This window comes from Oncorhynchus keta, chromosome 11 (assembly GCF_023373465.1).
Source record: "Oncorhynchus keta strain PuntledgeMale-10-30-2019 chromosome 11, Oket_V2, whole genome shotgun sequence".
Taxonomy (NCBI): Eukaryota; Metazoa; Chordata; class Actinopteri; order Salmoniformes; family Salmonidae; genus Oncorhynchus; species Oncorhynchus keta.
In genome coordinates, this window is record NC_068431.1 from 51,684,898 (window position 1) to 51,786,541 (window position 101,644).

Below are 101,644 nucleotides of genomic sequence, written 5' to 3' on the forward strand. Positions count from 1 at the left end.
GGGGGGGGGGCTTTACTTGGCTCATTGCACTCTAGTGACTCCTTGTGGCGGGCCGGGCGCCTGCAGGCTGACTTATGGTCGTCAGTTGAACCATGTTTCCTCCGACACGTTTGTGCAGCTGGCTTCCGGGTTAAGCCAGGGGGTGTTAAGTAGCGTGGCTTGGCGGGTCATGTTTCGGAGGAAGCATGACTCAACCTTCGCCTCTCCCAAGCCCGTTGGGGAGTTGCAGCGATGAGGCAAGATCGTAATCATGAAATTGGAGAGAAAAAGGGTGTGAAAAAATAAAGCACTCTCCCTACAGCAGTAATGCCACAGTTGTTCAGCTTCCCTTCAAATTACATGGCTTAATTTATTATATTGGGAGATTATGGTTCAGTTAGTTTGGCTTAGAGGCCAACATAGACTGCAAACATTTGAGACCTCTTATATTTATAAAGGACTCCTTATCTCTTATTCCATCAGTGCACAGAAGCTTTGCACTTTGGATTTGAACTTGCACTAGCCCTGTCAGCAAGCTATCTCTGAACCTATACATATTTTGCCATAAATCATGTTTGCTATTTGGTTAGAACTAGGTATCACCCCCCTGTTTGCCATGTATCACTCTCCTTAAGCAAGGACAAACAGTAGCTTGGAGAGACACAGGGCCTGCGTTGCCAGGGCACAAAGCCTTGATGAAGAGTAAGGACTTCAAAGTGTTTTGTGGAGGTGCGATCAAGTCTGATATTAGTGCCTGAGGACAGCGCAATCTCAGACTGACTGACAGACCCCTTTCTCCCCCCCCCCAGCGTAGGCGGATGGATTGAGATGTTTTAAGAGAGGACATGTCAGCCTGATGAATGGCTACGGATCGTTGGTTTTCCTTTGAGTTAATGCGTGTGAGCTGTAAATTACTCTGTGAAAGGCTAACTCTTGCCACGATGCTTCCCTGATAGTAAATCATTTGTCCTGTTTTCCATTTAGTCCATCAGTATTTGGTGTCCTCGCTTGTCTAGGCTTGATACAGTTGCTCTGTTTGGCCCAATAACTCTCACTCTGCCTGGGCAGATACCATAGATACCAGAGAAGGGCAGCTTAGTTTAAATGCCATGGTAATGTTTGTGTTGCTGTGTATGTTTGGGTAGCTACGATTGATAGTGCAAGTGCGCACTTTAAATCTGTGTTTCGTCTTATAAAAGAAATAGAGCCCGCACACTAATAAGCTCCACCACTTACCTTTATTTACAAACAAACAACATTTCAAATCAGCAAGGATCTTCATTAGGTTATATCACCGGAAGTGTACCACACGTATATTTATAGACATAGGACAACCACCAATTTGGGCGGTCTGTTGACGTTGAAAAGGATAACACACAAAATATATAGGGGAGAGTGGGGTAAGCTGAGCCAAAAAATTAGATGAGCCACCCCTCGGTGTATCATCTTGTATCAAATTAATATAATGCAGAAATGTGGGCTCGTAAATTTTCCGACTTGACATGGCAAAAAATAAAGAACACTTTCCACTTGACTTCTACTTGAGCATCTATGACTCGTGACTTAACTTGGGCTTGAGCTATCTGTGCTTTATATTGGAGTGCTGCAGCTTCTGTGTGTTCTGTTCTGTCTTGACCAATAAGATTCACAGAAATCACAGGTTGCGCAGGCAGGGCACAAATCACATCATCTAGCAAAGCACAAAGTGCCCACAGGACCACTGTCCTTTCTTTAGCAAATGTGATAACGCACCAGTCCCGACATACACAAGCAAGAACACTTGTTGCCGCAGCCAAACAAGACGATTTCTCAGTCTGATCATCTACGCTACTGTTAACAACCACAGCCAGCAGCTATATAGGCTATAGCCAATGTGCCCTGTCCCCTCTGGCCGGGGCAAAGGAAGTGGTAATGTTATGTAGTGTAATTATAGCCCATTTATTTGTCTTAGGGGAAAATGTGAATGTGATTTGACATTTGTTTCAGCTATATTCAACCATGGGCTGGCTAGGCTAGGCTACCTTGACCGTTTCAATCCAAAATGATTCAGTTAAATTAATCAAACACAATACTGATTAAATAAATAGACTGTGTGTTACTTTTTATTTGCAGTTGCACAGGCCTATATGATGCAAACCTGCAAAAAGCATCTCAGCCCTTTGCGTTCTATTGTCCAATCGCAGTGGTTGTGTCAGTGTAAAGGAAAGTCTAGTTTTAAAATATATTTCATATTAACAAGTACAAGATTTCTACAGTTTGACAAGGTTGTCATCCTCTATAGTTCCAGGAGTTTTTCCAGAATTTCTTTAAAAGCGCGTGACCTGTTTACAAAATCTGTATACCTAGGTGGTAGGTATAACCTAGCAGTTAAGAGCGTTGGGCCAGTAACCAAAATATCAATGATTCAAATCCCTGAGCCGACTGTGAGAAATCTATTGATGTCCCCTTGAGCACAGGGATCAGCTTTAATATTGCATGTAGATTATTGCTTCTATCAATGTAATTGTCTGCATCATTTCCAGTCCCCCTTCTATATATTTTTATTAATATATTATTTTAAATATATAAACTCAGCAAAAGAAAAGTCCTCTCACTGTCAACTGCATTTATTTTCAGCAAACTTAACATGTGTAAATATTTGTATGAACATAAGATTCAACAACTGAGACATAAACTGAACAAGTTCTACAGAAATGTGACTAACAGAAATAGAATCATGTGTCCCTGATCAAAGGGGGGGAGGGTCAAAATCCAAAGTAACAGTCAGTATCTGGTGTGGCCACCAGCTGCATTAAGTACTGCAGTGCATCTCCTCCTCATGGACTGCATCGGATTTGCCAGTTCTTGCTATGAGATGTTACCCCACCCACTCTTCCACTAAGGCACCTGCAAGTTCCGAGACATTTCTAGGGGGAATGGCCCTAGCCCTCACCCTCCGATCCAACAGGTCCCAGATGTATTCAATGGGCTCTTCGCTGGCTATTGCAGAACACTGACATTCCTGTCTTGCAGGAAAACACGCACAGAATGAACAGTATGGCTGGTGGCATTGTCATGCTGGAGGGTCATGTCAGGATGAGCCTGCAGGAAGGGTACCACATGAGGGAGGAGGATGTCTTCCCTGTATCGCACAGAGTTGAGATTGCCTGCAATAACAACAAGCTCAGTCCGATGATGCTGTGACACACCGGCCCAGACCATGAAGAACCCTCCACCTGCAAATTGATCCCTCTCCAGAGTACAGGCCTCAGTGTAACGCTCATTCCTTCGATGATAAATGCCAATCTGACCATCACCCCTGTTGAGACAAAACCGTGACTCGTCAGCGGAGAGCACTTTTTGCCATTCCTGTCTGGTCCAGCGACGGTGGGTTTGTGCCCATAGGCGACGTTGTGATGAGGACCTGCCTTACAACAGGCCTACAAGCCCTCAGTCCAGCCTCTCTCAGCCTATTGCGGACAGTCTGAGCGCTGATGGAGGGATTGTGTGTTCCTGTTGTAATTCTGGCAGTTGTTGTTGCCATCCTGTGCCTGTCCCGCAGGTGTGATTTTCGGATGTACCGATCCTATGCAGGTGTTGTTACACGTGGTCTGCCACTGCGAGGATGATCAGTTGTCCGCCCTGTCTCCCTGTAGCACTGTCCTTAGGCGTCTCACAGTACAGACATTGCAATTTATTGCCCTGGCCACATCTGCAGTTCTCATGCCTCCTTGCAGCATGCCTGAGGCATGTTCACACAGATAAGCAGGGCCCCTGGGCATCTGTCTTTTGGTGTTTTTCAGAGTCTGTAGAAAGGCCTCTTTTAGTGTCCTAAATTTTCATAACTGTGACCTTAATTGCCTACCGTCTGTAAGCTGTTAGTGTCTTAACGACCGTTCCACATGTGCATGTTCATTAATTGTTTATGGTTCATTGAACATGCATGGGAAACAGTGTTTAAGCCCTTTACAATGAAGATCTGTGAAGACAGGGTCCTGAAAAAGGGACGTTTCTTTTTTTGCTGAGTTTACATAGTATACACATTTTACGAACACAGTATATTTTACATTCTTTCTTTTATTTTGTTTTTAGTCTCATCCTTCAGCTACTCTCAACCCCTCCCATCTATCTCTCAACACTATCCAGTTTTGATTTCTATTTGCCATATATTTTTCAACTGTGCTGTTTCACAAACGTTCTGAACCTTTCTATTCTCATAGTTTCTACAGATTGTAAATTAAAGATACATATTTTTGCTTAGACTATCAATTGACTATGACTTTTCAGATCACCCAGTAGTGCTATTTGCAGAGTTAACTCCAGGTAAATGTTGCAATTATTCAACCATTCCTGAACCTGCGACCAAAAACAAACTACATATAGACCGTACCAAAACTAAATGATCTAATGATTCTGTCTCTTTGCAGCAAAATCTTAAGAGCTGGTTTTGATTGAAAAACTTGTTTTCAATCCTGTGTCATTTTGTGTGTCAATTCATAAACCGTGTGCCATGGAATCGGTACATCGCAAATCTCTTAACTATTTTGCAATCTGTATGGCCGAGCTGTCTATTTTTTGGTCCTTATGAAACTGATATTCAATTTTCTTTAACCAATTATGGTCTTTAATGCAGGGCCGACAGACAAGTTCCTTACCTTCTCCCCCTTCCATTTGCCTCTTCCATTTTTGCGCAAAACATTTCCATATTGTTGTTAGCTGTATGTGTGACCACTCCACCAGTCCTTATATCATTCACAAAGATTATACCATTTTTTAAGATATATATTTTTTAATATAAATTGGTATCTTTGTGGTTAACCATGTTTGTTGTAATATTTGTTCTGTCTTTTCTGGTGGATTAAACTGACATTTCAACCAAATTTATATGGCTTATTTTACTTCTTTTTTTTTTGTCTGGCATGCCATTCACCAATCCAGATAAAATGTAATATTTTTTTGCTGATATAATTTAAAGAGAAAAGTTGTCAGGTGTAGGCAGGGCCATAAGCAAATGGGTAAATTGGGATATGACTAAAGAGTTAACAAGGGTGATTTTTCAACAAATAGACAGGTATTTTCCTTTCCATGGTAGCAAGATCTAATCTATTTTTGATAACTTACTATAAAAATGTATTGTTGTGAGAATTTATTTATTTAGGGATTTAAATGTAAAAGTTGTATTTTTTTTGTGATCCAATACGTAAGTAATACAGTACACAAAGGTTTGAAAAATGTCCCAGATCCTCTGAGGCTATGGAGTGATGCAAATTGTGGATTTAAAAGAAAACATAAATCATCAGCGTACAATGACACTTCTGTTTTTAAGACCTGGATTTCTAGCCTTTTGGTGTTATTGTTGGGTCTGATTTTAATAGCTAAAATTTCGATGGCCGTAAGAAATAGATATGCCGATAGTGGACAACCTTGTTTTACTCCTCTTGATAGTTTAATACTTTCTGATAAGTTGACATTATTTTCTATTTTACACCTAGGGTTACTATACATACCTTTAACCCAAGAGATTCTCCAACATTGAAATAATCCAGGCATATGTAATTCCAGTCATGCTTTATCAAAAACCTTTTCAAAGTCAGCTGTGAATACCAGGCCTGGTTTCCCAAATTTTTCAGTGTTCTATTGTTTCCAGTACTTGTCTTATATTATCGCCAATGCATCGTCCATGTAAAAAACCTGTCTGATTATGATGAATAATATTTGACAATACCGTTTTAATTCTATGCGCAATGTATTTTAATTTAATTATTGCATCACAACACTGAAGTGTAAGGGGCATCCAATTTTTTTAAATGGACTGGATCTTTATATTTACCACCTGGGTCCTGTTTCAGTAATAGTGAAATAAGACCCTCTTGTTGAGCATCTGATAATATACTTTTTTTATAGGAGTGGTTAAAACATGCTAATAAAGGTACGAATACATCAAACATTTGATATACCTCAACTGTTATGCCATCCAGCCCTGGAGTTTTCCCAGACTTAAAGGCTTTAATTGAATCCATATGTTCCTCTAACATGGCACTTTCTGTACAGCTGTTACTTTTACATTATTAATATTTTATTTTTTATTAACTTCGGTTAGTGGAGATGGAGGAAACTGAAATTAAAACATATGCTGAAAATACTTTGCTTCCTCTTTCAAAATATAATTTGATCTTCAGTTTCTTAGCAATTTCTCACATGGAATAGCCTTCAATTTCTCAGAACAAGAATAGACTGACGAGTTTCAGAAGAAAGTTCTTTGTTTCTGGCCATTTTGTGCCTAATCAAACCCACAAATGCTGATGCTCCAGATACTTAACTAGTCTAAAGGACAGTTTTATTGCTTCTTTAAACAGCACAACAATTCTCAGCTGTGCTAACATAATTGCAAAAAGGTTTTCTAATGGTCAATTAGTGATGGTTGCTGATAATGGGCCTCTGTACGCCTATGTAGATATTCCACAGAACATCAGCCGTTTCCAGCTACAATAGTCATGTACAACATTAACAATGTCTACACTGTGCATCTGATCAATTTTATGTTATTTAAATGGACAACAAAAAAATATTTTTTTTCAAAAGAAATTTTTAAGTGACCCCAAACTTTTGAACGGTAGTGTGTATATATATATATACAGTACCAGTCAAAAGTTAGGACACCCACTCATTCCAAGGTTTTTCTATATTTTTACAATTTTCTACATTATTGAATAATAAAGACATCAAAACTATGAAATAATACATATGGAATCATGTTGTAACCAAAAAGCGTTAAACAAATCAAAATATATTTGAGATTCTTCAAAGTAGCCACCCTTTGGTTGATGAACGCTTTGCACACTTGGCATTCACTCAACCAGCTTCATGAGGTAGTCACCTGGAATTAATTTCAATTAACAGGTGTGCCTTCTTTTCCCTTCTTAATGTATTTGAGCCAATCAGTTGTGTTGTGACAGGGTAGGGGTGGTATACAGAAGATAGCCCTATTTGGTAAAAGACCAAGTCCATATTATGGCAAGAACAGCGCAAATAAGTAAAGAGAAATTACAGTCCATCACTACTTTAAGACATGAAGGTCAGTCAAAGAGGAACATTTCAAGAACGTTGAAAGTTTCTTCAAGTGCAGTCACAAAACCATCAGGTGCTATGATGAAACTGGCTCTCATGAGCTCCACAGGAAAAGAAGAGTTCCCTCTGCTGCATAGGATAAGTTCATTAGAATTACCAGCTTCAGAAATTGCAGCCCAAATAAATGCTTCAGAGTTCAAGTAACAGACACATCTCCACATAAACTGTTCAGAGGAGACATAATGGTCAAATTGTTGCAAAGAAACCACTACTAAAGGATACCATCAAGAAGAGACTTGCTTGGGCCAAGAAATACAACCAATGGATATTAGACCAGTGGAAATGTGTCCTTTGGTCTGATGAGTCCAAATTTGAGATTTTTAGTTCCAACCACTGTGTCTTTGTGAGATGCAGAGTGGGTAAATGGATGATCTCAGCATGTGTGGTTCCTACCATGAAGCATGGAGGAGGAGGTGTGATGGTGTGGGGTTGCTTTGCTGTTGGTGATTTATTTAGGATTCAAGGCACACCTAACCAGTATGGCTACCACAATATTCTGCAGCGATGCACCATCCCATCTGGTTTGCACTTAGTGGGACTATCATTTGTTTTTCAACAGGACTATGACCCAACACATCTCCAGGCTGTGACCAAGAAGGAGAGTTATGGAGTGCTGCAATCAGAAGACTTGGCCTCCACAATCAACCCAATTGAGATGGTTTGGGATGAGTTGGACCGCAGGGTGAAGAAAAAGCAGCCAACAAATGCTCAGCATATGTGGGAACTCCTTCAAGACTGTTGGATAAGCATTCCAGGTGAAGCTGGTTGAGAGAATGTCAAGAGTGTACAAAGCTGTCATCAAGGCAAATGGTGGCTACTTTGAAAAATCTCATATTTTGGTTTGTTTAACACTTTTGGTTACTACATGATTCCATGTGTTATTTCATAGTTGTGATGTCTTCACTATTATTCTACAATGTAGGGAAATGAGCGAAAAACCCTTGAATGAGTAGATGTGTCCAAACTTTTGACTGGTACTGTATATATTGTGTGTTGACCTTTTCTACTTAAAGATGTATAGAGCGCTCTAATTTGCGCTTGTCCTATGTCTATGCATATGGGTGTGTAGTACACTTCCGATTTGAATAACCTGTTGAAGATCATGCAGGATCGAAATGTTGTATGTTTGTGAATAAAGGTACGTGGTGGAGCTTGTGAGTGAGTGGGCTCTATTTCTTTATATTTACTTTTTTCACCCCTGCACCCCACTAAAGGATGTTTGTTTGACCACACTTGACTCTGTCGTCTACTCTTATGCCTCATGGTTGTCTGTTGTTGTTGTCTCTAAAAGTAGGGAAAACGGGGGCATCTGACTTATTTAAAGTAAACCCCTGACGAATCAAACCCACCAGCAGTAGCAGATGTGTTCTTTGAAATTAGTGAACTGTATGGAAAACCTCAACCCATCTCTCTCTATCCTGCCTCCAGCTGAAAACAAGAGCCAATAACAAGAATTCACCATCTTCATTACAACTGGAGTTGCTGAATTCTGGTAACTCTCAAAATGCCCAGGTTTTCCAGAAATCCTTGTTGGAGGATTCTGGATTTTCTATTTATTCCCCCCTGATTCCGAGAATCTTCCAACCTGGATTTCTGGAAAACCTGGGAATAGCTATAGGATTGCTAGATCCATTTCATGGAGTAGCCAGGGGAATTTGATGGGATATCATCTGTGATCAATACAGCCCCATCTCTGTTGCCCTGCACTAGATTAGCCAAGGAGAGCGCTTGCAGAAAATTAACCACTGGACTGGAAATTGGACCATCTGGTCTGTCTTTTGTGCGCAAGAACCAAACATCAGTTAGCTAAAGCTGCAAGCTCCTCACCATGCAAGTTGACCTTAATGGGAAGCATGTGGAGCTGCAGCATGCAATATGGATGAAAAAAAGTCTAAACTCTAATGCTTTAATAAAACGGTCTTAAATTGTTAGATTGTCTATACATCTCAAATTATTCAGATGCATGGGTCAAATGGTTGGCCATCTGGTAACAGAGGTAGGGGTAAGATGATGCCCATTACACGTCTTGTACAGGTCGTGTGCAGGAGCTATGCACAGTGGTGTCGAAATTATTGACACCCTTGATAAAGATGAGCAAAAATGACTATAAAAAAATATTCATTCTGAGCTACATTTTATGCTTAATTTTTTTGTTGAAATTATATTATTTTATACTAATACAATTGCTCAGAGAAAGACATTTTGTTTTAAAAAAAGAAACATCCCAAAAAAGTAGTGGGCAAAATGATTGACACCCCTGTTTTAAATACCCCACCTTGCAAGGATAATGGCACTGAGACATTTTCTAAAATGTTTCTGAGTTAGAGAACACATTGAGAGGGATGTTAGACCATTCCTCCATACATAATCCTTGCAGATCCTTGATATCCCTCATCTGCATTTATGGACTGCCACTATCAATTCAAACCACAGGCTTTCAATGGGTTTGAAACCCGGAGAAGGAGATGGCCATTGCAAAATGTTGATTTTGTGACCAATTAACCATATATTTGTGAATTTTGACGTGTGCTTGGGGTTATTGTCTTGCTGGAAGATCCACTTGATCCACTCGTGGCCAAACAACTCTGTTTTCCTGTTACCCGACCATAGCACCGGTTCCAATCCAAGTGCCAATGCCATTTAGCAAACACTAGGTGTTTACATTTGTTGGATGACATGAATATAGAGCTCTTTGGCATTGCACACCAGTGGTAGTTTTGGCCAGTACACACACGCATGCAATGTAGTATTTTAATTTATTTATTTTTGTCACACCTTGATCTGTTTCACCTTTCTTTGTGATTGTCTACACCCCCCTCCATGTGTCGCCAATCTTCCCCATTATCTCCTGTGCATTTATACCTGTGTTCTCTGTTTGTCTGTTGCCAGTTCGTCAAGTCAACCAGCATTTTGTCTCAGCTCCTGCTTTTGCCAGTCTCTCTTTTTCTCACCCTCCTGGTTTTGACCCTTGCCTGTCCTGCCTCTGAGCCAGCCTGCCTGCCCCTGAGCCTGCCGTACGGTACCGTTGTCCCACCTCTGATTTACTGACCCCTGCCTGCCTTGACCTGTCTATTGCCTGCCCCTGTTGGATTATTAAACCATTGTTACCTTCACACCTGATAGTATGAACTGGCCATGACTGACCCAGCAGATCCGGGCCAATGCCATATCCTCCCAAGCAGCCTCGATTGGTAGGCACGAGGAATTGCTTCATGGCTTTATGGAGGGGGTCCAAAAGTTGGCTGAGCGTTGGACATGCTGCTGGAGAGATTCCGCGGGTTGTGTGCGGGGCAGCCTGCCATGGTGGTAACCCCGCCTCCCCTCAGTAACTTGGCGGTTAGCAGCGCCGCCCCACCGGCCACTCCACCTTCCCAGGAGCCCTGTTTACTTCCCCCGGAATGCTTTAATGGAGAGCTGAGCACCTGTCGATCGTTTTTAGCTCAGTGTGCCCTCATTTTCGAGCTTCAGCCCTCATCCTTCCCCTTGGACCACTCCAAGATAGCCTACCTCATTACGCTGATGTCTGGGAGGGCTCTCACCTGGACTACCACCGGGAATAACAGCTGGTCATGTGCGTGAGTCTGGAGGGGTTCGTGGGAGAGGTGAGGAAGGTTTTTGATGCCCTGCTCTCCCGGAGAGAAGCTGCCCGGAAGCTAATCCAGCTCCTGCAGGACGCCGGCAGGGCGGGAACGAAAAACGGAGAGGAACGCTCGCACGTCCAGGGATTCGACCTCGCCTCTGAGTCATCCTGGTCCCATTACCGAGAGCACCCGAGGTGTCCCGACCTTCCTCGAGGGTCACCGAAGATGGCCGAGGCACTGTTTACCGAGCCTATGCAACTAGGCAGAGCTGGGCTATCGCCAGCGGAACGGCAACACAGGATCAACACTGGGAGCTGTCTGTATTGCGAGACTTTTGGTCATTTTGTGTCCTCTTGTCCTGTAAAAGACCAGGTGTGAGTACTCTGGTGGGCCATATGGAGAACTTTTCTGCTTCCTTTACTCGCACCCCTTTTCATGTCATTTAGGCTGGGTCACCCATAACACCACTCCCATCAACCTACGTGTGCCAGGGACTCACAGCGAAGTCCTTCAATTCCTGCTCATCAAGTCCCCCTAGATTCCCGTGGTTTTGGGATTCTCCTGGCTCCAGCAACATAATACCCTCATCAACGGGTGCTATCATGGGCTGGAGTCGTTTCTGCCACGCCCATTATCTTAAGTCGGCGCAACCTTCCCAGAGATGTCTTCCTGGGGGCTCGGAAATTGCTTTAGACCTCTCCGCCATTCCTGCAGAGTACTAGGACCTCCGGGAGGTGTTCTGGGCCACTTCCCTTTCGCCGCACCGCCCCTATGACTGCGGGATTGACCTTCTTCCTAGCACCACACCGCCCCGGGGACGTCTGTACTCTCTGAGACCAAGACTATGGAGACCTACATTGGGGACTCCCTGGCTGCAGGATTTATCCATTCCTCTTCCTCTCCCGCTGGCACAGGGTTCTTCTTTATGGACAAAAAGGACAAGACCCTGCGCCCATGCATCGACTACTAGGGACTGAATCACATTACTGTGAAGAACCGTTAACCGCTACCACTCATTGCCTCGTCCTTCGAATCGCACCAGTGGACCACCGCTTTCTCCAAGCTGGATCTACCAAACACTTACCACCTGGTGCAGATACAAGAGGGGGATGAGTGGAAGACCGCCTTCAACACAGCCAGCGGCCACTACAAATATCTGGTCATGCCTTTTGGTCTCACCCCTGCCGTGTTCCAGGCTCTGGTGAATGATGTTCTCCGTGACATGTTGAACCAGTTCGTCTTCGTCTACATTGATGACATCCTCGTCTTCTCCCGCTCCCCCCAAGAAGTTCTCCACATCCGACAGGTTTTTCAGCGCCTTCTGGAGAGCCAGTTGTTTGTTAAGGCGGAAAAGTGCGAGTTCCATCGCTCCACCATTCCCTTTCTGGGCTACATCATCTCTGCTGGGAGTGTCCAGATGGATCCCAAGAAGGTGAGAGCAGTGGTGGATTGGCCTCAGCCTACGTCCAGGGTGCAGCTGCAACGCTTCCTCGGGTTTGCCAACTTTTATCGCAGATTTATCCTGGGTTACAGCACCCTGGCCTCCCCCTGTCTGCACTCACCTCTACCAAGGTTCCGTTCACGTGGTCCTCTGCCACTGACCGAGCCTTCCGGGACCTTAGACACTGCTTCACTTCTGCTCCTATCCTGGTTCATCATGACCCTTCCCATCAGTTCATGGTGGAGGCTGCCACTTTGGATGTAGGAGTGGGGGCTGTCCTGTCCCAATGTTCTGCTCTGGACCTTAAGCTGCATCCCTGCACCTTCTTCTCCCACCGCCTCAACGCCATGGAGAGGAACTACGATGTGGGGAATCGGGAGCTTCTCACGGTGAAGATGGCATTGGAGGAATGGAGGCACTGGCTAGAAGGGGCCGAACATCCGTTCGTTGTGTGGACCGACCACAAATATCTGGAGTATCTCCGCACCACCAAGCGCCCCAACTCCAGGCAAACAAGATGGGCCCTGCTGTTTACCCAGTTCAACTTTTCCCTCTCCTACTGGCCAGGGTCCAAGAATGTCAAGCTGGATGCCCTGTCTCGCCGCTATAACCCCACGGTTACCACCCCGGAGCCCGAGACCATCGTTCCCACCTCGTCCCTGGCGACGGCAGAATGGCGCAGTGGTCCCAGCCCAATCCTGGGGGGGATCCAGATAACCAGATGTTTGTGCCTGACGCTGTCCGCTCTGCGGTCCTGGAGTGGTCCCATTCCTCCAGACTTGCCTGTCACCCGGGCTCCCGTCGGACCCTGGCCTTCGTGCAATAATGCTTTTGGTGGCCTACTATGTTGCCACGTTGTCGCCACCTGCACGGTCTGTGCACAGAACGAAGACTCCTCGGCAAGCTCTGGCTCCAACCACTGCCTGTCCCTCACTGTTCCTGGTCCCATATATCCCTGGATTTTGGAACGGGCAACACTGTCATTGTGACTATGGTTGACCGCTTTTCCAAAGCCACCCACTTCATTCCTCTCCCCAAACTACCCCCGGCCAAGGAGACGGCCCAGCTTATGGTGCAGCACGTCTTCCGGATCCACGTTCCATGGTCTCCGATCTGGGTCCGCAGTTCTCGTCCCGGTTCAGGAATGCGTTCTGCACGCTCATTGGGTTGTCGGCCAGCATGTCCTCTGGATTACACCCCCAGTCAAACGTCCAGTCGGAGTGAGCCAACCAGGCCTTAGAGACGACTCTTCGCTGCCTAGTCTCCACCAACCCTACCTGGAGTCAGCAACTGGTATGGGTTGAGTACGCCCACAACACCCTTCCTTGCTCTGCCATGGATCTCTTGCCCTTCTAGTGTTCCTTGGGATATCAACCTCCGCTCTTCCATGAGCAAGAGGAGGAAGTCAGCAATCACTCTGCCCAGATGTTCATGCGTCACTGTCGCCCTACCCGGAAGAGAGCCTGAGCCGCTCTGTTGAAGATCACTTCCATGAATATGCGACAAAGCGGATCGCCACTGGACCCCTGCCCCAAGCTATCGGCTCAGGCAGAGAGTAAGGCTCTCCACCCGGGACCTGCCCCTCAGAGTGGAATCTCGTAAACTTCCCCCCCGATTCATCATTCCGTTCCCCATCTCTAGAGTCATTAGTCCCACTGCTGTTTGTCTTTTGTTACCCCGTACCCTCCATATTCACCCTGCTTTCCATGTGTCTAGGATTAAGCCTGTGTCTCACAGCCCTTTGTCTTCTGTTTCCAGGCCCACCCCTCCTCCCTGTGTCATCGATGACCATCCAGCGTACTCGGTGAGAAGCCTCCTGAGTGTTCGCCCTCCTGGTTTTGACACTAGACTGTCCTGTCTCTGTGCCTTCCTGCCTGACCCTAAGCCGGCCTGCCTGCCCGATCGGTACCTTTGCCCCACCTCTGGATTGTTGATCTCTGCATACCTTGAGCCTGCCTGCCATCCGGTACCGTTGTCCCACCTCTGATTTACTGACCCCTGCCTGCCTTGACCTGTCCATTGCCTACCCCTGTTGGATTATTAAACCATTGTTAATTCGACGTTGTCTGCATCTTTGTCTTACCTTCATGCCTGATAATTTTATACAATAATTTTTGCTCATCTTTGTCAAGAGTGTCAATAATTTCGGACCCCACTGTATGTGTTTGTCCAGATCTTGGATCCCTGTGCCTTTTCATGTTTAACTGTTGTCCCGAGGACAGCCTAAATTGGAGGCAACAGTGTCTCTGTCGCTCTCGCTCTCTACTCACTCACTCTCACACACACACACAGAGTCACAGATGGATCCTGGCGAGGGTCGCCGCAGATACGTTTTGATGTAAATGACCATGGACAGCTCCACCTGCTTTCCCTTGCCTCCACTATACTATAATCAGTCTTACGCCTCTCTCAATGTCACCCAAAACTCATTTTAGAAAGCTCCCTTTTAGGTAGCACATTGATTAGGTTATGCCCGCCTCTATATTGCTCATGTTTTTGTCACCACTGATTTGCTTCTACATTAATCTCCACCACTGCAGAGAAGCTATACAATTTGTGTAAGACAGTTTGAGTTACTGAAGTTTCTGTTTGTGTCACTTCAGTTGAATTCTTCCATTTAAACAGGCTTATCAAAACAGAGCCAGAGAGAAGGTATCGGTCATAGTAGAACCCTCCAGCACATTGGTGTCAGTGGAGATGGCAGGCTACGTCAAGCCAGGCAGGGACACCTGGAGGGAGAGGCTGTAGTGTAGAATGCAGTGTGACAGTGGGCCCATGTACCTGCAGACAGTAAAAAACAACTTTAACACAGACTGCAGAGAACGTGGAGCAAAAACACAGCAACTATCGCAAAATCTAACTTCCACTTAAATGAAATGTTCACTTAGTTGTTCAGTGATGTCAATTTCAGTGGAAGGATTCACCCCTTACATTTTGCGATATAAATGTTCACCTTGTCATATATTGATGTCAATTTCAGTGAAAGTAAGGATTCACTGGTAAACTAACTTCCAACTGAATGAGAAAAGATTTTTCATGAATTTTCACAGAAAGTGACATGGTTATTTACCAGGGGAAGTGGTTTGCATCTAGATAGGCTGCTATGTGTTGCTTATGGATAACAATAATGATAGCAGTATGGTGAACTACAGTGCATTTGGAAAGGATTCAGACCACTTGACTTCTTCCACATTTTGTTACATTACAGCCTTATTCTCATCAATCTACACACAAAACCCCAAAATGACGAAGCAAAAACAGTTTTTTTTTCTCAAAATGTATTCAAAATAAAAAACAGGCCTCATTTACATAAGTATTCAGGCTCTTTGCTATGAGACTCGAAATTGAGCTCAGGTGCATCGTTTCCATTGATCATCCTTGAGATGTTTCTACAACTTGATTGGAGTCCACCTGTGGTAAATTCAGTTGATTGGACATGATTTGGAAAGGCACTCACCTATGTATATAAGGTCCCACAGTTGACAGTTCATGTCAGAGCAAAAACCAAGCCATGAGGTCAAACTAATTGCCCGTAGAGCTCCGAGACAAGATTGTGTCGAGGCATAGACCTGGGGAAGGGTACAAAAACAGCATTGAAGGTCCCCAAGAACACATTGGCCTCCATCATTCTTAAATGAAAGAAGTTTGGAACTTTTCCTGAAGCATGGTGGTGGCAGCATCATGCTCTGGGGATGTTTTTTAGCGGCAGGGATTGGGAGACTAGTCAGGATCGAGGGAAAGATGAACAAAGTACAGAGAGATCCTTGATGAAAACCTGCTCTTGGGCACTGAGGACCACAGACTGGGCAGAAGGTTCACCTTCCAACAGGACAACAACCCTAAGCACACAGCCAAGACAACGCATGAGTGGCTTCGGGACAAGTCTCTGAATGTCCTTGAGTGGCCCAGCCAGAGCCCGGACTTGAACCAGATCAAACATCTCTGTAGAGACCTGAATATAGCTGCATTGACGGTTCCCATCCAACCTGACAGAGCTTGAGAGGATCTGCATAGAAGAATGGGAGAAACTCCACAAATACAGGTGTGCCAAACTTGTAGCGGCTGTAATCGCTGCCAAAGGTGCTTCAAAAAAAGTACTGAGTAAAGGGTCTGAATTCTTATGTAAATGTGATATTTAGTTTTACTCTATAAAATAGCAAAACAATTCTAAAAACTTGTTTTTGCTTTGTAATTATGGGGTATTGTGTGTAGATGTAATACATTTTAGAATAAGGCTGTAACATTACAAAATGTGCAAAAAGTCAAGCGTCTGAATACTTCCCGAATGCACTGTATATCATCTCTAGCTGCAGGTCTTGTCTTTCAGTGGCCAGAACTATTGAGGGTTGGGGATGTTGGATCAGAGAAGGTGTTTATCGTTATGTTAGAAGTGATAAGAAGTTATTCTGTGTTTTTTTTCTTCTTTTTGTTCAATTTGGCCTCACAGATCTGCTCTGGTGTTAAAACGAGCTTTGAGAACAGACTGCTTTGGTATATCCTGGTGGTTGTTCAACTCTTTATTGGAACTTTTATTTCCATTCCACTTCATTTCTGTCCAACATTTCAACTGCCTTTGATCATGGAATTGGAGACAGCATACGTGGCACACTTTTTCAGCAAGGATCACAGGCTGTTTCTGCTTAGCTCTCAGTCTATCACAAGTCCAATCTTTCTTACTCCAATTCATTACATCTTCACATACCATAAGGAGAAAAGAGAGGGGGAGAGTAGGCTGCAGCATGCTGGAAAAGCCTTGTGTTTAACAGATTAAAGTACTTAAATTCTCTGATCAGAAAGAAATTATCATTACATGAGTGCGTCAGGATGGAACCAGAATAAATCACTCTGTGGTCTATCAACTCTGTTGTCACAGCTTGTTTAACTAGACCAGGGTTCCCCAAACTCAGTCCTGGGTGGGCCCTGGACCGAGTTTGGGAAACCCTGAACTTGAAAACTAGAGTAAGTCTTGTTTTCTTCTCTTTATATGGCTGTTGTGAGATGTGTGTGTGACATCTGTAGCATACCACCCTGCATTCCACTGCTGGCTTGCCTCTGAAGCTAAGCAGGCTCGTTCCCTGGATAGGAGACCAGATGCTGCTGTAAGTCGTGTTGGAGGGCCAGTAGAGGGCACTCTTCTCTCTGGTCTTAAGATCAAATCCCAATGCCCCAGGGGCAGTAAAGGGGAATTTGCCCTTTGTAGGGTGCCATCTTTCGGATGGGACGTTAAACAGGCGTCCTGACTCTGTGGTCATAAAAAAAATCCCATGGCACTTATCACAGAGCAGGGATATTGACCCTGGTGTCCTGGCTAAATGCCCAATTGGCATATATCACTCCTCACCTCTCTACCATGCTAGCTGATGTGTGGTGAATGTTCTGCCACAAATTGGTGTGCTTTGAGTACCTCAGTTGGTAGAAAGGTGGTATACAAATCCAATCCATTATCTGAGTGCTTTGCCTCAACGGTTATAGATTCATAGTATTACTGAGTTCATCCATCCTGCAGTTGAGTTTTGAGGTCACCGACATCTCTTTGACTCTATCTGCAGCTCCAGTTCCTGGTCCTTGATCATGGAGGACAACTTTTGACAACACCACTTGTCCCCCACTTCATCTGATGTCATGTCCTCCACTACTTGGGCAGTTGTTATGCTCTGCAATGTTATTTTCTACCTTTACTGTATATTTGCACAAATACTAATTAGCCAAGCATTGAGGCACAACATATACCAGGGGAGCCCTGTGGGCCTTCTGGACCTACAGTGAGAACCAATCACATACTGCAGCAGACAGCCTAGTGAGCTGACAGAAGAATAGAGGATAACCTCTGTCTGAACTTGGTCTTGATTACATTATCAAGGTGTTACGATGAGGTAATGGCAGCGCGGCTTGTGCCATGCTTTACTGTGCTATGCATGCCCTGCAAATTCTGCTCAGACTTGCAGTAGTCTGCCTTCACTTGAAGAGCTTTTCTCTATGTCAACATACAGTGCCTCGTTTACTCTTCTGTATTGGCTTCTGAATTCAATTCAGGGAGAAGATAAAGAATATAGCACTGCCATCAACAATCTAGACACCACACACATGTTGCATCTTGGACAGGTTCATTTCCTTTACATTGGGGATCAGATGTGCCTTTCAACATGATTCTGTGCTCTATGATGTAGATATTATTTGTGAGTGAGGGGCTTTATAAATCCGACAGGAAGAAGGCTGAGCCACACATCTCATAAGGATAGCAGTGTGATCTCTTTGCTGGCCCCTGGCTTCCCTCTGGCCCTGTAAATGTCACTAAAGGACCCATCATCTCCCACCTCTCGGCAGAGCTCCACACAAGTCTTCAAATGTCAGTTCCTAGTGAGCTGTACAATTTGATTAACTTTAAAAGGGCTAATCTCACACACACAAATTAGGAGAGCAAGACCTGCCACTGAAAACAGCCTTGTGTTTAAATAAATGCTTACTGAAACCTATCACATGTTGACGTTGCCTTTTCTGTTCATTTTATTTCGACAATGTATGAAGAAATGTTGCCTCGTGATTCCAACAGAATAACACCCCATAGTAAGTGCACGTGTGTCCATTTGCACGCATATGTATGTATCTGTGGGCGTGTGCTCTCCAGTGTTTGTGCACGTGTCTGTGTCTGTCAGTTAGTCCGCCTGCCCGCCCACGCATGTGAACCAGCCACAGCTGCTGCAGGGATGTGATATGTAGGGCCGTGACAGCCTAGCGCTGAGCTCCTCTGATGGAACAGGGATGGAGTGATGGAGGGGAGTAAATGGGAAACACAGCCTGGCAGGGCAATCAGACTAGGCCACGCTCCAGTTGTTGGCCAGGAGTGACGCCACTGCAGCCCCTCTCCTTAGTAAAGAGCACACTGCAAGTCCCAAACTAAGGCATCCATCCCCCAGCTGGGACCAAGTACATTGCAATGTGGTCAATCAAGGCAGAACATTGATGGGATGGATGCTCCTGATTTTTTAAATCAATCCATTCTGAGGACAGTAATTTGTTTTGTGATGTTTGCTATTCAGGTACAGAGCGTAGGCTACTCAAAATACACTACTGGGAAACACATACAGTTCAACTCGGAAGTTTACATACATTTAGGTTGGAGTCATTAAAACTTGTTTTTCAACCACTCCACAACTTTCTGGTCAACAAACTATAGTTTTGGCAAGTCGGTTAGGACATCTACTTTGCATGACACAAGTAATTTTTCCAACAATTGTTTACAGACAGATTATTTAATTTACAGACAGATTATTTAACTATATCACAATTCCAGTGGGTCAGAAGTTTATACACTAAGTTGAATGCCTTTAAACAGCTAGGACAATTCCAGAAAATTATGTCATGGCTTTAGAAGCTTCTGATAGGCTAATTGACATAATTTGAGTCAATTGGAGTTGTCCCTGTGGATGTATTTCAAGGCATTCCTTCAAACTCAGTGCCTCTTTGCTTGACATCTTGGGAAAATCAAAAGAAATCAGCCAAGACCTCTGAAAAACTCCACAAATCTGGTTCATCCTTGGGAGCAATTTCCAAATACCTGAAGGTACTATATCTATATCCACAGTAAAACTAGTCCTGCATCGACATAATCTGAAAGGCTACTCAGCAAGGAAGAAGCCACTGCTCCAAAACCGCAATAAAAATGCCAGGCTACGGTTTGCAACTGCACATGGGGACAAAGATTGTACTTAAAAAAAATGTCCTCTGGTCTGATGAAACAAAAATAGAACTGTTTGGCCATAATGACCATCGATATGTTTGGAGGAAAAAGGGGGATCCTTGCAAGCCGAAGAACACCATCCCAACCGTGAAGCATGGGGGTGGCAGCATCATGTTGTGGGGGTGCTTTGCTGCAGGAGGGACTGGTGCATTTCACAAACTACATGACCTCATGAGGAGTGAAAATTACGTGGATATATTGAAGCAACATCTCAAGACATCAGTCAGGAAGTTAAAACTTACTCACAAATGGGTCTTCCAAATGGACAATGACCCCAAAGATACTTACAAAGTTGAGCAAATTGGCTTAAGGACAACAAAGTCAAGGTATAGGAGTGGCCATTAGAAAGCCCTGACCTCAAACCCATAGAAAATGTGTGGGCAGAACTGAAAAACCGTGTGCGAGAAAGGAGGCCTACAAACCTGAATCAGTTACAACAGCTCTGTCAGGAGGAATGGGCCAAAATTCACCCAACTTATTGTGGGAAGCTTGTGGAAGGCTGCCTTAAACATTTGACCCAAGTTAAACAATTTAAAGGCAATGCTACCAAATACTAATTGAGTGTATGTAATCTTCTGACCCACTGGGAATGTGATGAAAGAAATTAAAGCTGAAATAAACAATTCTCTCTACTATTATTCTGACATTTCACATTCTTAAAATAAAGTGGTGATCCTAACTGACCGAAGACAGGGAATTTTTACTAGGATTAAAGTACAGGAATTGTGAAAAACTGAGTTTAAATGTATTTGGCTAAGGTGTATGTAAACTTCTGACTTCAATGAAAAACACAAACATTTGCTGAAACAATTTGTTTGGGGCTTAATTAGACCTGCATCAAAAATACAACTATTTGGATCTCGTTTAGTGACATCATTGTATTTTAAACGTCATAATTCCAGGACATAATTGCCACCATTTGAATATTATTACGTAACAAAACATTTTCATTTAAAATGAGCTATAACTATTACACAGTTTAAGTCATAATACCCATAAATCCTAGCGATCGATCGAACATCGAAATGATTAGATTTTCCACCATTCTTTTTTTCCCGTAGGTGATTTTAGAAACCCTTCAAATAGGGGCTGTGTTTCGTCTAGGCGTACACTGGCTTGACGTCTTGATAACTGTGTAAATCTCTCTCTGACATGGTGACTTTTATCAATATACTCACCTGTATTCACCCCCCCAAAAAAACCCCCAGCTAATTAGCTACTAATGTGGCTATCATTCATAACAAAAATTGCATGTCTCAAGGTTCACGTCACTCACCAGGGCCATGATGATTCGGACGAGTCTGAAGAATCGAGGCAAATGGAAGAATCTCTGGATTAACTATCTAATGTTAGCTAAATGTAGTAATGAATAAATTGATAAACAGATCATTCTGTGAAGTGTCTTGTGCAAGTAAAACATTTACATAATACCTGTTATCTAGCGAGCTATCTCATGATAAACCAGGGAACACTCAAAGGGCGAGAGAGAGACTAGTGGCAGAGCAGGGGAGGGTGTTGTGGGTGTGGTGGTGGGGTTGACAGAGACAAGGCAGCGAAGAGTCGTCTCCCGTTCTTAATTGGCTAGCTCTGACTGGCCGTTGGAGTGAGGGTGAGTGGCCGTTGGAGTGAGGATGGAAACAGGAGGACAGGCTGGCCAACGACCCAATGACTGAGCAGAACACCTTCCAGAACCGGGACGAGAACTGAGGACCCCGGTAAGAGTCCATGTCCACCGAGAGTCCATGGATCCAGAAAATGTGCTGCACCATGTGCTGGGCCGTCTCTTTGGCACAGGGTAGGTTGGGAAGAGGAATGAAATGGGCGGCTTTGGAAAACCGGTACACTACTGTCAGAATGACAGTGTTGCCAGACGGGAAGAGGCCTGTGACGAAGTCCAGGGATATGTGAGACGAGGGACGGCAGTGGTTGAAGGAGACCAGCCGGAGCTTGCATAAGATTCTTGTTCAGATCACAGATCGTGAAGGCGGCAACGAACACAGAGACGTCAGGGACCATGGTAGGTCACCAAAAGTGATGTTGCACAAAGGCCAGGGTCCAACTGGCAGGCAAGCCTGGAGGAGTGGGCCCACTTCAGGACCGAGATGCGGACAGCGTCAGGCACAAACATCCGGTTATCTGTGCCCCCGCCGGGGTTCGACTGGGAACGCTGCGTCTAACGGACATGCTTCTCTATTCTCCCGCTGTGTGCTGTCACCAGGGACGAGGTGGGAAGGATGGTCTCGGGGTCCGAGAGTGTAGCCGTGGGGCTATAAGGGTGTGACAGCATATCCGGCTTAATGTTCTTGGATTCCGGTTGGTAGGAGAGGGAATTGTTAAACCAGGTGAAAAGCAGGGCCCACCTAGCTTTGAGGTGCTTGGTGGTGCAGAGATATTCCAGGTTCTTGTGGTCTGCCCACACAATGAATGAATGTTCCGCCCCCTCCAACCAGTGCCTCCACTCCTCCATCGCCAACTTCACCGAGAGAAGCTCATGATTCCCCACATCGTAATTCCTTTTTGTGGCATTGAGGCGATAGGAGAAGAAGGTGCAGGTATGTAACTTGAGGTCCAGGGCAGAAGGCTGGGACAGGACAGCCCCCACTCTGACATCTGAAGCACCGGCCTCCACCACAATCTGACGGGTCAGGATGAACCAATATGGGAACTATGGTGAAGCAGTGCTTGAGGTCCCAGAACGCCCGGTCAGCAGCTGGGGACCACGTGAACTGAACCTTGGCAAAGGTGAGTGCAGACAGGGGGGAAGCCAAGGGGGCTGTAACCCACGGATAAAGCGGCAATAAAATTTGGCAAATCCCAGGAAATGTTGCAGTTGCACTCTGGATGTAAGCTTTGGGCCTATCCACCACCACTCTCACCTTCCCGTCATCCATCCGTACACTCCCTGCAGCAATGATGTAACCAAGGAAGGGGATGGTGGAGCGATGGAATTCGTGCTTCACTGCTTTCACAAAAAGCTTGTGCTCCAGGAGGCACTGGAGGACCTGTAGGACGTGGAGCATGTGTTCTTGGGCTGAGCGGGAGAAAACGAGGATGTCATTGAGGTAGACGAAGATGAACCGGTTCAACATGTCGTGGACAACATCATTAACCAGGGCCTGGAACACAGCTAAAGCGTTGGACAAATGGCATGACCAGATATTTGTAATGACCGCTGGCCATGTTGAAGGCAGTCTTCCACTCGTCCCCTTCCTGTATCCACACCAGGTGGTATGCGTTCCACAGGTCCAGCTTGGAGAAAACAGTGCCCCCCTGGAGCGGCTTCGAAGGCCAAGGCGATGAGTGGTGACAGGTAGCGGATCTTCACCGTGTTCATCGAGGCCCGGTAGTCGATGCACGGGCACAGGGTTTTGTCCCTCTTCTCCACAAAGAAGAACCCAGCACCGGCGGGGGAGGCAGAAGGACGGATACACCCTGCAGCTAGGGAGTCCTCGTTGTAGGTATCTAGACCGGACAGAGAATACAATCATCCCCGGGGCGGTGTGGTGCCTGAGAGAAGGTTGATCCCGAAATTATAGGGTCGGTGCAGAGGAAGCTAAGTGGTCCGGGCCTTACTGAAAACCTCTTGGAGGTCCTGGTACTCTGCGGGAATGTGGGAGAGGTCCGGGGCAACTTCCGAGCCCCCAGGAGACACCCTTGGGCAGGCTGTGCTGACTTTAGGCAATGGGCATGGAAGAACGGGCTCCAGCCCATGATGGCACCAGCAGTCCAGTCAATGAGGGGATTGTGTCGCTGGAGCCAAGAGAATCCCAAAGCCACAGGAACCTGAGGAGACTTTATTAGCATGAATTTGATGGGGGTGGTATTAGGAGTGACCCGGCCTATGGAGCGCACGCCCAGCGCTCTAACATCCATGGAAATGGAGAGGGGTTGCGTGGGGATGCCCAGCTCGGACGCCAGGGTAGCGTCCATAAAACTTTAATCGGCCCCAGAATTGATGAATACCCAGAGAGATTTCGACTGGTTCCCCCACAGCAGGATGGGATGGAAAGGGGTGTGAGTAAGGGTAGAGGAAAAGTTATCCGTATTGTCTACCAGAATACTCACCGCAACCGGTGAGCCTGGTCTTTTAGTGGACAGGAGGACAGTAAATGACCAGTAATCCCATAATATAGGCAACTTTTCGTGTGAAGCCTGTGTAGACATTCAGCTGGAGACAGCCTAGCTCTGCCTAGTTGCATTGGCTTGGGAAGAGGTGAATCGTCAGACTTTGGAGACTCTCGGGGGAACTCGGGTAGCCTCAGGTTCTTTCGGCAATGAAGACGTGGTGGAATCCTTGGGCGGGCGAGTGGAATCGGGCCTCCTCTCCTTCTTACCTTCCCGTAGCCGCCCATCGATCCGGATGGTCAAGGCGATGAGCAAGTCGAGATCCGTCTGTAGTTCCCGGGCTGCTTGCTCATCCTTAACTTCCTCCGATACTCCGTGCAGGAACATGTCGAACAGCGATTCCGGGTTCCAGGCACCCTCAGCTGTGTGGAAATCCACCGCATAATCTGCCACACTGTGGGAGTCTGGCCGAAGCTGGTGTAACTTCAGAGCAGCCTCTCTCCCTTACAATGGATAATTGGAAACCTTCTTCATTGAAAACCTCTGGCAAACACTCCTCCAGACTGAAGCACATGGCTGACTGTTGTTCCCACACTGATGTAGCCCAGGCGAGAGCCTTCCCGGACATCAGCGTGATGAGGTACGTTATCTTTGAGCAGTCCGAGGGGAAGGAGGAGGGCTGCAGCTCAATGATGAGATAACACTGAGCAAGAAACGCCCGATAGTTCATGACACATTGTATATATCTGACTGCTAGGAGGATGGTATTCTGTACAAGCTGTACAATTGGGGCAGGTGGGCATAATTTAAAAGCGTATTATATTGCCAACATGGTTAGCCAAGTTATAAAATACGATCTTACAGTGTTTTCCTTTCAAAAGGCACTTCAGACAATCAGATTGTAATTTTGGTGAGCATAGAACAGCATCATGAGTGCATTCAAGTGCATGTTCCATGACAAATTTTCATCACAATATGACAAACAGGCTCATTCTGTCCAGGACAACCCAGGGTATAACACATGTCATCCTTGTAACTGTGGATCAAACATAGTGATTGTAAATGTTGATCCTGTGAATGACATGAGTTTTCAAATATGGAAATGTGAAGTGCACACTTGGACACATGGGTGTGTGGTTTGCTTGTACGACATCCAAGTGGTATTTATTATAATCCTCAATGTCTCATCTATCTTTCAGAACACTTCGACTCCTCTTGATTTACAGCATTTACCTCACGCAGACAACAACAAATGTGCAAAATAGCCCAGTTAGCGGGATGGATGGGGGCATCTTCTTGTCGCTTGCAGTGTTCAAGTTTATAACTGCTGTCAGGTAAAACCCATACTGTGCTGTGAAGCGGAGAACTGGAGCTCTAACATCATGAACAGCATGTTACTGTACAGCCACTGCGTCCATTTTCAACCTGTATATGGGATGACAGGGGCTGTTAGTAGAATGGCAACAGCTAAATATTCCTACATACGGGAATATGCCATTGGGGTTCAATATCATGAAAATAATTCATATACATGACCATCTGTTTTTACAAACTCACTTTTCAGCAGTTCTACTAACATACTGTTAGAGGCAGTCAGACAATTGGCCAAGGTGTAAAATATTCTTCATAAAAAATACTAAGAATTGTATTCCCTTGTGTTGTTAAGCTGGCATAGTGCTTAGCTGTACATTTAGATGACGTTGTGTGGTAATGTGTGTTTTTTGGCTTTGGTATATGATACCGCACACAGCGATCTGGGATATACTGTACACTAGACTAGACAGACACCAGCCCCTCTTGTGGCGGGATGAGACACATGAGGTCCTGCAAATCATATGGTGGCTTATGGCGCGGTGTTCTCATTGGTTTTAGCTCTTCATTGTGTAATAAGGTGGTTTGATGAACCATGCTGGTATAATGACTAACCGTTCCTGAGACCTGTAGACTTAAGTTAAAACCTGTTAGGGAAGTCGAGAATTTAAGCAGCATTTTTGTTAAAAATCGCGCAACATTTCAGCGCCCTGCTATTCATGCCAGGAATATAGTATATGCATATGATTAGTATGTGTGGATAGAAAACACTCAGACGTTTCTAAAACTGGTTAAATCACGGCTGTGACTATAACAGAACGTGCGTTTCATTGAAAAGTGCATGAAAATCTGATCACTGAAAATGGAAATAAATATCCATGCGCGACTTCAAGGAATTGTTCAAAGTGAACCGAATTAAATTAGGCCGAGGTTGCAGTGCCTACAGCTTCCACACGTTGTCTAGAGTCTTGTCATTTGATTCAGCTTTGATTCTTGGTCTAACCGAATCAAGGGAACCGATTCCCTCCGGTTTCCGACCGGATGTTTTGGTCGAGCTCTCTCCAAGACATTTTTTCGAGACGGACATCTATAGAATTGACATCGCCTCCTGATGAATTTTATCACTTATTAACGTGTACTAATACCTAAAGTTGCATTACAAAAGTATTTCGAAGTGTTTTGTGAAAGTTTATCGTCGACTATTTTAATTTTAAAAAATGACGTTACGTTAGAAAAAGCTATTTTTTTCCGTTGTTCACACAGTATTCTTAGATCGATATCTAGGCTATATATGGACCGATTTAATCGAAAAAAGACCCTCAATTATGTTTATGGGACATCTAGGAGTGCCAAGAAAGAAGCTCGTCAAAGGTAATGAATGTTTTACATTTGATTTCTGCGTTTTGGTTTGCACCGGCTAACGCAAAATCTGTCGTGTTAGGTGACGTTGCAGTATTTTGAGGGTGCATGGTATCAGATAATAGCTTCTCATGCTTTCGCCGAAAAGCATTTTACAAATCTGACTTGGTGGATAGATTCACAACGAGTGTAGCTTTAATTCAGTATATTGTATGTGCATTTTAATGAAAGTTTGAGTTTTATCAAAAACGATACGTGGCACACTTGAAATTTCCGCTGATATATGTTCCCACCACGGGACCACTGCCCTAACAAGATTTATTAACTCCATGAGCAAATGCCAAGGCTTTAGCTTAGCAGGCTAACATAGCTGTGGCACGGAGACAACCTGGGGTTCTTCGAATTTTGTAAGGCTGGAAAGCCTGCAATTTTTGAATAAAGAGAAACAATACCTAAAAAAAATCATTCTTGTGCAATTTATAGGCTACATTGAGGTTTAGTGCATAAGCCTAAGCTTTAGGGCTTAACTGTACGCACACCAAATAGCCTACACAGCCAAACGCCAAATTATGCTTTTGGGAACGGGCAGAAAAAGTTAACATCATTCCATGGAGGCAAAAATGACATTGTTGAAGTTTATTTCTGTCACACCCTGATCTGTTTAACCTGTCCTTGTGCTTGTCTCCACCCCCTCCAGGTGTCACCCATCTTCCCCATTATTCCCTGGGTATTCATATCACTTTATTTTAAGAATGTGAAATGGCAGAATAATAGTGGAGTATTATTTTAGTTCTTTCATCACATTCCTAGTGGGCCAGAAGTTTACATACTCTCAATTAGTATTTAGTAGCATTGCCTTTATATTGTTTAACTTGGGTCAAACGTTTCGGGTAGCCTTCCACAAGCTTCCCACAATAAGTTGGGTGAATTTTGACCCATTCCTCCTGACAGAGCTGTTGTAACTGAGTCAGGTTTGTAGGCCTCCTTGCTCACACACGCTTTTTCAGTTCTGCCCACAAATTTTCTATTGGATTGAGGTCAGGGCTTTGTGACTCTAATACCTTTGTCACTCCAATACCTTGACTTTGTTGTCCTTAAGCCATTTTGAAACAAATTTGGAAGTATGCTTGGGGTCATTGTCCATTTGGAAGACCCATTTGCGAGCAAGCTTTAACTTCCTGACTGATGTCTTGAGATGTTGCTTCAATATATCCACATAATTTTCACTCCTCTGATGCCATCTATTTTGTGAAGTGCACCAGTCCCTCCTGCAGCAAAGCACCTCCACAACATGATGCTGCCACCCTTGTGCTTCACGGTTGGGATGGTGTTCTTCGGCTTGTAAGCCTCCCCCTTTTTCCTCCAAACATAACGATGGTCATTATGGCCTAACAATTCTATTTGTGTTTCATCAGACCAGAGGACATTTCTCCAAAAATGATGAGCTTTGTCCCCATGTGCAGTTGCAAACCATAGTTTGTTTTTTTGATGGTGGTTTTGAAGCAGTGGTTTCTTCCTTGCTGAGCAGCCTTTCAGATGATGTCGATATAGGACTTGTTTTACTGTGGATATAGATATAGTACCTTCAGGTATTTGGAAATTGCTCCCAAGGATGAACCAGATTTGTGGAGTTTTTCTGAGGTCTGTAGTGTTCGTCGTCAGGGGAAAGAGAGGAGGACCAAAATGCAGCGTGATGATGATCAATTTTAATGGAATACTTAAACCGACAAAATGAACGAAGACGAAACAACCCCCGTAACATGAACACAAACACTGGAAATAGGAACAATCACCCACACCCCACAATACAAAAGAGGCTACCTAAATATGGTTCCCAATCAGAGACAGTGACTAACACCTGCCTCTGATTGAAAACCATATCAGGCCAAGCACATCGAAACAGACAAACTAGACATACAACATAGAATGCCCACTCATATCACACCCTGACCAAGCAAAACATAGAAACAAACAACGCAAACTATGGTCAGAGTGTGACAAGGTCTTGGCTTTTTCTGAGGTCTATGTCGATATAGGACTCGTTTTACTGTGGATATAGATAATTTTGTACCTGTTTCCTCTAGCATCTTCACAAGTTCCTTTGCTGTTGTTCTTGGATTGATTTGCATTTTTCGCACCAAAGTACTTTAATTTCTAGGAGACAGAACTGTTCCTTCCTAAACGGTATGACGGCTGCGTGGTCCCATGGTGTTTATACTTGCGTACTATCGTTTGTACAGATGAATGTGGTACCTTCAGGAGTTTGGAAATTGCTTGCTCCCAAAGATGAGCCAGAAGTGTGGAGGTCTACAATTTTTGAGGTCTTGGCTGATTTCTTTTGATTTTCCCATGATGTCAAGCAAAGGGGCACTGAGTTTGAAGGTAGGCCTTGAAAGACATCCACAGGTACACCTCCAATTGACTCAAATGATGTCAATTAGCCTAACAGAAGCTTCTAAAGCCATGCCATCATTTTCTGAAAATTTCCTAGCTGTTTAAAGGCACAGTCAACTTAGTGTATGTGAACTTCTGACCCACTGGAATTGTGATACAGTGAAATAATCTGTCTGTAACCAATTATTGGAAAATTTACTTGTCATGTACAAAGTAGATGTCCTAACCGACTTGACAAAACTATAGTTTGTTAACAAGAAATTTGTGGAGTGGTTGAAAACGAGTTTTAATGACTCCAACCTAAGTGTATGTAAACTTCCAACATCAACTGTATTCCCTATCCGGCCCGGAGACCAAGACCATGGAGGAATATACTGAGGACTCTCTGTCTGCAGGGACCCTGCATCCGTGCATCGACTACCAGGGGCCTTAATGACATAACGATCAAGAATCGTTACCCTCTACCACTCCTCTCCTCGGATTTCAAACCTCTCCAGGGGGCTACCATCTTCTCCAAGCTGGATCTTCGGAATGCCTACCACCTGGTTCGAAAGGTGGGATGAGTGGAAGACAGCTTTCAACACTGCCCGTGGACATTATGAGGATCTGGTCATGCCATTTGGAATCACCAACACCTCTTCGGTCTTCCAGGCCCTGGTAAACGATGTGCTTCGGGACATGTTAAATAATTTCATGTTTGTCTACCTCGACGACATCCTGTTTTTTCCCCGTTCTGCCCAAGAACATGTCCTCCATGTTCGACAAGTCCTTCAGCGCCTCCTGGAGAACCAGTTATTTGTGAAAGCGGAGAAATGCGAGTTCCACTGTTCTACCCTCTCCTTTCTGGGATATGTCATCGCTAAAGGAAATGTCCAGATGGACCCGGACAAGATGAACGCAGTAGTGGATTGGCCCCAACCTACGTCCAGGGTGCAGCTACAATGTTTCCTGGGGTTTGAACATGTCTACCGGCGTTTCATTTGTGGATAAAGCACCCTGGCAGCCCCCCTCTCGGCACTCACCTCTCACAAGGTACCGTTCACATGGTCCCATTCACATGGTCCCCAGTGGTTGACAGAGCATTTGTGGACCTGAAGCATCGGTTCACTACAGTCCCATCCCCGTCCATCCGGACCCATCCTGTAAGTTGGTGGTTAAGGTCGATGCTTCTGGCGTTGGAGTGGGGGATATCCGGTCCCTGCAATCCGCCCAGGACCAAAAGATCTATCCCTGTGCCTTTCTGTCCCATCATCTCAACTCTGCAGAAATAAACTACAACGTGGGTAACCGAGACCTCCTGTCGGTCAAGATGGCACTAGAGGAGTGGAAACACTGGCTGGAGGGAGCAGAATAGATATTTGGAATACCTCCGCACAGCCAAGACTCCTTAACTCCAGGCAAGCCCGGTGGGCTCTGTTATTCACCAGGTTCAACTTCACCATTTCCTATCATCCAGGGTCGAAGACTGTTAAACCTGACGCCCCCTTTCGCCTGTACAGTCCCGCTGCCACATCCTCTGACTCCGAGACCATCCTCCCTACCTCATACCGTGCGGCTGCTGTGGGCTGGCGTATTGAGACCCTGGTCCGCAAGGCACAACGTTCCCAGCCTTCCCCTTGAGGGGGCCCGGCTAACCAGTTGTTCATCCCTAATTCAGACCGGTCCTGGAATGGGCTCATTCCTCCAGGCTTACCTGTCATCCGGGTTCCCGTCGAACCCTGGCCTTCCGACAACATTTCAGGTGGCCCACAATGGTTCCTGACGCCTCTGCCTTCATCGCCGCATGCACTGTTTGTGCTCAGAATAATACTCAGCGGCAAGCCCCTTCTGGCCTCCTTCAGCCACTACCTGTCCCTCATCATCCCTGGTCCCATATGTCCCTGGACTTTGTCACTGGGCTCCCTCCATCTGATTGCAACACCATCATTCTGACAGTAGTGGATCGGTTTTCCAAGGCCGCCCATTTAATCTCTCTGCCAAAGACACGGCCCAGCTCATAGTGCAGCACGTCTTCAGGATCCACGGACTCCCGGTGGACATGGTCTCTGACCAGGGTCCTCAGTGCTGGAAGCCGTTCTGCACCCTTATTGGGTTGTCGGCCAGCCTGACAGGCAAACCAAGACCTGGAAACGACCTTAAGATGCCTCGTCTCGTGCAACCCCACTACCTGGAGCCAACAGGCCTCTCCCGAGTCCGTACGGGAGTTGCAGCGATGAGACAAGACTAACTACCAATTGGATACCATGACATTAAGGAGAAAAATGGGTAAAAAAACACCAAAAAAATCAAAGGAGATTATCATGGACTTCAGGAAAGATCAGAGGGCCCCCCCTACCCACATCGACGGGACAGCATTGGAGAAGGTGGAAAGTTTTAAGTTCCTCGGCGTACATATCACTGACAAACTGAAATGGTCCACACACACAGACAACCTCAGGAGGCTGAAGAAATGTAGCTTGTCACCTAAAACCCTCACAAACCTTTATAGATGCACAATATAGAGCATCCTGTCGGGCTGTATCCCCACCTGGTATGGCAACTGCACCGCCCACAACCGCAGGGCTCTCAGGAGGGTGGTGGGATTTGCCCAACACATCAGCAGGGGGAAACTACCTGCCCTCCTACAGCACCCAATGTCAAAGGAAGGCCAAAAAGATAATCAAAGACTATAACCACCCGAGCCACTACTTGTTTACCCCGCTTTCAATCAGAAGGCGGGGTCAGTACAGGTGCATCAAAGCTGGAACCGAGAGACTGAAAAACAGATTTTATCTCAAAGCCATCAGACTGTTAACCTGTTGCGACGAGCCATCCCGGATCAGGGATCGTGAATACAGCCTCAAGCTCATTACCATAACGCAACGTTAACTATTCATGAAAATCGCAAATGAAATTAAATCAATGTGCTAGCTCTCAAGCTTAGCCTTTTGTTAACAACACTGTCATCTCAGATTTTCAAAATATGCTTCTTAACCATAGCAAAACAAGCATTTGTGTAACAGTATTGATAGCTAGCGTAGCATTTAGCGTTAGCATTCAGCAGGCAATATTTTCACAAAAACCAGAAAAGCATTCAAATAAAATCATTTACCTTTGAAGAACTTCGGATGTTTTCAATGAGGAGACTCTCAGTTAGATAGCAAATGTTCAGTTTTTCCTGAAGGATTATTTGTTTAGTAGAAATCGCTCCGTTTTGTTCATCACGTTTAGCTATGAAAAAAACCTGTATCCAGGAGTGTAATCCTATTCGCAAGCTCATTAGAATGACACAACGTTAACTATTCATGAAAATCGCAAATGAAATGAAATCAATATGCTAGCTCTCAAGCTTAGCCTTTTGTTAACAACACTGTCATCTCAGATTTTCAAAAATATGCTTCTCAACCATAGCAAAACAAGCATTTGTGTAACAGTATTGATAGCTATTGATAGCTAGCATAGCATTTAGCGTTAGCATTCAGCAGGCAACATTTTCACAAAAACCAGAAAAGCATTCAAATAAAATCATTTACCTTTGAAGAACTTCGGATGTTTTCAATGAGGAGACTCTCAGTTAGATAGCAAATTTTCAGTTTGTCCAAAAATATTCTTTGTATAGGAGAAATCGCTCCGTTTGGTACATCACGTTTGGCTACCAAAAAAAAACAAAAATTCAGTCATCAAAACTTTTTTCCAAATTAACTCCATAATATTGACTGAAACATGGCAAACGTTGTTTAGAATCAATCCTCAAGGTGTTTTTCACACATCTCTTCGATGATATATAGTTCGTGGAAGTGTGCTTTCCCCTCTGAATCCCATGGGAAAATGCCTGAAGATTACGCACCAATTTAGACAAAGGACACCGGGCGGACACCTGGTAAATGTAGTCTCTTATGGCCCAATCTTCCAATGATATGCCTACAAACACGTCACAATGCTGCAGACACCTTGGAGAAACGGCAGAAAGGGCAGGCTCATTCCTGGCGCATTCACAGCCATATAAGGAGACAATGGAAAACAGAGCCTCAAAAATTCTGCTCATTTCCTGTTTGAAGTTTCATCTTGGTTTCGCCTGTAGCATCAGTTCTGTGGCATTCACAGATAATATCTTTGCAGTTTTGGAAACGTCAGAGTGTTTTCTTTCCAAAGCTGTTTTCTTTCCAAAGCAATTATATGCATAGTCGAGCATCTTTTTGTGACAAAATATTGCGCTTAAAACGGGCACTTTTTTTATCCAATAATGAAATAGCGCCCCCATAGGTTGAAGAGGTTAAATAGCCTTCACTAGCACAGATACTACTGCCTACATACACAGACTTGAAATCACTGGCCACTTTAATAAATGGACACTAGTCACTTTAATAATGTCGCTATAATGTTTACATATCTTGAATTGCTCATCTCAAATGTGTAAACTGTATTCTATACTATTTACTGTATCTTAGTCTACATTGCTCATCCATATATTTATATATTCTCAATTCCATTACTTTACTTAGATTTGTGTGAATTAGGTATTTGTTGTGAAATTGTTAGATATTACTTGTTTGGTATTGCTGCACTGTCTAGAACTAGAATCACAAGCATTTCGCTATCCCCCAAATAACATCTGCTAAACACGTGTATGTGACCAATACAACGTGATTTGATTTGACCTGAGGACAAACACCTTACTCTAGGCTCAGATTAAAGATATGACAGATAGGAGTGGCTATAGAGTCAGCTACCATCCTCGGTAGCTTTCCATCTAAGTTGCCAATGCCAGGACGTTTGTCATTATTGATCGATAGCAATAATTTCCCCACCTCTCCCACACTAACTTTACAAAATTCAAACTGGCAATGCTTTTCTTTCATTATTAGTTTTTTTTATGCATGAGTGCGATGGCTCACTAGTCGTTGTTGGCATTTCCTGCCTAAGTTTGCCCACTTTGCCAATGAAGTAATCATGAAAAGAATTGGCAACATCAAATAGTTTTGTGATGAATAAGTCAATCTGATTCGATGAAAAATTGAGTTGAATTTGTCCTTCTGTCCATAATTTCATTTAAAGTACTCCAAAGTTGTTGTTTTTTCCATCATTCTTTATGTCATTGATCTTGGCTTTATAATACAGTTTCTTCTTCTTTTCTTTTGAGTTAAGTCTCGTAATTTCTCAATTTAACATACGTCAGCCTGTCAGATCTGCAGCCAGACTTATTAGCCACTCCTTTTGCTTATCTCTTTCAGCCATACAGTTTTTAAATTCCTTAAAAGTTGTAACAGTCCGTTTCTTAACAGGTGCATTTTTATCAATAATTAGAAGAAGCAATTTTATAAATCCATCAAGTGCAGCATCTGGATGCTCCTTATTAAATATTTTGTATGATCTCTTATACACTATTTTAGGCCCAGCTTTTGGAAATGTGGTTTTCCTGGATATAGCCACTATATTGTGATCACTGCATCCAATGGGTACGGATACAGCTTTAGAACAAAGTTCTACAGTATTAGTACAAATGTGATCGATACATGTGGATGGTCTTATTCCTGAAGTGTTTGTAAACACCCTGGTAGGTTGAATAATAACCTGAACCAGATTACAAGCACTGGTTGCAGTGAGAAGTGTTAAACAAATCAAAATATATTTTATATTAGAGATTCTTCAAAGTAGCCACCCTTTCCCTTGATGACAGCTTTTGCACACTCTTGGCATTCTCTCAACCAGCTTCATGAGGAATGCTTTTCCAACAGTCTTGAAGGAGTTCCCACATTTGCCTAGCACTTGTTGGCTGCTTTACCGTCACTCAGAAGTCCAATTCATCCCAAACCATCTCAATTGGGCTGAGGTCGGGTGATTGTGAAGGCCAGGTCATCTGATGCAGCACCCCATCACTCTCCGTCTTGGTCAAATAACCCTTACACAGCCTTACACAGCCTTCTTCTTATTGGTGTCCTTTAGTAGTGGTTTCTTCGCAACAATTTGACCATGAAGTCCTGATTCACGCAGTCTCCTCTAAACAGGTGATGTTGAGATGTGTCTGTTACTTGAACTCTGTGATGCATTTATTTGGGCTGCAATTTCTGCAATTTCTTCCTTTCCTGTGGTGGTCCTCATGAGAGCCAGTTTCATCATAGCGCTTGATGGTTTTTGCGACTGCAATTGAAGAAACTCAAAGTTCTTGACATTTTCCAGATTGACTGACCTTCATGTCTTAAAGTAATGATGGACTGTTGTTTCTCATTGCTTTGAGCTGTTCTTGCCATATTATGGACTTGGTCTTTTACCAAATAGGGCTTTCTTCTGTATACCGTCCCTACCTTGTCACAACACAACTGATTTGCTCAAACACATTAAGAAGAAAATAAATTCCACAAATTAACTTTTATCAAGGCACACCTGTTAATAGAAATGCATTCCAGGTGGCTACCTCATGAAGCTGGTTATAAGAATGCCAAGAGTGTGCAACGCTGTCATCAAGGCAAAGGGTGGCTACTTTGAAGAATCTAAAGTCTCAAATCTATTTTGATTTGTTTAACACTTTTTTCATTACTACATGATTTCATATGTGTCATTTCATAGTGTTGATGTCTTGACTATTATTCTACCATGTAGGAAATAGTCCAAATAAAGAAATAGGTGTTTCCAAACTTTTGACTGGTGCTCTATGTATAATGAGAAAAGAGAAGCTACATGTATCTAATTAACAGGGGTGCAACTTTGGTTTTAGAAGTGGGGGGTCAGAGGGTCCTCCCTTTTTTGGGGGCATCTAAAGCTATTTTCCCGAATGTCTACACAATGGCCCTTTTAGCCGTCTCTATTCAGAACAACAAAAAGTGAGCAAAAATTCCCTCGGTCATCAAGCTAGGAAAGAGACCATTATTAAATATATTTAAATGATTGATAAGACTTAACTATATTAATGATAATTCAATAGGGTCGTACTCTGCGGATGTTGTAGAGCATGAACCTACAGTAACGGGCCACCGCCTTGATGTTAGTTGAGAACGACAGGGTGTTGTCCAGGATCACGCCAAGGTTCTTAGCGCTCTGGGAGGAGGACACAATGGAGTTGTCAACCGTGATGGCGAGATCATGGAACGGGCAGTCCTTCCCCGGGAGGAAGAGCAGCTCCGTCTTGCCGAGGTTCAGCTTGAGGTGGTGATCCTTCATCCACACTGATATGTCTGCCAGACATGCAGAGATGCGATTCGCCACCTGGTCATCAGAAGGGGGAAAGGAGAAGATTAATTGTGTGTCGTCTGCATAGCAATGATAGGAGAGACCATGTGAGGTTATGACAGAGCCAAGTGACTTGGTGTATAGCGAGAATAGGAGAGGGCCTAGAACAGAGCCCTGGGGGACACCAGTGGTGAGAGCGCGTGGTGAGGAGACAGATTCTCGCCACGCCACCTGGTAGGAGCGACCTGTCAGGTAGGACGCAATCCAAGCGTGGGCCGCGCCGGAGATGCCCAACTCGGAGAGGGTGGAGAGGAGGATCTGATGGTTCACAGTATCGAAGGCAGCCGATAGGTCTAGAAGGATGAGAGCAGAGGAGAGAGAGTTAGCTTTAGCAGTGCGGAGCGCCTCCGTGATACAGAGAAGAGCAGTCTCAGTTGAATGACTAGTCTTGAAACCTGACTGATTTGGATCAAGAAGGTCATTCTGAGAGAGATAGCGGGAGAGCTGGCCAAGGACGGCACGTTCAAGAGTTTTGGAGAGAAAAGAAAGAAGGGATACTGGTCTGTAGTTGTTGACATCGGAGGGATCGAGTGTAGGTTTTTTCAGAAGGGGTGCAACTCTCGCTCTCTTGAAGACGGAAGGGACGTAGCCAGCGGTCAGGGATGAGTTGATGAGCGAGGTGAGGTAAGGGAGAAGGTCTCCGGAAATGGTCTGGAGAAGAGAGGAGGGGATAGGGTCGAGCGGGCAGGTTGTTGGGCGGCCGGCCGTCACAAGACGCGAGATTTCATCTGGAGAGAGAGGGGAGAAAGAGGTCAGAGCACAGGGTAGGGCAGTGTGAGCAGAACCAGCGGTGTCGTTTGACTTAGCAAACGAGGATCGGATGTCGTCGACCTTCTTTTCAAAATGGTTGACGAAGTCATCTGCAGAGAGGGAGGAGGGGGAGGAGGATTCAGGAGGGAGGAGAAGGTGGCAAAGAGCTTCCTAGGGTTAGAGGCAGATGCTTGGAATTTAGAGTGGTAGAAAGTGGCTTTAGCAGCAGAGACAGAGGAGGAAAATGTAGAGAGGAGGGAGTGAAAGGATGCCAGGTCCGCAGGGAGGCAAGTTTTCCTCCATTTCCGCTCGGCTGCCCGGAGCCCTGTTCTGTGAGCTCGCAATGAGTCGTCGAGCCACGGAGCGGGAGGGGAGGACCGAGCCGGCCTGGAGGATAGGGGACATAGAGAGTCAAAGGATGCAGAAAGGGAGGAGAGGAGGGTTGGGGAGGCAGAATCAGGAGATAGGTTTGAGCAGAGGGAAGAGATGATAGGATGGAAGAGGAGAGAGTAGCGGGGGAGAGATAGCGAAGGTTGGGACGGCGCGATACCATCCGAGTAGGGGCAGTGTGGGAAGTGTTGGATGAGAGCGAGAGGGAAAAGGATACAAGGTAGTGGTCGGAGACTTGGAGGAAATCAACTTTAGAGGTTTGGCACACTGACTTAAAAGCTTCTTGCTTGTCCAGTGGGGGTTTTATGACACCTTACGCCCATCGTAAATTGTAAGGCAGCAGACGATTTCTGCTCTAGCATGGGTGACTGGAATGACTTTGTGCTCTATGAAAAGCTAACAGCCCAAAACTAGAACATCAAACAATGGACACGGGGACACTATATTTCATCCTCCGAATGCTGGTAATGACAAGAGATGGAATGTGGAAGATGAATGTCTATTTTGTGATGTCATGAAAAGTTAAATGAAGACGTTATGATGAAAACATTGTAACTTGAAGAGTTCTCATAATGTGTATATGATGTTTACATACTTTACGTTGTTTCGAAAACATCCAGATTAAAGAGAATGTTTTTGTGACGATGTCCAACAAGATCATAGTAAATTGTGATACCTTGCTTCGTAACTAGCTACGCCCCAGGGACCCCAGAGAGCACGCCAGCAAGACGGAAACGCCCCTTTCTACCCGAAGGTATAAAGCATTTGAGTTAAGAATTAACATACCAGACTAGGATGACCACGCGCTGCAGCCGAGGTCTACAATTAGTCACGACCCCAAAACACAACACGAAGTAGTATCCAAGGGCATTTAAGCTGTTCTGGTGGCTCAAAACCCTATTAACTCAAGCACCTGCTTTCAATATACTTTGTATCCCTCATTTACTCAAGCATTTCCTTTATTTTGGCAGTTCCTGTATGTCCCTGCTAATATGGCTACAAATACATTCAATCAACTTGTCTGTGTAATACACTGCGTAATATGCAATTAAATAATTTGCTTATTAACAGGGGTGAACGAACCACACAGTCCTATTTTATCATGCACATAACACGATGGAGATTGTAAAGGCATGGAATACATATTTTAAAGGCTGAAGTGGCCACATCTTGACATGCAGACCTGGCATGTAATAAAAAGAGATGGGTTATGTGCTTTGGTGAGACGTCGCATATTTGAAGAGTGGTTGAGGGATCTGGGTAATGTCTTGAATACATGTTTCGACAGCTGCCGGACTCAAATGCTCAGTAAATTATAGAAGCCATAGCTAAAATACCTGCAGGAGGTGAGGGAAGCAGAAGAGGCACAAGATTATAGTAGCTTTTTTTCTACTATAGGATGGCACATATTTTTGTGGGATTTGAGCAATTCTAAAGTATGTTGATTGCTGTCACTGTGTATAATACAGGTAACGAGTGGAGGACAGAGAAGCCTCTTAAAGAAGAAGTTACAGGTCTGTGAGAGCCAGAAATCTTGCTTGTTTGTAGGTGACCAAATACTTATTTTCCACCATAATTTGCAAATAAATTCATAAAAAATCCTATAATGTGATTTTCTGGGAAAAAAATCTCATTTCGTCTGTCATAGTTGAAGTGTACCTATGATGAACATTATAGGCCTCTCTCATCTTTTTAAGTGGGAGAACTTGCACAATTGGTGGCTGACTAAATACTTTTTTGCCCCACTGTATATGGGGGGTAGAGCATGGCACTTGCAAAACCAAGATCTTGTTTTGATTGGTGGTCATGTAGGCATGTAGGCACAGCATGACTAAGTAGCTTTAGAAAAAAAAACTTCTGCTAAATGCCATTCATTATTATTATTATTATTATTATGTAAGGCTCCATAGACCATGTGAAATTCAAGGTCAGAGGGTGATGGACTGTCTTGATTCCCACACCGATATGTCTTATAGCCACTTGTAAAGTTCGTTATCGATTTAAACTGGCCAAATATGTACTCTATGTCCTTATCACTGTTCCCTGTAAGTGATAATGTTACATGATATAATAGCAATTGAGAGAGTAGATGATATTCAGCTGTCACTGTGTGAACACTGTCAAAGACCAAGTTGGCTTAATTTCCAAACATTACTTTATTACGTGTGTGTGTGAGAGAGAGAGAGAGAGAGAGAGAGAGAGAGAGAGAGAGAGAGAGAGAGAGAGAGAGAGAGGGGGCTGGTAGATCGCATTATCTTGAATCTCAAAGTCCGCCTCTCTGATGTGCGGTCTTTTTCTTCATACCTGCAATGGATGTTACGCCTGGATTTGCATTCTTTATTATTTTACTGCATTTAATTCACGCGAATGGACTTTATATCTCCAATGGCATAGGTATGTGTGACTGATTGTTTTATACGTTTTATACAATTGTGCAAAGCTTAGGCTATAACCTAGGTAGGCTACCACCCTTGCGAAAATGATCTGATCACGATTCGATATTGGAGCATGTCAAATTCACACAGGTTATGTCGTAACCTATACAAGTTCAATAACCTTTTACATAAACAGAAATATCGTTGAGTACCTATGGTAGTTTTTTTTGCAGTGTCTCAGTACGTTTCCCATTCTTTTGCATAAGACCAACTTTTTCCACATTTCTTTTTCATTCAAACACAGTTTACGTGCGCTCAATTTCAGAATCTGAAGAAAATTCCAATGGTACATAGATCATGCACTATTGATTCAAATTCGTTATATATATAGTCGTATGAATTAGCAAATGTATTGTTGAAGCTTTTATAGCAGTTATAGCTTTAGTTAACCGAACAACGACCGTCTACAAATAAGCCATTGCATTTGACTAGTAAAATAAATGGTTGGAATGAAATTCAACTTTACGCTTCAATTTGATTTGATATTTGTAATTACCTGATTTCATGAATATCGACCTCAGTTATTCTTCCTAATTGACAGCTTTAATCATCACCCGGTCTTGACATGTGCTTGTATGAGTGCTGGGTCACAGCTTCCAACCAAAACTGTCGCAACTCGCAAGTAGACTATAGATGCAGTCATGCATATAAATTGATGTGTTTGCTCTGAACTTGGACGAGTCGAGCGTGCTCATCTGCGCGCGAACGGGCGTGAACACAGGGGCACACCGACGTTTTTGTTGTTGTTGCTGATAGGCCTGTTAGTCAATGCTCATTATTGACTGTGGTGTATTGATAAGGTAGGAAATATACCAAAGTCAGTTGTGGTTGTAAAATGTGTCAGCGATAGATTCACATTTTATGATATAATGTGTTTATAAAGTTAGACCCAGCTGAAGTTTTGACCTATGCTATAGCAGTGGATGCTGTTGGGAGGAGCTATAGGAGGATAGGCTCATTGTAATGGCTGGAATGGAACTTATGGAACGGTATCAAACACATCAAACATATTGAAACCACATGTTTGACACCATTCCACTTCAGCCATTACAACGAGCCTGTCCTCCTATAGCTTCTCTCACCAGCCTCCACTGTTGATACATGTGCCTGTGCATGTGTGTGTATGGGGGGGGACTCTGTTTGTGTGCATCTGTGCTCCTGTGCATGATTCTGTGTGTATTGATCAATGTGTGATTCTGTCTCTCCCTGTGTATACAGAGTCTCTGCAGCATGTCCTGAGGGAGTATGGAGTTGTTAAGCCTGTGAACACTGATTCAGTGGGCCGGTTCCTCTCAGGCGCTGTCTCTGCACCTCAACTGGACAGCCAGCACCAGCAGGCTCACAGACGCTGGAAAAGAGAGGCTGTAGCCGCCTCAGACCCCAGCCATGGAGACCTGGAGGAGGGAGAGGGTACAGCCAGGCACAGGGAGACACTCTTCTACAATGTCACTGTGTTCGGCCAGGAGCTCCACCTGCGCCTGCACCTCAACTCCAGGCTGGTGGTCCCCGGAGCTAAGGTGGAGTGGCACGAGGAGGGCAGCGAGCCCACCTATGAGCCTCTACGGGACAGCGACTGCTTTTATGTAGGAGAGGTCACCAACGTCAGGGACACATCCGTCGCTATCAGCAACTGTGATGGCCTGGTAAGTGCTGCACTGTTGATAAATGTATCCCTCATGTATATTTGTTCCACTGATATTGCACCTATAGAACTTTATTGGGTACAGGTGATAGACAAAGGGGCAATCCCATAGTATTAAAGGTGGCTAGACTTATGTCATCCAAAAAGACAGGAGAGGTTGGAGAGTTGAACCTCTGGCACATTGTTGTGGTTGTGTATCTCTGCACAGAAGGACTGAATTTTTTTTTTTTTATGTAGGCAGATGTTATTCATAATTGTCTGCATGAAATATAGGACTGTAAAAAACAAAAGCAGCACACGTAATCTCATTTTAAACTTCTCTTTCCCTGCTTGGCATTGCTGGTTGGCCTCCAGCAGGCAGGGTGGCAGTATTCAGTATGCAGGTCTCTGTGCTGAGGGAGGGAGCGAGGCCCGGTGGAGCTGTAAGTCCCTGGAGGCTTGCGCTTCATATCCCAGACTGCTACTTTATCCACTCCTCTTCCCCCCCACCCAGCTGGAATAAAACCACATCTCTTAATGATGACATGAAATAGCTTAGCCAATTCCCCCACCCCATTTTAAAGATACACAGAGCACTCGTTGCAGAATATTACTCTCTCAAGGTGGGTTTCAGACAAGTCTGAATTTAGAATTAGAAATAAAGTAAACCATTTGTTAAAAACACACCACTGTGTTTCTCTCTCTTTTTACCCCCCATGTCATCTGGACAAATCACACTTGCAGTGTTATGATCAGAACTGTCCAATAAACAAGTCCAGATTATAGACATTTAGTGTCAGAAAACAACTGTCAAGAGAAAGACCAGTATTCCAACATGGACAGTCTCATTGGTGAATTTCTGTCTGTGACTGTGAGTGACTTGCATTACTCTTTCCTCGCTTGTGAGGAGTGTTACATTTCTCTGCTTGGAGCACATAGCACCAGAGCATGTCCATACAGAGTACTGTCTGTGTTGTGACAGACTAGTGTAGGTTCTCTATTTAATCCCTCGGTCCACATACAGTCTCTCGAAAAGTATTCAGACCCCTTGACTTTTACGTTATCTGCGTTTTTTCATTATCTGCTTGATCTCTTGCAGTGCAAACACTTGCCTGGAAAAGTTGATCCTCAGCAACTATAGGGTTGAATAAATTTGCCATCAAAAAGATGGAATAGTAAACTCCACGTCCTAAATGAAAACACTCAGCCAGCTAGCAACTCCAGCAAAGTTTGCAAGTGCATGAAGGTTTGTTTGGCTATAGGTTAATCATCCACTGGTAGGCTATGCAGATTTGCAAGCAATGCGTGTGTGGATCTATCTGTTTGTGAGCCAGCTAAATTAGCTTACCAGTAGACCGAGCGGGCTTTCTTGATTATTATCCATAGTGCCCAGCATGCAGCTGGCACTGGTCATGCTGAGAAGTCTGAAATATGGTCCAACTAGCAAGTGTTGCACTAGGAAAATATTCTCAATCCCTTGCTGAATGAAAATCGCCCACAATTCCAGTTTTCATTCAGAAGCTCAAGCTAGCAACATCAAAGCAATTTTGTAACGACAAACCCACCAGTGTTTTCAAATCTGTGCCCCGGCCTATCGCCAGCTGTCGCACAGTCAGGCAGACTTACAGACGGACTGACAGCCAGGAGCCAATATTATTAACTGTTACCACATTTATTTGTCAGCTAAATTACATGTTTATTTCTGTATCACTCAACTCTCATTTATGTGTCTCGTTTGTATTGAGAGGATAGAGCTAGGGTATATATTGTTGATGTGTTGCTGTTTTATTTATGTTTTGATTGATTGATTTTTTGATTGATTGATTTTTTATTTCACCTTGATTTAACCAGGTAGGCCAGTTGAGAACAAGTTCTCATTTATAACTGCGACCTGGCCAAGATGAAGCAAAGCAGTGCGACAAAAACAACAACACAGAGTTACACATAAACAAAAGTACAGTCAGTAACACAATAGAAAAATCTATGTACAGTGTGTGCAAATGTAGAAGAGTAGGGAGGTAAAGGCAATAAATAGGCCCATACAGGCGAAATAATTACACTTTTGCATTAACACTGGAGTGACAGATGTGCAGATGATGATGTACAAGTAGAGATACTGGGGTGCAATAGAGCAAGAGGATAAATAACAATATGGGAATGAGATATTTGGGTGTGCTATTTACAGATTGGCTGTGTACATGTACAGCTGCTCTCACAGCTGAAGTTAGAGAGGGAGATAAAGGACTCCAACTTCAGTGATTTTTGCAATTCGTTCCAGTCATTGGCAGCAGAGAACTGGAAGAAAAGGCGGCCAAAGTAAGTGTTGGCGTTGGGAATGACCAGTGAAATTTACCTGCTGAAGCGCGTGCTACGGGTGAGAGTTGCTATGGTGACCAGTGAGCTGAGATAAGGTGGGGCTTTACCTAGCCAAGACTTATAGATGACCTGGAGCCGGTGGGTTTGGCGACAAATATGTAGTGAGGGCCAGCCAACGAGAGTATACAGGTCGCAGTGGTGGGTAGTATATGGGGCTTTGGTGACAAAACGCATGGCACTGTGATAGACTGCATCCAATTTGTTGAGTAGAGTGTTGGAGGCTATTTTGTAAATGACATCGCCAAAGTCAAGGATCGGTAGGATAGTCAGTTTTACAAGGGTATGTTTGGCAGCATGACTGAAGGATGCTTTGTTGCGAAATAGGAAGCCAATTCTAGATTTAACTTTGGATTGGAGATGCTTAATGTGAGTCTGGAAGGAGAGTATACAGTCTAACCAGACCCCTAGGTATTTGTAGTTGTCCACATATTCTAAATCAAAACCGTCCAGAGTATTGATGCTAGTCAGGCGGGCGATTGCAGGCAGCAATCGATTGAAGAGCATGCATTTGGTTTTACTAGCATTTAAAAGCAGTCGGAGGCCAAGGAAGGAGTGTTGTATGGCATTGAAGCTCATCTGGAGGTTTGTTAACACAGTGTCCAAAGAAGGGCCAGATGTATACAGAATGGTGTCATCTGCATAGAGGTGGATCAGAGAATCACCAGCAACAAGAGCGACATCATTGATATATACAGAGAAAAGAGTAGGCCCGAGAATTGAACCCTGTGGCACCCCCATAGAGACTGCCAGAGGTCTGGACAACAGGCCGTCCGATTTGACACACTTCTTCCAAGAAGAAGTTGGTGAACCAGGCGAGGCAGTCATTTGAGAAACCAAGGCTGTTGAGTCTGCCGATAAGAATGCGGTGATTGACAGAGTCGATAGCCTTGGCCAGGTCAATGAAGACGGCTGCACAATACTGTCTTTTAACGATAGCGGTTATGATATCGTTTAGGACCTTCAGTGTTGTTGAGGTGAACCCATGACCAGCTCGGAAGTCAGATTGCATAGTGGTGAAGGTACAGTAGGATTCAAAATGGTTGGTGATCTGTTTGTTAACTTGGCTTTCGAAGATTTTAGAAAGGCGGGGCAGGATGGATATAGGTCTATAACAGTTTGGGTCAAGAGTGTCTTCCCCATTGAAGCGGCAGCTTTCCAATATTTGGGGATCTCAGATTATACAAAAGAGAGATTTAACAGGCTAGTAATAGAGGTTGCAACAATTTTGGCAGATAATTTTAGAAAGAGAGGGTCCAGATTGTCTAGCTCAGCTGATTTGCAGGGATCCAGATTTTCCAGCTCTTTCAGAACATCGGCTATCTGGATTTAGGTGAAGGATAAATGGGGAGGCTTGGGCAAGTTGCTGTGAGGGGCGCTGAGCTGTTGGCCAGGGTAGGGGTAGCCAGGTGGAAAGCATGGCCAGCCATAGAAAAATGCTTATTGAAATGATTGATTATCGTAGATGTATCGGTGGTGACAGTGTTTCCTAGCCTCAGTGCAGTGGGAAGCTGGGAGGATGTGCTCTTATTTTCCATGGACTTTACAGTGTCCCAAAACATTTTGGAATTAGTGCTGCAGGATGCAAATTTATGTTTGAGAAAGCTAGCCTTAGCTTTCCTGACTGACTGAGTATATTGGTTCCTGACTTCCCTGAAAAGTTGCATATCGCGGGGACTATTCGATGCTATTGCAGAACGCCACAGGATGTTTTTGTGCTGGTCAAGGGCAGGCAAGTATGGGGTGAACCAAGGGCTATATCTGTTCTTAGTTCTACATTTTTTTGAATGGGGCATGCTTATTTAAGATGGTGAGGAAAGCACTTTTAAAGAGCAACCAGGCATCCTCTATTGACGGGATGAGGCCAATATCCTTCCAGGATACCCGGGCCAGGTCGATAAGAAAGGCCTGCTCGCTGAAGTGTTTTAGGGAGCGTTTGACAGTGATGAGGGGTGGCCGTTTGACCACGGACCCATTATGCACGCAGCCAATGAGGCAGTGATCGCTGAGATCCTGGTTGAAGACAGCAAAGGTGTATTTAGAGGGCAAGATGATATCTAAGAGGGTCGCCATGGTTACGGATTTAGGGTTGTACCTGGTAGGTTCCTTGATAATTTGTGTCAGATTGAGGGCATCTAGCTTAGATTGTAGGACGGCCCGGGGTGTTAGGCATGTTCCAGTTTAGGTTACCTAACAATACGAACTCTGATGATAGATGGGGGAGCAATCACGGATGGGGGGCAATCCTGGATGGGGGGCAATCCTGGATGGATCAGTAGTCCTGGATGGATCAGAGGGACAGATAGAAGGTGCATAAGAGAAATGATCAATAGGCCTATGCGTCATATTTTCCTGGAGAAATCTTACCTGCATCTATACACTTCAAGATATAATAACCCAGAAAAAAAGTGACATTTAATTTGGGACTTACTGAGTCGGGTTTTAAGGCCCCAGGTCTTCTTATCATCAGCTCTATGGTCTCCACACATCACTGTGCATGGCATGGTATTGCAGGCCAGGCATGAGTATCATCATTAGCAGACTGCACCATGCCAGAGCAGAGCAGGCCGCTACCCCTGCTAAGTGAGAACTGAGTAGGAGGTGCACTACAAGTGTCCGCTTCAGACATCCAGCAGAGGCACAAGCTGTTGCCATTGCCGCAGTATCTATAGGAAACTGAAATTGGAGAAAGTGACATCCACCAAATGATTATTGGGGGGGGGCCTGAGAAAATCTGTTGTGGCCTATGCTACAGACAGTTGTCATGGAAACCGTCCTCTTATGCAATTTGTCCCAAGGGGTCAGTGTAGTGTGTGTGTGTGTGTGTGTGTGTGTGTGTGCGTGTGTGCGTGCGTGCGTGCGTGCGTGCGTGCGTGCGTGCGTGCGCGCGTGCGTGCGTATGTGATATCTTATCTCTGTTTTGCAATTTTGCGTGTTGATGGTTTCTTGGTTGAAAATCCTCCATCATTTGCATTATATAAACTGAGTATACAAAACATTTAGAACACCTGCTCCATTACATAGACTGACCAGATAAGTACATGTGAAACTATGATCTCTTAATGATGTCACTTGTTCAATCCACTTCAATCTGTGTAGATGAAGGGGAGGAGACAGGTTAAAGAATCATTTTTAATACTTGAGACACGGATTGTGTATGTGTGCCATTCAATGGGTGAATGGGTAAGGAATCATCCTTATCATCCTTACCCAAAGGCATTTAAGTGCCTTTGAACGGGGTATGGTAGTAGGTGCCAGATGCACCGGTTTGTGTCAAGAACGGCAACGCTGCTGGGTTTTTCATGGGTGTATCAAGAATGGTCCACCACCCAAAGGACATCCAGCCAACTTGACACAACTGTGGGAAGCATTGGAGTCAACATGGACCAGCAACCATGTGGAACACTTTCGAATTGAGGCTGTTCTGAGGACAAAAGTAGGGGTGCAACTCAAGGTGTTCATAATCTTTAGTATACTCAGCGTATGCCAGTTGTGTATAACCTCCAACATCCAGTTGTTGGGGACTTGGCAGAGGATGCAGCCATCTGTTGCCCCCCTCTCTGGGTTGGGCCAATAGGAGACACTCTCTTTTGTGGAGCTGAGTGGGCAGTGGAGAGGGGTTAAGGACGAATCCCCTGGATCTGGTCTCTATGGAGTATCTGTGGCCTTTGTTGATTCCATTAACATTCCACAAGCCACACTTACCATTGCTACAAGCTGGAGGAAGCAGCATTGAATGATAGAAGCGAGGAGCCCACTGCACAGGCACATTTCCTTTCCTCTCACCAGAGTTTAGATCTCGTTCTATATAAGTGTGGATGAAAACCTCAGTCTTAATTGTAGGATGAAAGAAAGCATTCTTCTTCCTCCACCACTAAGCCCTCATGTGGCCTGCCTGTCTGTCTACCACACTGTCTGTCTATCACGTTGTCTCGCACTGTCTGTCTGTCTAGTGTCCGCCTTCCCTCTCTCCATCTCTCATCCGTCTGGCTGAGTGCCCAGTCCAGCAGGCTGTGTGCTACATTACCGCTTTAAAGTGACATATTGGTGCTCTTGTCAGGATTTACAGTTGAGATAACAAGCCCAGCTTGAGCGTGAAGAGGATCTTTGAACCGGAAGGCACAATGCCTCTGCTGTGGAGAACAGGTCTATACACGGGAATACAGCTGACCTCCGTAGAGATGTCTTGCCATGTTTTGTTTTTGTTTGATTCTGTGTCAGCTTTCTTTCAGGGCCATGATACTTGGTCCAATTATGCAGATGAAAAACATGGAACGTCTTGAAGAAATCCATGACTGACACCTTAGCATTTAGAGTTGTCTATGTATGTCATGGTGTAAAGGAACATGACCTGGATACGTACAGTATATGTTTCTGAGGGAAAACATTTCCAAGGGAAAGCGTGTCAGGGCACACACAGACAAAGTGTTGAGTGTGACTCTATCTAAATGCATCTTCACAAGGTCCTTTGCCGTTGTTCTGGGATTGATTTACACTTTTCACACCCAAGTGCATTCATCTGGGGCGGCAGGGTAGCCTAGTGGTTAGAGCATTGGACTAGTAACTGAAAGGTTGCAAGTTCAAATCCCTGAGCTGACAAGGTACAAAATCTGTCATTCTGCCCTTGAACAGGCAGTTAACCCACTGTTCCTATGCTGTCATTGAAAATAAGAATTTGTTCTTAACTGACTTGCCTAGTAAAATTTAAAAAAAATAAAAAATCTCTAGGAGACAGAACGCATCTCCTGGCATACTATTGTTTGTGCAGATGAATGTGGTACCTTCAGGCATTTGGAAATTGCTCCCAAGGATGAACCAGACTTGTGGAGGTCTACAATTAGTTTAGTTTTGAGGTCTTGGCTGATTTATAATAATATAATATATAATATAATATATAATAATATAATATAATATATAATATAATATAATAATATATGCCATTTAGCAGACGCTTTTATCCAAAGCGACTTACAGTCATGTGTGCATACATTCTACGTATGGGTGGTCCCGGGAATCGAACCCACTACCCTGGCGTTACAAGCGCCATGCTCTACCAACTGAGCTACAGAAGGACCACTGAATTAACCATGATGTCAAGCAAAGAGGCACTGAGTTTGAAGGTAGGCCTTGAAATACATCCACAGCTACACCTCCAATTGACTCAAATGATGTCAATTAGCCTATCAGAAATTTCTAAAGCCATGGCATCATTTTCTGGAGTTTTCCAAGCTGTTTAAAGGCACAGTCAACTTAATGTAAGTAAACTTCTGACCCACTGGAATTGTGATACAGTGAATTCTAAATGAAATAATCTGTCTGTAAACAATTGTTGGAAAAATGACTTGTGTCATGCACAAAGTAGATGTCCTAACCGACTTGCCAAAACTATAATTTGTTAACAAAACATTTGTGGAGTGGTTGAAAAACGAGTTTTAATGACTCCAACCTAAGTGTATGTAAACTTCCGACTTCAACTGTATATCACAGGAGGTTGGTGGCACCTCAAATACACCACAGACATGGTGTCCATGTGTTTGACGCTGTTCTCCACTGTTATATATGATGGGATGTATAGACATTATGGATACACATTATGGACAGTATATGGATAGAATATGTAGTATATCTGAAGAATACGTAGGAGAGAATAGTATATGTATAGCAGTAGTTGAATGGGCTATGACTTGACTAGAATACAGTATATGCATATGAAGTGGGTAAAACAGTATGTAAACGTTATTAAAATGACCAGTGTTCCAGTGACCAGTGTTCCATGTCTATGTACATAGGCAGCAGCATCTAAGGTGCAGGGTTGAGTAACCAGGTGGTAGCCGGCTAGTGACAGTTCAGGGCAGGGTACTTGGCGGAGGCCAGCTAGTGATGACTATTTAACAGTCTGATGGCCTTGAGAATGAAGCTGTTTTTCTGTCTCTGATACTTCATCCAAAGTGTAATTAATAACTTTACCATGATCTAAGGGATATTCAGTGTTAGCTTCTTTTTTTTACCCATCTTCCATTAGGTGCCCTTCTTTGCGAGGCAATGGAAAACCTCCCAGGTCTTTGTGGTTGAATCTGTGTTTGAAATTCACTTCTCGACTGAGGGACCTTATAGATAATTGTATGTGTGGGGTACAGAGATGAGGCAGTCGTTCAAAAATGGTGTACTTTTTCCATATTTTGTTATGTTGTTATGTTATGTTATGTTATTCTAAAATGTATAAAATAAAATAAAATCCCCCCTATCAATCTACACACAATACCCCATAATGACAAAGTGAAAACAGGTGTTTTATTATTTTTGCAAATAGCTTATTTACATACATATTCAGACCCTTTGCTATGAGACTCAAAATTGAGCTCAGGTGCATCCTGTTTCCATTGGTCATCCTTGAGATGTTTCTACAACGTGATTGGAGTCCAGCTGTGGTAAATTCAATTGATTGGACATGATTTGGAAAGGCACACACACCTGTCTATATAAGATCCCACAGTTGACAGTGCATGTCAGAGCAAAAACCAAGCCATGAGGTCGAAGGAATTGACCGCAGAGCTCTGAGACGGGATTGTGTCGATGCACAGATCTGGGGACGTGTACCAAAACATTACTGCAGCATTTAAGGTCCCCAAGAACGCAGAGGCGTCCACCATTTTTAAATGGCAGATGTTTTGAACCACCAAGACTTTTCCATGAGCTGGCCGCATGGCCAAAGTGAGCAATTGTGTAGGAGAGGGGCCTTGGTCAGGGAGGTGACCAAAAACCTAATGGTCACTCTGACAGAGCTCCAGAGTTCCTCTGTGAAGATGGCAGAACCTCCCAGAAGGACAACCATCTCTGCAGCATTCCACCAATCAGGCTGATGGAAGCCACTCCTCAGTAAAAGGCACATGACAGCCCGCTTGGAGTTTGCCTAAAGCCACCTAAAGGACTCTCAGACAATGAGAAACAAGATTATTTGGTCCGATGAAACCAAGATTGAATTCTTTAGCCTGAATGCCATGCGTCACGTCTTGAGGAAACCAGGCACCATTCCAACGGTGAAGAGTGGTGGTGGCAGAATGCTGTGGGGCTGTTTTTCAGTGGCAGAGACTGGGAGACTAGTCAGGTTCAAGGGAAATATGAACGGAGCAAAGTACAGAGAGATCCTTAATGAAAACCTGCTCCGGAGCGCTCAGGACCTCAGACTGTGGTGAAGGTTTACCTTCCAACAGGACAACGACCATAAGCACTCAGCCAACACATTCTCTCAATGTCCTTGAGTGGCCCAGCCAGAGCCCGACTCTCCCCTTTAACCCGACACAGCTTTAATGGATCTGCAGAAAAGAATGGGAGAAACTCCCTGAATATAGGTGTGCCAAGCTTGTAGCATCATACCTAAGAAGACTTGAGGCTGTAATCGCTGCCAACGGTGCTTCAACAATGTACTGAGTAAAACTACTGAATACTTTTTTAAATGTAATATTTCCGTTTTTAATTTGTTTTATAAATTTGCAAACATTTCTAAAAAACTGTTTTTGGTTTGTCATTATAGGGTATTGTATGTAGATTGATGAGGAAAAAATAACAATTTAATACATTTTGGAATAAGGCTGTAACGGAACAAAATGTGTAAAAAGTCAAGGGGTTTGAATACTTTTCGAAAGCACTTTATATGACCTCTGGAGTCATATACAGTATGTTACTATACAGCCGCTGCATTCCAATTGAGGCACTTATCAGTGACCAAATATGCCATATTAAAGACATATATGGGATGACAGGGATGTGAGTGCAAAGGGCTATAGGGCTGAAGATATCACAATGGCTCGTCCATTCATATCAACTGGATAATAGTACTATTGTCAACCCTATAAAACCTTCCATTACCTCTTAGAGATGTGCTTAGCTGCAGTATACAGTATCTGTAATTGCACACAAAGCTGTCCATTTTGAGAGCTAAGGTAGTGCTCAGGTGCTTCCACCCCTGTTCAGACTGACAGACAGACAGCTGTCTGGTTCTTAATGGCAAGGCAGCACGGCAAAGTCAGCCTGAGTGAGAGCTCTGCTCTGCCTGCCTCTTATTTGGAACATGTCAGGCAGGCTATGTTCTCCTCTCCCTTCTCCCTACAGACATGACTACCTTAGTATTAATTCATTTTCCTGCCCCCTCTCTCCCTACCTCTTCTCCCCTGACTTATCAGCTTTTGTCTCTGGTTTGAAAATAGTTCAAACCTGCCCTTCTCAGTTAAATGGAATTAGCTCTCATCTTTACTTGGAATTGTTTATTTATTTTTGACTGAATCAAAAAGTGAAGTCCCCTGTACCCAAGATAAGTTTGTTGTCTTATTGGAAATGTTTTGTTGTTTTAGGCCTGTTCTATGGCCTGGTATATTGCCGTCCCTGAAAATACGCATGCAGGCACTCAGAGTCAAACACACACACATACACACTGAACAGTGATCCGTGAACACTGCAGTTATGGTATGCGCAGAAGGACTGCCTCAGAGACAGGAGTTAACCTCTGACTGCTGCTGTTGCCGTGGCTTCCTTATTAGAGCCTTTTGAACAACGGGTCTCCCGGGCGACCAATCTCGATTCGATATAGGCCGATAGTTTTTATATTTTCTGGGTCAAGGTTTGGCTTTCTCAAGAGAGGCTTTATTACTGCCTCTTTTAGTGAGTTTGGTACACATCCGGTGCATAGAGAGCCATTTATTATGTTCAACATAGGAGGGCCAAGCACAGGAAGCAGCTCTTTCAGTAGTTTAGTTGGAATAGGGTCCAGTATGCAGCTTGAAGGTTTAGAGGCCATTACTCTTTTCATGAATGTGCCAAGAGATATAGGATTAAAATACTTGAATGTCTCCCTTGATACTAGGTCCTGGCAGTGTTGTGCAGACTCAGGACAGCTGAGCTTCGGAAAAATATGCAGATTTAAAAGAGGAGTCTGTAATTTGCTTTCTAATGATCATGATCTTTTCGTCAAAGAAGTTCATGAATTTATCACTGCTGAAGTGAAAGTCATCCTCTCTTGGGGAATGCTTTTTAGTTAGCTTTGCGACAGTATCAAAAATACATTTTAGATTGTTCTGGAAGAATAGGATGATTGAGCAGCAGTGAGGGCTCATCGATGTTGTACGGTACTGTCTTTGCAAGCTAGTTGGAAGACTTATAGTTTGGTGGAGCGCCATTTCCGTTCCAATGTTCGGTAAGCTTGCTTCAGGGCTCAGGTATTTTCTGTATACCAGGAAGCTAATTTTTATGACAAATGTTTTTTTTGTTTTTAGGGGTCAGACTGCATCTAGGGTATTACGCAAGGTTAAATCTAGTTCCTCGGTTAGGTGGTGAACCAATTTTTGTACTCCGACGTCCTTGGGTAGGTGGAGGGAGTCTGGAAGGGCATCTAGGAATCTTTGGGTTGTCTGGGGAATTTATAGCACGGATTTTTACGATCCTTGGTTGGGGTCTAAGCAGATTATTTGTTGTGATTGCAAACGTAATAAATTGGTGGTCCGATAGTCCAGGATTATGTGAAAAAACATTAAGATCCATAATATTTATTCCACAGGACAAAACTAGGTCCAGAGTATGACTGTGGCAGTCAGTAGGTCCGGAGACATGTTGGACAAATCCCACTGAGTCGATGGCAAATCCCACTGATGGCTCCGAAAGCCTTTTGGAGTGGGTCTGTGGACCCTTCCATGTGAATATTAAAGTCACCAAAAATGTGAATATTATCTGCCACGACTACAAGGTCCGATAGGAATTCAGGGAATTCAGTGAGGAACGCTGTATATAGCCCAGGAGGCCTGTAAACAGTAGCTATAAAAAGTGATTGAGTAGGCTGCAGAAATTTCATTACTATCGAAGCTCAAAAGATGAAAACGCAGTCATCTTTTGGGGGGAAATTGAAATTTGATATCGTAAATGTTTGCAACACTTCCGCAGGATGCGTGGGGGATATGGTCACTAGTGTAACCAGGAGGAGAGGCCTCATTTAACACAGTAAATTCATTAGGCTTAAGCCATGTTTCAGTCAGGCCAATCACATCAAGATTATGATCAGTGATTAGTTCATTGACTGTAACTGCCTTGGAAGTGAGGGATCTAACATTAAGTAGCCCTATTTTGAGATGTGAGATATCACAATCTCTTTCAATAATGACAGGAATGGAGGAGGTCTTTATTCCAGTGAGATTGCTAAGGTGAACACCGCCATGTTTAGTTTTGCCCAACCTAGATCGATGCACAGACATGGTCTCAATGGGGACAGCTGAGCTGACTACACTGACTGCGCTAGTGGCAGACCACTAAGCTGGATGGCTAACAGCATGCTGCCTGGCCTGCACCCTATCTCATTGTGGAGCTAGGGGAGTTAGAGCCCTGTCTATGTTTGTAGATAAGATGAAAGCAACCCTCCAGCGAGGATGGAGTCCGTCACTCCACAGCAGGCCAGGCTTGATCCTGTTTGTGGGTGAGTCCCAGAAAGAGGGCCAATTATCGACTAATTCTATCTTTTGGGAGGGGCAGAAAACCGTTTTCAACCAGCGATTGAGTTGTGAGACTCTGCTGTAGAGCTCATCCCTCCCCCTAACTGGGAGGGGGCCAGGGACAATTACTCGATGCTGACACATCTTTCTAGCTGATTTACACACTGAAGCTATGTTGCTCTTGGTGACCTCTGACTGTTTCATCCTGAAATGTGTAATTTAGCAAAGGGTCCACCAAATTTCTCCTATTTGTCTGCGTCTTCAGTCCAGAGTGCATTGTATGGTGCTGTTGCATGGCCGTTGCGAATGTCAGACTCCACTCTGCGAGGCACATCGATCTACAGGTTCAACATGGTGAGATTGTAGACTTCTTAAATTGATAGTGTAGTTTGTTTAGTCGATTTTACAGCTAACTAGCTACTTCACATGCTGATATTGACTTTGGTATTAATATTTCCAGATTGCAAAAATTCTGATGGGTCGTCTCATTTCAGTTTATGTGACAAAACAAGCAAGTATAGTGTAGAGAATCATTGTACCATCTAAACCTCTGTGAAATATATTTTCCATAACCAAAAATATTGTATTTTCAGTTGTTTTTGAAGCTGGTGTACAAAACCAAAAGTAAAAGATGCTTTAAAATGGGATGCATTGAAATAGTGCACACAGAACAAATCTACCACTTCTTAGACTTGATTTCAATGAGAATGACAGATTTATAACTCATATTTCTTTGTGAATTTAATCAGGTCGCCCAAAATGTTATAATGTATATTGCAGCTATAACACGGTAAATTATAGGAATTTGTGGTTTTGGGTGGATTTTTACTTTAACGAGGCAGCAGGCCTGACTCTGAGCAGGAAACCCAGACGTGACAGGGCTTCTCAGGCAGGCTCTCTCAGGCTCTGCTCTCCCATTTCAGTCTTGGCAGGCCAGGCATGCTCTGGAGTCTCTCAGGCTCAGAAAAGCCAGAGTCTCACAATTACATTGGAGCTGGATCCCATCACATCGTCAATAAGCTGCTGCACTTCAGCAGAGTTTATGCTGACTTATCAATCATTGCTCCTGTCGAGGTTTACAATTTGTATGCCAATTTACAGCTACATGTCTATTGTGCCCTGGACTCAGGTGGTGAAAATACCAGAGTTGTGGACCACTGATCCAAATGTCTTGACACTGTATACTTTTTTTCAGACTGTAAAGCTGGTGACAGAGTGATATCATTGTGATTGTTAGGTGAAGTTGATCCTTCAAATGTTAGTTTGAGATCTTCTAGCCCAAATGGCCATGTGCTTTGTTGTTGAAGACAGAGTTTGATTTCAGATTTGAGAGTTTGGATGTCTTTCACAAACCCCAGTCATTGTTTAATAAAAAAATAACTAGACTTAGTTTATTCGTTTTACAAGTGGCTGCAATAACAGATAGCCATCCCTGAGATACGTGGAAGAATCGGAATTATTGTTTTTAAGACTTCTGAACATTGAGGTGTGTGCTTCTTTCCTCCGGCCCAGGGTAGAATCTTTGCTGTTAGCTCCTTTAATCCCTAGCATGACTTTAATTAGCTGTTAGAGTTCTAGATTTCCTGAGATGAGGTGAGCAACTGCCTTTCTGAGGTGAGGAAGTTGTGTGTTTAGCCCTGCAGCATCCTAAAGCAGATTACGTTTGACTTCACAGTGGCTCAGAGAGTTGGCAATCGAGGTGTATCCGCTGGTGTCGATTTATGCTGCGTCCAGACCTTTCTTTGGTAATTAAACCTCGGGAGGATGTGACAGCTCCTTATGTAAAATTTCCCAGGAGGCTGTGGCTAAACGGCCGCATCAGCGGCCACGCTCTAACTCTGCGGTCAGAGGGGAGAGAGAGGAGCAGTTCACGTTCACCGCCCCTTGACTTCACATTCACGAAGACTTGGCTTGGGTGGGGGCACTTGGCTTGGGTTGTCACGCCACATTTAGGCTGTCTGCATTTATGGAAACATTAGTACTTTTTTTGTGTTTTTTTTGCTGTTTATGCCCCCATATTGATCAACTAATTTCCCTTTCAGTCTCATGTCAGTTCTACTTGTCAATTCTGTCCTCTCTTCTGGCTGATCTTCAAAGTGGTTGAGATATTGATTATTGTGTATTTCCCATTCTCAAAGTTATTCTCAAAGTGTTATATAAAGCTGCAATAGGTAACTTTTTGGGCGACCCAACAAAATTCACATGGAAATGTGAGTTATAGATCTGTCATTCTCATTGAAAGCAAGTCTATAAAGTGGTAGATATATTCTATGTGTGCTATTTCTATGCTTCCCATTCTTAAGCTTAGTTTTTTTTGCGTATTTTACTTTTGGATTGGTACACCAGCTTCAAACAGCTGATAATACAATATATTAGATTATGGAAAATATATTCCACAGCGGTTTAGATGATACAATGATTCTCTTCACTATGTTTGCTTGTTTTATCACATCAACTGAAATTAAGCGAACTATTAGAATTTTTGCAACCAGGAAATGGTGATTTTTCTCCATAGGTCACCTTTAAAAGTTAGTTTTTCATGTTAGAAGATTGTGATTGTAGAATTCAAACCGCCCCCCTTCTCATCTCTCTCTCCCTCAGGCAGGAATGATCCGTACGGGGAAGGAGGAGTTCTTCATCGAGCCCCTGGTGCGTGGAGGGGGCCTGATGGTAGAGGAGGAAGAGAGAGGAGACGGACGACATCACATTGTTTATCGCTCCTCTGCCATTAAGAGGCCCCCTGTCAATCAAACAGCAGACTCTCACCCCCGAGGTAAAAGGAACTTCAGATACACCTTTACAGACTCCATATGATTTTCCTGACTGTCAGGAGACATGATAAAATTCCTTCATGAGGTCATCGTCATTTGTGACTTTAGAGTGCTGAATGCAGATAAGCTACTCTGTCAGATTATTGTCCTTCATTTTGAAATGTGAAACCGTTATGAAAGACTTGTCTCCTAGACATTCCATTTGTATCCCTTTTAGGAGATGTTGAAATGACGGTAAACTTTGCTTTTATTGTGCAGAGAGAAAACAAATGTATCCCTCTCCATGTCCTCCAAGTTCTCCTGGTCCAGCCTGATGAACATTATGGATGCTATCCAGAGAAAGCATCTTATTCCACATTTGTTTATTCCGATGTTTTGTTGGTGTTTCCTGATTTCTATAAGTCTAATTTTTAAATTTAGTTCACTGTGTACATAACCTGTCATGACTCCACATGGAAATAAGCAAACGTGTGCGGTCTCTGGGATGCCTCTACTAAGCAAATCTTACTGGAGGATAGTTCAACGCCCTTGTTTGACAAAGCAAAGGTGACTAAACTCGATTGAACCAAATGTGCAACTTTTTAAAATAGTCTCCCTGTCGTGTACAGCCATTCGACTTACCAAAATTGTGACAAAAGCATTCTCACTGGATGGGAAATGTACAGTAATAAAGTTCTAAAAGGGATTCACATGTCACTTCAGTTCCAACAACAGAGCTCAGCCTGGAGATATTGGGAGGCGAGACTTGCTTCTCAGTCACTTCAAATTTGTAGTTTCTTTGTCTGAGCAGTTCTACCTGTCTACTCTATAAGACCATACAAAAGGCAGATGTATTCCGGTTGAATTGTTACACACAAATTCTCATAACACAAATGCACACATTCTCTCACAATGTATATAAATGCAAAGAACACCAATACACGCACGTACAGTACAAACAAAATTGTATGAACTTCTAAAGGGGGGACTGGTGGAGATACAGGAGAACACCCTCACGGTGGACTTTGGTGACGTCAGCTGGAATGTGTGGATCGGATTTAAAGCTCAGATGTAGTCTCACAAATCCATCAGAGGCGTTTCGGCCGCAGCCCAACTCCTATGTGGCAGGGCTGAGTGCTGATGGGATATTAGCCTACAGTAAACCTAAGTCCTCCAGTGGAGGAGAGCATGGTTGACCTAGAGCAGACTCTAGATGGACCTTGTAGCTCAAGAGAACATTGAGTAAAAATAAACATTAAGGGCACTATTCAATCAGATCAGCTTTAGCCGACATCTGCATATCGGTTATTTTGGCAGTGTCAGAAGTGGAACTGCGTTTGAACTGTCAAATGATTATACCTAAAGCGGACATTGCCATTGGCTGCACGGGGTCACATTAACAGAAATCCCATGCAGCCTTGTTTACAAGTTGGAACAGTGGAATATGAGATTGAATCTACGCCTCCATTAGGATGATAGAAAACCTCATTATTTAGTTGAGTGATTTTTCAATTTGAGTATAATTATTTCTATATAGCCTGCACTTGCTCATTCAGAACTTCCAACACAAGAGGGGCGGGCTTCGTGACAATGATCGCAAGAACAGATGCTCACCAATTTGACAGCTTCAAAGCAGTTCCACCTCCGACACCATCAAGCTACATCCACTATAAGGGTGTCTGCTATCGCAGGTTAATGCTTATTGAATTTAGGCCTAAAAGTTTGTAACTAATAAAAAATAATTGAAAGGAAATTTTATTTGAAGTGTTACATTTTGCGACATAACTATCTTGAGGAGCCATTGTCCAAGGATTTTTACAATTAGATTGTGTTTCTCATTTTGTGGGAAGCCTTCCCTTTTACATCATGCGCATGGATTTCACTAACTAATCAATTATTATTTTCCATCACCTCAAATGAATGTAATCTATTTTCAGGCAGACTGAAACATTTGTAAACATCATTTCATAATCACTTACAAAAACAATGACAACATTTCTCAGTATTCAATCAGATCTGAGGAAGAGGTCCTGTTTAAGGCAGAGGGATTCACCTTTGACTTTCCATATAGCAGTGGTCCTTCCATAGACTATCTCTGAATTGGTTATCATTGCGTATCTCTGCATACCATTACTCTGTAGACTGCTGAGGTGATTTTTTCATTTTTGAGTTCCCGCTCAGCCCAGTCAAAACTGTTCGCTGCTCTGGCTCCCCAATGGTGGAACACACTCCCTCACGACGCCAGGACTGCGGAGTCAATCACCACCTTCCGGAGACACCTGAAACCCCACCTCTTTAAGGAATATCTAGGATAGGATAAAGTAATCCTTCTCACCCCCCTTAAAATATTTAGATGCACTATTGTAAAGTGGCTGTTCCACTGGATGTCATAAGATGAATGCACCAATTTGTAAGTCGCTCTGGATAGGAGCGTCTGCTAAATGACTTAAATGTAAATGTAAATGTGATCCAAGCCGTCTAACTTGAGTGCATTGTCTGACATCAGGTGGCGTCACTCCTACAGTTGAAGTCGGAAGTTTACATACACATAAACTCATTTTTCAACCACCCCACAAATTTCTTGTTAACAAACTATAGTTTTGGCAAGTTGGTTAGGACATCTACTTTGCGCATGACACAAGTAATTTTTAACAATTGTTTACAGACAGATTATTTAACTTATAATTCACTATATCACAATTCCAGTGGGTCAGAAGTTGACATACACTAAGTTGACTGTGCCTTTAAACAGCTTGGAAAATTCTATGTTTTTAGAAGCTTCTGATAGGCTAATTGACATCATTTGAGTCAATTGGAGGTGCATTTCAAGGCCTACCTTCAAACTCAGTGCCTCTTTGCTTGACATCATGGGACATTCTAAAGAAATCAGCCAAGACCTCCACAAGTCTGCTTCATCCTTGGGAGCAATTTCCAAATGCCTGAAGGTACCACATTTATCTGTACAGGTGCACAGTGTTTCCTCCGACACATTGGTGCGGCTGGTTTCCGGGTTGGATGTACGCTGTGTTAAGAAGCAGTGCGGCTTGGTTGGGTTGTGTATCGGAGGACGCATGACTTTCAACCTTCGTCTCTCCCGAGCCCGTATGGGAGTTGTAGCGATGAGACAAGATAGTAGCTAAATTAAAAAAAAATTAAAAACACCATGGTACCACACAGCCGTCATACCGCTCAGGAAGGAGACGAGTTCTGTTTCCTAGAGATGAACGTACTTTGGTGCGAAAAGTGCAAATCAATCCCAGAACAACAGCAAAGGACCTTGTGAAAATGCTGGAGGAAACAGGTACAAAAGTATCTATAGCCAGAGTAACATAGCCTGAAAGGCCGCTCAGCAAGGATGAAGCCACTGCTCCACACCCGCCATAAAAAAGCCAGACATAATGTTATGTTTGGAGGAAAAAGGGGGAGGCTTGCAAGCCAGAGAATACCATCCCAACTGTGAAGCACGGGGGTGGCAGCATCATGTTGTGGGGGTGCTTTGCTGCAAGAGGGACTGGTGCACTTCACAAAATAGATGGCTTTATGAGGCGGGAAAATGATGCGGATATATTGAAGCAACATCTCAAGACATCTGTCAGGAAGTTAAAGCTTGGTCGCAAATGGGTCTTCCAAATGGACAATGACCCCAAGCATGCTTACAAAGTCAAAGAATAGGAGTGGCCATCACAAAGCCCTGACCTCAATCCCATATAAAATGTGTGGCCAGAACTGAAAAAGTATGTGCGAGCAAGGAGGCCTACAAACCTGACTCAGTTACACCAGCTCTGTAAGGAGGAATAAGCCAAAATTCACCCGACTTATTGTGGGAAGCTTGTGGAAGGCTACCTGAAACGTGTGACCCAAGTTATCCAAATTAAAGGCAATGCTACTGAATACTAATTGAGTGTATGTAAACTTCTGACCCACTGGGAATGTGATGAAAGTAAATCAAGTAAATAAATCATTCTCTCTACTATTATTCTGACATTTCACATTCTTTAAAATAATGTGATGATCCTAACTGACCTAAAACAGGGAGTTTGTACTCGGATTAAATGTCAAGAATTGTGAAAAACTGAGTTTGAACGTATTTGGCTAAGGTGTATGTAAACTTCCGACTTCAACTGTATCTGATACAAGACAATGACTTGAGTTAGCTCATTCATGGCAAGAGTAGGTGAACTATTTCTGAGGATTTGGTCATGTTATCCTGTAATAGCCATGCAGCAGTGAGCGATTTGGAATGGGTCAAAGAAGTGCTGCTGTATATCCTGGTCACCCTTAATACCCTGTTACCCTATAAACACATAGTCATGCCTAATACTAGAGGTGGCTGAAACCTTGCATTACTTCTACGTACTGTGTGTGTAGCTAAGAGTGCACATGTGTACTTGTGTTTGTACGTGTGTCAATGTGTATGTGCATGCTTGCCTGGTTTGGCCTGCATGTGTGTGTCTGTGTGTCTGTGTTTCACCACCGCACATGTTTTTCATTGAAAGTCATCCCCTAAAATAAAAACATTCCGTTTGTTTTTTGACAAATGTTGGACGGTGAACATGTTTTTTTTTTTTTTACAGGCGATTTCGTAGACACTACAGACGTCCCTGGTTCTCTCTGTCTGTACAAAGTGCTGTGCTGTCTTAAATGTTCTGACTGCATCTCGTTGATTCGTTTGGGTTTTGTATACTGCGTCACATAACAGATTTTACTTTATTTCACTGCAGCATACATTTTTTTTCATTTGGCTGTGATGTCAGTGTTCCAATCTCATCTGAGTGGAGGCGTTATCCCCTGAATGTGGAGCTAGGCTGGGTGTGATGCGGCGGATCAGTTGAGTGACAGAGGGGGGGACCTTGGGTAAACCCAGGGAAGGTTTAGGATTCTAAACACATCTGGATGGGATTTGGCTGCAGGCAACAATGGAAAGGGGAAGGAAAGTGTGACCTCAGACGGTGACCTCAGTGTGACCTCAGACGGTGACCTCAGTGTGACCTCAGACGGGGACCTCAGTGTGACCTCAGTGTGACCTCAGACGGTGACCTCAGTGTGACCTCAGTGTGACCTCAGACGGTGACCTCAGTGTGACCTCAGTGTGACCTCAGACGGTGACCTCAGTGTGACCTCAGACGGATGCTGTGTTTTAACATCCGCTCAGGTAGAACAACAATCAAGAATCACTTCATCTTGCGAAGACATGTGATCTCGATACGCTTTTCCCTTGCACCCGAATCCTTTCTCTTCACATTCAGATTGAAAGCAGCTGAGCCAGCATACCTCATGAGACCACCCTCATCCAGGGTGACTTTTGTGGTGGGTGTACTATTTAGATTTTGCATTGTCACTGAAATGTTCCCCAGAGGCCCCTAAGGCTAAGTACCTGCCTCAAGTGCACAACCTCACAGTCCCACCTGGGGTTACAGCTAACAGCGTTAGAACTGCACCAGCCACCATGCTATTTATACTTGAAGTATAGACTCTTGTCCCGTATGACTCAGTTGGTAGAGCATGGCACTTGCAATGCTAGGGTTGTGGGTACAATTCCCACAAGGGACCAGTATGAACAAATCTACAAATGTATGCACTGCACTTACTAATCGCGAGGGATAAGAGTGTCTGCTAAATGTCTTATATGAAGTAGCCTAGACACTCCAATAAAAACACCTGTGGTTGATTCCTTTCTATTCAACCATTTTATCATTTGAAAGCGCTATCATGTCTCAAGTCACACTTTCTAATCAGTTTGTAATATGAGGGGTCCTTGAGGATTGCTACTGGGAAGCCCAGTATTAAAAGCTCACCAGCATCGACACACAGTATCTATCAACACTAATGAGGAATCAATGTCCACAGTCAGTATAGAAACCCGAAGCACGTGACCCACCCGCCCCTGTATCAATCTATTTATAGTCATTGGCAGAGAACATTGTTGTTCTTCGAAGGCTTTACCCTTGAAATATGATGACTTTGTTTTTTAGCTCAGGGTGCCTGTGTTGGAACGTGCTGAGTTCTGTTTTGATGGGCTGGAATGGACACGGGGCCCGGGTGTGAGCTGACGGTAACCTGAGCAACGGGTGGTTTCGTCCCCTGTTCCCATGCTTCACTTCCCAAGCTGCTTGGATTGCCAGGTTTGCTCCATCTATTCCAATGCTTCGATCAAGAGTTCACCTGCAAAAGAGTCCATGAAGACAGAACTCATGCCATTGTTTTACGGTCGGAAAGCCCTGGAAGTGCGTACACAAAGACATAATGCTTTAAGATGCACTATTGTAATATCGAGGAGCAATGATATCATTTTAAAGAGAAATATGAAATTAATTTTTAGCGTGGAATGCATGACCTTTTTCTTCACCCTTAATATTATCTTTCACATTTTATAAATCTAGATACATTTTCTACATATGTTTGGCCAGAGATTTGAAAAATGGTTTAAAAAGGATTACAGTGATCTAATGTGTCTCCTCCAGTTTCCCTATTAGAAGTTCTCTGGTTTATTCATGAGATTCACTGCCTATAGCATATGAGGTCTTGTTGGTGGCCAGGCAGCGGTACGGCTGTTCCAGCTCTCTGTCCTCTAACCACCCTGTCTTTCTATGAATCAGCCATACATCTGCTCCTTTAATGAACCTGAGGAGATTGTTTATTGAGAAGAAGACATCATTAATGATCAAATAAATAGGTTTAAAAGTTGAAAGGGGAGCTTTCTAAAAGAAATATGACTGGCCTTATGTGAACCCTTTTATCTTGTTATTAGGCTTTATATGTCTTTTCTGAGCCAGTTTGTCATAATTCAAGAGCACCCCTGTCATCATCCAGGCTCTATTTAAAATCTTCTGGATTTAGACATGCTTTTTGCGCAATTTAAATTGTATTGGCAACTGCAGTACAGTAGAGCATCATTGTTTCCCCTATTGTTGCCACCGCTGTAAAAACGATGATGGCATTTTTAAAATATATATGTGACTCACCGTCTCGATTTGGTCTTATGTAGTAAAATTAGAAATCGTGTTTTTTTTTTACATTGGATAAAAGTAGAGACTCAGAGCTAGAAAATGGTATATCATACACTACAGTTGAGGAACAATATGAAAGTAATTCTGCTTTGAAAGTTGATACACTTGTAACTCCACTTTTTAGAAAATGGCCCTTACTGGAAAGGGAATGGGAAAGGGGGATACCTAGTCCGTTGTACAACTGAATGCCTTCAACTGAAATGTGTCTTCCGCATTTAACCCAACTGCTCTGAATCAGAGAGGTGCGGGGGGCTGCCTTAATCAACATCCACTTCAAACTGGAGAGCTCTTATTTGTCTACACCCATTTAGCATCGTTCACACCCTATTAAGCCTAGACCCAGGATTCAAATGTGAGGCCACGTGCTAAACAGTGAGTATGGTAGTGAGTGTACTAAACAAACAATGTTGTACTAAACAACCAAAGATTTCAAGACTAAAGGCTGGTTTATACTACGTCTATCAACATGACTGTTTACAGTTGTCGCAGTGACATCATGAACATTCTATAGTCGTTCACCATCAAACTTGTCGTAATGAAAAAGTAGCTATAAACACAAAAACGACAGGCTCCATGACATCAGCAGCCTGGTGGTCCACAATAGCATAACTGGTGTATTTTAAAAAAGAATAAACTAATCTGTTAAAAAATATATTTAGTATATGTCAATCTAGCGAACCAGGCAACTAAAAGCAACTTTCTAAATAATGTTTTGGTTTGTTTCTAGCTTGTTAGCTAACTAGTTAAAGTTAAGTTAGCTGGCTAGCCAGTTGAAATAATGACCAAATCATATAGCTGACAATGTCTTAACTTAAGCTAATTTGTAATCATTATTACAGGAAAATAAACTCACAACAAGATGGAGTTAATGGCGAGCTAATTACAGAAAATATCTTACGGTTGTGAGTGTGACAAAATAAAAGCAAAAAAAAATTCTACCAGAGAATTTTAGAACAGGTGCAGGTCATGTTGTACTTCACATTACCATCTCTAGTAAACATATGCTATATCAAATAAAATCTAAGTTTGTCACATGAACAGGATACAGAAGGTGTAAACAGTACAGTGAAATGGTTACTTGCATAGTGTAGTCTTTTGTTTAGACCTTCTCCCTTACCTCACCTCTTCAACTCATTCTACGTCCCTTCTGTCAGCACCCCTTCTGAAAAACCTACACTCGATCCCTCCACGTCAACAAGTATCCCTTCTCTCTTTTCTCTCCAAAACTCTTGAGCGTGCCGTCCTTGGCCAGCTCTACCGCTATCTCTCTCAGAATGAATCCAAATCAGTCAGGTTTCAAGACTAGTCATTCAACTGAGACTGCTCTTCTCTGTATCACGGAGGCGCTCCGCACTGCTAAAGCTAACTCTCTCTCCTCTGCTCTCATCCTTCAGAATCGGCTGCCTTCGATACTGTGAACCATCAGATCCTCCTCTCCACCCTCTCCGAGTTGGGCATCTCCGGCGCGGCCCACGCCTCCTACCTGACAGGTCGCTCCTACCAGGTGGCGTGGCGAGAATCTGTCTCCTCACCACGCTCTCACCACTGGTGTCTAGGCCCCTGTCTTGTTCTTACACCTGGACAACACCCACCAATAACTGGTTGCTACGACCCTGCCTCACACAGGAAACGGCACGGTCTAATCAATTCTCCACTTGGCTCCCTGTCATAACCTTTAGCAGACGACACACAATTAATCTTCTCCTTTCCCCCCCTCTCTGATGACCAGGTTTAGAACAGGTGCAGGTCTCTGCATGTGGCAGACATACACCAAGTCAGTGTCATAACCTCACATGGTCTCTCCTATCATTGCTATGCAGACGACACACAATTAATCTTCTCCTTTCCCCCTTCTGATGACCACCATCTCTCATGTCTGGCAGCAGTGTGGATGATCACCACCTCTCATGATCTCGCCATCACGGTTGACAACTCCATTGTGTCCTCCTCCCAGAGCGCTAAGTTCTCAACTAACATCAGGCGGTGTCCCGTTCCTGTAGGTTCATGCTCTACAACATCCGCAGAACCCTGCCTCACACAGGAAGCGGCGCAGGTCCTAATCCAGGCACTTGTCATCTCCCGTCTTGATTACTGCAACTCGCTGTTGGCTGGGCTCCCTGCCTGTGCCATTAAACCCCTACAACTCATCCAGAACGCCGCAGCCCGTCTGGTGTTCAACCTTCCCAAGTTCTCTCACGTCACCCCGCTCCTCCGCTCTCTCCACTGGCTTCCAGTTGAAGCTATACAAGACCAAATACGGAGCTGTGAAATGGCACCTCAGTACCTCCAGGCTCTTCAGGCCCTACACCCAAACAAGGGCACTGCGTTCATCCACCTCTGGCCTGCTCGCCTCCCTACCACTGAGGAGTTCCCGCTCAGCCCAGTCAAAACTGTTCGCTGCTCTGGCCCCCAATGGTGGAACAAACTCCCTCACGACGCCAGGAAGCGGAGTCAATCACCACCTTCCGGAGACACCTGAAACCCCACCTCTTCAAGGAATACCTAGGATAGGGTAAGTAATCCTTCTCACCCCCTAAAAGATTTAGATGCACTATTGTAAAGTGGCTGTTCCACTGGATGTCTTAAGGTGTATCCACCAATTTGTAAGTCGCTCTGGATAAGAGCGTCTGCTAAATGACTTAAATGTAAATGTAAATGTAAATGTAGACATGAAGCTAGCTAGCTACATAATGAACTATAAATCCAACTCCTAACGGTACTACCCTGCATAAATCTACAGGTAGCTAAAGCTAACCACCAGGTTTAACGTTAGCTAACTAGCTAACTAGCTAACATTAGGCTATAACTATCAATGAAAACAATAGTATTAATACAAAGATCATATTCGTAACATTAGCTAGCGAACCAGCCTTTAACTTTGAATGAAAACAACTTTCTGACAGAATTAGAAATGTATAATAAGTGAAAATGTAGCTAGCTAGACTCTCTTGCTCGTATACATGGATGAACGCTTCTCCCTCTCTGCCACGAATGCCATGGTTGCCCTTAGTTTGAAGACGTATTCCGAAGACGGGTGTTTTATACAACAGCCTTCTGTGTTCTCTTTTCGACTCCCTCCACATTTGCAATCAAACGCCTCAATTTTCTCCATCTCCTTAGCTATCATTCTCTGCTTCCACCGGGCATTCCACTGATTTCAAAACTCGGTCATCTTCGTGATATCTTTAAAAAAAAACTGCGATACAAAGAATTACCGAAACATACTTTATGTTATAGACAGAAGCGTAATACATGACAGACCAATCCGAACTCATCTCTCGGCATGTCCATTATCGGCATGTCCCATCCATTATCTCAGCCAATCATGGCTAGCGGTAGCGGGAAGGTTCCTGGCTTTTTCTGTGGCTAAACCAACTAGGTTCATAATTGAACAACTTTATTAATTTTTACAGATGGCATACAAGGTTGTTATTAAGGCACATGAAAATTCATATGTTCCAGAATGTTTACGTTCACATTTCTCTCCTGTGAGGTAATGACACATGACATATGACTAGTTTCCTATGCACTACTGTTCAAAGGTTTGGAGTCACTTAGAAATGTCCTTGTTTTGAAAGAAAATCACATTTTAAGTCCATTAAAATAACTGATTGATAAGAAATACAGTGTAGACATTGTTAATGTTGTAAATGACTATTGTAGCTGGAAATAGCAGATTTTTTATGGAATATCTACATAGGCGTACAGAGGCCCGTTATCAGCAACCATCACCTCCTGTGTTCCAATTTACACGTTGTGTTAGCTTATCCAAGTTTATCATTTAAAAGGCTAATTGATCATTAGAAAACCATTTTGCAATTATGTTAGCACAGCTGAAAACTGTTGTGGTGATTAAATAAGCAATAAAACTGGCCTTCTTTAGACTAGTTGAGTATCTGGAGCATCAGCATTTGTGGGTTCGATTACAGTCTCCAAATGGCCAGAAACAAATAGCTTTTTTTTTAAAAACTCGTCAGTCTATTCTTGTTCTGAGAAATGAAGGCTATTCCATGCTAGCAATTGCCAAGAAACTGAAGATCTCGTACAATGCTGGGATGTGCTTTTAAATGGATAGCAGTTGATGCAATGACTGAAAGTCTATGAGAACAGCTAGCATGTCATTGTGCTAACACTATTATGAAGATATACAGTGCATTCGGAAAGTATTCAGACTCTTTTACCTTTTCCACATTTTGTTACGTTACAGCCTTATTATAAAATTGATTAAATAAAAATGTTTCCTCATCATTCTACACACAATGACAAAGCGAAAACTCCTCAGTAAAAGGCACATGACAGCCGGCTTGGAGTTTGCTTGGAGTTTGCCAAAAGGCATCTAAAGGCTCTCAGACCATGAGAAACAAAAGTCTCTGGTCTGATTTAACCAAGATTGAATTCCTCTCTGCAGATCCTCTCAAGATGGTTGGATGCTGCACAGCTATTTTCAAGTCTCTAGAGAGATGTTGTATCGGGTTCAAGTCCGGGCTCTGGCTTGGCCACTCAAGGACATTCAGAGACTTGTCCCGAAGCCACTCCTGTGTTGTCTTGGCTGTGTGCTTAGGGACTTTGTCCTGTTAGAAGGTGAACCTTTGCTTTTCATTTCACCAATGGATAGAGAGAAGTTATTCTCAGGAGAAAACCCAAGATTTTGCAATTGTCTTAACGAATCTCTCTCTTTCAAACCTGTTCTCTGGCAGGGCGGAGATGTGTGTGTAAACAGTCGAGAGGATTATACTTATATATCATATATATATATCAGCCTATCTTACCACAAGACTTTGAAATGGCATAGAAAAGGTTATGCACTGTGAATCAGCTCATGAGTTTAAATTCAAATTGAATTGGCCACACCCCACAGGATGTAGAATTTGAGTTTGACTGACAGGAAGTAGAATTCTATTCAGTACAAAGAAATTCCACTCAGTCATATGCTACATGCATTCACATGCTATTGTAATTATCCGACATTCCTAGTTACGACTGGGATGTTTCATTTGAACGAGTTGCAAAGTTGTGACGTTTCACCCTTGACCTTGAAACTTTTCAAACAAAAGATGACAACAAATCCGTTTTGGACAACTACAACCTTATCAATATGGAGAATGTAGCTAGTTTGACAATATAGGCAAATTAGCTAACTTTATTGAGCTAGCTATATTCTTATTGGATGAAGAATAGTTTCTGACTTCAAAAGCACTTGAACACAATCATGTTGGATTTATGACTTCCCACTTTGCAGTTTTCCATTTCCCACGAGCATATGAAGCCAGCAATAGAGCATGAGAGTTTCATTGAATCTGACAGGTCACACTTTCAGATATGAAAGACGACATCACTTTTCTCAGGAAACAATGTTCATATACTGTACTCTTTTAACCATAGTGCTTAGAATAGCCTATTATATTTCCACCAACCGTTGAATTTGTTTGGCTTCTTTTTGAAGGCCTCAGGGTCAAAGTGAGGGTTAAACTAATGCATTCTGGGATATGTAGCATTTTCCCACACTGAAGAACATTTTTGTGATTAATGAAATATAACAACTTAGCATTTTTGCATATAGGTTTTGTTTTCCATTATCATTTATTTTCAAATCAATTGTTTCAACAATATTTCCTATACAGGTATATGTAAACTCAGTAAAAAAAAGAAACGTCCTCTCACTGTCGACTGCGTTTATTTTCAGCAAACTTAATGTGTGAATATTTGTATGAACATAACAAGATTCAACAACTGAGACATAAACTGAACAAGTTCCACAGACATATGACTACTAGAAATTGAATAATGTGTTCCTGAACAAAAAGGGGGTCCAAATCAAAGTAACAGTCAGTATCTGGTGTGGTCACCAGCTGCATTAAGTACTGCAGTGCATCTCCTCCTCATGGATGGCACCAGATTTGCCAGTTCTTGCTGTGAGATGTTACCCCACTCTTCCAAAAAGGCACCTGCAAGTTCCCGGACATTTCTGGGGGGAATGGCCCTAGCACTCACCCTCCGATCCAACAGGTCCCAGACGTGCTCAATGGGATTGAGATCCGAGCTCTTCGCTGACCATGGCAGAACACTGACATTCCTGTATTGCAGGAAATCACGCACAGAATGAGCAGTATGGCTGGTGGCATTGTCATGCTGGAGGGTCATATCAGGATGAGGGTACCACATGAGGGAGGAGGATGTCTTCCCTGTAACGCACAGCGTTGAGATTTCCTACAATGACAACAAGCTCAGTCCGTTGATGCTGTGACACACTGCCCCAGACCATGACGGACCATCCACCTCCAATCGATCCCGCTCCTGAGTACAGGCCTCGTGTAATGCTCATTCCTTCGACGATAAACACGAATCCAACCATCACCCCTGGTGAGAAAAAACTTGTCAGTGAAGAGCACTTTTTGCCAGTCCTGTCTGGTCCAGCGACGGTGGGTTTTTGATCATAGGCGACGATGGTACCGATGATGTCTGGTGAGGACCTGCCTTACAACAGGCCTACAAGCCCTCAGTCCAGCCTCTCTCAGCGTATTGAGGACAGTCTGAGCACTGATGGAGGGATTGTGCGTTCCTGGTGTAACGTCGGGCAGTTGTTGTTGCTATCCTGTACCTGTCCCGCAGGTGTGATGTTTGTATGTACCAATCCTGTGCAGGTGCTGTTACACGTGGTCTGCCACTGCGAGGATGATCAGCTGTCCGTCCTGTCTCCCTGTAGCGCTGTCTTAGGTGTCTCACAGTACGGACATTGCAATTTATTGCCCTGGCCACATCTGCAGTCCTCATGCCTCCTTGCAGCATGCCTAAGGCACGTTCACGCAGATGAGCAGGGACCCAGGGCATCTTTCTTTTGGTGTTTTTCAGAGTCAGTAGAAAGGCCTCTGTAGTGTCCTATGTTTTCATAACTGTGACCCTAATTGACTACGATCTGTAAGCTGTTAGTGTCTTAACGACCGTTCCACAGGTGCATGTTCATGAATTGTTTATGGTTCAGTGAACAAGCATGGGAAACCGTGTTTAAACCCTTTGCACTGAAGCTCTGTGAAGTTATTTGTATTTTTAGGAATTATCTTTGAAAGGCAGGGTCCTGGAAAATGGGACGTTTTTTTCCATTGTTGCTGATTTTATATAACGACATGTTTGATGTTTTACGTACAACATGTATATTTGTATAAAACACACCTTCATGTAATATAGAAGAGGCATTTAAATGTCATTGAATTCTGAATTTAGTCCAACCCTGCTGTGAATTAGACACATTTGATTTTTCTGTATGTTCCAAAAAATGGCTATTGACTAATATAGAACATTAAAAATGGTAAAAATGTGCTGGATCACTTCCAAGGATACAGCACCATGTAACGAGTGCACTGCGAGTCGGGAAGCAAGGTCAGGGAGTGAGTGTTTTAATAAATACAATGACCACGAAACACAAACAACGCACCGACATGAAAACAGAGTCAATAACACGTGAGGTGAGAACCAAGGGGAGTGACAGATATAGGGAAGATAATGAAGGAGGTGATGGAGTCCAGGCGAGGGTCATGAGGCGCTGGTGCGCAAGACGATGGTGGCAGGTGTGCAGGATAATCAGCAGCCAGATGACCTAGATGCCAGAGAGGGAGTGTACGTGACACGCAAAAACATTTTTGGAGAAGAATACTATTGGAGTCAACACTTTGTTTAAGGTTTTTTTTTGTTGGCTAATATAATAAATAATATTTCTGTCCAATGCCGTTAGCCACTGTGACTCCTCTCTAAGGCCTTCTTCCACACATACTGTATCCTTCTGTCTGTGTGGTTCAGGGTCAGTTCTAGGTCATCTGATGGACCTGCAGGCCCTGTCCAGAGGAGTGCAGCAGCAGCAGCATCACAACCGGATCTGGAACAGGACCAGGCAGGCTCGAGCCCGTCGCCAGGCCAACGAGGAACACGAGCTGTTCAACATCGAGGTTCTACTCGGGGTGGACTCCTCTGTGGTCCACTTCCATGGCAGAGAGCACATCCAGAAGTACCTCCTCACCCTCATGAACATAGTTAGTGCCATATACTACGCTACACTCTTTTTTTCTTCTTTTTAGATATATATTTTTTTACGCAGCGCTACACGACACTAGACTAAACCATTTTCACATATGCAACCATTTCCACCTCTGAGGTGATTTTCTACCACAAAACTCTGTAACCTGTTCTATGCGTTCTATGTGCTTTCAATGTGTTTTCCCCTTTTTCATTTCTGCCTCTTCCGCCCACCCATCTCCCCTGTTTGAGACCTTGCAGAATTATTCATTTGATTCTAATGATTTTCTGGCATTCTGGCTACAATTAGTCAGCTACCTGGCCTAGTGAAATAGAATCCAGCTCATGCCCTCCGGGTCAGGACAGGGGCCAGTGCTAATGAGGGTCCTGCTGCCAGTGTTATTAACACAGGGTTAGGGATGGGGTGTGGGGGGGGCATGGGGTAGGACCAGGAAACAAGATCAAATGCACTACCCAGAAACAGACTGTGGCACAGTCCTGTTATTCCTCAGTAAGGGGAGTCATTTAGCCATTTTACATTTGATCCACTGAAGCAGAGCAAGAGGATGAATCCAAGTAAATCAATTCTCACAGGCAGCCAGACAGACAGACAGGTCAACAGAAAGATGAGACTGGCAGGTAGTCAGGCAGGCAAGCAGATAGACAGAGGCCAGGTGGGTAGACAGAAAGACAGACAGGTTAACAGAAAGATGAGACAGGTGGCCAGACAGGCAGAAAAACAGACATCTAGACAAACATAAGCCAGGCGGACAGACAGACAGGTCTACAGAAAGATGATGAGACAGGCGGGCGAAAAGTCAGACAGGAAGGAAGGAAGACAGACAGACAGACAGACAGACAGACAGACAGACAGACAGACAGACAGACATGGCCAGGCGTTCTCAGGGCTCAGGTGCAGCTGGCCCAGCCTATCAAGAGGGAGGGGCCCAGACAGACACAGGCCCCAGGGGGTTTCTACCAAGGACATCTTCTCAAGGTTGCTTAGCAACTCTTATGCAGAAGAGGAGAGAGAGAGAGAGAGAGAGAGAGAGAGAGAGAGAGAGAGAGAGAGAGAGAGAGAGAGAGAGAGAGAGAGAGAGAGCATGAGGGAGACAGGCAGTGTTCTCCTGACTGGGGACTAGGTACTGGGGACTTGTCCTTAAAGGGTCTGTTTAGCTCTAATAGGCTCATTTGGATTATTGTGCATTGGTGCCAATTAAACTGCATTCAATTGCATAATACATAAAGGATTCGGTGTATCAGGTATCTAGACTCCAACGCACATTCAATCATTTTTACTTTTAGCCTTTTTCAAGAAACCCTGTAATGGTCCATTGTAGTAAAAGGGCTACCATGCGTATTAGATTAAATCTGATATGATAATACAGCTAAAGATTTTCAATCAGAGTTACCTTTTACATTATCCCATGTCAGTCAGTCTGTCAGTTTGCATGTCTGTTCTGCTCTCTTGTCAGGTCTCTATTCTCCTCCCCTGGCATCAATAGCTCAGTTTATCTTACAGGGGACTGTCCTCCTTCTAGTCCTCTACGTTCGCTCACACACACACACACACACACACACACACACACACACACACACACACACACACACACACACACACACACACACACACACACACACACACACACACACACACACACACACACACACACACACACACACACACACACACACACACACACACACACACACACACACACACACACACACACAGGGAGAAAGAGAGAGATCACACTCTCACTCACTGCACTGTCGTGGGCCTCCTCCCCTATGCCAGGAAAGGTGAGGTGTGTAAATGAGTAAGGTGTGACAGACAGACGAGGCCAGAGGAGACCATCCCTCTTTGGGAGATGCACACTCAGGCTGAGGACACCCCTGCCTCTCCTAATAACCTTTGACAGTTGGGACTGGAATAGTGACAGAGGACATAAAATACGTGTGGATACTTTTTTAATTAGAGAGAAGAGCGTTCCTAGCAAGAAGTGCATTTCTGGGGAAGAGGTGCACATGATGCATTAATAAAATTCCAATATATCAATGTCAGATGGAAACACACCAGGTCCTGTTAACTGCTCTCTCCCTCCTGCACAATATCCAACCTCTCTCAGATACTTCAGCCAAGTGATATGCATTATGATCCTCTACTGTAGTCGCAGGCCACGTGCTTCTGTCAGTTTGTTTGTCTGTCTGTCTGTCTGTCTCTGCAGGTGAATGAGATTTACCAGGATCGTACCCTGGGTGCTCACATCAACGTGGTTCTGGTCCGTATCATCATGCTGTGTCCTGCCAAGGTAAGACACAATAGGCCTCAGTCATTCACCCACATGGTCAGCAGATGTAACCTGTAGGAGATAGACTGATCCCCATGTCAGACTCCTGTACTCTGGTACTGCGGTGGGGCTCTGTTGGGGTTGATGCGGTAAGGGATCTGTTTGTTTTGCCCTCTACCCGTTAATCTGTATAATCTTTAAAATGCCAAATAAAAAAACCTTGATCAAAAAAGAATAGTAATTTACTGCATTTACTTTGGTTAAGTAAATGTAATAGTAAAACCCTATTATCTCTAGTCTGCAAAAGCATTTTGTTGTGTTACATCAATTGTATTACGGATTGGATGTGACTGTCAGTTTGTATGAGAGAATTCCTCATTTGCTGTCATGGCACCGGTATGCATTGGTCACTAGAAGGATATGCCAGAATTACTTTGGTAAAAAGCATTTTCAATGCATTGCAGACAAACAGGGAAATATACAAAAATAAGTTGTCGACATCCTCTTGATGAGTCACCCTCATCAATAACCGATCAAGTTTTTTAGCATAACTATGTTGTAAGAATGGACTGAGGTAATGTGGTCACAGTTTGTCCTTTCCTGTATTGTCTCCAGTCTATGAGTCTGATAGAGCTGGGCAACCCGTCTCAGAGTCTAGAGAACATATGTCGCTGGGCCTTCCTGCAGCAGAAGGAAGACAGGAGTGATCCAGAGTACCATGACCATGCCATCTTCCTCACCCGACAGGAGTTTGGACCCTCCGGCATGCAAGGTACTGGAGATACTTAATGTGCTCTCATACAATATACACATCATGTGTGTTCACACAGTATACATATTCCTTATTTTCTCTCTCTCTCTTTTGTTCTCTTTCTCGTTGCTTAGGTTACGCTCCTGTGACGGGCATGTGCCACCCAGTGCGGAGCTGCACTCTCAACCACGAGGATGGCTTCTCCTCTGCCTTCGTCGTGGCACATGAGACTGGACATGTGTGAGACACACTTATACACACCGTTCAACACACAGTATGCACAAATATTGTACTATTGTATGTATTACAACAGCAATATTGTATGCATGACAACAGTTACTACTATGCATTTAGATTTCGTAGGATAACAAGAAACTCTAGAAAAAAATGAATACACAGGACACATGCATGCATACTTACAGATGTACTAGTGCCTGCTGTATATTTGACGCCATCCTGTCTTCCCCTGGCAGGCTGGGTATGGAGCATGATGGCCCCCCTGGTAATGAATGTGGCGACGAGGTGCCCATGGGCAGCATCATGGCCCCTCTGGTGCAGGCTGCCTTCCATCGCTTCCACTGGTCCCGATGCAGCCAGGCGGAGCTCAGCAAGTACCTGAAGTGAGTCCAGGTCAACGCTGACCTCTGACCTCTCTCGGTTCCCACAGTCAGGACCGACACATCTCAATCCCCCATAAAACATGGCTTTCAGTGCATTCAGACAGCATGACTTTCTGATCATCCTTGAGATGTTTCTACAACTTCAACTTGGCATCTACCTGTGGTGAATTCATTTGATTGGACATGACTTGGAAAGGCACACCTGTCTGTAAGGTCCCACAGTTGACAGTGCATGTCAGAGCAAAAACCAAGCCATGAGGTTAAAGGAATTGTCCATAGAGCTCAGAGACAAGATTGTGTCAAGGCACATATCTTGGGAAGGGTACCAAACATGTCTGCAGCATTGAAGGTTCCCAAGAACACAGTGGCCTCCATCATTCTTAAATAGAGCTGGCCACCCAGCTAAACTGAGCAATCGGGGGAGAAGGGCCTTGGTCAGGGAGGTAACCAAGAACCCGATGGTCACTAGCTTGTGTTCCTCTGTGGAGATGGGAGAAACTTCCAGAAGGACATCCATCTCTGCAGCACTCCACCAGCCCGCTTGGAGTTTGCCAGAAGGCACCTAAATACTCTCGGTCTTGTTCTGGTCTGATAAAACCAAGATTGAACTCTCTGGCCTGAATGCCAAGCATCACGTCTGGAGGAAACCTGGCACCATCCCTACGTTGAAGCATGGTGGTGGTAGCATCATGCTGTAGAGATGTTTTTGAACGGCGGGGACTGGGAGACTCGTCAGGATCGAGGGAAAGATAAACGGAGCAAAGTACAGAGAGATCTTTGATGATAACCTGCTCCAGTGCGCTCAGGACCTCAGACTGGGGCGAAGGTTCACCTTCCAACAGGATAACAACCCTAAGCCAACAGCCAAGACAATGCAGGAGTGACTTCGGAACAAGTCTCTGAATGTCCTTGAGTGGTCCAGCCAGAGCCCGGACTTGAATCCGGTCGAACATCTCTGGAGAAACCTGAAAATAGCTGTGCAGCGACGCTCCCCATCCACCCTGACAGAGCTTGAGAGGATATGTAGAGAAGAATGGGATAAACTCCCCAAATACAGGTGTGCCAAGCTTGTAGTGTCAAACCCAAGAAGACTCGAGGCTGTATTCACTGCCGAAGGTGCTTCAACAAAGTACTGAGTAAAGGGTCTGAATACTTATGTAAATGTGATATTTAATTATTTTTTTTTTTTTATACATTTGTTAAAATGTCTAAAAACCTGTTTTTGCTTTGTCATTATGGGGTATTGTGTGCAGATTGAATCCATTTTAGAATAAGGCTGTATCGTAACAAAATGTGGAAAAAGTCAAAGGTTCTGAATACTTTCCGAATGCACTGTATGTTGTCGAATGGTCTTATACAGATTAGATCAGGTCAGTTATGTAGGTTTCTCTGTCTTGCTCTCTTCTGTCTTGCAGTCATGTGGCTCATTCCTTGTGATTACAGTGAAGGGTTAGGGTGAGATTTTGAAATGTTTATTCAACTGTTAGATCGAGACCAAAGTCTTCAATTCCAATGAACGTTTTTCTCCCACAGCTCCTATGACTGTCTCCGCGACGACCCCTTTGACCATGACTGGCCGGCGTTGCCACAGTTACCAGGGATCCACTACTCCATGGACGAGCAGTGTCGATTTGACTTTGGCGCCGGCTACATCATGTGCACGGCGGTGAGTCCTTCATCTCCTCACCCGTACGCACCCGTATGCCCAACAAGCTGACTAGTCGCCACACCAGCAGCATCTAGTGGCGTTACCAATTGAATTGAATATCCATCCCTTAGATAGGCTGCCATCTGGGGCTGGTAAAAATCCAATAGAGCTTGAGCTTCACTCCAGGGTCTCTCTAATGACCATCGTCCTTTGACTTCCTCCTTGACCTCCTTGTCTGGGTCTTAGGTCAGGGTGTGACCATAAAACCGGAGCCATCTTAGCTTTCAAAGCATCCAGGGGAACAAATCAGATTTTTATGAACTCATGAGTTCAAAGCAGGCCGACTTGATCTGTCGCTGCAGTATGACCTCATTAGTCTTTGGACTACAAAACAATAACGGGGACATTTAATTGCCCCTCTAAAGAGGAAGTCGACACTTCAGAGACGGTTATATTGAAATGTTTTTCATTGTTTCCTTTCAAGAAGGCTGAACTATTTGGAGAGATGGTTTTTGTTTGATGTGGAAAGGAGAGAATAAAGACAGCTGGGACAGCAGGTTTTTGGATCACATTCTGGAGTGCCAATTGGACACTTTCCTTCGCTTTCTTGTCAAACTATTTCCTTAGCTGCGAAGGGTGGCCAGTTCAGCAAAGCAGGTAAGAGATAAGCCTAGGTCCCGAGAAGTAGGGTGTCCATAACTTCGTTGTTTAATGTTGTCCACAAACCGTGTAGCTGTAACGGTGCCTGTTAGGGTGGTCAACCATGTCACTGTCTACCCTTCGTGACATTCATGTACATTTGTGTCGATCGGGGTTGGTATTTTATGAGCTTGGTGGACTGTGGTTTTACAGACCTCGTGTACGCACGCACACACACACACACACACACACACACACACACACACACACACACACACACACACACACACACACACACACACACACACCTGACTCCATGATTTGTTCCATGTCCTTCAGGCCAGGTTACATGTACTGTACGTTCGCACGCAGCCTGTTCGTTTGTTTGATGGTGATGGAGTAAGCAAAGATGGGGTGATTTTTAACCTGCAGTCTAAACTACTTGAGTTAAGGCGTCATGCGTGAAACATCCTCCTGCAAATGTATCTGAGGGTGCTGTGCTGTGAGGGACCGCAATAGATTCATAGTATGTGTGGTTCTATGTACTGTATGTAATTCAGGCATTGTTTTTGTCTTGGTGAATCAGATTTGCCCAAGTTCAATGTCTTGTTTAAGGGCCTTGGTAATATATGTACTTCACAGAATGTAAGTATTAACATAGACGTCCTTCATGACAGTGTTAGGCTGTGGGAAGCTTTCTTCAGCTGCATGTGTGAGAGAGAGCATGAATCTGTTTATTTTAGTACAGCACCTATGACCCCTGCAAGCAGCTCTGGTGCAGTCACCCAGACAACCCATTCTTCTGCAAAACCAAGAAGGGTCCGCCCATCGACGGCACTAAGTGTTCACCGGGGATGGTGAGAACGATTCCTCTTTGCACGTTAATGCTTTGCTGCAATGTTTGTGTAAACATAAGCGGTGGCAACTCTCTTCCTCTCACCCTGCTTCTCTCTCTCTCTACCACTCTCTCGTCCCATCCCTCTCCCTCTCTTTCAGCACTGCTTCAAAGGTTACTGCATCAAGTTGACTCCAGACATTCTAAGGCAGGATGGTGGTTGGGGCACGTGGAGTAACTTTGGCTCCTGCTCTCGCACCTGTGGGGGCGGTGTGCGCTTCCGGACCCGTCAGTGTGACAACCCAACGTGAGTACAACACAAGACGACACGCAGATAGATGCGCATTTACTCCCTCTTCATAATAGGAAGATGTCTAAAATGTAAGGGGCTTCCGCTGCCTTTCTCCCTTGCCATAACTCAGCCCTGCCAATGGAGGACGCACCTGCTATGGCAACAGCTATGAATTCCAGCTGTGCAACCTAGAGGAGTGCTCCGAGCCTTTCGCTGACTTCAGGGAGGAGCAGTGCAAGATGTGGGACCCCTACTTTGAGTATGACAACACCAAGCACCACTGGCTGCCCTATGAGCATCCTGACCGTAAGTCCATAGTGCTGCCTGGGAGTCAAAAGTCCTGGCTTTGAAAAAGACAGAGGGGCACTTTTTGGACACTAAATATAAGACGCAACTATTTGCCATATTGTTACACCTAGAATAGAAGCAGAGTATAATAAGAGTTGGACTTTCTCCATCTTGTGCATCAGTGGGGGCTGCTGAAGGGAGGATGGCGAATAATAATGGCTGGAACGGAGCCGTGTGTTTGATGCCATACCACTTATTTCGCTCCAGCCATTACCACAAGCCTGTCCTCCCCAATTAAGGTGCCACCAACCTCCTGTGTTGTGCATGCCTTCTCCAACCATGGACTGTCCAGAGGCCAGATGGATAAAAAAAAAAAAAAGTTTAATCAGAAGTTGACCTGGAGGCTTTGTTGAGACAGAGAACGGAAAAATGTCTACACCATTGCTCTCATTCTCCCGTTGTGAGGCCAGAGACAATTTCCATGGCAAACCATCATACAAATCTGAAGTTACATAAGGTGGCCCATCGCTAAAACAGACAGCTGAGCTCTAGGTGGAGAGCAGGGGGAGGAGGAAAGGGAGGAGGAAGAGCAGGAGAAGTAGGAGGAGGAGAAGAAGCATCTGGCTGCACTGACATTCACTCTACTTCCCGAGGCTGCATCAGCTCAGTTAATGACCCAGCAGCTCAAGTCTCTTGGCGACTATAATGATTGTTCTGAGTGGGGTCAATGGGGAATGATTGGTTTACCCGGGGAATCTGAGAAGCCCTCAGACAGACAGGCCATGCCTCTCCACATGTCAGGGGAACGTCGGTCAGGCCAGTGTTTAAATAAGGACACATGGAAATGTCATTACTCAGGAATCTCCCTCCTGTTTTCCACCGGGGTGGACAGAGTGTCATTGTGTTATTTGATTAGCTTTATAAATGAAGGGTCTCATTACACACCCTTACAGTGTCCTTTTGCCTTATCCTGTTGTTAGTGCCATACATGTGTATCCTCATGACTAAAACAAAATTATTGCAGACATAGTATAATATATGGACAGGACTATGGGCACAGTCAAAGAAAGCTGAAGACTGTATGACTATAATTTCTTTATTAAACCCTATATCATGTTCCCCCCCCCCCTCATCTGTACTGTAGCTGATGAGAGATGCCAACTCTACTGCAAGTCTAAGGAGACAGGAGACGTGGTGGCCATGAACAGGATGGTGCACGATGGCACACGCTGCTCCTACAAAGACCCTTACAGTATATGTGTGCGGGGGGACTGTGAGGTAGGCATCGCCCAGGTCTTATGGCCTACAGAAGTCATGCATGACGGGACATGATTAAATATGATCGTAAACATTACCACGCCTTATACAATCCCATAAATCTCCTCCTGCTACTGGGTATTTTTCGCTGGTCTGGTGCAACTGAAGTTATGACCGTTTTCCAGACTGATATAAACAGTTTATCCATACTGATATAAACAGTGTCTGTCTGTCTGTCTGTCTGTCTGTCTGTCTGTCTGTCTGTCTGTCTGTCTGTCTGTCTGTCTGTCTGTCTGTCTGTCTGTCTGTCTGTCTGTCTGTCTGTCTGTCTGTCTGTCTGTCTGTCTGTGCGTGCAATGGGAGGAGGGAGGAGGTTTGTCAGAAATAATTTTGTCGGAAAGAATGTCTTTGTCCTGATTGACCCATCCAGGCCCACTCCTCAGCCGGATCCCATACTCCCAAACACTGACTCAGCTAATCTGTCTACAGCACGTTGGCTGTGATAACCAGATAGCCTCCGACACGCAGGAGGACAAATGTGGGATATGTGGTGGAGACAACTCCAGCTGTAAGATCATCAAGGGAAACTTCACTAGAAGTGTTAAAAAACAAGGTGAGCCCCTCCTCAACTTCCTCTACCCTCACGTCACAATTAGTTCTTTTTTTAATGGGAGTCTAGGGATGCCCTTCTCGGTATCTTAAGCTGATTTTATACCAAGACGAGACTCTTCGTCAGCACACATCTATTTTGTTTGCGGTTTGTTTCAGGTTTCCTCAAGATACTTGAAATCCCCCGAGGGGCCAGGCATCTGTTGATCCAGGAGTTCAAGGGGACCCCTCACATCCTCGGTAGGGTTATTTATGGATGGTTCTGTGAATAACAGAGTGGGTCGTTAATATCCCTGGACATTGGCCTCAATAAATCAGTAATCTGTGACTAGCTTGGGTAAGGAAGGTTGTTATTAATTGCTGCTTCAGTCAGGTCTTGGCTGCGTTGGGTTTGAGTGTACAGACAACTCTAGTCGGCTGCCAATAATGGATCTGAACTACTGGGAAGAGATCACCTGAGGATACTGATTTATACTGCTCTAATGCTCATCATCACAATCCTGCCAAATGTCTCTGGATTGGTCCTCATATGAATAACCAAGTTTAGGAAAATTCAAGTTTAACCAAAAGTGTCATTCTGAGACGGAAAAGAAACCAACCATTAGGATTTCCTTTTCTCATTGTTCTCCCGGTGTCAGCGGTGAAGAACCAGGCCACAGGTTATCTGTTTCTGAATAACGAGGATGAGTTCCCAGAGTCCCGTATGGTGATAGAGAAGGGGGTGGAGTGGGAGTACCACAACGATGACGACACGGAGACCGTCCAGACCACAGGACCTCTGGGATATGCTGTTCTGGTCATGGTGAGTCAATATACTCAGGTCCCTGACAAAATCAAAATGACTGCGATGACCTGTGTTAATGTGTAGCCTACATGCCACAGAGCAATGTTTTTAATATCGTTGTTTAGTCCGTACCCACTTTTAGTTAAAACCACCTCACCAACGGATATAGTAGCAGTAGCTTCAGGAAATAATTGAACCTGAAATGTTCTCTATGCAGTGAGTATCCACTATCCAGCCATATCATTGGCAAAAGCCTTTGCATCTGTTTGCCTCATGTGGAGTTAGTTAAAGGTCCAATGCAGCTGTTTTTATCTCAATATCAAATCATTTTTTTGGTAACAATTATATACTGTGATTGTTTTCAATTAAAATTGTCAAAAATAAATCAAAAGCAGCTTCTTAGTAAAGGGCAATTTCTCAGGCAATAATTTTGCTAGGACTGTCTGGGAGTGGTCTGAGTGGGGAGGGGAAAATGAAAAACATTCTGGTTTTGGCAAAGATGTTTCTTACTGGTTAATTAACTAATTTACTGAATGGTGATGTCTCTGGAAGGCCAGAACTACACCCCACCAAAACAGGCTGAAATGGATCATTTTCACAATATTGTTCCAACCTAACAGTGTGGGCCTTTAAAAAAAAAAATGCACATTAGTTAAAGAAAATGTATCGTATCATTGTCGCTGTCGTGTTTGCCACGTTTCAAGCTGCTCCATAACTTACCATTTGTCATTTATGGCATGCACTGTATCTTTTCCTCCCACAGATCCGTTCCCACGGTGACTCCAAAGTGACCCTCTCCTACAAATACATTCTGCACGAGAAGCTGCAGTCATCCATAGAGAGCAACCTGGTGCAGGAGGACACAGCCTACTTTGAATGGGCTCTGAAAAAGTGGTCTCAGTGCTCTAAACCCTGTGGAGGAGGTAGGTAAAACAAGGCGTGTCTTTAGAAGGGTCAATAAATATGCTATTCAAACCTTTTACTGCGGTGGGCTGAGTCAGGGTCACACTTTCTGGGTAGTCCTAGTCCTGTAACCTCACACACATGGTTACAGGCTTAAAAAAAGAAGACACCTGCACCATGTCCATTTTGAGTTTGCATCCCAATATTACACTTTATATACTGTACATCACAGAAGACTGAAATATACCCCCAAAAAACTGACATCGAAACACCGTATTTTCGTATTTCGAATCATTATTACAAAATAAATTCAAAAAAATATTAATGACATAACCATGAAACCAAAGAGGGCGCTTTTGGTCATTGACTGCAGGAAAGGGCTTTACCTGTCAAATAACCTTGGATGTTGACCCACATTGTTGATGTGAGTGGTATTGTGTACACTGTACCCTCGATAGGTAAGCAGTACACACGGTTTGGCTGCAGGAGAAAGTCCGATGGGAAGATGGTCCACCGCAGCTACTGTGTGAACATTGACAATCTCAGACCTATCAGCAGGGATTGTAACCAGAAAGAGTGCTCCCAGCCAGTGTATGTGAATGCATTTATTTATGTATGTGTTTGTTTGATACGTTTGCTGTTAATGTTCTATACAACAATTGTATTACTATGTCTGTACATAAGCTTATTCCTGTTGTCTCAGTAAGTCATTTCTGTTCCCGGTCTACCTGTGTGTGTGTGTGTGTGTGTGTGTGTGTGTGTGTGTGTGTGTGTGTGTGTGTGTGTGTGTGTGTGTGTGTGTGTGTGTGTGTGTGTGTGTGTGTGTGTGTGTGTGTGTGTGTACTCTATTCTCCAGTTGGATCACTGGGGACTGGGAGGAGTGCAGTTCATCCTGTGGGAAGACGGGCTACCAGAGCCGCTCTGTACGCTGTCAGCAGCCCCTCTCTGGAGGTGGCCAACGTTCCATCCACAGCAAGTACTGTAACGATGACAGGCCAGAGGGACGACGACCCTGCAACCGCCAGCTCTGCCCTGCCCAGTGGAGAGTAGGACCCTGGTCCCAGGTACGTAGGCGATGAAAGGCAAATGTGAATCATTCTCCACCATTACCGACACTAAATATAAGATAGACAGGAAAACACTTGTTTCCATGAAATGTTTAACTCAGAGGAGTGTGTGCGTGTGTTTTAGTGTTCGGTGACGTGTGGTAACGGGAGCCAGGAGCGCCAGGTTCTGTGTAACACTCCTGATAACTCAGTTGGACTCTGCATGGAGACAAAACCCATTACACTCAGGACCTGCCAGCTAGTCCCCTGCACAGGTGACTATCCACACATTAAAAAGTACATAAAAATGTATTACTGATACAATATTGTCTGACTTTCACACCGTGCACAATCCTTTTCTGTTTGTTTTGGTCTCAGGTGACGGAAAAAACTTTTTGATCCAGTGGCTGTCACGGTCCAACCCAGAATTTCCTGTACCCAAGATCTCCTCAAGTAAACGTCCCCTCTATAGCGCGGAGTGTGGGGTCTGCTGCATGCCTCTGCTCACCTGGGCTCTACCCTTCTCTCTCTGCCTCTCTCTGCAAGGCAGACTGCATTGATAGTGGCTCTCTGTTCTTCTCCTCTTCTCCTGTTCTCCTCGACACTGGAGGTTGGCTCCGAAAAGCTCCTGCCCGACTTTGGCTTCTCTGTCTGGCTGAGGGGGAGTGGAGGCTTCCTGCACTGTGGTCTCTTTGGCTCTTTCTCTCACACACTCTATCCTTCAGGGGTCTTACTGTACTGTAGGCTGCAGAGCTGGCCTTGGAACACTCACTGACGAGAGCAATGGAAGTTTCCATCCCATCCTGATAAGGCTCTATGAACGCCTGGATGCAGGACTATGGTCGTGGCCTCTGTATATGGAGTCGCTCACTGGTTGCGTGTCGTTGGGTTTCAACCTGGGACACTCAATGGAAGTGAATGTGGAGTTTTGCAGTGGATTTGATTTGACAACAAGAAGAGACATTTTATTCAACACAAAAGGTGCAGCAGACTCATGCTCATTATAGTTATACAGTATGCATACACAATTATCAACAGAAATAGTACCACAGAAGTAAGGTGTGGATTACTTTGCCTCTCCATCACTGACTGTTACCATACCGTCTATGTATTTTTGTATAAATTCTACCTAAATATTTAAGTGAAACATTTAATGAGCATTAAACAGTATGGGAATTTAGTAAGGAGGCCAGAATGTTTATGGGGAGCTGAGAGTTTCATTCCCACTTTCAGAAAGTACTGTGAATTTGACTCAAAACACATTTTGTGCGTCAGACCAAGGACACTAAAAATGTGTCCTTATATCGCTAAATGCTTGTTTGTTAGTGTATAATTGTAAGGCATTAGTCAACAACAAAAAAGATACTCAGAGACCTCGTGCAGTGATTTTGTCATAAACATCTCCGAGAATACCTTTGCCTTATTAGGCTGTTGAGAGAAATGAAAACATGGCTTTTTCTTGTGTGACACAGCAGAAGCTTCCCGAGGGTGAAAAAATGACTTGAACCTGATGTTTACAACCAAATGGATTCTAATTCATAGCACCGGTCATGGACAACACAGATATTGTCATTTATTATCATTGTATCATTATTGTGGAACGCTATATTCTGGCCGCCGTGGTGAAAACCCTGTGTCAACAAGACTTGAACTGTGACTTGGGAGTATCTACAGCATATCAAAATGTGTTGCCTGTATTAAGGACCAAGTTTCTGAACTTGGTGACAACAATGAATTGTGTGCTATCACCAGCCAACTCGTAAGGCCTGAAAGCATGTGTTCCCTTCTATATATTGGTCCAAAATGATTTTTATCAGAGATACTGGATTAAGAGTTTTTAATGCTTATCACAAGACATTAAATGGGTTCCTTTTTACACAAAGGAGGACACATTTATTGTTTCCCTTGACGACCAGTGTTTATATCAGTTATTGTTCATCTGTTTTGGCTTGCTGGTGTTATGCATTTCTTAACCCGTGTTCACCAAATTGTTAACTGTGTACAGTACCTTCTGATTTAATGTACAGTACTCAATCAAGACAAACAGCTCCATACTGAACTGCATAGACAGCTTCATATATTTGACAGGGAGAGTGTATTATGACTTTGGTTTCTAGTTTGTTTTAGCAGTACAGCCCAAACCCAACAAATAAACTCATGAAATGATTCAACTTTTTGTCTCACAGATTATACACCGCGAGTGATGAATAATATGATGAAGAGCAATTGTATCTTACCGTTGACATCCATTCAGTCTGACAAAGCATCCCCTTCCTTTATGCTTGCTTCATCACAGTAGCCTTTCCTGTTACTTTCTCACTTCTCCTTTCTTTGGGGTAGTTTTAGGGTTTATTATGTTTTCCATAACATCTGGGCCTATAGAGGTTGTGTTTTGTTTCTGAGATGTGTGTTGCTTTGTGTTTCAGGGCAGTGTAAGGGGGATAGGTCAACGTTCTGTCGTATGGAGGTGCTGAGCAGGTACTGCACCAACACGGGGTACAGACAGATGTGCTGCAAGTCCTGCACCGAGGGGAACTTCACCACTATGGGCCAGAACCTCACCACTGGGTCCTGGAGGTACACCACACTACCCACCCCCACCAATGGCACCTATTCAACAACCCCGACAACAATCCTCAGACCCAAACCCACCGCTGGGATATATAGCACTGACTTTGCTTATGTCGAGCATGATGATTATGGGGAGTATACAACCAAAAGCGACGCACGCAGCACAACTAAAACATATAGGCCTACCACCACCCCTGGATTAACCACTAGACAGCCCAGAAGAATAACCACCTCCCTGGTTACTGCCAGAAGTACTAAACCTCCAACCACCACCACTGAGGAGACTACGGTTCCCAGAACCATCACTACCGCTGAACCCACCACAATCCCCACCAGTCAGGACCCATCAACTCTCAGAACTACAAATGTCCCCAAGTCCACCACAGCTTGGGTTGATGTTATTGAGAGGGAGTCCTGGACAACCCTGGCTCCATCCACTTCCAGACCTAAAGGAGACAAGAGACGGAAAACCATTCCAACACAGCGTAGGGTCATTGTGACACTCATGCCCTCCACCATAGCCCCCCACAGGACAGAGGACAAGCGAAAAAACAACTCGGTGGACGTGCCATATAGGATCGTTGGTGTAGACAATGAGGTCTTTCAAAACCACTTTGTTCCTAGAATACGGCCTCCGTTCCGAGAAACGACGCGAAACAAGAGGATACAAGAACTCCTGGCCGAGAAACAGATGCAAGACTTACTTCTCAGACGAGCAAAAAGAAAACCAGGACCTTGATAGTGAGTCATTCAAGACATCTTTGTTCGTGCTCTATGTGGAAATATTTCTATTGAACACCTGCATAACCATTTTGCTTTATTGAAACCAGAGTGAAACCAGTTGAGAGACTGTCAGTCATGTAGAAATTAAAACTTGCGGCTTGAAGATTGGAATTTGGCCTGCTTTGCTTTTTTTTTTATCCAATGAGGAAAGGGAACAGCAATGGACAAAACAGACAAAATACTGAGAAATGAACTCTACAATTTCTATTCTGTAAATACATTCTCTTGAGCGATAATTGCACATTTGTTCTCTCTGCTTGGCAATGAAGAGATTCAATCGTCTTTTATGCTTTGATTTTATTACATATCGTACTTTTGTTAATATTGTGAACAGTTTACAATTTGGACCTTTGTAGCTCAGTTAGTAAAGCATGGTGCTTGCAACATCAGGGTAGTCGGTTTGATTCCCAGGACCACCCGTACATAAAGAATGTATATACATATACATACATATATACAGTATATATAGGGGAGAGTGGAGTATGTTGAGGCATTTTTTACATGCAGTATCAAGGGAAATATACTGCAGTATTCTTTCTAACAATGATATCTACATATATTTATTTGTTGTTGTTGTTTATCCCTGGACATAATCAGAATTAATGTAAACATAATAGTTTTGAAAACATAACATTAGTGGTACTGAATCTTGGCACAACTTACGCCATGGATGGGATAAGTTGAGCATAGAGACAGGGTAAATTGAGCATAGGGAAAGGGTAAATTGAGCATAGGGAAAGGGTAAATTGAGCATAGGGACAGGGTAAATTGAGCATAGGGACAGGGTAAGTTGAGCATAGGGACAGGGTAAGTTGAGCATAGAGACAGGGTACATTGAGCATAGGGACAGTGTAAGTTCAGCATAGGGACAGGGTAAGTTGAGCATAGGGACAGGGTAAGTTGAGCATAGGGACAGGGTAAGTTGAGCATAGGGACAGGGTAAGTTGAGCATAGGGACAGGGTAAGTTGAGCATAGGGACAGGGTAAGAAGAGCATAGGGACAGGGTAAGTAGAGCATAGGGACAGGGTAAGTAGAGCATAGGGACAGGGTAAGTAGAGCATAGGGACAGGGTAAGTTGAGCATAGGGAAAGGGTAAAGAGAGCATAGGGAAAGGGTAAAGAGAGCATAGGGACAGGGTAAGTTGAGCATAGGGACAGGGTAAGGAGAACATAGGGAGAGGGTAAAGAGAGCATAGGGACAGGGTAAGTAGAGCATAGGGACAGGGTAAGTAGAGCATAGGGACAGGGTAAGTAGAGCTTAGGGACAGGGTAAGTTGAGCATAGGGAAAGGGTAAAGAGAGCATAGGGACAGGGTAAAGAGAGCATAGGGAAAGGGTAAAGAGAGCATAGGGAAAGGGTAAGTTGAGCATAGGGAAAGGGTAAAGAGAGCATAGGGACAGGGTAAGTAGAGCATGGAGACAGGGTAAGGAGAGCATAGGGACAGGGTAAAGAGAGCATAGGGAAAGGGTAAAGAGAGCATAGGGAAAGGGTAAAGAGAGCATAGGGACAGGGTAAGTTGAGCATAGGGAAAGGGTAAAGAGAGCATAGGGACAGGGTAAGTTGAGCATAGAGACAGGGTAAGGAGAACATAGGGAGAGGGTAAAGAGAGCATAGGGACAGGGTAAGTAGAGCATAGAGACAGGGTAAGGAGAGCATAGGGACAGGGTAAAGAGAGCATAGGGAAAGGGTAAAGAAAGCATATGGACAGGGTAAGTTGAGCATAGAGACAGGGCAAGGAGAGCATAGGGAGAGGGTAAAGAGAGCATAGGGACAGGGTGAGTAGAGCATAGGGACAGGGTAAGTAGAGCATAGGGACAGGGTAAGTAGAGCATAGGGACAGGGTAAGTAGAGCATAGGGACAGGGTAAGTAGAGCATAGGGACAGGGTAAGTAGAGCATAGGGACAGGGTAAGTAGAGAATAGGGACAGGGTAAGTTGAGCATAGGGACAGGGTAAGTTGAGCATAGGGACAGGGTAAGTAGAGCATAGGGACAGGGTAGTAGAGCATAGGGACAGGGTAAGTTGAGCATAGGGAAAGGGTAAAGAGAGCATAGGGAAAGGGTAAAGAGAGCATAGGGACAGGGTAAGTTGAGCATAGAGACAGGGTAAGGAGAGCATAGGGACAGGGTAAAGAGAGCATAGGGAAAGGGTAAAGAAAGCATATGGACAGGGTAAGTTGAGCATAGAGACAGGGCAAGGAGAGCATAGGGACAGGGTAAAGAGAGCATATGGAAAGGGTAAAGAGAGCATAGGGACAGGGTAAGTTGAGCATAGAGACAGGGTAAGGAGAGCATAGGGACAGGGTAACGAGAGCATAGGGACAGGGTAAGTTGAGCATAGGGACAGGGTAAGTTGAGCATAGGGACAGGGTAAGTAGAGCATAGAGACAGGGTAAGTTGAGCATAGGGACAGGGTAAGTTGAGCATAGGGACAGGGTAAGTAGAGCTTAGGGACAGGGTAAGTTGAGCATAGGGAAAGGGTAAAGAGAGCATAGGGACAGGGTAAGTAGAGCATAGGGACAGGGTAAGTAGAGCATAGGGACAGGGTAAGTAGAGCTTAGGGACAGGGTAAGTTGAGCATAGGGAAAGGGTAAAGAGAGCATAGGGACAGGGTAAAGAGAGCATAGGGAAAGGGTAAAGAGAGCATAGGGAAAGGGTAAGTTGAGCATAGGGAAAGGGTAAAGAGAGCATAGGGACAGGGTAAGTAGAGCATAGAGACAGGGTAAGGAGAGCATAGGGACAGGGTAAAGAGAGCATAGGGAAAGGGTAAAGAGAGCATAGGGAAAGGGTAAAGAGAGCATAGGGACAGGGTAAGTTGAGCATAGGGAAAGGGTAAAGAGAGCATAGGGACAGGGTAAGTTGAGCATAGAGACAGGGTAAGGAGAACATAGGGAGAGGGTAAAGAGAGCATAGGGACAGGGTAAGTAGAGCATAGAGACAGGGTAAGGAGAGCATAGGGACAGGGTAAAGAGAGCATAGGGAAAGGGTAAAGAAAGCATATGGACAGGGTAAGTTGAGCATAGAGACAGGGCAAGGAGAGCATAGGGAGAGGGTAAAGAGAGCATAGGGACAGGGCGAGTAGAGCATAGGGACAGGGTAAGTAGAGCATAGGGACAGGGTAAGTAGAGCATAGGGACAGGGTAAGTAGAGCATAGGGACAGGGTAAGTAGAGCATAGGGACAGGGTAAGTAGAGCATAGGGACAGGGTAAGTTGAGCATAGGGACAGGGTAAGTTGAGCATAGGGACAGGGTAAGTTGAGCATAGGGACAGGGTAAGTTGAGCATAGGGACAGGGTAGTAGAGCATAGGGACAGGGTAAGTTGAGCATAGGGAAAGGGTAAAGAGAGCATAGGGAAAGGGTAAAGAGAGCATAGGGACAGGGTAAGTTGAGCATAGAGACAGGGTAAGGAGAGCATAGGGACAGGGTAAAGAGAGCATAGGGAAAGGGTAAAGAAAGCATATGGACAGGGTAAGTTGAGCATAGAGACAGGGCAAGGAGAGCATAGGGACAGGGTAAAGAGAGCATATGGAAAGGGTAAAGAGAGCATAGGGACAGGGTAAGTTGAGCATAGAGACAGGGTAAGGAGAGCATAGGGACAGGGTAACGAGAGCATAGGGACAGGGTAAGTTGAGCATAGGGACAGGGTAAGTTGAGCATAGGGACAGGGTAAGTAGAGCATAGAGACAGGGTAAGTTGAGCATAGGGACAGGGTAAGTTGAGCATAGGGACATGGTAAGTTGAGCATAGGGACAGGGTAAGTTGAGCATAGGGACAGGGTAAGTAGAGCATAGAGACAGGGTAAGTACAGGGTAAGTTGAGCATAGGGACAGGGTAAGTTGAGCATAGGGACAGGGTAAGTTGAGCATAGGGACAGGGTAAAGAGAGCATAGGGACAGGGTAAGGAGAACATAGGGACAGGGTAAGTTGAGCATAGGGACAGGTTAAAGAGAGCATAGGGACAGGTTAAAGAGAGCATAGGGACAGGGTAAGTTGAGCATAGGGACAGGGTAAGTAGAGCATAGAGACAGGGTAAGTAGAGCATAGGGACAGGGTAAGTTGAGCATAGGGACAGGTTAAAGAGAGCATAGGGACAGGGTAAGTTGAGCATAGGGACAGGGTAAGGAGAGCATATGGACAGGGTAAGGAGAGCATAGGGACAGGGTAAGTTGAGCCACCTTGGGGTAAGTGGGTGATGGTGTCCTGTGACAGTGGGGGCTGGTGCATGTTCTCAGAGCGTAAGACATTAATGTTCTAGACACATTTCATGGGAATGTTGCAAGAACATTCATGTGTCCAGGTTCCTAAGGGTTAGGAGAATGTTCCGCCCGTCCAAACATACTGTATACAGAAGATGGTTGCCATGGTCTCAGAACATAAGATAGTAATGTTCTAGTAATGTTTCATGGGAACATTGCAAAAACAGTGTGTAAATCAACGCCCTGATTAGTGAACCACTGATAGGTCTTTGTCTGTTGGCAGAGTTGGGTATACTCTCACACACAGTGAATAATTGAACTTGCAAAGTGTAATCATGTGTGTCAAATATGTAAGTTATAAGCACTAAATCTTATTCAACATGTCCTCACCTGGGATTTGAACTCACAACCTCTTGGTCTACGGTACTCCAATCTTCCTGCTCTCAATAGTCAGATTAATGGATATCAGACATGGTGGCCATGTCCGCGTCAGATATCCATTCATCTGAAGATTGTGTCATCATTGATTTGATTGACTTATTTCACAGTAATTTAAGGGCTTTGTGTATAGGTGTCTAATGTTGGTGGGGCATATAAACTTGTTTTACTGATACTCCTGAATCACTATTATCAATAAAATACTTTTAACAGAGCTGGAATTTAGTTTGAAAGTGCATTCACCCTACTACTTACACCTATCAAGTTGTTTCAGATCTACACAAGTGCATAGGGAAGAGGTTAGGGTTTCTTCTGGACAGGACCTAACTGTACTAGACTATAGACTAGACTATAGACTAACTATACATGCACTAGAGATAACCCTTATTGGGACAGTGGTTAGGGTGTTTGTCATTGATGCTGCTGGCCTGGGCTTGAGACCTGCTAAGGGAGTCATCCTACGCTCACGTTCTCAGCACTAGATGTTAATGACAGTTACAACACACTTATCTGTTCTAATTCAAATTAGTTTGAAAGATGGGAATCTGTAGGATTACCTTTGAGCACTCAACGATGACCATATTTCCACTACCTCTCATATGTTATCAGTATTTGTTCATTCTATACAGCTACCGAGTTTAAATAAAGGTTCAATAAAATAAATTGTTTTCTTGAAATCCACACCGTTCAAGAACAGGATTTACACAGAAATGTTCTTGAAACGTGTCTGGAACATGAATAACTTATATTCTGAGATGATGGTAACTATGTTCTGTGTATGTTTGCTGGGATGGTTGATGGAATATTCTCCTAAACCTCAGAGAAAAGGACACAGTAATGTTCTTGCAGCGTTCCCATGAAACGTGTCAAGAACATTAAACTTGCACATTGTCACCACGTTCTAGATAAGTTCTGTTTGACATTAAGGGAATGTAACTTCAACACCAAAACATGCTAAAAAAAGGCTCTCAGAAGGTTTTTTACTAACATAGATAGAATGTTCCCCTGACTATGGGAAAACTGGACACTCAAACATTAGGGGAACATTCCGGATAACATTACAAAAATGTTTTCTCTCCCTAGAATGGTTAGCTGGGTTGTGAGCCTCTGCTACTCCATCATAGCCTCTCTTTCGCAGTTACATGTTAGTTTTCTTTTTTGTCTTGTCAATGCACCTCTTCAGTGTTATCTTTGCCTATTGTTAAATTCCTTGCTGCACCTCAAATGGACTTCTTCCCTTTTCTCACTTCCTTACCTGCTCTTTCAAAAACCTCAAGGGGGGCTAGACCCCTGCTTGCTTTACTTTTGTATGCAGAGGGAATGATAATGTCTGCTCTGTAACATTAAAAAATGCAGTTGAGTTCATATGCATGACACCCTGCAAAAAAACTATGGATGTTATACATAAAATGGACAACATTTATCAGAATGTGTATGGGGTATGGTGGCCCATGGCTATTGGCTCAACTTACCCTTAGGTGAACCTTCGCCCCAGTCTGAAGTCCTGAGCACTCTGGAGCAGGTTTTCATCAAGGATCTCTCTGTACAGACCAGAGAATCTTGTTTGTCATGCTCTAGGAGTCCTTTAGGTGCCTTTTGGCAACCTCCAGGCAGGCTGTCATGTGCCTTTTACTGAGGAGTGGCTTCTGTCTGGCCTCTCTACCGTAAAGGTCTGATTGGTGGAGTGCTGCAGAAATTATTGTCCTTCTGGAAGTTTGTCCCATCTCCACAGAGGAACTCTGGAGCTCTGTCAGAGTGACCTCCCTGATGAAGGCCCTTCTCCTCTGATTACTCAGTTTGACCGGGCGGCCAGCTCTAGGAAGAGTCTTGGTGGTTCCAAACATCTTCCATTTAAGAATGATGGAGGCCACTGTGTTCTTGGGGAACTTCAAAGCTGTTTTGGTACCCATGCCCAGATTTTTGCCTCGACACAGTCCTGTCTTGGAGCTCTAGGACAATTCCTTCGACCTCAAGGCTTAGTTTTTGCTTTGGCATGCACTGCCAATTGTGGGACATTATACAGACAGGTGTGTGCCTTTCCAAATCATGTCCAATCAATTGAATTTACCACAGGTGGACTCCAATCAATTTGTAGAAACATCTCAAGGGTGATCAATTGAAACAGGATGCACCTGAGCTCAATTCCATGTCTAATAGCACATTTTTTAAATACATTTTCTTAGTCATTATGGGGTATTGTGTGTAGATTGATGAGGAAAAATGTGTATTTAATCCATTTTAGAATAAGGCTGTAAAGTAACAAAATGGAGTGGAAAACGTCAAAGGGTCTGAATACTTTCTGAATGCACTGTATATTGTATGCTACATAATTGGTAAATAATATTATTTTATACTAATTATCTTTCTCTGAGCAATAGCTTTTGTTAAACAAGTTATAAAACAAAATCTCAAAAAAGGCAGGGGCTTTCAATACCTTTCAATATCTCACCTTCTAAGATGTTTTATGAGTTGCAGAACACATTGGGTGTGCATGGACACTGGTTTTCATGTCATCTGACCAAAGCACAAGTTCCATTCAAAGTGCCAATGCCATTGAGCAAACTGCAGGCTTTCTTGGATTAAAATGAAAATTAAGCTCTTTGGCCATGCACACCAGTGGTGGGTTTGGCTTCGAAATGAAAATGCATGAACAGAAAATAACCCCATACTCACCGTAAAATATGGTGGTGGAGCTTTGATGTCGTGCCAAATAAGACACAATGGGATTCTATGAGTTCTAATTTTTGTTGCTCGGACCATGAACCAACGTGTCCGTTGCTATGCTGGCAGCTTGGTTACCTCGAAGCGATCGGGAAGTAAGGAGGACACAGGCCGTTCTAGTTCTATTTCACCTCAGAGGCGCTCGCTCACAAGTAAGCCGAGTGCCGTTTAGACCGCACAGAGTGACTCGCTTCTGGGCTTTCTGGCATCATATGGCAGCACCTTGTGCGTCAAGAATTCAGCATAGCAAGTTTGTATGAAGGTCTGGTTATTAAATGGGTAAATAGTTACATAGTAATATGCTCTAAAACGCTCTGGTGACTAACACATTTTTTTGCTGCCCTGTTTCCAATCGTCCACATGGCTGGAAGAACCTATTCAAGTAACTGCTGAATCTAGGGGTCATTTTTTTTTTTTTTGGGAAAAATAACATTCCCAAAGGAAACGGGCTATTTTCAGGACCAGAAAATAGAATATGCATATAATTGACAGCTTAGGATTGAAAACACTCTAAAGTTCCAAAACTGTAAAGATATTGTCTGTGAGTATAACAGAACTGATTTTGCAGGCAAAATAATGAGAAAAATCCAATCAGGAACGCAGCGGTTTATAAATAAGAGTTCCTTCCTATGCTTCCCTATGAACGATATTCCGTTTTCTATGGCTTCCTTATTAATGTGTCTAGTACCACAAGACATAGTTTCAGGCTTTTATTTTGAAGAATGAGCCTGAGCGACAACATTGAGCGACACAAACACCTGATGGCTCTTTGTGTATTTCTCGAGCAAAAGACAGAGGTAGCCATTTTTCAACCCGGTCTTACTGAAAAAAAGCTATGTCCCGGTTGATATATTATCGAATAGATATTTGAAAAACACCTTGAGGATTGATTATAAACAACGTTTGCCATGTTTCTGTCTATATTATGGAGCTAATTTGGAAGATTTTTCAGAGTTGTCGTGACCGCAATTTCCGGTAGTTTTCTCAGCCAAACGTGAAGAACTAACGGCTACAAAAATATTTTTTCTGGAAAAAAGGAACATTTGCTATCTAACTGGGAGTCTCATGAGTGAAAACATCCAAAGCTCATCAAAGGTAAACGATTTAATTTGCTTTTCTGATTTTCGTGACCAGAATGCCTGCTGCTAGCAAGGCATAATGCTATGCTAGGCTATAGATAAATTTACACAAATGCTTGTCTTGCTTTGGCTGTAAAGCATATTTTCAAAATCTGAGATGACAGGGTGATTAACAAAAGGCTAAACTGTGTTTGAATATATTTCACTTGTGATTTCATGAATATTAATATTTTCTAGTAAGATTTTTTCCCGTTGCGTTATGCTACTTAGTGTCAGTTGATGACAATTCTCCCGGATCCGGGATGGGTAGCAACAAGAGTTTTTTTAAGTAAATACATTTCTAAAATGTAAAAAACAACAACTTTGTTTTAATTAGCTAACGTCACAGTGCAGGCTAACTCAAATAAGCTGCTAACAGTAGTTAGCTATCTAGCCAACTTTGCATACTGTATAGATAGATAGCTAGCTAAGTGAATTAAATATCACCAGCAACCCAACTTCATATTAGCTAGCGTTAGCTATCTTGATGTTTTTATCACTGCTAGCTACCTGCATTTTTAGGTAGCTAGCTAACAGCCATGGAGGAGTGTGAAAGGATAGCAGCCCCAACGGTCAAAGTGAGAGTGTTAGAATTGCGTAAATTCGAATTTGGTATCGGGATAAATATAACAATGAGTCACCGATTGTATACTATGTATTTTTTATTAGCTAAGTAATAAATGGCAAATGCAACTTTTGTATATACGGGCATACTGTAATACCACGCAGGACAGAACAGAGTACTGACCTTCTGTTGGCCTATCACAGTAGAGGCTGGGCGTGGTTTAAACTTGCCCAGCCTATCGCAGGCGCTCAGGCGGGTCCCCGCCTCTTGGCGCTTCTTGGAGTCCTCCCTCCATCGATGTATAGATCCTTACTGTTCTGGTATCGCAGCCTAGTTAGAACAGTTGCTCAGTTCCTGCTGTTGTGTTGTATTTTTCCATTTCAGTTAAACCTCGTGATGACCACCCCTCCCTATCACAACTTTGTAAGATACAACAAGTCACACCATGTGCTCAATATTGTTACATACAAACACAGGGACAAAGCATCTTCTGGGCTGTTATCTACAGTTTTGCAACATGCAGGTCACACCATGTTACTCAGTTCTTGTCACACACAAACAGGCAAGTAGCAAGCAGTTGTTTAATCTCATAATGATGCTCCAGTGCACAAATGCAGACACCTCACACAACCAACATCAGATAATATTTAATCACATATATGCTAATGGCTATAATGTAAAATACAGAATCCAACAAGAGTAACATTAGGCTATTCTGGATAGGGCAGGTGCTTTTGTGTACTTCCAGTCCCTAGCAGTGAGGACGGAGATAATAATAACATAATATTCAGTGTGGTCTAATTTGCGTATAAGGAAGGAAGTCTGTTTCTTATGGACCTATCAATCCATTGTTATCATGATTTGATATAAGGGATACAATACTTTAGTAATCCACAATGACCTGGTGACATAAAAGTCTAATAATTACATTATCTTCCATATTCCTACAGATACCTTGTAACTGGAGATTCCTGCCTACAGTTACCGTGTAGGGCACTGCAAGGTTGGGTGACCAGGGCCATCTGTGTCCTGCATAACTTCATGAGGATAGACACGAGGACCAGGAGGGGATCTGTAGATCACCGCTGTGTGCCAGAGGAGACGTCTGCTGCTCTGCAGGATGTTTCAAGGATGGGGTCCAACAATGCAGCAAGAGAGGCAATCCGTCTGCGGGAGATCATTACCTCCTACTTCTTCAAAGACAGTGTTGTTCCCTGAGGTTATCTTGAGTGACCGAGGTCGTGGAACAAGGTAATAACATTACAGGCTATATTCCGTCACCAACGATATGAAAGTTTATTTACTGATGTTCGATTTTCTTGCTATTGTCTTACTCTCTGCAGAGATGAGGAACCCTCTTGGCACGATACCATCAGAAATCCATGAGAAAACATATTTCTCTTGTTTTCAGGCACCATTTCCCAGTCCCGATTCCAGTCCGCGTCCTGGGTCCAGGCCTGTCAAGCTCCACACAAGAGGTCATCGTCCACTGCTTCTGTTGGAAATACGTGAGAAAAGGTATGGAGGTGGCCTGGAGCAGGAGATGCGGCAAGCATTTTCATGTGTCTTGTTTGTCTCATGTTGCCAATGTGCGTGAATTTGTCTGTCCGTCATCTGTTTCGTCTGATGTTTTCCCCATCCTTGTTTTCACTGCTTGGCCAGCTTCCCACCTCAAGACGGTAGGTATTTTACTACGTTGCGTCTTGTTATATATTGTATGTTATTGTAAATAACCGTAATAACTTGTTTTAAATTTGTATAAATGTGTTTTTTTGCAGACATTGGCTGTGAAGTTGGTAAGTTGTTTGGTAAGTATATAGCATAGGTATCTGTCTTGTATTCCAAGTAACATTTACAAGCATGTAAATATTTGTATATTTTCCATTTGTTTGCTGGTAAATATTTGAAACTTGCTTGAATTGGCTGTAAATTTATACATTTGCATATTAAAATGTATTCATTGCAGGTAACATTTTCAATTGACTGTTCAGTTGACCAGTTAGACTTACTGGTCCTTAACCCCTTCTCCGTAGCCATGAATCTTTTGTGTCCAATTCCAAATCCAATTTTAGGCCAGGGTTGGTATGGAATTAGACATTGGTTTCTAGTTAGTGTTTGCATATCTAGAGGTTCTAGATTTGTGTATGTAATATGGCAGAAGTGTCCCGGAGTCCATTACACAGCAGGGTTGAGTCATATTGCCACACCTATCCAAGTCCCATCAGGTCAAGCACTACAAAGATAGAGTAGGGGGTTAAAGGCCTTAATTAAAAACAAAATCCTCCTCTCGACCTGTACCTTGACGTGGTGAGAGGGCTTTCAACTAAACCAGGCCCATGTTATTGAACCCCTGACTGAGACTGGCTGCCTGTCGAGGACAACTTTCTCTCCTCTCCCTCCAGACGAAATTCTGCATCTTGTGACGTCTGATTGCTCAGCAATCCACCCACTAATCCCATCCCCTCCTCCATCTCATTACATCATCTAAAGCTACTGTTATTGTCATGTTGTCATTATCTACTAATAAAGTTTGCTTGCTGTGTCATACTGGGCATATAATTACTACGCAGCCTATATAATGCCAAATGTGTAGTGCTTTTCACACGCAGGTGCATGAGCCATGTGCTCATAGGACTAGCAGCAGCACAATCACCTTGTAGTATTCTAACACATTTGTCAATGGAAACAACAATATGAACTGTATGTTTTCATACCTGATAATCTGATCTGTTGTCCTCCTTTGACTTTTGAACTGTGTCATGAATGGTAAAGAATGCTAATATCCACATAATGAAGATTGCATACCAAATAAAATACATTTTCAGGAATATGTAGGCCTGCAATGCCAAACCATCTCTTGCTCCCCCAGTAGTAATGAGGTACTAATAATGTGCAGTGGAGAACTAAGCTCTCTCCGATGCTGAACACCTTGCGGTGTCCACAGGGTGGCACTAATGACTGTCTTGTCTTCTCGCCAGATATTTCAACATTTACTGTAGATGCAATTAATGGCGGGTACAATAATATAGACTATACCATGGGAAAGTTTCACTTTCGTTTGTAGCCTTACTTTCAAAAGATGAATATGTACCACTGCCGTTACAAATATTTTTTGTATTCCTTTTCTGAAGAGAATTTGAAGAATACATTTTTATATAGGCTATTATGTCTCATTATGTAGATAGTTTTTCTATGCTTGTTCCAGCCATCTGTTAGTGGATGTTGTTTTTTGTCTCCAACCTCCACCTGATTGCTTTTTCGTGTCTCATTTATCTGTATGGGTTTCTGGGATCAGTCAAAAACAGCAATTCCACACATCCAGAAAGTCAATTGGATATGAATTATAATTGAATTTCACATTGTTTCATTGAATAGGCCACATACATTCATGCAGAGTAAAAGGATTGGACGTGTTCAACTTTCATCAGAAACCCAAACAGTGGATGTGATTGAATATAGAGTCCTCATGTTCCTGTGTAATATCATTTTCAACCCATCTGATACTGTACACCATCTGATATAAGTGATTATGTGATATGACCATGTGGTAAGCGATATTAGTCTTGAATACCAGACCCTAGGTAACAGAGGGTCTGGTTTCAATGACAGAGGGGGAAAACAATTCCGGGGTGGGGTCCTCTTCAGACAAACATCCCTCCTAACACATCACGTGTGGGAAGGCAGGGCTTAAAATGTGGGCAGGAACTGTGCTCATGAAAAATCATCCCCCATAGAGATAGAGGATTCGTCTTGATATCTGTGCCATTTTATTTGTCACATGCTCCGAATACAACAGGTGTAGACCTTAACATGAAATGCTTACTTACAACTCTTAAACAACAATGCAGTTGGTAGAGTTAAGAAAATATTGACTAAATAAATTGAAGTACAAAAAAATTAAATACAAAAGTAACACAATAAAATAACTATAATGAGGCTATATACAGGGGGTACCGGTACCGAGTCAATGTGCGGGGGTACAGGTTAATCGAGGTAATTTGTACATGTAGGTTGGGTTAAAGTGACTATGGGGGTGTCAATAAAAATAGTCCTGGTGGCCATTTGATTAATTGTTCAGCAGTCTTATGACTTGGGGGTAGACGCAGTTAAGGAGCCTTTTGGACCTATATTTGGCACTCCGGTACCACTTGCAGTGTGGTAGCAGAGAGAACAGTCTATTTGACATTTTTTGGGGCCTTCCTCTGACATCGCCTAGTATATAGGTCCTGGATGGCAGGAGGCATGGCCCCAGGGATGTACTGGGCTGTACGCACTATCCTCTGTAGCACCTTACGGTGACGCAACCTGTCAGGATGCTCTCGATGGTGCAGCTGTAGAACATTTTGAGGATCTGGGGACCCAGACCAAATCTTTTCAATCTCCTGAGGGGGAATAGGTGTTGTTGTTCCCTCTTCACAACTTTCTAGCTGTGTTTGTTGATGTGGACACCAAGGAACTTGAAACTATCAACCCGTTCCACTACAGCCCCGTCGATGTGAATGGGGGCGTGTTCGGCCATCCTTTTCCTGCAGTCCACGATCATCTCCTTTGTCTTGCTCACATTGAGGGAGAGGTTGTTGTCCTGGCACCACACTGCCAGGTCTCTGACCTCCTGCCTATAGGCTGTTTCAATGTTTGTGATCATGCCTACCACCGTTGTGTCGTCAGCAAACTTAATGATGGTGTTGGAGTCGTGCTTGGCCACACAGTCGTGGGTGAACAGGGAGTACAGGAGAGGACTAAGCATGCACCCCTGAGGGGGCCCCATGTTGAGGATCAGCGTGGCAGATGTGTTGTTGCCTACCCTTACTACCTGGGGGCGGCCTGTCAGGAAGTCCAGGATCCAGTTGCAGAGGGAAGTGTTTAAGGTCCTTAGCTTAGTGATGAGCTTTGTGGTCACTATGGTGTTGAACACTGAGCTGTAGTCAATGAACAGCATTCTCACATAGGTGTTCCTTTTGTCCAGGTGTGAAAGGGCAGTGTGGAGTGTGATTGAGATTGCGCCACATCAATATACTATGGAGTTGCTTACAAATACGACATTGAATGTTTGTGGCCTAGATACATTTTTGACTTAAATTGGCTTGAAAATCTATGGCAAGACCAAATGCCTGTGTACCAATGATCAACAACCTTACAGAGCTTGAAGGATTTTTAAAAGACTAATGCAAATATTGTACTGGGTGAGCAAAGCTCTTGGAGACTTACCCAAAAAAACTCACAGTTGTAATCACTGCCAAAGGTGATTCTAGCAGGGGGTTGAATACTTACGTAATCAAATCGAGATACTGTACCTTGTGGTAAAGGTGCGCT

At 43.9% G+C, this 101,644-nt stretch overlaps 1 protein-coding gene across 5 annotated transcripts; it reads left to right on the forward strand.

Moving 5' to 3' along the window:
- The first annotated feature begins 39,559 nt into the window (after positions 1-39,559).
- Positions 39,560-99,161, forward strand: LOC118390561 (A disintegrin and metalloproteinase with thrombospondin motifs 2). Of its 5 annotated transcripts, XR_004826963.2 has the most exons (25): positions 39,560-39,712; positions 40,972-41,396; positions 56,818-56,989; positions 71,765-71,994; positions 74,206-74,289; positions 74,884-75,040; positions 75,154-75,259; positions 75,493-75,639; positions 77,173-77,305; positions 78,670-78,783; positions 78,923-79,068; positions 79,184-79,359; positions 80,486-80,619; positions 81,088-81,211; positions 81,367-81,447; positions 81,846-82,009; positions 82,755-82,914; positions 83,353-83,485; positions 83,751-83,958; positions 84,086-84,215; positions 84,319-84,393; positions 86,367-86,517; positions 97,282-97,582; positions 97,743-97,849; positions 98,110-99,161. XR_004826963.2 is itself a non-coding variant. In XM_035781241.2 (24 exons), exons 1-23 carry the CDS (start codon positions 39,628-39,630, stop codon positions 97,547-97,549), a joined length of 3,603 nt encoding a protein of 1,200 aa, XP_035637134.2. In that variant the 5' UTR covers positions 39,560-39,627; the 3' UTR covers positions 97,550-97,582; positions 97,743-98,021. The 5 variants fall into 5 exon arrangements, 4 of the variants coding, with proteins under 4 accessions (XP_035637134.2, XP_035637132.2, XP_035637131.2 ...); XM_035781241.2 differs by lacking the exon at positions 98,110-99,161 and having other exon boundaries at positions 97,743-98,021; XM_035781239.2 differs by lacking the exons at positions 97,743-97,849; positions 98,110-99,161 and having other exon boundaries at positions 39,561-39,712; positions 86,367-87,252; positions 97,282-97,422.
- Positions 99,162-101,644: the final 2,483 nt, after the last annotated feature.

What these genes read in the sequence shown, in the direction of transcription:
- LOC118390561 (XM_035781239.2), top strand. Translation starts at nt 39,628, where the DNA reads ATGGATGTTACGCCTGGATTTGCATTCTTTATTATTTTACTGCATTTA. An exon ending in GCTACATCATGTGCACGGCG is followed by an intron (nt 77,306 to 78,669) that starts GTGAGTCCTTCA and finishes TGTTTATTTTAG; the next exon opens with TACAGCACCTATGACCCCTG. An exon ending in CTAAGTGTTCACCGGGGATG is followed by an intron (nt 78,784 to 78,922) that starts GTGAGAACGATT and finishes CCTCTCTTTCAG; the next exon opens with CACTGCTTCAAAGGTTACTG.